Genomic DNA, 142,544 nt, shown 5'->3' on the forward strand with positions numbered 1-142,544 from the left:
GTGTGTCTATGAATAAATAAGTAAAATCTTAAGAAAAAAAAAAGATCTAGTATTGAAACCCATGTAGTGTCACTGGATATCTGTGCCAGCAGAGTATAAGGGTGGGGACCACAGGGTGGAGTGGGATAACTGCTTTGTTAATCAGGCGGAGGTCTTGAACTAACCTCCATTCACCATTAGGCTTGTATATTCCCCAAATGGGAGAGTTACAGGGGTGTTGTAGGGCTTTAAACGTCCCTGTGTCTTTAAGTTATTTATGATGCTTTCTAATCCCTTTTTAGTCCCAGATTTTAGAGGAAATTGCTTTTGGTGGAGAAAGGAGGAAGGATCCTTCAGGCGGATCACAACTGGGGAGGCAGTTTTAGCCTGTCCTGTTTTTCCTCCAGAGGGTTGACCTTCATGTCTGTTAGAGGGAGACATAAAAGTTGTCCTGGGCCCACTAATCCTGTGGTTGTTATTTGAGCTAAGATGTCTCTTCCTAACAAAGGAGTTGGGCTTTCAGGCATGACTAGAAAGGAACGAGTGAACATTATTTCTCCCCAGACACAGCAGAGGGGCTCTGAAAAGTACTTGGTCAGATTTCTCCCGAGACACCCCTTACAGTAACCTTACGACCAGGACCGGAAAGGAGGACAGAATAAGAGGCCCCGTATCCAGAAGGAAATTGATTTTATTTCCCTCTATGTCCAGGATAACCCGAGGCTCCTGTGTCAAGTGACAGGGGCAGAGACATAGAGCCCCCGGGGCCCCATCAATCCTCCTAGATCCCTCGAGAAAGGGACGGGCCTGCAGACTCCGTGAGGGCGGTCAACCTTCCAGTGGTCTCCTTTGCATCTAGGAGAGGGCCGTGGTGGCTTTCCGGGGCATTCCTGTTTGAAGTGCCCAATCTGCCCACATTTATAACAGGCACCAGGAGCTTCTCAGGTAGACTGAAAGTCTTGTCCTTTTAGGGCCGCCACTAGAAAAACAGCTTTCTTTTGATCTTTCCTTTCTTTTTCTCAGGCCTCCTGCTGATCTCTATTGAAAAAGATGGAATTAGCCATCTTCAGGGGGGTGTTTAGGGAGTTGTCCCAACCTATAGCCATCTTTTGTAACTTTCTCTGAATATCAGGAGCTGATTGAGTTATAAACTTATCTTTTAGTATTATTTCCCCTTCTGGAGTATCCGGGGTCAGAGAGGTATGCTGTATAAAGCCTCTCTTAGTCTCTCTAAGAAGGTAGAAGGGGGCTCTAAAGCGTCCCTGAATTACTCTGGCCAGCGTGGAATAGTTTAAAGCCTTTTTCCTAGTTCTCCTCAATCCTTCCAGAATACATGCCTGAAAATGTTTCTGTTTCCAGACTCCCACAGAACTATCATAGTCCCATTGGGGGTTGCCTAGAGGAACCGCCTGTTTACCCGTGGGGAAAGCCTCTTCCCCAATCTGTACTCCTTCCCCAAAGGCCACATATATTCGTCCCCAAAGGTTTCAGCAGCCTGCAAGGCAGCCTGCCTTTCTACAGAGGTCAAAGTCTGGTAAGAATCAACATTACATTTCTCCAATCTAATTCAAACAATTCAAATTTGGGTTATATTTTGCAAGACTTCAATATATTGGTCAGGGTTATCTGTGAACTTGCCCAAGTCATTCTTGATCTGTTTAAAGTCTTGGGGAGAAAATGGCACATGTACCTTACTGGGGCCAAATTCACTAGGCATTTCAGGTATCGGGTATAGCCAGTGCGCCTTTTTCTTACTGGGAGGGTTCTCAGTTTGAGGCAACCCCAGATTAGGCGGGCAGGAGGGTTTAAGGGGCAGGTTTTTCCTGGGAAGGAGCCTCAGGGGGCAGATTATTATGCATTCCCTTCTCCTGATATTTTTCAGAGGCCAGGGGGGAGGTGTTTGCCTTACTAGATTTACATAAGTCTATCTGCTCTCCTAAGGTAAAGAAAGCTTGCACAAAAGGAACTTCCGACCATTTACCCTCCCTTTTACAATATAGATCTAACTGTAAGATAGTATTGTATTCAATACTTCCCTCAGGAGGCCAGGTCTCTCCATCCTCCAGGCGATAACTGAGGCCAAGCCTGGGAACAAAAAAGCTTCATACACTTTCTTTTAAGCCTCAGTGGGTCAAATTTCCCCCAATTCTTCAGAATGCAATCCAGAGGTGTCTCCACCAAGGATGGTTTGTTTCCCATCTCGTGATCTTGGTAGGAGTCTCTTACCGCGTACCTGTTATAGAGAGGTGACTATGAAGGCCTCCCTACAAATCAGCTCTCAACTAAACCAAGGCGTCCCTTGGTTCACCTACCCAAGGTGAAAGAGTAGCCTAACATCTTGGGATGAGGTGGAATCAGGCTGGTGGGAGTAGCCACTCTTACCGATCCTTCACCTAATCTTCCTGGTCTCCTGGGGATCTCCCCGAAAAAGTTTGGCCTAATCATAGAGTTTAGAGAGGTTAATAGGTTTTTTTTAAAAATTTTTTTTAGGTTAATAGTTTAAACTATGATATTCCTTTTAGAAGGTTGAGGAAGCAAGCGAAACACATATAGGGTCTCTCAGTGGGAGGCGTATGCTACTTGTGGATAAGGCTTCCCTGGAGGTGTGACCCCCAGGGCCAGTCTCCATTCTTGTATGTGTCTTGGAGACCCCAAGGCCACCAATGGTAACCGAGGGCAGGCTCAGAGCGCTGGATTGCCAGTGCGCCCTGCAATGAACCTTAGACTAGCCTGGAATCCTACAAATGACTTATTCTTCAGAGCTCTCTTGCATGAGCCCTCATTGTCTAGTCATGTAAATTTGCTTGCATTCTTAGCCCCATGATGAGTCAGGCCAATTATAAGCCAATTCCAAATAAGTTTCCTTACCTCACACTTGGTACTTTTCTGTTCATATACATGAGGTCCCATTTGCAAGCATGACCCCACAATAAGCAAAGTCTCTGAGGCAGGGAAAAGCCAATTAAGAAAGCCAGAAGACTGAAAGCAGAACTAGTTAGGGGTAGGCCAACATGCCCTTCCTTTGGGGAAGGGAGATCGACCAAAACTTTCCCCAGAAGCTTGTCCACTGAGTCTTCAGACCGGCAGTCATGCTACTCACCTTTAACTGGCTGACACGTGTCCGGTTTTGCTGTTTGTTATGAGAAGAGGTTATCCAAGGGAGAGACGTCTCCCAGGAAAGAAAAGGAAAGAGTCTGCATTTACTCACCCTTCCGTGGGACGGATCCCGGGTGTCAGCACCAAAATGAAGCCGGAGAGCTTGTTCTCATCTCACGGCGTCGAAGAATGAACCCCGAGGACCAAGGAGAGAGAGGATAGCAAAGGAAGTTTATTAAGTAAGGATACAGAGAAAGCTCTCAGAAGTGAGAGGGGTCCTGACAAGGTTGCTGCTGAAGGCTTTCTGGCTGGCCTTTTATTGAGAACCTAACCAGGGAGCCCACAGCCATGAGGTCTCTTTGTGCTGTCTGGAGAGAATGACATATGGCTGTTTTGGGGTCTGAGCAGTTTCTGTGGTTGCTTGGTAACCATCAAAGAAGATACTCACTCCTTAACACTTTGGAGTGAGGGGCCAGATTTACATTTTTGTCTCTGTTTCTGCTGCCTTATCTCTGTTTACTTGGGAGAGTAGGAGCCTGCCTCTGGGCCTTTCAGTGTCCTTGGGATTTATGGGAGCCCAGAGATTTATGGGAGCCTGACTCTGGGCCTTTCCCTTATCTTTCCCTGCCTAGCCCCATCTGTCCCTAACTCAACACCACATAGTCTTTCACCCTTTTTGAATTTTGAACCATGTAAAATGTATTACGCTTTTAACAATAATTCACTTTATTTGAGAGAGAGGATGCATGCACGCATGAGGCCAGAGGGGGAGAGGGAGAGGGAGAGAGAAAAATGTCAAGCAGACTTCTCCACTAAGCCTGGAACCCAACAGGAGGCTCCTATCTCATGACCCTGAGATCATGACCTGATCTGAAATCAAGAGTAGGACACTCAACTGACTGAGCTACCCAGACACCGGCAGGTGAAATTAATTTTAATAATATATTCTATCTAATCCAATATATCTAACATATTATCACTTCAACAAATAACAAAAAAATTGTTAATGAGAAGATTTAATTTTTTTTTCAAACTAATGTATTCAAAATCTGGTAGGGGGAGAAGGGACAAATCCTCCTTACAGAAGAATTCCAGTTAATAGATACAGTATTGACAGGATTAGAACAATCCCCCCTAGCACACCACAGTAGTAATTGCTGTAGGCCAAATCCACCTATAAACATTCAAATTAGTGGGTGAAACTTTAAGGTGAAAAAGGACATTTGCAACTACCTCCCCTTCAAATAGGTATCATTTCTGTGGTGGCTTTAACATGTGTCCACACGTTCTCTGATGCCCTCCTCCCCAGGCTGTGAAGCTTGGTTCCCCTCCCCTGGAGTGTGAGTTGGACTTAGCTTCCAACAGATAGAATGTGGAAAGGGGAAAAATAAAGACTTGACAGTGGAGAAATCTGTCAGGTGCCGCCTGAACCAAACAGTCAGATTAGCATCCCCAGTAACAAGTCTTGAGATAGCATGACGCCCTAAAATGATGTGATGAGAAGCGTACTTCATCCTGTGGCATTCTTCTTCCCAACTTCCATAACTGCAGCCTGACCTTGGGAAAGCTAGCTGAAGGACACGCTGCAAAATATCTGACCAGCACTCTTCAAAAGTGCCAAGGTCACAAAAGACAAGGAAAGACCAGGAACTGTCACTGAGTGGAGGACAGTGAGCAGACATGGCTGAAGGGTATTAGAAACCCCCTCTATTATGTTTGCAACTCTTCTACAAATCTCTCATTACTTTTGCGCTCTTTGGTCTGGAGCACAGAAGCGAGATGACAAAGGGGATGTCATCATTTGGAAGGCGTCGCAGTAAGATGCACAAATCATGCTGCCGCTGTGGCTCTCAGGCCTACCACCTTCAGAAGTCTACCTGTGGCTTGGCTACCCTGCCAAGCGGAAGAGAAAGTATAACTGGAGTGCCAAGGCTAAGAGGTGAACCACCACTGAGACTGGTTGAATGAGGCACCTAAAAATTGTCTACCACAGATTCAGGCCTGGATTCTGTGAAGGAACGACAACTCAGCCCAGGAGGGCACCCAGTCCATCTGAAGGATCTCAATGATTAGTCACACAATAAATGTTCTGGTTTAAAATAAAATAAGGGGTGCCTGGGTGGCTCAGAGGTTGAGCGTCTGCCTTTGGCTCAGGTCGTGATTCCAGGGTCCTGGGGCTCCTACAGGGAGCCTGCTTCTGCCTCTGCCTGTGTCTCTGCCTCTCTCTCTGGGTCTCTCATAAATAAATAAATAAATAAAATCTTTTTTTAAAAAAAGATAATAATACAACTGTTTTGGTCAAGATGGAGTAAAAGGAATCAGGTTCCCCCTCCCAACTGAAGAAAAACAAAGGATCAACCAGGAACCTGGTGAGTGAGAGGAGCCCCACAGTGGCCCCAACTGACTTCTCTGGGAGCTTCCAGGCTGTTGTGGAGATTTTAATACTCTCAATAAACGAGGAAACAAGTAGACAGAAAATCAGTTAAGGTATCAGTACGGGGAGGTTCAGCCGACACCATCATCCAACCTAACTGACATGTACAGGGCGCTGCACCCTGCAACAGCAGAATGCACAAGGCCTTGGGCCCAGGTGGCTCCCGGAGACCCGAGGGGCACCTGGAGGCTCTGAACTCACTAGACAGCGAGCCTCGGGCGCCCTCTGGTGTTCCTGCAAGGTGGTGGCAGCTCAGCCGGCTGCCCTCTTCACCTCCGGGGGCCGCTGTTTCCTTTAGCCGGAGATCCCACCTCTCAGAGGTGGGGGGAGGTCGGGGAGAGTGGGAAGGGCTGACGGGCTTGGGGGGCGGGGTGGGGCGAGGTTCCCCCTCGGCTCCACCCCTTCCTTTCCCCGAGCCTGAGCACCCAACCCAGGGGCTGCCCCTCCCTGCTGTGGAGTCGTGTGTACCCTCCCCATCCCTACTGACCCAAGGGGCCAGGTGATTTCTCAAGCCAGCTTCGGAGGGGCCCCTTCGCCTCACTCCCAACTGGGTCAAGGAAGACGAGACCCGAGGCCACTGCCTGGGCTCTCGGAGCGCTGTGCCGGGGCGGGGAGCGGAGATGCCTCCAGGGTGAGACCGAGGAGCAGAGCAATATCGGTAGGGACGGGGAAGGCATCAGTGGGAGGTATGGGGTGAGAGCGCCAGCCCTGGGGAGACGACCAGCAACATTCATGCCCCAACTCTTCGTCCCAAATCTTGTATAGAGAGCAGGCTGTGAGGGGAGCAATCCAGGGTGCAAGTCACTGTGTGAGTCTGGTGATCCCTAACCTCTCTGTGGCCTGTTTTTTTTTTTTTCCGTCTGAAATAGGGCCAACGAGGGCACCTGGGTTGAGCATCTGCCTTTGGCTCAGGGCGTGATCCCAGGTCCGAGGAATTGAGTTGGCATGGGGCTCCCCACAGGGAGCCTGCTTCTCCCTCTGCCTATGTCTCTGTCTCTCTGTGTCTCTCATGAATAATAAATAAAATCTTTTAAAAAAATAACAAAAATAGGGTCAATGAGAATGCCAGTCTCTTGAGACAGTTTGAAGACCTGTGGGCTACACACAGTGTTTGGCATGTAGGAGTGCTCCATAAATGCCAGCTCGTCCTCGTGCCAGAGGAGACATCTGGGGTTCAAATTAGCAGGCCGCACACAAGTTATAATTATGGATGACTCAGACGTGGTCCTGCCCTTGGACCCTGCGGGCCAACAGTGGCAATATAACAGAGTCAGGGCTGCAGCTGAAGGACGAGGTAATGTCCTATCACAGAGGACAAGTGCCAGGACATTCAGAGGGTAACACACACAGTGCTGTCTGTGCCATGCTGTGTACTCAGTACTTTGCATAAACGCACTTTTTGTCCTCATCCCACCATAATGTGGTAATCATTTCTTCAAATCACAATAAAGGAACCTGAGCACAGTGTATAAGCCTCTTGCCCAAGGCTACAGAGGTGACATCTGAGCCCAAATGGTCCAGGTCCAGAGTGCCCCATAACTCTGGCACTGACAGATGCAGCAGAAATGACCAGATTCTGCCAACTGATCAACCTTAGAGGGAATGAGGTCATACTTGTAGCCGCCCACGAGGGTCTACACAGACACAGGCAAGCACCAAAGTATACGGTAGGTACCCAGGCATCATGTTTCCACAGACAAACACACTGGTTTATCCTGCCTATGACAAGTGCTCAGAAAATCCTCTGGAAAACCACTCTGACAATGGTGTATATTGTTGGGAAAATGTAATCAGTGCAAATGAACTCACAGACACACACTTCCATCTATGAATCGGTGAGCCCCTTGAATAAACCTGTTACACGTTTGGTGTGTGAATTATTAGAATGGTATGTGTGTGGGCATGCCGATGCACTCAGTATGTATTTGCACTTACACTGATTGTTTTTTTTTTGCAGTTACATTTATTGAGCATCTACTATGTGTAAGTAAAGCTAAGGCTCAGAGAAGTGAAGTGGCTGGCCCAAGCTCAAACAGCTAGGAAATGGCTGGGATTCAAACCCTGGTCCTGCAATATTGGGCAGTGGTGTCTATCTCCACTACCGGGTATGTTCAAAAGCGAACAGCACCAGAGTTGGATGTTCCCATTGACATTCCATGTAAACTTGGACCATTGTGTCCTGTTACAGGCCACATCCCCGCGTGCTTGTTCACAGGTGTGCTCCCTTGCTCAGAGTGGTGGTGGGGCTGGTGACCCTGGCCCCCCTCCCAGTCTCAGGCTGGGCTGGCATCACCAAGGGCTGTGAGCTTCCTGTCCCAGCCTTGCCAAGCCCTAAAGCACACAACTCAAAGCCAGGCCCTGGGCACCAGGCCATCAGGAGCCTGGTGATGGATTTCATAGGAAATCCTCGTAGGATTTCATAAGCATCTGGCTCCGGACCTGCGGTCAAGGCAGGGAGAGGGAGGGAGGAAAACAGGATGTCCACCGGGTGTATGTGGCTCCGGGTAGGCCCCCTGGCCGGGTTTGGCTGGCGGGGCGGGGCGGGGGGGTGTTGGCTGCCAGGCTGTGGCATCTAATGCACACTCAGCAGGATGCTTGCTGTGTGAGGGATGTGGAGGGTGCACTGGGAGGGGTCAGGGCCACACTGTTGCCAGATCCCAGAGGCCCTGGGGGAGGGAGGAGAGAAACAGGAGGGAGGGGGTAAGTAATAGAACACGGAAAGAGGAAAGGGGTGAATTCATCTTCTCTACAGATCTTGAGTGCCTGTCCTGGGCTGGGCACTGTGGGTGTGCGGTGGGCAGGGGGCACTGAGTCCTGCTGTTGCAGAGCTCAGAGAGCTCAAATGGCACCCATCGGACCGGGGAACTGGGAGGACCCAGCCAGTGGGAGGAGTCATCAATGTGTCCGTAGGGAGAAGAGTATGCAAGAGTGTGCAATAGTGTATGTATACACACACAAGCACCTGTACAGCCTGCTGTCCACGTATGTCCTGTGAGCACAAGCATGGCCTCATTCCTCCCCCTCCTAGGTCTCCCCCTGACCCCATCCAGTCCCTTCCAATCATAGGACAAAAGTTCCCCCTCAGCCCAGACTCTGGAGCTCAGGGGTAAAGGCCTCCCAGCAAATAGACCCCTGGTGTCCCTCACATAGACCTCTCTACCAGGAGCCCTGAGTAGTGAGGCACATGAGCAGCCCCGGGCCACTGCCTGGGTGCCCAGGCATGTGGGATGTGCCCAGGTACGTGTCCTGCGTTGAAGGTATCAGAAGTGCCTCTGGGGAGTCCCACAGAGGTGTGATGTCCTTGGCCACTGAGTCCCCACTGTGGGCATAGGCACTGTGCTCAGTGCTTCAGACAGGGTGAGTGACCTTAGGCATGTCGGCCTGTCAGAGCCCTGGCTTCTAATCTAAAAAATGGAGTAGCGATACTCACTTCCAGTCTTGTTAGAGTAATGCAGTGAGCCATGATCCCAACAGTCTTATTATTTTCCCCAAGTCTTGGTCTTCCCAGTGATCCCATGTCCTCCTTAACAGCAAGCCCTGGGCTTCATATTCCTGTTTCTCTCATGACTCATCATCACATAGGATCAAATAAATACTTGCTGTAAGAATTGTTGAGCAGAGGTGCCTGGGTGGCTCAGTGGTTGAGCATCTGCCTTCTGTTCAAGTCATGATCCCAGGGTCCTGGGATCAAGTCCCACATCGGGCTCCCCACAGAGGGCTTGCTTCTCCCATTGCCTGTGTCTCTGCCTCTCTTTGTGTTTCTCTCATGAATAAATAAAGTCTTAAAAAAAAGAAAAGAACTGTTGAGCAGAGCTGTTCATTCCCTACAGGTAATGACAGCCATTTGTACCTACTTAATAAAAATACCCAGCTGGGCAGCCCTGGGTGGCTCAGCGGCTTAGCGCCGCCTTCAACCCAGGGCCTGAGCCTGGGGACCAGGAATCAAGTCCCATGTCAGGCTCCCTGCGTAGAGCCTGCTTCTCCCTCTGCCTGTGTCTCTGCCTCTCTTTCTCTCTGTGTCTCTCATGAATAAATAAATAAAATCTTAAAAAATAATACTCAGCAATTCTGAGCTTTTATTATATGTGGGGCATTGTGCTGAGCACTTTAGATTCATTCTTTTGACAATTCATTGACTACCCAGAAGGAGCTGGCTCTGTGTTAGACGTAAGAATGTGGCATTGCTGCCCTCTAGGTTCTTTCTAGTGGGTTTGGGAGGGACAGATGATAAATAATTTAATACACAAGTGAGATCATTTCAAACTTTGCAAGTACTGTGAGTAAATTAAGACAGGGCTAGGACCAGGGGCCCAAGGCAGGACGAATTTGGTTTGTACAAGGACTAGAAAAAAAGGAGCACGTTTGGAGCTGACTGAACAAGGTGGGGGTGGAGGAGGCAGGCCAGGCTGGCCTGGGCCAGCTCCTCAATGGTCATTCCAACTTTACAGACAGGGAGCTGCTGCTGGTAGAGGGCAAGCGACTGGCCTGACGTCCCAGTACTGGTTAGAGCCTAAGCAAAGATTCAAACCTAGGTCCAACCTGGCTCTAGATCCAAGCATTTTTTTCCTTCACTGTGAACTGCTGCAGAGACACACATCTGTGCACTACCCAGTAATATACGCTTGTTGGCACACACGTGCACACTACACACACTCTGCACGCTGGCCCACAGTGAGGGGCTGCAGGCTCAACTGTCACTAAGTGTCAGAGGAGCAGAGAGCCTAGGAGCCAAATATTTCTGATATTTTTCCCTGTCTTGTGGAGCCAAGTAGGAGGGCTAGATGTCACCTTTGGCCAGCATTCCAGAAGTTCTGGGCCAAAGGAGGATCAAATGACAGGAAGACAGAGTGAGTGGGAACTTTGGGGAAGGATGCAGACATGGGGGGAGATGATAGAGAAGTGACAGCCCAGCCTATGGGCACTTCTGGGCAGGGAAAGGAGGTGAGAATGGAGGCGAGAATGGAGGCAGCAGAGGGAGTTGAAACGTTCTTGGAAGCATAGTCCCTGCCAGGCCAACACCTGGCTTCCTCTTACCTTTGCTGGGTCACCTCCCCAGATAGGGTGCTCACTGCTCACCGAGGTAGCCTGGGAGGGGCTGACTTTGATAACTTCCTCTTCCCCATCTGCCTTTGTGGCTGTAAAATGTGAAAAGACTCATCTGTTAGAATGAGAAACATACGGAAGCTGCATGAAGGCACTTCAGTTTTTCTGAATCGGATTGGTAGAGATGGAAAACTTTGATAAGGCACTGTTCCGTCGAAGTTGTGGGGTAATAGCAGTCATAGGCTCTGCTAGGAGGAATTGGCACAATCTCAATGGACGGTCCATCCAGAAATTTCCCTTATAAGTGCAGGTGCCCAGGGGCTCCTGAGTGGCTCAGTCGGCTATGCATCTGACTTGATCTCAGCTCAGGTCCTGCTTGATCTCAGGGTTGTGAGTTCAAGTTCCACACTGGGCTCCATGCTGGGCATGGAACCTGCTTAAAAAAAAAAAAAAAGTGCAAATGCCCAAACTTTTGACTTAGCCATTCTATTTCTAGGAAATTAGCTCAGAGTTGCTCTCTACTCCTCCACGTACAAATACTGCAGCATTGTTTGTACTAGTCAGACTGGAAATAACGAAGTGTTCATTGACAAGGGATGATTTCAATACACCAGTACATCCCTACAGTGGAATACTACAAAGCTGTAAAAAATCAGGAAGTTCTTTTTGAAGGGATGTAGAATGATCCCCAAGACAAATCGTTAAGTAGGAAGAAAAAAAGCAATCTGAAGGACTGTGTATATGCTCCCACCTGTGTGTAAAGTGAATGATAGTCATCACTATGTCTTTAAGGAAACGTAAGAAAATTGGTTGCCCCCAGAAAGAGGAACTAGGGGGCTGGAAACAGGAAAGAAAGGGAAACTTCAAGTATTACCCATTGTACCTTTTGAATTTTGAGTCAAAATTTGAATAAATACGAATATTTAAAAATCTATCCTCCTGAAAGTGCCACATTCCTGCACACTCCTTGCCCTCAGCAAACTCCTTGTCTCCTTGGACAAAACATCCTGGAAGAGAAAAAAAAGACAAGAGACCTGAGTGTAAACTCTACTTCCACCACTGACCCACAATGCGACCTTGGGCAAAATGCTTTCCCTCTCCGGTTCGTATTATACAACACCCAAACGATGCCCCCAGCTCTGGCATTCTATGTCCTCCTGGTAGACCAAGCACAATGGCTAGAGCCAGAGGGTGGGCACAATGGCTCCTTGCTTCTTGATTCATCCGATTTACCTAAACTGAGTACCTCCCATGTGCCAGGTTCGTCTCCATTTCTTGCCCTACAAGCCCCCAACCCTGGTGCCTGGCATGGGAGTTAGTACACCACAGGAATTTAGGATGGACTTCTTAGCTTACAAATGAGGAATGGCTATTCAGGCGATGCAAGGTGAATATGGATGGACAGGTAGACAGTAGAAGGCAGCTAAACAGATTCATGGGTGGATGGATCTTTAAGACCATGGACTTTGCTCAATCCTACAGCCCTCCTCATGGCTACCGCCTATTTTTTTGGTTGTTTTTGTACTCCCTTTTTTTTGCAGCAAAGGTCTTTGAAAGAGTGTCTATACTCACTGTCTCTAATTCCTCTTCTCTCTTAAATCTACTCCAATCACACTTCTACCTGCACCCCCCCATCCCACACCCCCTGAAACTGCCGTTGTCAAGGGCATCTTGTCTCAAAATTCAACACTCAATTCTCGGTCTTCATCTATCAACTGATTAGTAGACTTTGCCAAAGTTGGCCCCTCTCTGCTCCTTGTTACACCTTCTCTCTTCATCTGGCATCCGGAACTCCACACTCTGCTGGCTGTCCTTGCTCCTTCCTGCTCAAGTGGCCCAGGACCCAGTCCCCCACATCTCAGCCAGTCTCATGCCCATGGCACCAGATCTACATCTTCGAAGCGGTAGGTGGTGGGGAATGGGTTATAAGTGAACAGTAGATGGATGGATGAGGGATGACTATATTGATGGAGGGATTTAACCCATTCAGCTGCTATTTACCGAGCACTTACCATACACTGGTGAGCCAAACCAGCAAGTGCCTGTCCTAAAGGAGCTTATGGTTTCATGGGAGAGACATATGTAGATATGTAATATATATGCAATTATATAGAATTAATATATTTAATATTAATATATGATTACATATAATTAAATACATACATAATTCCAAATTATAATGTGTGTTATGAAGGGAAAAAAGGATGCTCTGAGAGAATGAAATGGATGAGGGATGGAAAAAGACAATAAATGAGTAGATGGAGGTAGACAAGACTTGGGCTGGGCTGCTTTACTTCAATGGTCCTGGCTGGCCCCATGCACCATCCATTTCCAGACCCAGGATTCTCCCCACACCCCACCTGTAGCTCTAACCTCAGGGAGACTGTCCTCTCTTCCTGTACTGACACTGCACCTGCCCCAGCCCATCCCCAGTGGCCCTGCCTGACTCCATGTCCTGCCCCACCCTGCTGAGTCATAGTCTTGGGCCACTCTGAGGATAGCTCCATGGGGTTTCCAGCTCCATCCAGCCCTTTGGCCATCTGCAACCCGGGACAGGGTAAGATTGCCAGGGGGGAGACCAGCAAGTGCCAAGCAATGATATCTATGCCTCAGGACGACTCTCTCGATCCTTGAGAGACCAGGCCTAGGGCTCCAGTTGGAGTCGCTCTGGGGGCTGGGGTCAGGAATAAAGGATTAGAGCCAAGTCTGTCTGCAGGATTGTAACTTAATCATGAGCTGGAATTGGAATTTAGGTCAAGGGTCAGAATGGGAAAAGGTGGGTGCCTAGTCAGTGACCAAGGCTGGGGTCAGGATTTAGCTCCAGCTATGAGCAGTGGTTATGTTATGTCCAAATTTTCAGCTTAAGAGCCCAAAGTCTGGAATAAGGCTCAGTCTATGACCAGAGTTAAGGATCAGGGCTCAGTCAATGTCCAGGGCACTGGTCTAGTCTTCTTTTTCTCCAGGGATGGACAGGGTGGGTGGGTTGGCTCTGGACCCCTTTTAGCCTAAAGTTCCATCATCCACACAGACAAGTAGCACCTATGCCAAACCCTCTCCTCCTTCCCCTCACCCTCCCTGGGTCAGACCCTGAGGCCCAGGCCTGGCTCAGTGTCCCCTACAAAGCCTAGCAGTCCTTGTTCTGACACCCAGGGGACCAGAGTGGGGGTAGGGGCTCTGGGGCAGGACTCTGTGCCTGACTCAAGAGGGCACCTTGCGTAAGGCTTTCTGATGCAACTAGCTGCTGGCTGAACACCTCAGTACCCCCTCCTACTCTTCACCCCACTCCTCAAGCTTTTCCCAGAAACAGAAGGGCTGGGCAGTGGCCTGAATCAAACACACATAATCCCTCTCCTTCCGGGGCCCTGATGGCTTTGGGAGCAGCAGGAGCCAGGCTGACAGACAGGCAGGCAGAGCAGGGATCCAGTGACTCAGCAACAGCTCCATTATTGGAGCAGGCCGATCTAGGGCTTCCTCCTCCTCCCAGCGGGAAGGCAAGGGAGAGAATCAGAATCCCTGGAAGCTTGCAGAGCCCCACCTTCAACACACACAAACCAGTAATTATGAGGACTGGTGGCTGCCCAAGGTCACCCAGTTGTGAGCCAGCAAAGCAGGTGAGAACTGAAATCAGCTCTCCTCCAGTGGTCCCTGGGTCCTCCCACCACAGGCTGGGGAGAGGACCCTTCATCCTTGAGGAGGGTGTGGGACTTCCAGGAACTTCCAATCCATCTAGTGGAGGATTCTGAAACAGCCAATGACATAGGCTTTGGAAACACACAGACCTGGGTTCAAAGCCCTCTGGCTTGCTGTGTGATTCTGGGCAGGTTACTTCTCCTCTCTGACATCTGGTTTTTTTACTTATTGAGAAAGAGCCTAAATTCACTCTTTAATTCACTGGTCAGGGTTGCAGTTGAAAGCAACTGAAAAGGACACGGCCCAGCCTGCCACATGGGGGATGCCCAGGAAATGTGCCCCTACCTCTCCACCCTCTCAGCAAGCAAGGGTACATGTTGCAGTGGGAATGGGTGGAGCGGTGACACCCTCAGCTTTATGGAAACTGTCAGCCACTTACCATCAAGTGCTTATCCTATGCCAGGAACTCCTCTGAGCACTTTGTATTAACTCAGTTAACCCTCCATTTACTCCAGTAACAGTTCCCAGTAGGGATGTGCCATATTCAATACTCCTATCCTGTCTGGAGGATACTATGTCAATTCCATTTTATACATGAGGGTTCTGGGTCTCAGACTAGCTAAGTGACATACACACACCCCACCCCGGGGTCAGACAACTGGTACAGGCCAAGGAGGTGGCACAGAGCAGTAGATAAAGACCACCTGGACTTTGAGCCAGACTGCCTGGTTCCTAATCTCACTGTTCCCATTTACTCCTTAAGCCAGTGATGCCATTGTCCGAGGCTGTTCCCTCATCTGCCTCCAAGCATGAGAACAGGGACTAGGGGAAGTTTGAGGATGCAGTATGATGAAGTAAAGGAAGCACCCACACAGGGCCATGCTCCATCCATGGGCAAAGAATCACATTCCCACACTCAGAGGACAGAGCTGGGTCACCCAGCAAGGCTGCGACTGCCACTGGGCCACCCCTGGGCTATGTTGTCCCCAGACACTGGCCTTCCTGTCTCTCCTGGGGCCCAGCCTGAGCCAGATTCAGATGATGAAGGATTTCTGCAAAGCTCTTGGAAGGCCCCAGAGAAGAAGGAGGTGCCCAGTTGCCTAATAAGGGCTCCCCAAGAGGAGCCGGAGCCGAGGGCTGTAACTCTTGAATCATCCACTATCATTCCCAGATCCATTGGCCCAAATCTGTTTACCCAATTGTCCTATTAGTTCTGTAGTGTTTTTCTTTCAATCAGCTCATTTTTAAAAAAAAGATTTTATTTATTTATTTATGAGAGACACAGAGAGACAGAGATAGAGAGGCAGAGACATAGGCAGAGGGAGAAGCAGGCTCCATCCAGGGAGCCCGACGTGGGACTCGATCCCTGGTCTCCAGGATCACACCCTGGGCTGAAGGCAGGCGTTAAACCACTGAGCCACCCAGGGATCCCTCAATCATTTCATTTTTTTTAAATTAGGGAAATTTGGGGATCCCTGGGTGGCTCAGCGGTTTGGCGCCTGCCTTTGGCTCAGGGCCTGATCCTGGAGACCCGGGATCGAGTCCCATGTCGGGCTCCCTGCATGGAGCCTGCTTCTCCCTCTGCCTGTGTCTCTGCCTCTCTCTCTGTCTCTCTGTGTTACTCATAAATAAATAAATAAATAAAATCTTTTTTAAAAAAATTAGGGAAATTTGGGGCGCCTAGGTGGCTTAGTGTTTAAGCATCTGCCTTCAGCTCAGGTCATGATTCCCTTGTCTTGGGATCAAGCCCCGCTGTTCAGTGGGGAGTCAAGTCATTGAATACAATGAGAGCAAACAAGATTCTTAGATTCTAGCTAAATCCTATCTCTTGCTGAAGGCACTGGGCTGAGTCTGCTCTCTCCTCTTTATCAAGTGAGGTGTTAAAGACATAGAAGCTAGGGCACTTGAGTGGCACAATCGTTAAGCACCCCTTGGTTTCAGCTCGGGTGGTGATCTCTGGGTTCTGACCTCAGGGTTATGAGGTCTAGTCCGGTGTCAGGCTCTGGGTTCGCTGAAGAGTTTTCTTAGAGCTCTCTCCCTCTCCCTCTGCCTTTCCTCCCTCCTCCTGGCCCACCTCTCTCTCAAATAATAAATAATCTTTTGAAAAAAAGACATAGAAGCTATTAAATGAGATTTTCTTACTAGTAATTGGAGGAATAGGATCTGATTCAATATTATTTAATAATCTTGAGACCTTCAAACCACCTGGCATCCTACCATTGGTGTACATTTTATATTTAGGAAAACACTGACCTAATCCAACTCTCTCTTCCTATTTTACAGGGAAGAACAGTAGGGCTCCCAAAGGGGAGGTGACTTGCCGACCATCTCACAGGACTGATGGCTTTTTTTTTTTTTAAGTTATTTATTTATGACAGTCACACAGAGAGAGAGAGAGAGTGAGGCAGAGACACAGGCAGAGGGAGAAGCAGGCTCCATGCACCGGGAGCCTGACGTGGGACTCAATCCCGGGTCTCCAGGATCGCGCCCTGGGCCAAAGGCAGGCACCAAACCCGCTGCGCCACCCAGGGATACCAGGACTGATGGCCTTAACCAGACCTGGAATCCAACCAGAATTCTTTCCAAGGCATGGTTCGACTTCTGTGGGGGAGTACATAGAAAGATGAAGGACACCAGTAGTGGAAACTCAGGCGTGTGGCAGGACCAGTGAGGCCAGGGAGAAAGGAAGGAGACAAGCAGCTGCTGTCATCGGTCCTCGGACCCTCGTGCCTCTCCTTCCTGGGAGCACAGCCTGAGTTCCTCCCCTAGTGCTGAGGGCCAGCAGAACCACAGCAAATAGAAACATAGCCTGCTTGGCTCAGAAACCAAGTTAGTGGAATGTTCTAAGCCTGGAGAGAAGGAAATTCATGAAAACCAAATTCTCTCTCTAGGAAAAGTGCACATTTTTATGTTTAATTGGAGAGGGGAGTTGGTCATCATTTATTTTTTTACTTTTTAACAAATATTTATATAGCATTTATATTCCAGGTACTTCACAAATATTAAGCCATTGGATCCTCAGGACAAACCAATGAAGTAGGCACTATGATTATTTCCATTGTACAGATGAGGAAACTGAGGCACAGAGAGCTTAAGGGATATTCCTAAAATCTCATCACTTGGAAGCGGTAAGATTTGAACCCAAGAAAAGTGATCTGACTCAAGGATGCCTTTTTTTTTTTTAAGATTTTATTTATTTATTCATAGAGACAGAGAGAGAGGCAGAGACACAGGCAGAGGGAGAAGCAGGCTCCATGCAGGGAGCTCGACATGGGACTCGATCCAGGGTCTCCAGGATCACGCCCTGGGCTGCAGGCGGCGCTAAACCGCTGCGCCACCGGTCCTGACCTCAAGGATGCCTTGATGCATTTAATCCTTAGGACTAAAGTGCAAGGAAGGGTATAATTAATCCCATTTTATGGATTCATAAACCGAGGCTCAAGGCTATTTAGCATCTATGCTGTAAACCCAACAGGCTTTTCACTTCTGTGCTATACATCCTGGATCACATGCCAGGAATTCTTGGTCTAGGGTTGTGCTACTCGATTTAGTAACCATTTAATACATGAAGCTATGGAGCATTTAAAATATGGCTAGTATGACTGGAAACTGAATTTTTTCATGCAATTGAACTTGAATTTTTAAGCAGGTAAAATATTTTATCCATTAAACACAATTTAATTGTTTTGATAGAACAACATTTCACTTTAAGCGTAGACAACTTAGCTCCCATGCTGATTTCTTTACAAACTAAGTATAAAATACCAGAGTTTGAATACATTAGTTTGAAAAAAATTAAATCCTCTCATTAACAATTTTTTGTTATTTGTTGAAGTGATAATATGTTAGATATATTGGATTAGATAGAATATATTATTAAAATTAATTTCACCTGCTGGTGCCTGGTAGCTCAGTCAGTTGAGTGTCCGACTCTTGATTTCGGATCGGGTCATGACCTCAGGGTCATGAGATAGGAGCCCCCTGTTGGGCTCCAGGCTCAGTGGGGAAGTCTGCTTGACATTTTTCTCTCTCCCTCTCCCTCTCCCTTTCCCCCTCCCGCCTCATGCGTGCATGCATTCTCTCTTTCAAATAAAGAAATCTTTTTAAAAATTAATTTTTTTGTTTTTCTTTAATGCATGACTAGAAAATTTGAAGCTACATGTGCAGCTTATATTTTATGTTCTGTTGGTCTAGAGAACTGGAATTTGACATCCTCAGCTGCAACAATGCCCCTCCCAAACCTGGAGGGTCCTGCCCTGGGTGCAGTTCCTTCCAGAAGTCATATCCACTCATCTGGGTGAAGGCTGCTGGGTTGCAAAGGTTGTAAAATGTTCCTGGACAGTGCAGCTGCTGGAGTTAGCTGCCCCAACAAATCTCAGATCTGCTTCATACTACAAGCTGGGTGTTTTGGGGTAAGCCCCTTCCATTCACTCATCTGTAGAATAGAGGTCATAGTGCCTATCTCATTGTTCTTTAAGTGCCTCAGGGCCTTTGCACTTATTTTTTCTCTGTCCCCTCAGATCTTTGCACTTTTCACCCATCTCTTCCTTAAGATTTAAGTTTAAACATCACCTCTCTGATGAACCCTCATGAAAACAGACACTCCTCAGTCATATCTGAGAGAGGGCAAATCTATCCTATTCAAACCTGTCCTATTTCTTTATTCAAGAAACTACATGACATCAATTTTAAGTGATCTGGGTTATTCATTTTGTTTTCTTCATAATGGTCTGTCTTCCCACTGATTTATAAGATCTGTGAGGGCTAAGGGATGCCTGGGTGGTTCAGTGGTTGAGGGTCTGCCTTCAGCTCAGAGCTTGATCCCGGGGTCCCGAATCTGGTCCTGCATCAGACTCCCTGTGAGGAGTCTGCCTCTCCCTCTGCCTATGTCTCTGCCTCTCTCTCTCTGTGTGTGTCTCTCATGAATAAATAAATAAAATCTAAAAAAAAAAAAAATCTGTGAGGGCAGGGATGGGCCAATCTTGTCACTGCATTTAGAGTCCCCAGCATTTAGAACAGGGTCTGACACAGCATGAACAAAGTTATGAATGCATGAGCAAACCCGGTACAGTGCTGGCTTCATAGAGAAGCTCAAAAAATAACCAACTCCACCTTTCTTTGTCCCTTTCTGCTGTGGGATTTTCCACTTAACTCTAGGTGTCCTGGCATAGAAAATGATTTCATTAGTCCCTCCCTGGCAGGGGAGTCTCCAGGGTTAAATGAGATCCCAGAACACCCTGGTGCACCTTGAAGGTCCTTAGACACAGGTGAGCTGATCCCTGGGGTTCTGGAACCTGAGAAACAAAGGTAACTCCACCCACCATTCATCCAGTCTCTGCCTGGAGGAGTATTTTTTTACACTGGTACATTCAGACATCAAGACCTAAAAGGGATTTCCAAGAAAGGTGCTGGACTCTGGGGCTGCACAAGAAAGGTGCTGGATTCTGGCTTGCCAAACAGTAAGTGGCCCCAGCGCCTCCTTGGCTTAGGGTGCAAATCCTGTTATGGGTGCCTTCCCCTCTGAGCCTCATTCTATTCATTGAGCACTTAGGACGTGCCTACCACATAGTTCTAAGCATTTTCTCCCAGTGAAAACCTTATGAAGTGAATACTCCTATAAACCCATTTTACAGAGGAGGAACTTCAGCTCCAACAGGGTTTGAAGTAGCTTTCCTGAGGTTGCACAGTGCATCTGTGGAAAGCTAGGGGTGCACTCTTAGGCAGGCTGGTTCTAGGGCACTGGCTCTTAACCATGAGGCTGCACCGCCTCTCTCCAAAGAACGCTGTGAGGCCTGCCCCAGCTCAGGTCTTCTCCCCAAGGGACCACACTAGTTCTTCTGAGTCCTGAGTCAGCTCCTAAGTCTGCAGTCTTTGCAAAGCTCCAGGGCTGCTTTCCCAGCGCTGGGCCTCACTGTAGGATGGGGGGAGCAGAGCTTCCTGCCTGCCCAGGGTCCTCCTAAAGGTTAATCAAGCAAAGGTTCTTTATAAACAGGAAAGCACCCGGGAACTGTCACAGTTTGCTCTTTTTCTCCTCTGCATCCTGAGATGGAAGGATGTCCTCCCTCATTTCATATACGGGTAAACTGAGGCTCAGATAAGCTCTTTCCAAAGTGATAAGGAGAGGCGGGGGGGTGGCGGGGGGCGGGTGGTCTGCGCGGGGCCGGTGGGGGAGGAGGCGGAGCCCAGGCACCCCTGGAGTCCGGGTGAGGCGAGAGGGGCGGGGCGGGGCGGGGCGCGCGGGGGCGGGGCTCCCGGGGATGGTGCAATCCCCGGCCTGAGCGCATCAGGCGGCGGCCGATTAGCCCAGGTTTGCATCACCCGGGCCGGGGCCGGGGCCGTGGCCGTCGCGGGCGCCGGGAGACACTCGCAGCGGAAGCGCGGGCGGCTCCGCACGTGTCCGGCTGCCGGGGGCCGGGGTCCCGAGCTCAGTCGCGTCGCAGCGGGCCCCCGGCCACGTGGGAGAGCCCGGGCGACCCCGGACCCGCCGCACGCCCGGTAGAGGTACCCAGCGGGGCCCGAGAGGGGCCGGGAGCGGGCGGGCGGGAGGGGCGCACCCGCGAAGGTGGCGGCGGCGGTCTCCCGGGGGCTGAGGGTGGCGGGCGGAGATGTGGGAGTGTCGCCCCGAAAGGTGAGTGTGGGGCGGGGGAAGGCGTGTGTGAGGGGCCCGTGGGCGTCGCTGGGGACTCTGCACGGTCTGTGTCACTGTAGAGTGAGCCTGCGGGGTTGGGGGGATGTGTCTCGGCGGCCGGTGCGGCCGGTGGGGAGGGCTGCGCACCTGGTGGCAGGTGTCCGCTCAGCGGGGGACACGCTGGGGCCGCGCTGGGGTGTCCTGGGGGTGGGTGCAGGGCGAGTGGAGCGAGGACGCCGCGCGCGGGTGCGGGACCCCAGAGCGCACGGAGCGTCGGCCGCAGGTGCGCACCTGGCGCTGCGGCCGCGGGGTGCGGGTTGTACTGCGCGCGTGTGCGGTTCGCCCCTGCGGACCCCGGTGTGAGGGGCTGGGGCCCAGGTCCGCCCCTTCTCGCAGCCCTGGGCCGGCCTCCCTCCGTAGCCTCTCCGCCTCTCGCCGCTCCGTTTCCGCTGAATCCTTGGCCTCAGGACACCCGCTGCCCGCCGCTTCCGCTCCCACGGGAGGAGCCGGGCTGGGGAGGGCGGGGCGAGGGCCCGTGGGGGGATGGGGCACGTGTCAGACCTTGCCTGTGACCTTACTGCTGTCCGCCGTGCGCGGCGAGTGTGTGTGTATGCCTGCACGCTTGTCCACAGAGGACGAGATGCGTGTCACTTAACGATGTCACTTAACTCCCCTCTGCCCTTTTTTTTTTTTTTAATTTTTTTTATTTATTTATGATAGGAACACAGTGAGAGAGAGAGGCAGAGACACAGGCAGAGGGAGAAGCAGGCTCCATGCACCGGGAGCCTGACGTGGGATTCGATCCCGGATCTCCAGGATCGCGCCCTGGGCCAAAGGCAGGTGCCAAACCGCTGCGCCACCCAGGGATCCCCCCCTCTGCCCTTAATGTGGTGTCTCAGCTGGCTGGCTTGGACAACCTGTGCGTTTGAGAGGTGTGTGTACACCTGTCTGCTCTGGGTTCTGTGAGTGTGTGCTTGGTATGACCTGCCCTGGTTCCCCTAGAGGTGTCAGGGAACAGCAAGAGGTAGATATTGGGGGCTGCTCCATCCTACAGTGGAGATTCTAGTCCTGCAGTGTGGTCTGCAAAGTCCCTTGCTCAGTTACAGTAACTCCACCTGCCCCATGGAGCTTATCCCAAGCCCCACCCACCTCTGAGGCATGGATATGGCCAAGCAGCCTGGTGTGCTGATGTGGCCACAGGAGAGCCGCCCCAGCCACAGTCTCAAGGAGAGCACTGAAGGACCTCCGGCTATGAATAGTAGTAGCAATGGGCTGACAGTGGTGATCATTTACTGACACCCACCCTGCAACAGGGTCACTAAATTATTTGTGCTTTTATTTCATCATCGCAAAAAATCATATGGACTTTGCATCCTGCTCCCTCTTTACAGATGAGGGCACTGAGGCTGGGGAAGACTGCAGGACTTGCCCAGAGCTACCCAGCTGGGAAAAGTCTGAGCCAGGATTAGGAATATCTGAAAACAGCCACCTGCTGTTTCATTCTTACCACATTGGGATTATGGCCTTTCACTCAATGTGGAGTGTCCTTCCCAAGGCATCCCATGCTTTTGGGAGTACGTGGCCCTCAGTTTGAGAATGGTCTCTGAGAGATGTTTTCTGCCCCCGACCTTTGGGAAAGTCTTTAACTGGGCTGAAGTCTATATCCTGCTAATGTCTTATACCTGGGCTCCTTGTCCCTCATCTGGATCCTGAATGGGTAGGCAGATGGGTCCTAGAGAGAACTTCTCTGCCCTGACTGCCATTGCAGTCTCCTCCATCCACCGCATACACAGTTATACAGCTGCCCTGCTGATGGCTTCCGCCGTAGTTGAATGAATTGGGGCCTTTGAGAGGCCTCCCCTGCTTGCCTTACTTCTTACCTGATGGTGAAACCTAGCTGTCTATGGACTAACTCTGCACATTGACCTGTGATTCTGATCACTCTTGGGCCATCAGGCAATAGTAAAATTCACATTTGAAAAAAAAATACACTCTTTTTTGAAATACTCAGCAATAAATTAATGCAGAATCTTTATTTTAAACTACTGAAACTGAAAATTCTCTTGCCTCCCTACCAAATCCCTTCCTCTGTTGGAGTCCTCCCAAAAGGCCAGGAGCTACTGTGGCCATTTTAGTCTGGGTCATTCCAGAATTTGTCCTGTACATTTACATATCTACATATATGCAAATATGAAGTTTTTTTTTTAATGCTGGTGGGTTTTTTTTTTTTTTTTACAAGAATAAGATCATCTCCAGGTATATTGTTTAGCAGTTTGCTTTGTTCTTTGGATAATATATTCATTCTAGAGCTTACATTTATATATACATTCAGTACATACGTCATTCATTCATCATCCCTCTCTCCCTCCCAGTCACAGGTCCTAGCTCCTTGCACTGTGTGACACTTTTTTTTTTTTAACAGAAACAGAGAGAGGAAACAGAGAGAGGAAAAGAGAGAGACAGAGAGAGGAAACAGAGAAAGGAAACAGAAGAGGAAGAAACAGAGAGAGGAAAAGAGAGAGACAGAGAGACACAGGCTCCATATAGGGACTTGATCCCGGGCCTCTAGGATCACACCCTGGACTGAAGGTGGCGCCAAACCACTAAGCCGCCAAGCCACCGGGCCTGCCTTTGTGTGACACTTTGCTGGAGTGCAAAGTCCCTCTTCTTCCCTCTCACTACCACTAAGTCCATCTCTCCACTTTGTTTCTTCTTTTTTGTTGTTTTTGTTTTCATTTAACAGTTCACTTAGGACATCTTTCCAGTTAGCACATAAAGAGTTTTTCTTTTTCTCTCTTTTTTTAAGTATACCCAGCATGGGGCTTGAACTCCCAGCCCTGGGATCAAGAATCCTATGCTCAAGCCAGAGAGGTGCTCCCGAAGAGTTGTCTCAATTTTGGAGTGCCTAGCTGGCTCAGTTGGAGGAGCACGTGACTTGATCTTGGGGTCGTGAGTTCGAGCCCCATGTTGAGTATAAAGATTATTAAATAAATAAATAAAAGTTTTCTCAATCTTAAATGGTACAATTGTTTCATATAATGGATGAAACATGTAATTTATTTAACCAGTTCCCTAATGATGGATGTTCAGTTGTTTGTATCACGTGGGTCCGGGGTGACTATGCCTGCATCATTACATGGGTGTGTACAGAGCTTCCTGTCCCCTTCCAGAGCTGTATAGTAGTCTGTCGTGTGGCTATACCATATTTAACCAGCCCCCTACTGCTGGCCACTTGGGGGTGTTTCCCACCTTTTGCTATAAGATATAAGACTCTCCTGAACAGCCTTTTGGGTGTTTAATTTTTTGGTGAGCATTTTAATTGGAGGATAAATTCCCAGACCTGGGAAACTCAGTCAAGGAGTGCATTTGTTGGTTTAATGCACACTGCCTAGTCACCCCCCATGACAGCGAGGGAAGAGTAGGGCCACCAAACGGCTTCCCTTCAGTGCTTTTTCCCCTTTTTTGTAGATGCGAGCCACCCCCCTGGCTGCTGCTGCGGGTGCCCCCTCCAGGAGAAAGCGGTTCAAGTTGGACAATGAGCTAGACACTGAGTGTCCCACCCGGAAACCAGCTGGAAGTGGGCCCCAGTCCAAGCTGCCCCCCTGCCCACCACCCCTGAGCCCTCCACCTGCTCCGGCCCGGGCCCTCCCCGTGACCACTGCCTCCCGACTTGGGCCCTATATCCTCCTGGAACCCGAGGAAGGTGGCCGTGCCTACCGGGCCTTGCACTGCCCCACAGGCACTGAGTACACCTGCAAGGTAAGTCCCCTGCGGTCGCTCTCTCCTAGTATCCCAGCGGCCTGGAATGGGCCGTGGCTCCAGAGGATTGTCAAGGCCGAGGGGTCCGTAAGTTACTTTTTTCCTGTGTTTATTGAGGAAGCAGCCAGTGAGCCCCCAGCTCTCTGCCAGGCCCTGGGCTAGGCTGAGACCAGAGAGGTAAACCCAACATTACCAGCCCTGGAGGAGTTCACAGCTTAGGCCCTAGAGTATGACACGTGCCCCAGGGGTGGTGCTTAGGGGCCAGGGGAGCACAGAACAGGAGCCTCCAATGTATTCAAGGGGGATGTTAGAAAAGGATGAGCAGAAGTTAGCCAGGGAGAAGTAGGGGAATGGAGGTCCGGGCAGGGGAGGCAGCCTGGAGGAGCGAGAGTATGGGGCATCAGAGGATTCAAAGGACTTCACCATGGCCAGAGCAGAGAGGGGCAGGAGATGAGGGCTGGCAGCCACTGGTTGTGAAAGCATGAGAGAGGAGCTCACACTGGGCTGCGGGGAGCCCCTGAAGATATTCACACTAGGTAAGGGTGAGGTGGAGTAGACATCAGAATGCCTGGGACCCTGGAGGTCATTGGGCCTACCCTGTGACCATCTGGCAGATGGAAAGACTGAGGTCAAGAGGGGAGAGCCAAGCACCAAATCACTTAGTATCGGGCTTGGCTTCTAGGGCAAAGTGCAGGGTTCCTGTCAGAAATCAGGAGATGGGCAGGGTCAGGCCCATAGGACGTTGGCAGGTCATAGCCTAAAAAGACAGAGGTAAAGAACTATAATAACAGGTATTTACTAAAAAAACAAAACAAAACAAAAACAAACAAACAAAAAAACAAAAAAAACCCAGGTATTTACTGTGCACCAGGTACTATGTTGATGGTTTAGTGTTCATAATCTCTTCTCATCTTCACACAGGCTCCACGGTAGTTACTATTATTAGGCCCATTTTGTAGATAGAGGACACTGAGGCTCAGAAAACTGTGGTCCTAGAGCTAGGGGGTGTCAGAGGTGAGACAGCTCAGGGCTGTGGCCCCGTGCTAGGGCATGTGTTTCAGACACAAGCAGGACAGCTTGGCTTCTGGTGGGCAGGGCAAGGAAGATACAGAAGACCCAGGTACACTAGGGAAGGGAAGGAGGAGGCCTGGGTCCCCTTGGGAATGGCAGAGAAGGAAGTAGACCTAAGCTTCCACCTAGGGAGCAGTGGCAGCTGGTTCCTGCTGGATGGGGGTTGCAGTGGGCAAGGTGATAGAGGCAGACGTATGGTCCAGCCATCAGCTTTACCTGGGCTCTGGGCTGCCTGATGCAGGTCCCCAGGGCTCTGCCCCAAGTGCTCTAAGGAACCCCTGCAACATTACAGGTTTTCTTCTGTTCCTATTGGGAGAGGCATCTGTGCTGAATGGCGTGACCAAAGCAGGCTCAAACCAGAAGCGCCATGCTTTCTCATAGCCCCAGTTATTCAGAAACATTTAGGGAGATCTGGAATGTGCTTGTCCCCATGGTAGTGTGAGCTGTGGGGCTGACCTGCCATTTCCACATCACCTTTTCTGGTCAGTGTGTAGAAGGATCATTTTCCTGTCTGTAGATTACCACCCATTCATTCATTCAACGAACCTTCATTGAGCACCCTATGTGCCATCCACCATGCCGTGGTTCCAAAATAGAGTTCTGCTCTCATCAAGCTGATGTGCTAGTGGAGGACATGGACAGTAACCACAGGAATAAGTAAAATATTGCACAAAGGAAGGGTGATCCTGTGCCAGGTGGCCATAAGTGCTTTGGAGAGAAAGCTAGGAGCTGGGAGAGAGGGGGACAGGGACCGTGGGAGAGCAGGTGATTTTAGTGCAGGAAGAACTCTCCAAGGAGGTGACATTTGAGCAGTGACTTGTGTGAGCTGGGGGAGCCAGCCCCCTGGGTACCTAGGGAAGAGCACCCAGGAAGCAGGACGGGCAAGGGCAAATATACAGAGCAGGAATGTGCTTGCCTTGACTTAAAAAAGAAAGTAGTCTCTGACCAATAAAAAATAAATTTATTATTTAAAAAAAAAAGGAAAGTCTCTATATTTTGGATTCTTTTTCCCATGCCACCCAACTATTTGGGTTTTTTTAAATTTTTATTTATTATTTATGACAGTCACACAGAGAGAGAGAGAGGCAGAGACACAGGCAGAGGGAGAAGCAGGCTCCATACACTGGGAGCCTGACGTGGGATTCGATCTCAGGTCTCCAGGATCACGCCCTGGGCCAAAGGCAGGCGCCAAACCACTGCACCACCCAGGGATCCCCTATTTGTTTTTTTTAAGACATGCTTACATTTTTTTTCATGTATTAAAGATGTATATGCCTTATTTATTTGTTTTCTGTGTGGCATAGCCAGAATAACATGGGAAGGGTTTAAAAACAGACAAACTGAGTATCCCAGCTCTGCCTCTGATCCCCTGTATGGCTTCCAACAAAGGACCGTCCTCTCAACATCAGTTTCACCACCAGTAAAACAGAACACACCTTTCAGGGGCTGTGATGAGTTTTCTATCTGATGTCCATAAAGGCCCTAGCACATTTTCCAACAACCTCACCCTACTCACCACTGCCCCTCTTCCCACCTTTACCCTACTCTAGCTGAAATGATCTTGGGCTGGTCTTCTAGAACAGCTGAAGCTCTTTTTTGCTTCAGGGTCTTTGCACTGCCCAGGTCTCCCACCTGGAAAGCTTATCCCATGGCATCATTTAGGTCACTTTCCCAGAATCCCTTTTAGACCACACCTTTTCTTTTTTTTTCTTTTCTTTCTTTTCTTTTTTTTTTTTTTAAGATTTAATTTATTTATTATGAGAGATATGGAGAGAGAGAGAGAGAGGCAGAGAAGCAGGCTCCATGCAGGGAGCCTGATGTGGGACTCGATCCCAGGACTTCAGGATTACGCTGTGGGCGGAAGGCAGGTGCTAAACCGCTGAGCCACCCAGGGATCCCCTAGACCACTCCTTTTCAAATATGTGCATGCCCCTTTCAACATATTCTCTGTTCCATCATCCTTCTTGCTTCCTTTGCAATGTTTATCAGAATTTGTGAATATTTAGTCTTTGGCCTGTTTCCTATCTCCTGTATGGGACTCTGGACATCAGGAGGGCAGGGTCCATGGCTGGCAGTCCAGTTGGATCCCTGGCACTGGCCCAGGCCGCCGTGCAGTGCCTGCGTGTACAGTGAATGAGAGGACGGGCAGGCAGTGAATCCCAGAGAATGGGAGCTGTGAGGACCGTGATAAAGTGACTTGTGCGCTCTCTGCTCTCCTGGATTGCCCTGGCCTTGGGGGTTATTTTCGTTTGGGTTGCCTCCTATTTCCCAGTTACCTGAAGTTCAAGGCCATATAAGGTTGCAGGGGAGAGCGCAGACAATGGAGCATGGAGTGGGGTGTCAGCCTGCCACTCCCTGGCTGCCTGGCCTCTCAGCCGGGTTGGGGTGGAGTGGCTGGCTGCTGGAGGGCCCCGCACGCAGTAGGGCCTAAGCCAGGGCCTAAGCCGTTGGCTGCGACTGGTTCCCAGGCCAGCCCGGCCTCCACCTGTCACCTGCCACCTGTCAGCACCTGCGCTCACGCCGTGCCCCGCCCACAGGTGTACCCGGTCGGCGAGGCCCTGGCCGTGCTGGAGCCCTACTCCCGACTGCCCCCGCAAGGACACGTGGCCCGGCCCGCCGACGTCGTGGCGGGTCCCCGCCACCTCTACACCTTTTTCCCGCGGCCCCACGGGGACATGCACAGCCTGGTGCGCCGCCGCCGCCGCCTCCCGGAGCCCGAAGCCGCCGCGCTCTTCCGCCAGATGGCCGCGGCCCTGGCGCACTGCCACCAGCACGGGCTGGTCCTGCGCGATCTCAAGCTGCGGCGCTTTGTCTTCACCGACCACCAGAGGTGAGTGTGGTCCCAGAGACCCTCATCACAGACATCCTGAGGAGATGGGCCATGATGGGGAAACTGAGGCCCACGAAGGCAAAGTGACTTAGATACACACAGAACGGAGAAGCCGGGACTAGCACCTCTGCCTGGTACCCAGGGACAGGTTGGCTCCCGCCTAATGAAAGCCCCTGGGCTGGAGCATGGCCTCTGTGACAGTCATAGTAGCTGACAGTGATGAAGAGCTTGGCTACAGTGTCTGACTCTGCCAGGATCCTTACAAATATAAGGGAGGCACTATTATTGTTCCCATAGGCCAGGTGAGGAAACAGGCCCAGAACATCAAGCAACACCCAAGATTCCACAGCTAAATAAATAGCAGAGCCCAGATGTGACTCCAGAGAGGTCCTGATCCACCCTAAGAAGTGGGAGGCCTGGCAGGACTTACCTGCTGACTCTGGGTGACCTAGGGTCTCTGGACCTGTTTCCCCACTGGTAAGGGCAAGGGCTGCATTGTCAAGATGTTTTCAGGATGTCATGGTCACAGACAACAAGCCACCACAGGCCCTAAGGTTCCTCACCTGGGAACTTTTTCTGTGAAACAGAATCAGTGATTTTTGGAGGGAGAGAGCAGAAGGAGAGCTGGTGTTCTTTCCCCTCCCCCACACCCTGGGGGTGTGCAGGGGGCATCAGGGAGCACAGCTAGCCTATCAGGTCCACATGAATGTCCATCAGGAGCATGGGTTGCATTTCAAGATTTTTTGTGTGAGGGAAGGAGGGCAACCCCATTGCAAATTTTTTTAATGGATTTTTTTTAAGTAATCTCTACCCCCAATATCGGGCTCAAACTTAGGACCTCGGGATCAAGAGTCGCATGCTCTTCCAACTGAGCCAGCCAGGCACCACCCCCCATTGCACATTTTAAACTTTTTGAAATACTTTTAGACTTTCAGAAAAGTTTCAAAAATAGTGCAAAGAGTTTCCATATCTCCTTCACCTGCTTCCCTTAATGTTACCTTCTCACATAGCCACAGAACAACTATCAAAACTAAGAAATTGGGACACCTGGGTAGCTCAGTTGGTTAGGCATCCAACTCTTGGTTTCAGCTCAGGTCATGATCTCAGGGTCATGAGATCGAGTCCTGCATGGAGCCCTATGTGGGGCTCTGTCCTCAGGGCTGAGTCTGCTTGAGATTCTGTCCCTCTCCCTGCCCCCGCTCACACGTGTGCTCTCTCTCTCAAATAAATAAAATCTTAAGAAAAAAAAAAAAAAGAAGAGTACTACAAGAGTGATAGGCCCCTTTCAGCATGTCTTGTCAGGAGACACGTGGTGATACATAGTACTATGATGTTAACCTCAGTCATTTGGTTAAGGTGGTTTCTGCCATGTTTCTCTACTGTAACATTCCTAATTTACCCTTTGTAATTTTTTAAAAAAGATTTTATTTGGGCAGCCTGGGTGGCTCAGCAGTTTAGTGCCTCCTTCAGCCCAGGGCATGATCTTGGAGACCCTGAATCGAGTCATTGATCATTTAATATTTTAATATTAATTAAATTAATTAATTTCAATTAATTTTAATAAATAAAAAATAATTAAATATTTAGTATTTAAAAATTTTAAAGATTTTATTTATTTATTCAATGAGAGACACACACACACAGAGAGAGAGAGAGGCAGAGACACAGGCAGAGGAAGAAGCAGGCTCCACGTAGGAACCTGATGTGGGACTCGATCCCTGATCCCAGGACCATGCCCTGAGCCAAAGGCAGGCACTCAACCGCCTTTGTAATTAAAAGGTATTGGGACATTTGGGTGGCTCAGTGGTTGAGCGTCTGCCCTTGGCTCAGAATGTGATCACCCCATCCTGGGGTCGAGTCCCACATTGGGCTCCCTGCAATGGGGCCTGCTTCTCCCTCTGCCTATGTCTCTGCCTCTCTCTGTGTGTCTTTCGTGAATAAATAAATAAAATCTTTAATAAATAAATAAAAAGTATTTACCTTTTGGGGCACCTGAGTGGCTCAGTCAGTTAAGCATCTGCCTAAGGCTCTGGTCATGATCACAGGGTCCTAGGATTAAGCCCCACATCTGGCTCCCTGTTCAGGGGGGAGACTGCTTCTCCCTCTCCCTCTGCCTGCTACTCCCCCTGCTTGTGGTCTCTCTATCTCTCTAACTAAATAAAATCTTTTTTAAAAATTTTAAAAATACATACATACACACATACATACCTTGGACAGGTACTTCGAGGCCATGAGTATAAATACTGTTTCTCCTCAAACTTACCCACGGATTTCACAGGGCATCCACCTTGCCTGTAGCAGTTACTACTGTAATGCTTACCTAAAGGTGATTTTCTATTTCCTTCTACATTTTATTCATAAGGCACATCCTTTAGTAAGAAGTAGAATGTAAATTTTGTAATGATTTTTAAGCTAATACACAGCTTCAAATAATTTTGAACTTAGGGCAAGTTTCATCACCCACAGGCCTGCCAAGGTGAAAAAGTGCTTCTTTGTCTTTTTAAGGCAATAGTTTGGGAAGCACTGTTTATAGAAGAGGGCTGGTGGAGTCAGACCTGGCTTTGAATCTTGGTTCTACATTTTTATCTGCTCTTTGGTCTTGAACAATGGCTTCACCTGCCTGAGCCTTGATTTTTTTCATCTGTAAAATGGGCCAAGCACCACCCAGAGCTATGATTCACAAGATTGGTCAATGTTTGTGAAATGCCAGCGGACACCCAGGAAATGGTGTCATAGAATAATCTTAATAGCAGTGGTAATTTTTTAAAAAATGACATTGGTAACAATGTTTATTATTAAAGTAACCCAGAGTGCTCTGTGGAAATTGTTTAAAGTGGAAGTTGCAAATGGGTTACACACACTTTTTTTTTGCCTCATTTACATGTTCATTTGTTGTTGGTGGGTTTTTTTAAAGATTTTATTCATTTATTCATGAGAGAGAGCAAGAGAGGCAGAAATACAGGCAGAGGGAGAAGCAGGCTCCATGCAGGGAGCCCGACGCAGGACCCGATCCCAGGTCCCCAGGATCACACCTTGGGCTGTAGGTGACGCTAAACCGCTGAGGCACCTCGGCTGCCCTGTTCATTTGTTTCTGATTGAAATTGGCTGCCAACGTTTGAAAACTGGGATTTTTCATTAAAATCTGATTTCTGGCTTCTCTTGGGGAAAAATGGGAACATGGGGCCACCTTGGGAATGGTGAGAGGTTCACAGCCATGGCACTTAGTAGGTGAGAGCTGGGGCTGTGAGATGGACTGTGAGGACGAAATGAGACACACCAGGTAATGAGTCTGGCTCTGGGTCAGGTACCCAGGGGACACGCCATAATATCCACTGTAATGTTGTGAGCCGTGCCCTTTCAGGCAGGGTTTGTGTTGAGGTGTTTGGCATGGTCTGCACTTCTATTTCTCTCACTTTATTACCTGCTTGGATCCTGTTTGCCTCTGGTTAAGGAGAGGCTTAGTGTTCTTGGCCCCCTCGGCCCCCTCCCCAAGGGACTATTGGAAATGGGCTCCTCTCAGAGTCCTAGTTCAAACTGAATTGCTCTGTGGCCTTGAGAAATGACTTAAAATGGTAAAATGGGTAAAATGTGATTTTTAAAATTTATGATAGTCACACACAGAGAGAGAGAGAGAGGGGCAGAGACACAGGCAGAGGGAGAAGCAGGCTCCATGCACCAGGAGCCTGACGTGGGATTCGATCCCGGGTCTTCAGGATTGTGCCCTGGGCCAAAGGCAGGCACCAAACCGCTGCACCACCCAGGGATCTGGGTAAAATGTGATTAATCAACCATTCAGTTCTGCCAAATGCCAGCCAGAGCTCAGAAACTGGGTGCCATTAAGGGTGATAGTGTGGGGACACCGGGTGTCTCTGGTTGAGCACCTGCCTTCGGCTCAGGCCGTGATCTCAGGGTCCCGGAATGGAGTCCTGCATCGGGTTCCCCGCCGGGAGCCTGCTTCTCCCTCTGCCTGTGTCTCCGCCTCTCTCTGTGTCTCTCATGAATAAATAAATAAAAAATATTTTTTAAAGGGGGTGATAGGGGTGGCGGCATGGGAGTCCCCATGAGAGCTGACCCTTCTGTCTCCACCTGCCACAGGACAAAGCTGGTGCTGGAGAACCTGGAGGACGCCTGTGTGCTGACCGGGCCCGACGACTCCCTGTGGGACAAGCACGCGTGCCCAGCCTACGTGGGGCCCGAGATCCTCAGCTCCAGGGCCTCGTACTCGGGCAAGGCCGCCGATGTCTGGAGCCTGGGCGTGGCGCTCTTCACCATGCTGGCGGGCCACTACCCCTTCCAGGACTCAGAGCCTGCCCTGCTCTTTGGCAAGATCCGCCGCGGTGCCTTTGCCCTGCCTGAGGGCCTCTCGGCTCCCGCGCGCTGCCTGGTCCGCTGCCTCCTCCGACGGGAGCCAGCTGAGCGGCTCACAGCCGCGGGCATCCTGCTGCACCCTTGGCTGCGAGAGGACCCGATCCCCTCAGCTCCACCCCGATCCCACCTGTGGGAGGCTGACCAGGTGGTCCCCGAAGGGCCAGGGTTAGAGGAGGCCGAGGAAGAGGAGGGAGAAGGAGAAGCGGGTCTATATGGCTAGGTAGGCCTAGACTCTCGGCCGCAAACAGTGGATGGAGTTTGGGGTATCTCCAAGCTCTCTCCTGCCTTTTTTTGTTTTTTGCACTGAGCCAAACCTTAGTGCCTTCTAGAAGGAAGAAAGGAAGAAGCATGTGTGGAGTGTGCTGCATGCACACCTGTGTGGTTCCTCACACCTGTATACACAGGCTTCTGCATTTAACAAACCCCTTCTAGGGAGCTCATTGGGTGCCAAACTGTGTTCTAGGTACTGAGAACACAGTGAACGGAAGAGAAAACTGCTCACAGAGTTCACAACACTTTTCCATGCATCCCAGGTCATGACTTCTGACCTGGGACGGTCCCTCTCACAATCCTTGTGCCAAAGGCTCCAGGCCTCCCCCTTGCAACTCAGGTCAGTTCTCCAGAGCCCAGGTCTAGGAATCGTGCTCCCAGCAGCTCTGTCTTCTCTGTTCAGGCCCAAGCCAAGGATTCAGGCTGGCAGCTCACCAGTTCAAACTATGAGGCTGGTCCTCATCTAACTCAAGGAGTGATTTGGAAGGAGGCTCCATGGCTCTCCACCTCTAGCCTGAGCACCAGAGTTGGGGGACAGAGGAGGCAGGGTCTTCTCCCTGACCTCCTGGAAAGTCCCAAGCTCTATTCTGGGTTTTGGATCAACACTATAGGTTTTTTTTTTGCCATAAGAATATATTTTTACCTTGTGCCTAATAAAGGAATTATGAGATATTTTAATGTCTCTTGGACATTTCTTCTAGTCTCTCCTCCCCATCTCTTCTTAGTTTTCCCTGCCCCGTGGTGAGGCCAGAGGCTTATGTCTCCACCTCCGCTGAGTAGTTCGCGAGAACAGATTCCCTGCAGCCCGGGGGGTCTTGCGTGCTCCCTCTGTTCCTTCTGGAGGCAGTAGTGTTTCTGTTAGGGTCCTTTTTGGCTGCAAGTAACCGAAACCCTAATTAGCCATGCCAACCCTCCAGCCGCAGGTGGGTGTGGCCCTCCTGAGGCTCATGCTCCATGTGGAAGGGGCAGTCACCTAAGCAAAGTCAAATTCTGGGAGGAGGCAGTGGTAGAAAGCCCAAGAAGAACTGAAGTGTCCTGATCAATAGCCTGCTGGCTGCAGACACATGAGGGAGACCATGCTAGACCATCCAGCCACCAGTCTGCAAATGCACAGATCAGTCAGGCTGGCCACAACCAGAAGACTTGACACAGGACCATGAGCTAAGTAAAGTGATCTTGTTTTAAGCCAGCGAGTTTTGGGGTGTTTTGTTACACAGCAAAAGCTAACTGATAGACAGGGACAAGACAGCCTTCTCTCTATGCACCCAAGATTGCCGGGGACAGGGCCTCAAGTTTTCTTCTTTTCCCTCTCAGCTTCCAACAGACAGTTGGAACCACACAAATTAACAGGTCCCATTCCTCACAAGCTGAGTGTCCTCCCCAGTACCAGCAGAGTACAGGGAAGGGAGACAAACTCATATAAAATGGGGGTGCCGGGCAGCCCAAGTGGCTCAGCGGTTTAGCACCGCCTTCAGCCCAGGGTGTGATCCTGGAGACCCGGGATCGAGTCCCACGTCGGGCTCTCTGCATGGAGCCTGCTTCTCCCTCTGCCTGTGTCTCTGCCTCTCTCTCTCTCTGTTTCTCTCATGAATAAATAAATAAAATCTTAAAAAATGGGGGTGCCAAGTGGCAGGTACTGTGCCAACCTTTTATCTACATTACACAGAGGAACGCATTTAATTCTGACACTAACCCTATGAATTCGGTTGTCATTTTACAGGTAAGAAAAATGTGGTTTAGAGAGAAGGCTCATCCAAGACCACACAACAGAGAAAAAGACTCACCTGGTTTTGCCTTGAAGTGGGGACTTTTGATAGGGCTGCTCAGAGGCTGCCTCATGAAAACTGGCACATAAGGGGCACCTGGGTGGCTCAGTCTGATAAGTTGCTGCCTTTGGCTCAGGTTATGATCCCAGGGTCCTGGGATGGAGTCCCGAATTGGGTTCCCTGCCCGGCAAGGAATCTGCTTCTCCCTCTCCCTCTGCCACTCACTCTGCTTGCGCTTGGAAATAAATCAATAAATAATAAATAAAATCTTTAAAAAGATGAAAACTGGCACATAAAAATGTAAAATCCACTCTGGACCAAGTAATGCCTGTGGCCACATCCCTGATGCAATTAGTGGGACCTTTCATGTTCTCTTTATATTCATATAATGATCATCATAAAAGTTTTACAATATTAAATGTAAAACATATTACTGCAAGTGAGGGACTATAGGAGATTTAATTGGCGGTTTTCTGTATAACTGGGACCTAAACACAAAAGATAATATTGTGGCCTGCCCAATTATTTACTTATTTTAGCAATTCTACTCCTTTTATGAATGACGGCTGCGGGCTGGGCATCGTGCCAGATGGACACAGACATGATGCCTCTGCTCAAGGTCTCAGTCCAATGCTGAGCACAGACGTTGAACAGGTAACCACACAATTGAAGAAACTAATTACATCTGTGGTAGGTTCTTCAAGGCTAAAGTGGGCGTCATCAAATATTCCAGGTCCTCCCCTACCTGCTCGGCCCTCCTGTACAGTCACAGGAGTAGTTCTGACCAATGGAGTGTGTGCAGGAGTGTCCTCTGCGGGAGATCCCTTCTGGGCTGGGGCCTTGGAGACCTGGGGACCCTCCACCCCTCTCAGCCCTAACACAGCCACCTTGAGGCCCTGGTTCCTTTAGCTAGGAGCCTTAGCTATGAGATAGAGGAGGACCGACAGATTCACACTGTTTTTTTTTTTTTTTTAAGATTTTATTTATTTATTCATGAGAGACACACAGAGAGAGGCAGAGACATAGGCAGAGGGAGAAGCAGGCTTTCTGCGGGGAGCCTGATGCGAGACTCGATCCCAGGACCCCGGGATCACACCCTGAGCCAAAGGGAGATGATCAACTACGGAGCCACCCAGGTGCCCTCCACACTGGATTTTACTGAGCAAGACGTGAAGCTCCCTGGGTGAGGTTTTTGCAATTTGGAGTTTGTCCTGTTGGGCAGGTAGTGTTAATTACCACGACTTAGGAAAATTTGCCCCAAGTGAGAGGAGGAAACTTCTCTCTTCTGGTGACGAGGCTGTAGCAGTCTTTGCTGCATGACAAACACCAAAACTTCATGGTCCCTGATTCTTGGGGTGGGCCAAGTGGGCTGGGTGCCGTGGGCTCACTCCCAGGGTCGCGGGCAGCCGCAGCTAGGTCGGTGCCCAGGCTTGCTGCCGGCTGTGTGTCGTCTGTCTGTCAGGCAGCAGGCTCTAAGGATGGGCTCAGGGCCTCAGCTCTGTTCCAAAAGGTCTCGGCCTCCAAGAGGCTTAACTCCTACCCCTTCACATGGTGGTCTTGGGTGGTCTTGGGTCTTGGTCTTTTTTTTTTCAAAAAGCCACAAGAGAGGACAGATGCCAATGTGCGAGCTGTGCTGGTGTTACACCACCAAATGTCCCATTGGCCAAAGCATGTCACACAGCCAGATTCAGGGGGTGGGAAAACTGATTCTCCCTCTTGATGGAAGGAGCTGAAAATGATTTATGACTTTTTATTTACTTATTTATTTTAATAGACAACACGAGATATACTTGATTAAAGAAGTTGACCACTGTGTACATAAAACTGACCCTGTAGGTTGTGTTCCTGGACAAATTGCTTGGTGTCTCTGGGCCCCAGCCTGTTCCTCTCCTCTCCATGTAACTAAGCCTTGCCTTGCCTTTGAGACTGGACTTGGAGCCTTTGTAAGAGTGGGCCAGCCCTCCCCTGTACCTCTGAAGCCTGCAGAACAGAGTCTCAGATGGGGTTGGCCAGTTTGCAAGGCTTGGGGTGCTTGTTTACAAGGCAGATCTCTAAACTCTCCTGACCTGTGAGTCAGGCCACCTTGGGTTGTGTATTTTAACAAGCTCCCTGGGTGATGCTACTGAGCATCTGATTTGGAGAACTTCTGTATTTGGAGAAATCGTGACTCCTTGGGGACTCAGAGCTCATTTCAGCTTGTTTGACCCCCACCCAGGAATAAAATGGGTCTAAGTTCCACCTGCCTATGATGCCAGGATGGGCTCACAGGTATGAGAGGGCTCTATCAGGGGTCACATCTGAGTCACCAAGGAGTGACATTCTATCTCTGTTGTTTGTGTGAGTTACATAAGGCCAGGGGCTATACTTTGTTCGTAACTGTCTCTCCAGCTCCTAGAACAGTGCTTGGCACACTGAGCTCCTCAATTAAATATCTGTCAAATGATTAAATGAAAGTGGTTGCTATGCAGATCCTACATGGCTAGAACAAAGCAGGACACTTGTTAGGGATGGTTAATGTTTACTGAGGATACATCACATGCCAGGCATGGTTCTGAGTACTTTATATGCCCTATCTCATTTCACATGTGATAGCCAGCCTCTAAGATGACCCCCTCCCCCCCACCTATCCTTGACATGAGGCATTCATGGCCTTGTGTAGTTCCTCTCATCCTGAGCTGGGTTGATGCGTAAGACAAATAGGATATTGTGAAAATGAAAGAATATGACTTTTTTTTTTTTGCAGTCCGTAAGAAGTGTATTATGTCTTTAAGACACAATAATATTGACTCTTGTCCCAGAGAAGGATCTTTCAGACCCAGGGAGCCATTACCCAGATGAGTGGCTCATTTGTTATTTTCATAAGTAGCTGGATTCTTCCTCTTGGATTTCTTGAACCCCTAGGCCCTCCATGTATAGATAAGATAAAACACTGCAATTGTGGCACAATGCCAAAGATGCACACCCCAGTGTGGCACTGTACACTGGGGATGCCCTTGCTGTAGTGTGCAGGAAGGTGCGATGCTCGAAGGACCACAAAGCTGTATGTGGTCCCATGTTGCATCCATGTTAGATTCTGAAGCTCGTGGCCCAGGGTTGTGGTAGTGCCTCCCTCCCATACAGGGGTCACCTTGCCCTCCACAGTCATGGGAACTGCTGCCCATTGGAAGGAGTAAGACTTGGCCATAAAATAGATCATGGCTCCTGCCTTGCTCACCTGGATCATCTGCTCTTGGGAAAGCTAGCTGCCATGTTTCAAGGACACTCAAGTAGACCTATGGACAGATACATGTGACAAGGAACTTAGACATCCTGCAAACCAGCACCAACGATGTGTATGAGCAGCTTTCTTTTTTTTTTTTTTAAAGATTTTATTTATTCATGAGAGACACACACAGAGAGAGAGCGGCAGAGACATAGGCAGAGGGAGAAGCAGGCTCCATGCAGAGAGCCTGATGTGGGACTCGACCCCGGGTCTCCAGGATCACACCCTGGGCTGCAGGCGGCGCTAAACCGCTGCGCCACCGGGGCCGCCCTGAGCAGCTTTCTTGAAAGTGGATCCTCCACCCCAGTCAAGCCTTCAGATGACTGAAGCCTCAGCCAACATCTTCACCACAACCTCTGAGACTTTGAGCCAAAACCACTTCAGAAACTGCTCCCAAATTCCTAACCCCCAGAAACTGTGTGAGATCTACATGTTTATTGTTCTAAGCCGTTAAATTTTAAGGTAACTCAGTAGATATCAATAAGCAATAACTGACACAGATCCTCAAAAGAGCCCCAGGAGGGAGGGACCATCATGATTACCATTGTACAGAAGGGGAAGCTAACGTCCAGAGAAGGGGAATCTTGTCCAGGGCACACAGATAGTGAACAGTGGGACTGAACCTGGGTTTGGATGCCTGAAGAGTCTACCCACTGGGATGAAGGATGTCCGAAGTGAGTGCCAGCTCTGCCCTTGAAGGGCTAAGGACAGAACCAGAACACCTGAAAAAAAAAATCTGCCCTCAATACACATTTGTGCAGGTAACCTCAAGGCTGACGGGACCATGACCATCATAAACTGGCAGGGCCACCAGAGGAAAACAAGGCAACAGAAGAGAAAACCAGCAGAAACACTCAGCGTTCAGATGGCAATATTATCAGACACAGATTATAAAAGAAAAATGTGTACTGCCCTGAAATAAATAACAAGCTTGAAACTGTGGCCAAAGTATAGGAACTTATATCAAGTGACAACAGATTTGAAAACCCAACAGAACTTCTAAAACAAAAAATACAATAACAAAAATTTAAAATTCAAAAGCTAAGGGGTGCCTGGGTGGCTCAGTTGGTTGTCTGCCTTCTGCTTGGGTGGTGGTCTTGGGGTCCTGGGATGGAGCCCTGCATCAGGCTCTCTGCTCATTGGGGAGTCTTCTTCTCCCTTTCCCTCTGTGATCTCTCTTGTTCTCACTCTCTCAAATACATAAATAAAATCTCTTTAAAAATAAACATTAAAACAGATTCAAAAGCTGGCTTAAACTACAGACTAGATGTGACAAAAGACAGAATAGTGAGCTAGAAATCTAACATCAGGGACGCCTGGGTGGCTCAGCGGTGGAGCATCTGCCTTGGGCTCAGGGCGTGATTCCAGGTCCAGGGATCGAGTCCCGCATAGGGCTCCCTGCGAGGAGTCTGCTTCTCCCTCTGCCTGTCTCTTATAAGAGACAGAGAGAGAGAGGCAGAGACACAGGCAGAGGGAGAAGCAGGCTCCACACAGAAGCCCGACATGGGACTCGATCCTGGGACTCCAGGATCATGCTCTGGGCCAAAGGCAGGCACTAAGCCACTGAGCCACCCAGGGATTCCCAAATAAATAAAAATCTTAAAAAAAAAAAAAGAAATTTAACATCAACCACACATCCAACAGACTCTCTAGGGGTGCCTGGCTGGCTCAGTTGATAGAGCATGCAACTCTTGATATCAGAGTCATGAGTTTGAGCCCCACATTGGGCATAGAGATTACTTAGAGAGAGAAAGACTCTATAAATTTTCACACATAAACATATCGTAGTGAAAATGCAAAAAGACAAAAAAAAAATCTTAGAAGTACTCAGAGGAAAAAAAAAAACCAGATTACTTTCTAAAGAATAGTAGTACATGGATGAAGCTCAAAAACATAATGCCACATCAAAGAAGCCAGTTACTAAGGACCACACATTGTAAGATTTAATTAATATAGGAATAGGAAAACCTACAGAGATCAAAAGTAGATTAATGCTGAGGGGTTGGAGGATACCAGGTGGCAGGGTGTCTGCTAATGGGTACAAGGTTTCTCTAGGGGTGATTAAAATGTTCTAAAATTAGATTGTGGCCATGGTTGTATATAGAAGTCTGTAAATGTACTAAAAACCATTAAAGTGAAAAAAAAAAACCATTAAAGTGTACACTTTAAATAGGTGGCTCTTATAGCATATCAAGTGTATGTCAATAAGGCTGTTGAAAGAAAGAACAGCTGTTAGAATGACAGGTGGTGACGTTTCAGTAGCAGCCATGGAAGCCAGAAGACAATGGAGGGCTATTGTCAAGGTGCTGAGATGCCAGCTGGAATTCTCCCAGTGAAAATGTCTATCAATGGGACACCTTTGGCTCAGGGCATGATCCCAGGGTCTTAGGATCGAGTCCCACATCGGGCTTCATGCATGGAGCCTGCTTCTCCCACTGCCTGTGTCTCTGCCTGTGTCTCTGTGTCTCTCATGAATAAATAAATAAAATATTTTTAAAAAAGAAAATATCTATCAAGACTGAGGTCTAATTAAGACTTCAAACAGGGCCTGGGTGGCTCAGTGCTGGAGCATCTGCCTTAGGCTCAGGGTGTGATCTGGGGCTCCTGGGATGGAGTGCCACATCAGGCTCCCCACAGGGAGCCTGCTTCTCCTTCTGCCTGTGTCTCTACCTCTCTCTGTGAGTCTCTCATGAATAAATAAATAAAATCTTTTTTTTTTAAAGACTTCAAACAAAGACTAAGAAAACTCCTATAGGGAATGTTAAAATAGTGGCTCTCAAACTTGACTTCTTAGAAGGGTAGAGAGTGTTGTAAGTTCCTGATGCCTGGGCCTGGCCCAAGATTCTGAATCAGCTGATCTAAGATGTGGCCTGGACAGCACTATTTTTAAAAGCTCTGCAGGCGATTTGAAAGCATAGCCCAGATTGAGAACCTCTGTGTTAAGGGATGCATTTCGGACAAATATAAGTGATCCTAGATGAAGTCAGAAATGCCTTCATCCATTTTAAGATGTAATCCTTGAGCACCTATTATACAGTTAGCAAAATAGACCAGAGTCCTGGCCTCTGGAAAAGGGAAACAGACAAAAAACCCAAAATAAATAATTAAAATATGCCATTAGATAGTAATACATTCTTTAGAAGGAAAAAAAAATGGGATCCCTGGGTGGCTCAGCGGTTTAGTGCCTGCCTTCAACCCAGGGCGTGATCCTGGGATTGAATTCCACATCGGGCTTCTTGCATGGAGCCTGCTTCTCCCTCTGCCTGTATCTCTGCTACTCTCTCTCTCTCTCTCTCTCTCTCTCTGTGTCTCTTATGAATAAATAAAATCTTTTTTTTTTAAAGATTTTATTTATTTATTCATGAGAGAGAGAGAGAGAGAGAGAGAGAGAGAGAGAGGCAGAGACACAGGCAGAGGGAGAAGCAGGCTCCATGCAGGGAGCCGACGTGGGACTCAATCCCGGGTCTCCAGGATCAGGCCCTGGGCTGAAGGCAGCACTAAACCACTGAGCCACCCAGGCTGCCCTGAATAAATAAAAATCTTAAAAAAAAAAAAAAGAAGAAGAAGAAGAAGAAGAAGCCAGGAAGGAGAACATGAAATGTTGGCTGTATGTGGGTGTGTGAAATTTCAGATAGAGTGGACCGGGAAGACTTTTGGGTAAAGACCAAACTAAAGGGAGAGAGCAAGCCATAAAAATATTTGGGTTATGGCAATTGCAAAGACACTGAGGGGGAGTGTGTCCGCCTTGTTCCAAGACCTAGGACGCCAATGGGCTTGAGTGGGGGTGAGCCAAGTAACCAAGGGAGGCCTCACTAAAATTGAATGGGGAGGCCAGGAAGGGGAGCTCCGACAGGTACCACTGGAGCTCTGACAGGTACAGGAAGACTTGTCCATTACACACCCCAACAAAGAGTCCTCAAGGGGAAGGAATCAACTATGGGCCCCAACAGGGAAAGATGTGCATTGCATCTCCTACAAGAAATCCACTACCTCTGTAAATCCACCAATGAGAAACTGTTATCACCCTGAACTCTTGCTTTTCTGCAATGGACTTTTGCTCAAAACACCCCTCCCAATTTCCTCCTTAGTAAAATTTTGTTCCTTTCCTTTGTTTGTTAGTCTTGCCCGTGGTTTTTCAGAGCTCGAATGTCCCAAATTCCAATTCTTGGCTATTTCTGAATGAACCCATTTTGCTGAAAAAATAACTGGCCGTTTTATTTTTTAGTTTTAACAGTAGTCCGAGAAGGAGGGGAGGCAGTTTTCAGGGCGTGGGGAGGACCAAGGCTTTTACTTTGCCGTGAGAGTGTTGGGAAGTCGGGAGTGTTTTAAGGATTGACATGATTTGATTTACATTCTAGGGACCCTCTGGTAGCAGGTGGAAAATGGGACTGTCCGGGCCAAAAGGAGAAGCAAGGAGCCGAGGGAGGACAGAACCTCCGTTAGTCTGCCGCAAACCGAGCCGAGGATGGGGCTGACCCTCAGGCGTGGGAGTGGGTCTGCGGAGGCGGAGCGGGGAAACTGCGCCCCACTCCAATTCCGCCCGGGCCCCGCCCCCTCTCCCGGCCCCGCCCCTCCCCGCGCCCCGCCCCTCCCGCCCGGGCCCCGCCCCCTCTCCCGCGCCCCGCCCCTCCGGGCCCCGCCCCCACCCCTTCCCGCGGCGCTGAGGGCGCGGCTGGGCGGGTGAGTGAGGGTCGGGGAGACCCGGGCCAGCCCCACAGGGGCCACTCCGGCCAAGGTCATTGCGCACCCGGGCCGCCGGGATCCGGAGCGGGGCGGGGACCGCCGGGGACCGCGCAGGCGGTGGGGGGGCGGCGTCCGGATGTCCCGACGCTCTGCTGCCCTACTTCCGGGGCCTCCACTTTCACTTTCCGTTCCGCTGTAGCGGCTCTCCTCCCCACCTCGGTCTGGGGCCGCCCGGGAGGGAGTGTGGCTGCCGTCCCGGACGCCGGGGGGCGCTCCCTGCACCGAGAAGAGGGCCCTCCCCGGGGACCAGCAGCGCCTGGCGGTCGGCGTCACTCTCCTCCCCGCACCAGGCCCGTCTCGCTTCCTCTGTCGCCCATCGAGGGCTTGGCTCGGTGCCGCCTGCCCTTTCACCCCCCGCCCCCCCGCGGGGTCCCAGCTCCTTCCTACAGCCGGTGCCCGGGGCTGGTGATGTTACCCGATTGCCGCTGGGGACACCAAGGCACAAAGAGGGCGCGGGCCGCGCCTGAGGCCGCCTCTGGCCGGGGCTGAGTTGCTGTGGCCGTCCGCCCTCTGCCAGGTGACCCAGGGATAGCGTTTCTCCGGAGCTGCTGCCCCCGCCTGGGGGGATGGGCGCAACCCCGCCGGATGGACGAGAAGACCAAGAAAGGTGGGCACCCCCTGGAGGCGCCGGGAGACTTCCGTTAGGAGGTGGGCCCAGGCAGGACCCGGCCTCCCCTAACCCGAGGTCCTGGACGAGGGAGCTTGACCGGTCCTCCCTCTACCCACCTGCCCAGCAGTTTCCTTCCTTGGGGCCTGGTTGCTTCCAGAGGCTTGTCATTCAACTATGGGATACCTCTGAGGCCACCGCAAGCCAGCTCTGCTGCCAAGGGCGTGGGGAGCTCCCAGGCTGGTGGGGGGACATGGATCTTGACCTGAATACCAGGGGTCCATGCCTCCCCTCTTCCTCTTTCCCCCAGCATTATACAGCATGCCAAGTCCTGTCATCACTCTGCTTAAAGACCCTCCTGTGCTCCTCTGTGTTCTTAAAGGCCAGAGTCCTTACTTAGCCCACAAGGCCCTTCGGGCATCATTGACCTCATAGTCTTACCCCATTCACCCCCTTGTGCATTCCAGTGACACTCCACTGGCTTCTTTCTGTTCTCACCCAACCATTTCTTGCTCAAGGCCAACCCCTTACATTTCTCTCCACCTGGAATACTCTTCCCTAACTGGGTCTGGGCTTATGTAACTTCTTCTGGTCTCAGCTTCAGCACCACCTCCTCCTGGAGGTCTTCCCTGATCTCCTTACCCTGTTTATTTCCTTGCCAGCATGGATCACGATCTCAATTTTTTTTCTATTGTTTGGCTCCTTACTGGGCTGGGAGGTCCATGAGGAGAGGGACAATGTTTATCTTATTCACTGCTGAATCCCAGTTTCTGGAACAGTGTTTGGTGCGCGGTAGGAGCTCAGTATATGCTTGTCAGATAAATGAATGGAAGTAAGGGGGCCTGGGAGTATGAAGGAAAAATAGAACCAAATGAACAGGGAGGGGGAATAGGGAGCATCAGAGACCCTTCAGAGAAAGGGACTTTTAAGCCGAGTACTGAAGGATATGTAGGAGTTCACCAGGAAGACAGAGGAAACAGCATGTACAAGGGATCACCACCTCCCTTACCCCTAGCTCCTGAAAAACAAACAAACAAACAAACAAAACCCTGTGCTAACCTGCTTCCACCTTGCTGGATTTCAGCCGAGGAGATGGCCCTGAAGCTCACCCGAGCAGTGGCAGGCGGGGATGAACAGGTGGCAGTGCAGTGTGCCATCTGGCTGGCAGAGCAACGGGTGCCCCTGAATGTGCAACTAAAGCCTGAGGTCTCCCCAACACAGGACATCAGGTGAGGAGCGCGTGATTGGCTAAAGACTTAGTGTTTCCTGAACCCCAGTGGACCACAATATAATCTTGCCTATAGAACAGTTACGCTTAATGGCAGGTTCTGGTGTCAGGAGACCTAGTTTCGAACCTGAGCTCTGTCACTAATCAACTGTGAGATATATGACAAGTCACTTCACTTCTTAGTTTCAGGTTTTTTTTTTGTTTGTTTTTTTTTAATTTAAAAAATGGGGCAATAATAGTAAGCTATCTCATAGGGTTGTTAGAAGGCATATGAGAAAGTTAGTCCTCACATGACAGGAAAAAAACATAACTGTGGCATAAACAAGTTTGGTGGCCAGTAGTCTACATGTGGAGGCTGTGCTTCCTGCAGTCCTCAGAGACTCCTGCTTCTGTCTTGTTATTCTGCTGTTCATGGACTCCATTCTGAGGTTTGCTTCTTGGTCAAAAGTGGCTGTTCCAGCTCCAGCCATCACATCAGCATTCTTGTCAGCTGGAAGGAGAAAGATGTGTCTCTCCCAATCAAATGGGGGTGAGGGGCAAATGTGGGGACACCCTAGCTGGTGGCCCCAGGTGGTGAAAGAATTCACCCAAAAGTTTATTGAATACATGGCAAGGGAGCAAGACTGTCTGCGGTGAGGTGGGGGACTGTAGTTAAAGGGCACAGTGGAATGGATAGAATTTCCCTTTCTTTGGTAACTGTGCTTGGTGTAAGTAACCCATTGGCCAGCTGGGGCTTTGGGTATTCTGAGGTGGGTCACTTAATGTTTGCATTCAGCTTTGATGGTCACTGTGGGTCCTTTTGCCTTGATCTCAGCTCCTCTGCTCAAGCTTGCTGCCCAGGAGCAGCCTCTACAAAAGGGAAGGGGACACCCCCTCCCACACTTAGGAGCACACAGCCCAGAAATTTGCACACCTCTTCCACGGAATTCCTGTGGACCAGAGCTCAGTTTGAAGGGAGGCTGTGGAATGTGACCAGACATCCAAGTAGAATTCAGGGGCTCTGTTAGCCAGAAAAGCAAGGGAGAATGGATACTGGTTAGTCTTTCCCAAGAGACTTAAACTTGACGTTGTGATGCTTAGCACAGTGCCTCACACATGTTAATCACTCAATAAACGGTGGTGTTGATCTGTTTTTTTTTTTTTTTCCTGCTGCATAGTAAAACTGTACTTTCAGTTTGATTTTTCTTTTCTTTCTTTCTTTCTTTTTTTTTTTTTATAAAGTGTGGGGCCCTTTTTTTAATTTTTATTTATTTATGATAGTCACAGAGAGAGAGAGAGGCAGAGACAAAGGCGGAGGGAGAAGCAGGCTCCATGCACCGGGAGCCTGATATGGGATTCGATCCCGGGTCTCCAGGATCGCGCCCTGGGCCAAAGGCAGGCGCCAAACCGCTGCGCCACCCAGGGATCCCTTTTTTTTTTTTTTTTTAAGATTTTATTTATTAGAGACACAGAGAGAGGCAGACACACAGGCAAAGGGAGAAGCAGGCTCCATGCAGGGAGCCTGACATGGGACTCGATTCCAGGTCTCCAGGATCACGCCCTGGCCTGAAGGCAGTGCTAAACCGCTGAGCCACCAGGGCTGCCCTGATTTTTCAATGATCCTGGTGGATTCCATTTGATTTTTTAAATGGTTTTATTGAGATATAGTTGACATACCATACAACTCAACAATTTAAAGTGTATGGCTCAAGGCTTTTAGTATATTCAGGGCTATGCAACCATCATCACCATCAATTATAGAATGTTTTTATCGCTTTGTACAAAACCCTGGTCTGCGCTTACTAGTAGTCACTACTCATCTCCTTGCCTTTGCTTAACACCAGCCTTGGGCAGCCACTAATCGTTATCTCCAGGGATGTGCCTGGTCTGGACATTCCATTTAAATGGACTCGTACAATATGCGGTTTTTTGTATCTGGCTTCTTTCACCTAGCATCATGTTTTCTCGATTCATCCGTTAAGTAGTGTGTATCAGAACTGTATTCCTTTTATTTTTTATTTATTATTATTATTTTTAAGTAGGCTTCCCTAAGCATGGAGTGCAGTGTGGGGCTTGAACTCATGACCCTGAGATCAAGACCTGAGCTGAGGAGCACCTGGGTGACTCAGTGGTTGAGCATCTGCCTCTGGCTCAGGTTGTAATCTCAAGGTCCTGGGATCGAGTCCCGCAGCAGGCTTCCCGAAGCAGGAAGCCTGCTTCTCCCTCTGCCTATGTCTCTGCCCCTCTCTCTGTTTCTCATGAGTAAATAAATAAAATGTTAAAAAAAAAAAAAAAAGACTTGAGCTGAGATCAAAAGTTGGATGCTTAACGAACTGAGCCACCCAGGCACCCCAGAACTCTATTCTTTTTTGTTGCTGAATAATAATCCATTGTATGAAAATACCATTTTCCCTATCTGTTAATCATTTGATGAACATGGAGTTTTTTCCACTTTTTGGCTAATGTGAATATTGCTGCTATGAACATTTGTGTCCAGCTTTTCTTTTTTTTTTTTTTTTAAGATTTTATTTATTCATGAGAGACACAGAGAGAGAGAGACAGAGACACAGGCAGAGGGAGAAGCAGGCTCCATGCAGGGAGCCTGATGTGGGACTTGATCCCGGGATCTGGGATCATGCCCTGAGCCAAAGGCAGACCCTCAACCGCTGAGCCACCCAGGCGTCCCTATGTGCCCAGCTTTTCATATGGACATATCTTTTCTCCCAGTTTTACTGAGGGATCATTGACATATAACATTGTATTAGTTTGAGTGATATGATAGTGTGATTTATAATAAGGAATATATATTTGGTCTTTGTCCTTCCCTGCCACAGAGCTCCTTGGAACTTCTTAAGTGACGAGAGTGGTAAAGGTGTCTTTTGCTAGGCGAATGAGGTGACTTCTGGAATGTCCCTAGATGACCTAAGTATAGCGGCTGGCCACCACCAGAGGAACCATCCCTGTGATTAGAGGGTTGGAGCTTTCCAGTGCCATCTACTTGACCTCCTGGGAGGGGACAGGGGCTGGAGGTTGAGTGAGTCCCCAGTGTTGGTGGTTTAATCAGCCATGCCTACATCATGAAATCTTCACAACAACTGAAAAGGACAGGGTTCAAGAGAGCTTCTGGGTTGGTGACCACATGGAGATTTGGGGAGAATGGTAGAGTCCAAGAGGGCATGGAAGCTCCTCACCCCTTCCCCATACCTTGCTCTATGCATTGCTTTCATCTGGATTTTCCTGAATTATATCCTTTTATAATAAACCAGTGATCTAGTTAGTAAAATGTTTGTGAACTGCTCTAGCAAATTAATTGAACCCAAGGAATGGGCTCTTGGATTCCCCCAGTTCTTTTTTTTTTTTTTTTTTTTTTAAGATTTTATTCATGAGAGAGAGAGAGAGAGAGAGAGAGAGAGAGGCAGAGTCACAGGCAGAGGGAGAAGCAGGACCCCCACAAAGAGCCTGATATGGGACTCAATCCTGGACCCAAGGATCATGCCCTGAGCCAAAGGCAGACACTCAACCACTGAGCCACCCAGGCGTCCCCGGAACCCCTAGTTCTATAGCCAATGAGTCAGCACAGGTGACAGCCCGGGCTTGTGATGGGCACTGGGGGGGTGGGCAGTCTGGGTCTAAGCCCTCGACCTGCAGACGCTGCTGCTATCTCTGGTTGCAATATAGGATGCCTTGCTGGTGCCCGAGAATTGTTGGGGGTTAGGTGAGGAGCCCCCCTCTTCCTGTCCACAGGTTGAAAATGGAGTCTCAGAATCCTTTTAAATGTACAACATAATGATTTAGTAGATGTGTGTATTGTGCAGCGATGGCCACAATAAGTTAATATCCATTGCCTCATGTATTTACATATTATTATTATTTTTAAGTAATCTCTACACTCAACATGGGACTCAAACTCACCACCCTGAGATCAAGGGTCTCATGCTCTACTGACTTAGCCAGCCAGGCACCCCTATTTTTTCTTGCAATCAGAGCTTTTAAAATTCATTCTCAGCAACATTCAAATATATAACATAGTATCGTTAACTGTAGTCACCATGCTGTACATTACCTCTCCATGGTTTGTTTATGAACCTCAGTACTGTTATCACACCTAATAATTATTAATAATTCCTTAAAATCCTCTAATACTGTTTGTTAAAATTTCCCTTATTATCTAATTAACAGTTTTTATAGTGAGTTTGTTCCTGTCAAAGCCAAAGGCGATCTACACATAGCATTTCTTAATATATATATTTTTTAATCCTTTCTCTTTTTCTGCTATTAATTTAAGGAAACTGGTCTCCGACCTCCAGGATTTTCCCACATTCTGGATTTATTAATTGCTGTCTTGGGATGTCATTTAGGACCTCCAGGTTTTCTTGGTAGTTGAATATGAAGGTTAGATTAGTCAGAAGCATCTTTTTACGTTACCAGGAGCTCATCCTCATTTATTGATTACTGCTTTCCATTCTTGTTATCTACTCGGATTTTTCTGTTTCTGTTGGGATCAGTTCTGTTTTTTGTTTTTGTTTTTTTAATCTTAGCCCTTCCTTTTCATGCTTTTGATCTTCCAGAAATGCTGAAGGGTCCTTGAGGAGGACCCTTTCTCTGATCATTTCTCTGAAATGATACACTGGGTTGAAATCCTGCCTCTCATGGACATTCAGCGCTTGCTGGGTAGAGTCTATTTAGTCTGTGTGACCTGGCTGTGCCTCGTGGTTTCATCTGTATAATAGTGGTGACAACACAATCTGCCTCATGCATTTGTGGAGAGGATTAAATGAACTAAAACATAAGTGCTTTGAAGTGTCTTGGCATATAATAAATAGTAAGTGTTGGTGGCGAGGCTAAGGAGCAAAGGACAGGATGATAGAGGAGGCTGGAGAATGGGCAGGGATTTGATTCTCAGAGCAGTGTGGGGCCACTGCAGGGGCTTAAGCATCAGGTTCTGATCAAGAAGGAAGCATGAGCCTGTGGGAATCCAGGAAAGGCCCCTAACCCAGACTGGGGGGCTGTGGGCATGTGCCCGTGTGTCCGTAGACATGCATGTGCAACCACAGTGTGCAGACCTATATGAGCTGATAGCTGGTGCTGAGGTTGGACCTGTGACCTTCTCCACAGGCTATGGGTAAGCGTGGAGGATGCTCAGATGCACACAGTCACCATCTGGCTCACAGTGCGCCCTGACATGACAGTGGCTTCCCTCAAGGATATGGTGAGTTGGCCGGGGGAAGGGGGTGGTTGCTTCCCATTTTGCTCCTGCCTCTCTTTCCTCTACTGTTCCCTTTGCACTCTGCCTCTCTCTGTGTCAGGTGTTCCTGGACTACGGCTTTCCGCCTGTGCTGCAGCAGTGGGTGATCGGGCAGCGGCTGGCCCGGGACCAGGAGACCCTGCACTCCCACGGGGTGCGGCGGAATGGGGACAGTGCCTACCTCTACTTGCTGTCAGCCTGCAACACCTCGCTCAACCCTCAGGAGCTGCAGCGGGAGAGGCAGTTGCGGATGCTGGAAGGTGAGGCTCTGCCTCTGAGTGACTTGGGACTCACCTGAGGTCACAGGGCAAGAGGGAGCAGAGCCCTTGGGCTTTCCATCAGGAGCTCTCGCCAGGGAGGATGACATTCTTCCTAGTGGGCAAAAGAGGACAGCCCCCCACCCCCTAGGGAGCCATTTCCAAGCCACTGAGAGCAGGTGGTCTGGGGGAGGAGGGGGGGCTGAGTTCAGTCCTGGCTCCAGCATTTATCTGGACCTCATGCAAGTCCCTTCGTCTCTGGTCCTCTGTTTCTAAATCTGTAAATTGGCTGTGATGATAATAATAGTGTCTACATTTTTGGCTTATTATCTGGAAATATTTCAGACTTACAGAAAAGTTGCAAAATCGTACAAAAAATTGTATAACAAATTCCAAGTACCTTTTACATGGATTCCCTAACATTTCATCACAATTGTTTTGCTTTGTCATTCTCTATATAAAATTATTTATTTTTGTCTAAATACTTTTTCCTGAACCGTTGTGAAGGTGCAGACATGACATCCCTTCTCACCTAAATATTTCAGTGTCCATTTTCTTTAAAAAGGTGTCATTTTCTTAACATGTCCACATGCAACTACCAAACTTAGGAAATCAACAATGATTATTTAATCCACAGATTTTACCCAAATTTTACCAGTTGTCACATGCATATCCTTTACAGCAAGAGAGACCTGGCAGTGACATCATGTCTCTCAGGGTCCTTTGGTATTTGGTATCCACAGTCTTCCTTTGACGTTCCTGATATTCGAAGAGTCCAGCCAGTTTTGTTTTTGCTTTTCTGCCCCATGTGCCCTCATGAATGGATGCACATTCAGTATTTGGCACGAGCATCTCAGAAGTGATTGTGCCTCTAGGTGCAGGACTTCGGGAGCATAGGAAGCCGGTTTTTAGGTCGGGAAGCAGGAGCATTCACGGGTGGAGGAGGAACTCTGACCCTGTGGGAGCCGGACACTCGGCCAGGCCTCTGCTCACCTGGGGACCCGAGCCGGAGACTCCCCGAGGGAGGAGGAACCGGTGCGGGGCGCAGGGCGCCTGGCTGGCGCGGCGCGTGCACGAAGTGCGCTGCATGGCTCTGCCACCCCGAAACCCTCCTCCCTAGATCTGGGCTTCAAGGACCTCACGCTGCAGCCCCGGGGCCCCCTGGAGCCAGCTCTCACGAGGCCGGGAGTCCCCCAGGAGCCCGGGCGGGGCCAGCCCGACGCCGCGCCCGAACCCCCGCCGGTAAGCCGCTCCCCCCCTCCGCGTGCCGGGGACCGCAGCCCCGCCCTCGACCCCGCCCCGCGCTCCCGGGCCCCGCCCCCTGACTCCCCGCGCGGGGACCCCCGCCGCCTCGCGCCGTGTTCCAGTCCCCGCCCCCCGACTCTGCCCCCAGGTGGGCTGGCAGTGCCCCGGCTGCACCTTCATTAACAAGCCCACGAGGCCCGGCTGCGAGATGTGTTGCCGGGCGCGGCCGGAGGCCTACCAGGTCCCCGCCTCCTACCAGCCGGACGAGGAGGAGAGAGCGCGCCTGGCGGGCGAGGAGGAGGCGCTGCGCCAGTACCAGCAGGTGGGCACGGAAGTGCCGGGGCAGACACCCTCGGGGCGGGGGGGGGGGGGGCGTAGGACGGAAATGGAGGCGCCTCTGCATTGCCGCTCCTCCCCCGTTGCTGCTTTGCCCGCTCCTGACCCCACTGCTGGTGGTGACCCTGCACTAGACTGTGACTCGCCCTCCCCTGGAGGCCTCAGGTGCTGAGACTCTGCTCCCTGGCTGTGGTCACATGCCCCGCCCCAACTTGGGCTGTGGCTCCCCACTCGGCTTTGACTTACACACCCACTGTTCATACAACCGCCCCAGGCTATGACTCCACTACCCTAGCTCCGACCGTGCTTTTGGCCACCTCCTCATACCTCCTCCTTATCTGCCTATGACTTAGCTCTTGCTCCACTTAGACATCGCCTCATCCTGGGCCCTAAAATTCCTGACCTCCCTCCCCGTTGTGATTCACCCCGGACTTTCTAAGAGGCTGGACCCCGCCCCTCAACCCTCCCTGCGAAATTGACCCCGCCCTCTGTCCTGCCCCTCCCATAGCTCTGCCCCCGATTCTGACACAAGCCCTGATTACACAGATACCAGATCCTGAGTGTTCCCCATTCTGATCGGATGCCCCCCACCCCCCACCTGCATTCCCCTTGGATCCAGTGCTATCCTTGCCCCATCCCAGCCATGACCTCATTCGTGGTCTTACCTCCAGCCTTGGCCCATACCCCGTCCTCTTTCCCGTCCCGCATTGCTCCCTAGCTTTATCACCGTCTCCATACCCCTGACCCACTCTGTGACCTTGACCGGCTCCGACCCCACCCCCTGCCCAACCCCGCCCTGCTTCTTGACAGAGACGTGAGCCCTGTTACCCTAGACTTCACCTCCTTCCTTTCCCTGCCGCCATCACTCCCTCGCGTGGCTTGCCCCCGGTTGCAGCCCCAGCCTGGCCCGCCTCCTGCCCAGGGCTACCCCGCCTCCCCCCCTGGCCCCACTCTGGCCCCCACGCTTCTCGCCATCTCGTCTCCTGCCCACCGCCAGGCCACCCCCACCCCCACCCAGGGATCCTGACTCTCCCCCCCCCTCTGCCCCGCCTCCGGAGTCCGCCCCGGTCCCCTGGTCCTGCCCTCCTCCCGGTCGGCCCCTCCCCTGAGACCCTGACCTGCCCCGCGGCCCCGCCCCGTGTGCCCAGCGGAAGCAGCAGCAGCAGGAGGGGAACTACCTGCAGCACGTCCAGCTGGATCAGAGGAGCCTGGTGCTGAACACCGAGCCCACCGAGTGCCCCGTGTGCTACTTGGTGCTGGCGCCCGGCGATGCCGTGGTGCTGCGTGAGTGTCTGCACACCTTCTGCAGGTGCGGCCCCCACCCCCACCCCCAGCAATGCCCCGATTCTCGCAGCCGCCAATTACCGGAGGGCTGAGAGTGGGTGGGCCCGTGCTCTTACATCTCATTGGATGCCCGCAAAAACCTGCGAGGTAGGCGCTGTCGCCCCGTTTTTGTCCAGGAGTGTGAGGTGCCAGAGGCCAGCGACTCGCTCAGGCGTTCAGGTTGCAGCGCCTGCGCCCCTTGCCGCTACCTGCGCAGGGGCGTCCAAGCCTATGGAGACCCCATCCCTGGCGGACTGAGCCAAGCCTGCTCTAGCTGGCTGGCGGGCCGGCGGCCAGTCCTGGGCTGTGGAGACCGTGTCCTCCTTTCCCACGGCAGACATTGGTTGAGTGGCCCCTGGGTGCCAGGAGGCTGTGCTGGTCTTGGAGATCCAGGAGTGAGCAGAGCAGCTCAGTTCCTGCCTCCCGGACCTTACATTCCAGTGGAGAGGCTGATGTTAATCAAATAATTACTGGCGTCACTGTAAATTGTGTCAAATGCTAAGTTCCAGTGAATTGTGAGGGAAAACAACAAACCAGGAGCCCTGCCTCAGGAGGGGGTGGTCAGGGAAGCCCCTAGGGAGGTAGCACAGGAACAGGGACCAGAAGGTCTGGTGCAGGTGTCAGTGTGGCCAGAGCAGAAGGGTGGACAGAGGTCTTAGCGAGGATGGGCCACCGGGGTTCTCGGGAGCCGTAGTGAGGGCTGCAGGTTTGTTCTGGGTAGGTCCGGAGGGGAGGCTGCTGGGGAGGAGCAGCCACTGTGTTGAGAGTGGACTCTAGGAGCAAAGTGGATGCAGGGACCCCAGTGAAGATGTGTTGTGGTCCTCCAGGGGAGGGGTGACGGGGGCCTGGACCAGAGCAGTGGAGGTGGCAGTGGGGTGGATAGAAGTGGAGGCCTTGGTGATGGGTTTGTGGGAGGGACAGGAGGGAAGAAAGGGGGGTGTTGAAGAAAAGCCTGCCTGGGGTCAGGCCCCACCATGTGAAAGGGGTAGTCTGGGTGGATGGGGTTCAGGTGGCGCTAACCTCCAGCCTCCGTCCCTCTCCCCCTCCAGGGAGTGCCTGCAGGGCACCATCCGCAACAGCCAGGAGGCCGAGGTCTCCTGCCCCTTCATTGACAACACCTACTCATGCTCGGGCAAGCTGCTGGAGAGGGAGATCCGGGCGGTAAGGCCTGGGGGAGGGAGGGGCCACCCTGCACCAGCAGGTGGGCATGGGCTTGGGACTGGGTCTCAGCACACATTTATCTGGAGCCTTCTGCGGGGAATGCTGGGGGCCAAGCAGTGAAGAGGATGGGACTCGGGGGAAGTAGCTGGTATAGAAACCACTGTTGTGAAGGAAAGATAGCAGAGCCCTTAAGAGTGGGGGCAACTCTGAGGCCACTGGCCTCGGTGACCCCAAGTCAGATATTCAACCCGTGCCTTGCTTTTCTCACATCAGTTAGGGTTGAAGTTAGTTTTTTGAAAGGTTGTGAAGAATATCGTAGAGGGCGTGTGTAAAGATTTTAGAGTAGTGGGTGATGCATGGTGGGTAAGCCCTTGTGCCAGTTTGCTTATGCTGCGTAACAAAGTAGTCTGGACACGGTGTCTTCAAACAACCACTGTTTGTTTAGCTCATGAATCTGCAAGTTAGTCATTGGGGTTGAGCTTAGCCAGATGATTCTCGTAGCTCCTGATTCTTCTAGCTCTTGCTGGGTCTGGCTGCTCCCAGGTGGGTTTAGCTGGTGGGTCGGCTGGCCCAGACTATGACACCGGCCTTAGTTGCAGCTGGCAGCTGGGCCTCTTTCCACTTTGCTCGCCAGCCCCGGGGCAGGCTGGCCAGGCCTGCTCACCTGCCGTGGTCCCTAGATTCCAGGAGCAGCCAGCGGGGAGCTGCAGCGCAAGAGAGCTTGCCCAGTCTCTGCTCTTCTGTCACTTGCTGCCCTGCCCGTGTTGCCCAAGCCAAGTCCCTGGGAGAGGGGACCACTCACAGATGGAGGCAGGGAGATGTGAAGAAATCGGGGCCATCGCTCCAGCAGTCCTCCAGGGCTGTATGGGTCTGCATGCGTGTTCGCTGTTACTGTTATTAACATCGTTACCAAGTTCTCCTCTTCCCTGAGTCTCCATTCCCCCACCTGGAAAATTGACCGTTGGGCTTGATTCATGGTTTTTAAACTGCTGGGGAAGGGCCTTCTCACAATTGGGCATCTTGGGATTGCCAGGCCAAAACATGAGGCAGTGTCACAGGTGGCTGAGGTCCAAGTGGGAGGACCCCCACAGGCACACCCCCAAGACCTCTGTTCCCCCTGCCTCTCCCTTAGGATCCTGCTTCTGTGAACCTGCCTGACTGCACCTAGGATTTCCAGAGCCCTGGGGGTCTACTTCAGCTGAGAAGGGGGAGGCAGGAAGGGTAGAGCTTGGCAACTCCCTCCTACACCGGAGGAGCGGCTCTGGGCGGCTGCAGAGGCCTTCTTGCTGTGGCCTGGAAAGTCCCCAGACATAGTCACTCATTCCATATGCCCTGGCTCTCATGGTCATCACCCACAGGTTTTCCCTTGAGGCTCACCCCTGCCAAGGGCACTGATGGGACCAGAGTTCCTGCTAAGGGGCCACAGGGCCCATGCTTCCTCAGAGCCCCCAGGAATTGCCCCAAGACCCTGAGAAAGTCAGGTGTGGCAGAGGGAGAAAGGGGCAGGGATCAGTGGAGTAGTGCCCTGGAGGTTATCTTTACAAAACACACGCCTAAACCACGTAGAACTAGAAGAGAAATCAAAAAGACAAGTCACCCACACAACCCTGCCATCCCAGGGGATCCCTGACTGCATTTTCTCCTGTTCCCTTGGGTCTGCGGGCAGACATGATTTTACTCCTTTTTAAATCAAGTTTACTAAGGCAAACTTGGCACGCGATAGGATGCACCCATTGTAAGCATGCAGTTGGGTGAGTTTTGATAAAACTCATTCTTGTAACCACCACCGTTTAGATTTTAGGATTTTAGCCTTGATTTTAAGAATTATCATAAGTCTCTGTAGATGGCATCTATGCTGCTTATACCTCTTCTCATAATAATTCCAGTTTCTCAGTTTGTAACAAATGCTTCAAGGAACTTTTTGCGTGGTGTCTCTTCTTACATATTATTTGTTTAGGGTAGACTTGTAGAAGTGGAGTGAGTCCCAAAGGGTCAGAGAAGTTTTGTTGAAACAACTGTCACGTTGCCTTCTCAGAGTGTGAAATACCAGTTACTAGTTATTCACCAGTATTGCCAGTTATCACTTTTGTTCATATTTTCTCTTTTTTAAAAAAAATTGTAGACTATACATAACAAAACTTACAATTTTTACCATTTTTCTTTTTTTTGTTTTTTACTATTTTTAAGTATACAGCTCTGTAGCATTAAGTATACTCATGTTGTTTTGAGAGCAGCACCACCACCCATCTCTAGAAGTTTTAATACACTTTTTTTTTTTAAGATTTTATTTATTGGGATCCCTGGGTGGCGCAACGGTTTGGCGCCTGCCTTTGGCCCAGGGCGTGATCCTGGAGACCCGGGATCGAATCCCACGTCAGGCTCCCGGTGCATGGAGCCTGCTTCTTCCTCAGCCTGTGTCTCTGCCTCTCTCTCTCTCTCTCTCTGTGACTATCATAAATAAATTAAAAAAAAAAAAAAAGAATGTTTAAAAAAAAAAAAAAGATTTTATTTATTTATGAGAGACCCAGAGAGAGGCAGAGACACAGGCAGAGGGAGAAGCAGGCTCCCTGTGGGGAACCCAATGCAGGACTCAATTCCAGGATTCCGGGATCACTTCCTGAGCTGAAGGCAGACGCTCAACTGCTGAGCCACCCAGGTGTCCCTTAATCTACTTTCTGAATGGAGTTTTTTTTTTTTTTTTAAGATTTTATTTATTTATTCATGAGAGACAGAGAATGAGAGAGAGAGAGAAGCAGAGACACAGGCAGAGGGAGAAGCAGGCTCCATGCAGGGAGCCCGATGTGGGACTCGATCCTGGGACCCCAGGATCACACCCTGAGCCAATGTCAGGTGCTAAACCGCCTAGCCACCCAGGGATCCCCTTGAATGGAGTTTTTAAACACTGAGGATGATGGTGTGAAGCAAAGAGCCGGGGCTAGGTTGGACTTCATGGGTTGGGGGCTTCCTGGAGGATATTTGGTGGCAAGGAGAGCCCTTGTCAGCTGTTCTGAACCCCAAGAAAACCAGATTGTGAGTTGTGGCCTCTTGGCAGCTGCTGCCTCCCGAGGATTACCAGCGATTTCTGGACCTGGGCGTCTCTATCGCGGAAAACCGCAGTGCCTTCAGCTACCACTGCAAGACCCCAGACTGCAAGGGATGGTGTTTCTTTGAGGATGATGTCAATGAGTTCACCTGCCCGGTGTGCTTCCACGTCAACTGCCTGCTCTGTAAGGTGGGGACAGGGACCCATGCTGCCCAGTTCCCCTAGTCCTGCCAGCAACTCACTGCCATCCGGTGCTTGTTCCCCTGGGATGGGAGCTGTGACACTAGCCTGTCATGCCAGACAGCTGCATGTCAGTGACAGTGTCTGGCCCAGGCCCCAATCTGAGCCTAAGCCTTGGACCAAGCCCTGGCCCTCGATGGAACCTCAACCTAGACTGAGCCTCAGCCCAGTACCGAGCCCTGACCCTGGCCTCTCACAGAACCCCGATCCCAGTCACAAACTGACCCCAACGCTGGCCCCAGACTGAGTCTCAACCCCTGTCCCTGACCCCAAACCTAGACGGAGGCTTGCCGGGCCCTGACCTCAGGCCACTCCCTCCTCTCATCATCTCAGCACTGAAGAGATTGGTCTCGAGGAGACAGGTCTGAGCCTCGTCACAGCCCAAGCAAGCTCAGTCTCTGAGAACCGGGGCTGTGATCAGGGCAGAGCCTAGCCAGGGATGGGGGGGTGGGGATAGCCATGGGGAAGAGGTGGTGTGGGGATTTTTCTGCCCTTAGGACTTAGCATACATGGCTATTATTATCATATGTGACCACCCCGGCCTCAGTGTCCCCTTCCATAAAGTGGGTACTTGGTTTATAAAGCCATGCCCTGCCCATGACATCATCTAGAAGCAGTAAGTGTCCCTCATGCTTCTTAACCCCTTGAGGAACTCACCTTGAGCCCCTCGCCCCTCTGCAGGCCATCCACGAGCAGATGAACTGCAAGGAGTACCAGGATGACCTGGCCCTGAGGGCTCAGAATGATGTGGCCGCCCGACAGACAACCGAGATGCTCAGGGTGAGGCAGGGTGGGGACTGAGGGCCTGGGGATTGGAGATCTGGGAACTGTCCGCGGGTGGGGGCTTCTCGGAAAGGGCTGTGATTCACATAGCCATGAAGGCTCTCACCCCCTTCTGGCATCCTTGCCATCCAGAAACAGCACTTAGGTAGGACAAGTGGTCGGGTGGCGAGCAGCAGGGAGAGTGTCCACAAAGATGAGGCTGGACACAGCCTGGCCTGGGTGGAGCAGCGTAGGGGAGTGACCCCCAGGACTCCCCCATGAACTCCGCGGGGACCAGGGAGAGGTTGCCTGGTGGAGCTGCCCCAGCTTGGCTGAAGGCCGGCTTCTGCTCTGTCCCCAGTCCATGCTGCAGCAGGGTGAGGCCATGCACTGCCCGCAGTGCCGGATCGTGGTGCAGAAGAAGGACGGCTGTGACTGGATCCGCTGCACCGTCTGCCACACCGAGATCTGCTGGGTGACCAAGGGGCCACGCTGGGGACCCGGGGTGAGTCCTCTGGAGAGCAGAGGCCTGCGGGAGCTGGGGGAACTGCCCGGGGGCCTTGCCCGAGAGTGGGGGACAGCCCCTGGGGCGAGGCCAACCACTGCCCGTATTCATCCAGCTTGTAAAAGTAAGAACACTTTTTTACATTTCTTATAAATGGTTGAAAAGTACCAAGAAAAGAATATTTTGTGACCTGTGAAAATTCTATGCAATCCAAGCATCCTGTCCATAAGTAGCGTGTTCTGGGAGCACAACCCCGTACACTCGTCGTGTACCGTCTCTGGCTGCTTTTGCGCCGTGTGGGCAGAGACCAGATGAGCCCAGAACCCTAAAGTGACTGGCCCTTTACAGGAGAAGCTTGCCGACCCCCACCCTAGAGGCAGCCAGGGATTCGCGCTGGGGTCAGAGGCAGAGGGCTCTGGGACTGGCGCCCCCTGGCCGCGTGGTCGGGCTGTTGGGAGCCGCGGAGCCTCCATGTGTAAGGTGGAGATGGTAGCCTGGCCTCTGGCAGCCTTCTCCCCAGAGTCACGTGAAAACGTGACTGCTCAGCAGTGCTCAGTGGGGGCCTTTCAGTGGGCGCTGCACAGAGGTAGCTGTCTTCATTAGGAGCGTGTTCCTGGAGACGGGGGCTCATCGTTCATCCAGGTAGACACCAGGACAGACAGAGGCAGAGGGAGCTGCCCTCTCGGTGCCAGGATGGCACATCCTTTGCCAGCTCTGGGTCTAGCGGGAGCGTAGGCAGACCATGTAGTTGAGGGTGCCGTGGGAGTCCAGAAGGTCTTACTGACTGCCTCCATCAGGTAGCTGAGGCCACGAAGGCCGTTCATAGCAGGAGGAGCTGCCCGAGGCTCGCCCGGAGTGGGGCGTGCAGCCCTTTGAGGGTGTGATGGAGCAGCACGGGGAGGGCACTGTCTTCACTGCCGTGACCTTCTCTTCTCTCCATCCTCTAGGGTCCAGGAGACACCACTGGGGGCTGCCGTTGCCGGGTGAATGGGATTCCTTGTCACCCTAGCTGTCAGAACTGCCACTAGCTGAGGATGGCCCGGTCCCCAGGCTGACTCAGCCCCACATCCCCATGTTGCTGTGGGACAGGGCTGGTGCTTTGGCTTGGATTTCTGGCCTGGGGGGATGCCTTTGCGCTTGGCTGATACAGGCCTTGTAGAGACCAAGGCCCCTGAACTGTGTGGATGGCTTTGTTTGCAAGGGGTGTTGCAGGGGCCTTGCCTAAGCTTGCGGTGGGTGTTGTCCATGGCTCTGTCTGCCCCAGGGCCTTTGCCCCTCCTCTGGGGCTCTCAGCTTTTCTCTGTGGCTCTTTCCTCTGCCTGACCCAGACTTAAACACAGCCCTGCTGGATGGAGCCTCAGAGAGCCCTGTGTGAGTCCACACTCACTCCTTCCACCACCCTCGTCCGCTTAACGTTGAGCACCCATAACCCACGACTTCCCCATCAGCTTTCTGGGGCTGACTGTCCTCTGTCTTTGCTGTCGGAGGCCTGGGGCCTCTTAGAGAGCTGCTGCTAATCCTGTTGGGATCCAGGAGAAGGGAGACCTGGCAGTGTCTGAAGCACAGCCCATCAGGTCAGCTTCCATGTCTCCCTCTTTGCTGCCTGTGTAAGCTAATTAAAATGGCTTTCCAGGAAGGGATGAGTGTGATGTCATGAGAGGGAGTGCAAGCGTCGTGGGCTAGGACCATGCATGCAGGCAGGATAGCAAGCCTCCTCTGGGAACAGTGGAGCAAGGGTGTGCCTGACCCCTGGGATCCTTGGCTGGGCCTAGACACCTCTGTGCCCATCTGAGGGGCAGCAGTCACCTGGACAGGCAGTTCGCAGTATGTCAAGGGTCTAGGAAGCAGGTTCTGCAGATCGGCCTGGGCCACAGGGGGAGGGCGGGGCCAAGGCAGCAGCTACAGACCACTAGGCCAGCCTTGCTGCACACTTGTGGCCCCTCGGTGGCCATCGGGGGTGGAAGGACAGAGATCCTTCAGGAACACATGAAGCTGCTGCAGCTGAATGGCATTGACTGTCCTCGTTTTAACATCTCAGGCAAGATGGCACAGTACTGGTGCGTCAGTATTAGTCATCACTCTGTGCTGGTCAGAGATGAATAAAATGTGGTTCTGGGTGTCCATTCTGGAAGTTTTGCTGCCTTCTCAGACCAGCACCCCCTTGTTGAGATCTGGTATTTGATGGTGAACACATCATCTGAGCTTCGATGTGGATGATCATCCCAATAGGTGGAGGGTATCTCTGTTCTTTAAGGCCTGGCTGGATTCTAGACTCTAGGAGGTGGGGCATGTGGCTTTGGCTGGGGGTGAGGGATGGGGCAGGGCTTGTTCTGGTCCCTGGATAGGCATTGCCATCCTCTCTCTGAATGACAAGACTCAAGAGCTGCCCCCTGGCACTGGGAGCAGAGATGTCTGAGAACATGAGTGCCCTGCCAGCCTCCCTGCCCTGGGAGAATGGGTCAGAACAGCCCCTGCCGGGGAGGAAACGGAACAAGCTAAGGAGAGCGAGGCTGCAGGAGAGTGAGATGGAGCTGGGTGGCTATGCTCACTTGGCCAGTCTAGCCACAAGGACAGGCAGAGAGTTTGAGTGTGTGGCGGCCAGGCAGAGGGTCCAGAGTACAAATGGAGGGGTGCGGGGCAGTCCCACCGTCTGGCCTCCAGCACCATGCTCACATGCCAGCTGGTGAAGGATCCATGATGGGTGGGCCTCAAGTGCTCCCTACTGTGGGTCAAGTGGAGGTGCTTCCGCTTCCCAAGGGGTCAGCCCATTTCCGGGGGCCCAGACCACTGAGACCCCAGTTCCAATTCACCGGGGCAGACTTGAAACCAAACCCCACTGGCTTTGAACTCAAGCCACCTACCTGAGGAAAAAGCGAGATGTCCCCATGTGTGACAGCCTTTTTCTCCTGGGGCAGGGGGTACCAGTGGGAGCCCACTGCTCAGATCAGAGCAGCTGCTGCCAGTGTGGGCAGGAAGCGGAGGATAGGCTGGCTTCCCAGCCCCTGCCGAAGCTGGCCTTCATCCTCTAGTGTCTGGGACTGGCACGAAAGCCGCTCACTTAAAAAGCAGGAAGTTGGAGACAAGCCCGCAGCCTTGCTGGCTCACAAAGGCTCTGGGCAAATTCCAACCATCTGTAAATCTGGGGAAGACGACTAGCAAGTAGAGGGCATTCGCCAGAACAGGAAAAAAGCAGGGACACAGCAGAAGACACAGCAGAAGATAGGAGGGGGTGAGGGGTTGAGGGGATGCAGGGCAGGGGAAGGAAGATAGAGCTGAGTCTTGGGCCCCAACACCTCTTGGTTGCCTTTGGCAAAAAGCCTCTGGCCTGTTCTTCCCTGCAATCCCCACTCAATCCCTGCAGGAGCAGGGGGAGCCTGGCGCAGGACTGGCTAGAGGCACTTACTCATCAATAAACTGTTCACCGAAATGGAAATAAAGCACTTGCACCACCTCACGGTTGTAGGGCACTCCCACAAACATCTCATTAAGCTGCCCACATGGGAGGGGACGAGCCTGATCTCACTGTTCCTCACACCCAGTCTGCAGTCTCAGAGCTGACACCCCGGGAAGTGACACATCCATACTCCCCAAACCGCCTCCAGAGTCCCATCTCCTTTCTCCAGGGCTCCAGGCTGTCCCTGGCCTGAACTTGGGCACCCTTGTGCTGGCATGACCCACTCTATTTTCTACAAAACACATACATTTTATTCAGCTGCTTTCACATGATTTCCCCTCCACCTGGCATATCATGTGGCGTTTCCTGTCCCCACGGCTCCAACTCTACAACGCCAACCTGCCCAATCATTCAGTTCCATTCCAACACTAACTACCTGGAAGTAGCATCAAATCCCACAGGTGAAAGGGCTCAATTCCATGAGACTGCCCCACTTCAGGTGCTAGCTGCAGACGGGGTGCCCATGCTGCCCACATTTCTGCCCGGCCAACTACAAATTTAGGGATTTACACCACATGCCCGTCAGGTTCAATATTTTGCTAGAAGGGCTTGCAGAACTCAAAACACTTAAGGATACAACCCCACAAACAGTAAAATGGAAGAGATGCATAGGACGAGGCATGGGGGAGGGAGGTGCGGTGCCCCCCCAGCCCTCTGTAGGTGCATTGCCCTCCTAGCACCTTGTGGTGTTCACTCAGCTTTCGGAGAAGCTGAATCCTTAGTTTCTGTTGTGTAGGGACGGGCCCTTAGCAGCTCCCCCCTCTCCCCTGGGGGGCCCTAACTGTCACTTCATTAGCATAATCTCACAGGGAATCAAAAGGGAATCCTTGTGAACAACAAAAGACACTCCTATCGGGATCCCTGGGAGGCTCAGCGGTTTAGTGCCTGCTTTTGACCAAAGGCGTGATCCTGGGGTTCCAGGATTGAGAGCCCCACATCGTGGAGCCTGCTTCTCCCTCTGCCTGTGTCTCTGCCTCTCTCTCTCAGTCTGTCTCTCTCATGAATAAATAAATAAAATCTTAAAAAAAAAAAAAAAAAAAAGACACTATCAGGAAATTCCAAAGCTTTTAGAGGAACTGGGGACAAAACCCAAGTATTTATCTTAGCACACATTCACTTCCTTCAACGTTCTAATTACCAAAATTCTACTCTTCATATTCAACCATCTGACAAAGCTCATTCAGTGCAACTCTGGCGTGTGAGCTCCCAGAGTCAGGGGAGTGCCCTGGCCAGCCCTGTAGACTCCAGGAGTGTCAGGCCAAGGGGCAGCAGGGGCAGCTGGCCAAGAGCTGAATGATGCCTGTTTCAGCTTATGTGCCATCACACCTCCCCTCTGGGCCAAGGAAACATTAGTAAACATCCCAGACAACACTGATTCTTGCCTCCAAGATGGCACCATCCTCAAGGTGGAGGCAACTGGGCACTGCTCTAGGCTCCCGCTAACCAACAGCTGGAAGTGTTGAGAGGTATCAGAAGAGCTTGGCAAGAACTGCTCTCGACAGCTCCTCTGTGGATGGAAATTACATGTGGAGATAAAGCTGCATTCACATCAGACTGTGATTAGGTTCCCAAACCAAATGTCCACTTTTAGAGCTGAAGGCATCTAGAAGTATATGGAAAAGAGGCAAGATCACTTGGACGAATGTCCCACATCACCTACACTGTGGCTAGTGCCTCTGGGCAGCACCTGGAGTATGTAGGTCATACCTCTTGCAAGCGAAACAGAAACAGGACTGCAGGTGTTCCCCAAGCTCTTGGGGTAAGTCAAGGCCAGAGGTCCATGGCCAGAGTCCACCCCTCAGAATTGGTGCACAAGGACAGAGTGTCAGGAGTGATTAGTAACCACATAAGGCTATTTATTTTATACAGGGCTCTGTACAAAATATTTACATGTATTCTTTACAGAATAGTAAACCACCGGAAGGTAAAAGGATAATGCTTTCTTCTCACTGGCAGGGAGAATCTTGACATCAGCAAAGCTACAAAACAAGTGAACCCCCTCTTTAGGCCACAACAGACGCATGTGCCACTTGCTTTCTGGGATCCAAAGGCTGTGGCCCCGGGACCCTGATCCCATGCCCCTCCTTCCCTCTTCCCCATCAATTCCTTCAGTATTTATAGACAGGCCCCAGTGCTGTGGCAGGAGGCACCAAAGCTGCTATCTACCTGTAGAGGTGACAAGGGGGCAAACTTGCCAGGGGAGAAGACTGGGACCATCTGTCATATCACCACCTCTGGGTCCTGGAAGAATTTCCTTGGTCTTTACGAATCCACCACTATCCAGATTAATCCATCCACATTACACTTACCCCAAGTGGGACTCCTGCTGTGGAGAATAACCCACCACTCTAACCTTCTGGTTTAAAGTGCTTAGTGTCACGTCAAGTGACTCGGTGAAGCCGCCTCTCTGATCTCACTGCTCAGGGCCTGCGGCTGCCTGGCACACTAAATGCCCTCCACTATGTGGTCTGGGTGTGCTACGGGAGAGGACTTCTGGCATGTTCACTTTAAGAAAACACCTGCCAAGAGAACAGTGCCCAAGAGACCAAGAAAATGAGAGCATGTGGCTGCTTCATACTATACACATCAATTCTTTAAAAGCAGCAAAAGGCACTTTTTTTCAAGCCAGAGTTAATCTCAAACAAACTTGGTTTCGCTTACAGGAAAGCTATCCAGAAGGACTGAACGGGTCGGTCTTGTCCCCTGAGGCCTGGAGAGCCCCCAAGAAGCCCGGGGCAGGAGCTGGCTGTTCTAGGTTTCCACCACACCCTTCAGACTGCAGTGTGTCCCTTCTGGTTGCCAACAAGGTCCAATGATGTTTTCAACCAGGAAGGAGAGACCAGCAGTTGAGATAAACTGGTTCCCAAAAATGAAGCCAAGGTAGTGAGTGGGTACCTACTTGGGAGGAGAAAAGTGGTCAGAAGGAAACAGAAGGGAAGGAGAGTTCTGGAAGTGTGGGGCTGTGAACACACAGCAGCTCTAGCTCAAGTGAGATGTTAAACAGCTAAGAAGAAAGGAGACTTCAGGGTCTCAGAAGCCTATCTTGGTGATGAGGACTATTTTTCCCGTAAAGGAACTATTGTTTTCAAGTGAGGGTACTTTACATGTTGGGTATATGTGATTCTAAAAATAGTAATAAAAGTGTCCTTTAAAAGCAACATAATGTGGCTTATGGAAGAGAATAGGGAGGAAAAAGAAAGAAGACAGGCAAAACCAGTTCACACCTGGGCCCTATAGCCTTCCTGTTTGACTGGAAATGCCCAAGTGATTTCTAGGCTGAAAATAGGTAGGATTTACCCAGTAACCTAGTTCACATCTGTCTGATTTCTGACCAGCTAACAGAGCTGCTCTCGAGAGGGGCCCATCTTGTTCCTGGCTAGCAGCCTGTATCCCTCACCTTTGGCCCGACTTCCTTGGCGGCAGCTCCCTCCTTCTTGGACCAGCGGCAACAGATGGAACAGGAGGAGCCGCCAGGAGGGCACTTGGTGGCCCAGCTGACTTACTACTGGGCAGCCAAGATGGTCCCCAGTAACCAAGCCCAGCAGATACCTGCGGCCACTGACAGGTCAAGAAGCCCATTCTGTCTGCTGAGTGAGGCAGCAGTGGCGTGCGCTGGGAAGCCTGCTGGGACGGAGCCGAGGCTGGGCCTTCAAGCACCAGCGGCAGACTCTGCTCAGCGGCAGGCTCTGCTCAGCGGCCTCTGCTCGCCACTGCCTCTGAAGCAAAGGCAAACCCTGGGCGGGCGGGGCTGGCAGGAATAGAAAACCCTTGACAGAAACCCTTTTAATAAAGGAAATTCCACCCCCTCCCAATCCTTCCATGGAAGGGTGAGACCTCAACGTACTGGAAGAGGAAGCTTCCTCTCTGGCATTTAGGGGAAGAGCTGCAGTTGAAACTTAGGAGCCCACTCCAGGGCACTTTTCACCACAGCCAGGGCAGCCGCTCCAAGTGCCACTGTAAGCCCCATCACCGCCAGTTTCACAAAGCGGTTGGTCCTTGGTTTGGTCAGGACATCTTTCGTTCGCTCCTCAGAGCGCAGGAGCCCCCGAAACCGCTGTCGCAGCACCATGTCAGGCCTCTGCTGGGCTGATGCCAGCTCAAAGTCTTTGAAGGTAGAGGCGGCCGTCCTGCAGCAGGGAAGGAGACAGAAGAAGGAAAAAATATGAAAGAAGAGAAGGAAATTAAAACTGGATTATTACAGAGGCTGAGGGCAGAGCCATCCACTGCTCAGAAGGCTCTTCTTGATCAAAACCCAGGAAAGCTGAAGGAGGGAGTCTGCTGGCCTGAGCTCAGATCTCTGCAAACATCCCCCAGCCCTGTCCCCAGCAGACACAATCTTCCACCATTTCTGCTCACTTACAGACACCCAGTTCAACCAGAGCCTTGGCCTCACTCACTTCTCAGCCTGCTGTTGGGCAGCTGCCTTCCGGGCAAGTTCTGATGGGGGAAACTGAACAAACAGGTCTCCGGCTCTACTGATCAGTGTCTCATAGGGCAGGTCCTGAGGGATCTGGGACAAGAGGTGGTGGACCGAGGCCATGTCACAGTCACAATCCAGGACTTCCTGCTCTCGATACAACACGATCTGTGGAGAGCAAGGCCTTGTATCAGAGACCAGGACACACACGGCCTTCACTGCTTGCATGTCATTCTCCTTAGAGATGAATTTAAATTGGTAGCAGACAGCAAACTCTTGTATCCATCCGGGAAGGGATAATGTACATGAGTGCTTTTCCCAGGGGGCTGGCCCTTCCTGCTACAGGCAAACTTCCACCCCAGGATGTGGAAGGCCAATCAACGAAATGAAGGAGGTTCTTTTAGGAGGAAGAAAAGGAAAGGGATCGAGGACAGACTCTTGGAGCTCCAGTACAGAAGAAATGGTTCAAAGCAGTCGAAGAACAGTCTTGCTCCCCTTTCAAGAGCAGTGAAGGGTGTCCTTGTGCTCCCATCTCCACCCTGACCTCCACAATTCAGGCCCTCCTAAGATATGGAGCCCCACCAAACCCCGTTAGTATTCCCCTGAAATACCACACTTCTTCCCTCTCCAGCCTGGAGATGGCAGTCTGTACTAGTTCCAAAACATGTCAATAGGAACACAGACAATTCATAACACATACGAGCATTTTAAAGGTTCAGAAGACTCATGCAGTAAACAGATCTCTTTATAACCTGGTTTAACCAAGCATTTCCCAAACCTATTTTTTACACGGAACTTTTCTTTCCCTATGACACTCCCATTAACACTACACAGAACGGTGTCCAGGGGCATCAGTTTGGGAAATGCTTTTTCTCATCTTTCCATAATCACCAGGTTTCCCTGGAGGGAAAATGATAACGATGGAGTGGGTGATGGTGAACTTAATTATTGCCTTGAGGCCTATACCTACCACAGCTGCAAAGTAAATGGGCATCAGTGGGTGGCAGGCCAGGAAGAAGTCATATAACCGCACAACGTGCCTGAAGTCAGACAGGACGTGCCCAAACCAGGTGATGAGCCAGCTGAGGGCAAAGATGGTTCCTACCTCAGCGCTAGGAGCAAAGAAATCCACATGTTAGGTTTTTCCCTGATGGGCTGTCCCTTCCTGCTCTCTGGGGCATCCTTGTCCTCAGTGCTTATGAGAAGGAAGAATTTGGGAAATATATTCTCTGGAAAATTCAGCCACCTTGGAATTCAGCATCTTCTCACAGAATACAAAGTCCTTAAAACATACCCACCATCGTGACACTAATACTACGATGGGGTCCTGGTTGCCTTATTTCGCTGGCTGCTTTCCTAATGGTTAACCAGTATCAATTACAGGAGGAAGAGTAGCTCTGTTCACAGAATTATACTATCATTTTCTTTTTTTCTTTTTTTTTTTTAAAGATTATTTATTTATTCATAGAGAGGCAGAGACACAGGCAGAGGGGGAGAAGCAGGCTCCATGTCGGGAGCCTGACGTGGGACTCAATCCAGGGTCTCCAGGATCACGCCCTGGGCTGCAGGCGGCGCTAAACCACTGTGCCACTGGGGCTGCCCTATACTATCATTTTCTTTCTGAGAAAGTCCTATACATTTTTGGTGGACACAGGCACATATTCTTAGGCTTAAACACACAACTGTATTAATTGTTCAGTTAACATAAGATGATCGAAACATCTTAAGACATAGCCATTATTAAAAGAAAAGAAAAAAGACTGAGGCATTGGCCAAGGACACATTTCCAATTACAGGGAAGAGAAAAAAAAAAAATCATGAGATTTGTAAAGCAATGTTTCTTCTCCTTGGAACCTGGTGAATAAAACCCATGGATGGCCGTGTCCTTCTCAACTTGTGACCCTACAGTAGTGTGTATATGTACTTTTCTTGTAGCAATAACCTCAAAGTCCACCTCAGCATACTCACCTTCCCCACCACTCCCCACCAGATGTAACCTCAAGGCATGCACGGTGATACATCTTGTATCCCCACAAGAGCACAGTATCTAAAAAGTGCTCCCAGACTGTACAGAACTAAATTATCCAGATTGCTGACAAACAGAAAGGACAACCTGGAAGAACTCAACGCTAATCAACATATGATGGTGGTGAGATTGAGCTGGACTTGTGAGGAAGAGACGAGGGCCAGGAGAAAGACAAAGGGGGGTGTATTAGCGTGCACATATGTGTACATAAGTGGAGATGCATATATACCTCTGCATGAAGTCATGGAGCTCTGGATTCACCTGGTCAATGATGGGCATCAGATAGTTTAATATATGCTTGGTGTTGTCCATTGTTGGATCCATGAAATCCCTGGATGGAGATAATTCAATGAGCTTGGTCAGACTAAACACTCAGATGAGGGCCGAAGGGGTTTTAACCACTCAAACCACACAAGGGCCAGTGGGGTTCAAACCACTGGAAACACTGACTAGAAAATGGGCCAAGGAGTTATCCCCGGGGGGGCTTGGGGAATGATACCCATCCTCTTATATTCCTCTGCACTGGTACCTGAGGTGGTGGGTAGACAATTTTTCTACCAGGGATGTTGTCAGCCTCTCGCCTACCACCAGCAGAAATGTGACCACAATGTCATGGTACCCCTGGTAGTAGTGCAGCTGAGGGTTGCGCTCCAAGATGAGGAGGATGATGTCGATCAGCTCTTCCTGGAGGCCCTCTCTCTGCTTCTCTGGCATGCCTGGGGAGGGGAAAAGGGGATGCACCAGAATACACTGAGCAGCCTGGTAATGAGGAGAGGAAGACAGCAAAGGACTTGCAAAATGTTTAATAAAAAAATGAATCATGAGCAATTTGGCAACGCATATTAAAATCCACATACCGTCGATACTATTTGGCACATAGGAAAGAGCCACGGAATAGCAACTTTACAGTGGGGGAGACTGCAGATGTCATCTTAACCAGGCCGTCACAGCTGACCCTGCCAGGGCCATGACTACCCAATGGCATGAGCCTCCTGCTGTGGCACCCGGGAAGGAACTCAGGATTGCTTCTCTGGAATGCCTATAGGAGCACATCCACCTTAGTCTAAACACTAGACAACCCAAACTGAGGGAGATTTTATAAAAATAGCTGAGTCATAAAATACAAAGGAACTACTCCAGGGTCAAGGAGGCTAAGGATAGGATGACTGAATGGGAAATGCCTGCACTGTTTGTGTTTCCTTTTCCTTTAAAGGACATGACTGCAGAAAAGGGTTAGACCTGAATAACATCTATACATTAGCAGCAGTATTTTTCAGTGTATTGCTGACTTTAATAAGTGCAGTATGGTTATGCAAGAGCCTTATTTTAGGAACCACACCCTGAAATATTTAGGGGTAAGGGGACACCATGTCTGTAATTGATTCTTAAATAGTTCAGGAAAAAAAAGGGTGTGTTTGTATGTGTAGGAGAGAGACAAAGCAATACTAAAGCAAATACAGTAAAATGTAAGGAAATCTGCAAAAAAGGCATCTGAGGAATTCTTTGTCCCATTTTGCAACTTTTCTATAGCCATGAAATTATATAAAAATAAACAATTTAAGAGTTGCATGTTCTCCTCTAAACCCAACTAAGTATCACAGGAATATATCTTGATCCAAGATGTATCTAGAAACCCCTTCTCAAAAACGCATTCTCTAAAAGACCCAATAAAAAGAAAATGGAGGGGATCCCTGGGTGGCGCAGCGGTTTGGTGCCTGCCTTTGGCCCAGGGCGCGATCCTGGAGATCCGGGATCGAATCCCACATCGGGCTCCCGGTGCATGGAGCCTGCTTCTCCCTCTGCCTGTGTCTCTGCCTCTCTCTCTATCTCTCTGTGACTATCATAAATAAATAAAAATTTGAAAAAAAAAAAAAAAGAAAATGGAGTAACTACTATGGTTAGGGAACGTAATCAAAGTGGTGAGAGAATAAGATTAACTCTGAATTTTCAGAGTAAGACAGGTCAGCTGAGCTCAGAAGGACTTGGAGAAACCACATGGAAAGTGCAGCCCACACAAAGAGCCTCACAGAGCGACATTCCCTAAGTGGAAGAGGCAGAAAGGGTTCAGAGGAGAAGCAGGCTGCCTAGGGAGAAACAAGGGCACCTGCCTGTGTGGTCTCATCCAAACCAGCAGGACAGGGAAGGGGACTGGGCAGACATTTTTGTCAAAAGCAAGGGGGCAGGCTACCGGCTATACCAGAATCATAAGTGTCTCCAGGGAGCAAGGGCATAAGCAAGATTTAAGAGGCAAAAATCCAAGCCGGGGCATGGTTTTGGAAGAGCGAAGCAATGGGTTTAGAAGCAATTCTCCCTTCTTCGTGGATCTAAACAAGGGCAAGGCTGTCAAAGGAAGAGAAATGGATCATTAACACGAGGTTTATTGCCCAGCTTCCTTCGTTGTGAATACAGAGACCATAGTTGGTCCTTCCTCTCCGGTTTTCTGGAATGGGAAACAATTTTTCTAACAGACCATTTAAACATGCAGGGAACGGCTTCCATTCCATTCCAGGGACCAACAGAGGCCTACATAAAATATCTCCATAAATCTAATCAAATGAAAACACGAAAATTCCTGTTAGTGTGCACTTGCAAAGCCATCTGCTTTTTAAAGCCAGGTGATGGCTCTAGCTGTTCCCACAAAATCTCTTCTGTGGCTCTGAAGGTTTTTGGGAAAAGCCTCTTGGTTTTTCATTCACCACCTCTAGGCCAAGAGAAATTACTCTGGGCTCAGGCTTTCCCAGTGGGAGTCTGAACGTGGCCGAGTCGGTAAAAGAACGTCCCAGCAGCCTGAGAGTACAAGGGGTCCCTGAGGGGGGCAGGGTCCTGTGCCAAGTCACAGCAGGTGTTGGGACAGAGGCACTAGCATGGGAAGGCAAGCGCAGCTGGGACAGGAACTCCCAAGGGACAGGGCCAGGGAAGCGTCTCACCAGGTGGGAACCGCCTTAAAGATCGCCTGACATCCAGCAGCACTTGCTGGTAGTCCTTGCTCACCTGCCGCAGGTTCTCCTCTGTGGGACAAAAAGGCACGTGTTATTGCAGGAACACCTGGGAAGCCAGACTGGGGCAAAAACATTCTGGTTTGACACCACAGGCCCAGAGGACCTACTTCAGCTTTTTTCTGAAGAGGACATGACACAAGAAAACCTTTGGAGAGGAGTCCCCATTTAGTTCCAAACATGCTGCTTCATTTGAGTTACAGTGACCATGAGAGGAGGGATACATGCTGTTGAGGCAGAAGCTGTAGCAGAGAAATTGGGAATCCAGGGCCTACTGAAGGCCACTCCTATGTGCCTCTGGGGGCACTGCTCTGAATTTCAAGGTCCACATTGGTAAAACGTGGATGTTTCCTTCCATGTGTACCTGTTGGGTCACCACATGGATCAACTGAGATCATGGAGGTGGAGACTACAGACCACTGGAAAAACCTGAACATCTGTGCAGCCTAGGGAATACTGATGTATAGGGAAAGGAGTATTAGGATAAACTCATACAAAGAGCCTCAGCTCTCTTGACCCTGACATCTTAAAGCTAAGACACTGCAAACAGGAGTTTGCATTCATCTGGTAAGTCCAGCACAGTGTGAAAGTACGGAGGCAGTCTCTAGCTGCTGGATATGAAAAGGCATACATTTCCCTCAACCCACACCGGCTGTAATAGAACGAGTACACACTTCCATCACAACCCAAATCCAAAGCTCCCAGAGGAGCATGTGTAATATTTCACCACACATACACTTCATCTGACAAAGAGCTGGGAAGTTTGGAATCTACAGAACATCATCTCAGGGTTTAGAGTGTGAAAATGGCGATATCTTTTCCTTCCAATCGAAAGTTGACTGCTCTGAGGCAGCCAGTTTCAGAGATAATAACAAGTGGCAACTTAACACCTACTCAGCTGTGCCATGGCACTGTGAGCTTTATAACAGCAGAGGTGGTATGAATGGCCTCCAGCCCCTGGCACACAACAGGAGCACAACTAATACCTACCAAATGAATAAAAGAATCTCTAGCACCTGGACTTTTGCCATATGTAGCAAGAAAGCAACCAATGTTTGTTGAGCAAATGAATGACAAAGTGGATTCATTGTTCCGCAGTACTTTCTTTGTATTTTGTATTACATTCCAAGGAATTCCTTTTGCTGCACGGGCCTTCCAAATTAGTTAAGTAGCAGATTTTCTTTTCTCTTTAAAATTTATTTATTTTAGAGAGAGAGCGAGCATGTGCACGCACAAGTGCATGGGGAAGAGGGGTAGGGGGGAGGAGGGAGGGAGGGAGGGAGGGAGGGAGGGAGAGAGAGAGGGAGAGAGAGAGAGAGAGAGAGAGAGAGAGAGAATCTCGAGCATACTCTCCACTGAGCGTGGGGTCCCATATGGAGCTTGGCTTGATCCCATAACCTCAAGATCAGGACTTGAGCCAAAATCAAGAATCAGATGCCCAAGCCACTCAGGTGCCCCAGTAAGTGCTTTTCATATAGTTATAGAACTTTATTTATTTTTTTAAGATTTTATTTATTTATTCATGAGCCACCCAGGGATCCCCAGTTATAGAACTTTAGAATTCAAAACTATCTTAAACTATCTGAGTATTTTCCAATAAAAAAAAAGTTTTGTTTTGTTTTGCTTAAGGACCAGAGAGGTATTCTCTCCCCATGGCCTAGTGTTTCTCAAAATGTAGTTCATCTGCACCAGAATTAGCTGAGATGATTGTTAAAACACATCTCTAAGTGAATAAAGAAACTGGAATACTAAACTGCCCTACCTAGCCAGTAAAAGCTACCTATTAACCTAATACAGCTCCTTCCAGTTTTTTTTTTCCTTCCAATTTTTGAAGAAAATTCTACTTATCAGTTTCAGAGTGGGTCCAAACATGTCCTAAAATGCTTTAGATTTACTCATCTTCTTCTTCTTTTTTTTTTTTTTTTTAAAGACTTTATTTACTTACTTGAGAGATGGCAAGAGACCATCAGCAGGGGCAGGGGAAGTAGGCTCCCTACTAAGCAGGGAACCTGACATAGGGCTGGATCCCAGGACTCCAGGACTCCAGGATCATGACCCAAGCCGAAGGCAGACACCTAACGGACCGAGCCACCCAAGTGCCCCTAGATTTACTACTGGTTTAAAATAAGTATAAAAATCATAGATCCTGGGATCCCTGGGTGGCGCAGCAGTTTAGCGCCTGCCTTTGGCCCAGGGCGCGATCCTGGAGACCCGGGATTGAATCCCACGTCAGGCTCCCAGTGCATGGAGCCTGCTTCTCCCTCTGCCTATGTCTTTGCCTCTCTCTCTCTCTCTCTCTCTCTGTGTGACTATCATAAAAAAAGAAAAAAAAAATCATAGATCCTGGAGTTCTTCTGTTCTTGTATCCTAGACTAATTTCCCTCTAGAACCACCCCCCAACTGTTACCTGATACAGGAGGTGGGTCATTGGTGTTCACATTGAGGAGCTTAGGCCACACTTCCTGCCTGATCTCATCAGTCAGGAGCCCTCCTTCGCTGATAGCCATGCGTCTAAGGGCTGCCACATCAGTGGGGTCACTGTTCAGAGCCTGGTATATCTCTGCCACTTTCTTTTTCTTTTTGGCGTTAAAGTCTGCAAAACAAAGGGGAAAAGGTATTAGGCACATATTCAGCATGTATGCATTTTCTGTGCAGGGCTCAATCTCCTTATTTGGTTTGAGGTACAGGTAGGCATTTTTTTTTTCCAGGTAGGCATTTTTAAAGCTGACCTACAGATATGTAATTAGTGCATAATGTGCCAAATACTAGGGAGATGTACCATGTAAGCAACAAGCAAGGAATTACGATTATAATACATGCTCAGTGAGTTCAGGCATATCTAACACTTCATGCTTGAGAACAGAATCGAATGCTTGTTCTTTCTTAACACCAAACTTCAAAGAATATACATATGTCTTCATATAATAATTTTTTTCTGTTGTTTATATGCATGTTACCAAAAGTCAGTAAGTCTTAAAACCACATGAGAAAAAATTCTCCAGTTACACGCTAAATACAACTGGTAACATATCAGAATAACAGATATTTTTTTCTTTCTTTCTCTCTTTTTTTAAAGTAGGCTTCATGCCCAACATGGGGCTGGAACTCATGACCCAGAGATCATGAGTTGCGCGCTCTCTCAACTGAGCCAGCCAGGCATCCCTATACAGACATATTTTCAAAAGCAGAATATCAAAGACTATACCTGGGTCTCCAGTGTGGTTGGTGGTAAGAGAGGCATGAGAGTGTACACAAAGCAATTGTTTCATGACAACTACATTAATTACAGGGGATCAGAAGGTAATACTTTAAGCATCTTACATCCTTACATGATAGTTTGTGATTTATAACACTGGCATTTTACTGTGTTTAAATGTTTAAATTCCTTTTTAGGAAATTGGCTGAGAGTCTGTGGTTGATGTGTATTATACTGTAATTTTTCTATGGAAAAAAACAGTAATATGCTTTTACAGTTTAATGTGGAATAGCTAATTTTAGGAATAGCAAACACAAGAAAAGTTAAACAAGACAATACCAAAGAGATGTTATCAAACAGTGTAGTACAAGTGCCCCCAAAAAAGGTCAGGTGAGGCTAACTTGAGAAGGTCTTTCTGAAGAGTGCAATTTCAAAAGGAAGGGGGGATTTCAAGAGATGGGGTGGGGTATAGAGAAGAAAGGCTTGGAGACAAGAAACAAGGCCCTTTCATCTAACAGTACACAGACTCATTTAAGAAATATTTATGTAGTATATACTAGGTGCAAGACACTACAGTTAACATCAGTGGAAGGAAGGTTAAGCTTCAGAAGGGTCACTAAGCAGCTTTCCTCAGTAATATTCTGAGTCTACAAATTGTTTCCATGACAAAGACACACATTATTAACACCATGACAGTTGGGACTAATGGTCCTGGTTACCTACCCATGAGACAACTGTGACATACAAACCATACAAACAAGGGATCACTGGCTTGGAGTCCTGCGCACCTGGAGGTGCAGGTAGGAACAGCACACAGGTGACTCTTCACCCAGGTAAACCTGTTCTCCTGGCTAAACTGTTATTTTCCCTGGTAGCCTAGTAGGATGATCATCTGTTCCAGTTTGTCTGAGAGATTCCTGGTTTATGTCTATAGTCCTGGCATAATTATCCACAGAACCCCCTCCTGCTAACTGCATTCTCAGAAATGTCCAAGTTTGGATACTAAATTAAATGGTAACTCTATCTAGAAATCATGAAAAATCAAGACTCAACTTCCTCTGTTAGCACAGTACCTAAGAAGTCTAACATTTGTTTATAAGGTGCTTCAAGTTGTTTTTTTTTAATACTTTATTTATTCATGAGAGACACAGAGAGAGAGAGAGGCAGGGACACAGGCAGAGGGAGAAGCAGGCTCCGTGCAGGGAGCCCGACGCAGGACTCGATCGGGGTCTCCATGATCAGGCCCCGGACCAAAGGCGGAGCCAAACCACCGAGCTACCCAAGCTACCCAAGCTACCCGGGCTGCCCTGGTGCTTCAACTTCTTATTGATTCAGAGCACGTGCATGAGTGGGGTGGGGGGTGGCTCCCAGAGGGAGAGAATCCCAAGTCAACTCCTCACTGGGCACGGAGCCCAATGTGGGGCTCATTCTCACAACCCTGAGATCACGATCAGCATATCGAGTTGGTTGCTTAACTGACTGAGCCACCCAGGTGCCCCAAGATGCTTCAAGCTCTTGGCTGGAGTGTGTTTGTCCCTCCCTTCCTTCCCTCCCTCCCTTCCTTCTTTCCTCCCTTCCTTCCTCCCTCTTTCCCTCCCACCCACCTGCTCATTAGCCTACCCATTCACTTATCAATCCACCATTTAATGAGTCTCTACTTGTAGTAAGTGCTACACTGGGGACAGAAAGATGAATATGGCATCTCAGCCTTTGAGAGATTCACAGTAGGGAGGGACATAATTATTATATGACAGAATCATAAAGAATTATGAAAATCTAAAGGAAAGAAAGACTACTTCTGGAGCAACTGGGACAGGCTTCAATGAAAATATATTCCGCCACCTTCTTTTTAAATTTTATTTATTAGAGAGAGAAAGGGAAGGAGAGGCAGAGGGAGAAGCAGGCCCCTCCCCCAAGAGGCTCTGTCCCAGGACCCTGGGACCATTACCTGATCTGAAGGCAGACACTTTAGCTCACTGAGCCCCTGGGCGCCCCCACTCTGTCACTTTCTTTTTATTTATTTATTTTTTTAAGATTTTTATTTTTTAAAGATTTATTTATTCATTATAGACACACAGAGAGAGAGAAGCAGAGACACAGGCAGAGGGAGAAGCAGGCTCCATGCACCGGGAGCCTGACGTGGGATTCGATCCCGGGTCTCCAGGATTGCGCCCTAGGCCAAAGGCAGGTGCCAAACCTCTGAGCCACCCAGGGATCCCCTACTCTGCCACTTTCTTAAAGCTAACTTTGCACAAGGAAGATTGTGCTGAAGGAAGAGCATTCCAGGCAGAGGAGAGAGTGTGTGCAAAGCCTTGTCACGTGAAAGAAACATTGCATCCAGAAGCAGAGAGAAATCCTGTGAGGCTGGGAGGGTTATATAAAGAGAGAAAACAGAACCTGGAAGGACTGCAGGAAACATGGGTAATAAGAGTCTAGGTTTTGGGATCCCTGGGTGGCGCAGCGGTTTGGCGCCTGTCTTTGGCCCGGGGCGCGATCCTGGAGACCCGGGATCGAATCCCACTTCGGGCTCCCGGTGCGTGGAGCCTGCTTCTCCCTCTGCCTGTGTCTCTGCCCCGCCCCCCTCCCTGTGTGACTATCATAAATAAATTTAAAAAATAAAAAAAAAATAAGAGTCTAGGTTTTATCCTGCACTCAAAGGGAAGACAAGGAAGGAGGCTGGCTGGCTCAGTCAGCCAGAGTGGAACCCATGATTCTTGATCTCCGGGTTGTGGGTTCAAGCTTCACGATGGGTGCTGAGATGACTTAAAAATAAAATATGAAAAAAAGAAAGGAAGACAAGGAAAGAATTTCAAACTTTGGATCGGGGCTCAGCCAGTTAGTTAAGTATCTGCCTTTGGCTCAGCTGAGATCAACATTGTTGGGCTCCCTGCTCAATGGGGAGTCTGTTTCTCTCTCCCTCTGCCCCTCCCCCATTCGTGTGCACAGGTGCATGTGCTAATAAATAAAATCTTAAAAAAAAAAAACAAAAACTTTGGATCCAAGAGTCATCCTTTAGAGGAGAAGGCTGTATGTGTTCAGAGAGAGACTGTAGACATGTAGAAGAAAATAAGTTGTTGGTTTTTTTTTAAAGATTTTATTTATTCATGAGAGACACAGAGAGAGACAGAGACATAGGCAGAGGGAGAAACAGGTTCCCTGTGGGGAGCCCAATGCGGGACTCGATCCCGGGACCCCCGGGACCACAACCCGAGCCAAGCCACAGGCTCAACCACTGAGCCACCCAGGTGCCCCAAAAACATTTTTTATATAATGACATAGGCTAAGATAATATATGGCAGGAATTGGATTAATTTCCAACAAAGAAAGAAAAAGCAAAAGATTTTATATATTTTTTTATTTTTAAATTCAGAATGTCCTTGCACTTTCTACACATGACAAATTAAGAACACTTAGAATGATAATATTGAATATTGCTTGAGGTAAGCTGACATTTAGAAATATTGTTGGGATGCCTGGGTGGCTCAGCGGTTGAGCACCTGCCTTTGGCCCAGGGCATGATCTTGGAGTCCCGGGATCGAGTCCCACATCGGGCTCCCTGCATGGAGCCTGCTTCTCTCTTTCTGCCTGCGTCTCTGTGTCTTTCATGAATAAATAAATAAAATCTTAAAAAAAAAAAAAAGAAAAAAAAGAAAAAGAAATCTTGTTAACCTAGTTGCTAAGAGTGTGGAAATATTTCCTCAATTTGTTTAGACATATATCCACCCACCCCATATATCCACCCCTTCTTCCCAAGTAAGCTATTCAGCAATCTGGGGGAAAGGAAAGCTATTGCTAGTATCTTGGAGGAAATAACACTATTTGCAATCAGCTGGATTTCCATTATGCTTTGGCAAATAATCTGCCAGAATTTTTAACTAATTCTGAACTCAAACCACAGCTCCCATACTTATTTCTCCTAACACTCTGCTCCTACTGTTTTTAATTCTGCATTTCAAAATTTACTACTATCTTGTTTTTGGTACTCTGTGGGAACTCAACAAATATGTGCAAAATAAAATAAATAATTTAGCTTAGCTATCGTTCCTGGGAAAAAAAAGTGGCCTATAGTAAATGACATTATCTTCCCCCATACCACTGTTAGGGATAGGCTCAGTCACAACTCTAAATATACATGTAGACACTCTGGCCTTTTTCTAAAACTACTGGTATTTCACAAAGTAGGATATGGCTCAAATGTGGACTTTAGCTGCTGTCTGTTTAGGTTCCACTATCAACCCCACAATCGAGTAATTAATTGGTAGTGACACATGAGGAAGGCATGCGTATATGTGCCACTTGCCCCTTCAACAAAAAATTAATTGCCTCTAATATATAGGCTCTCATTGTGACGTTAAAAAGGAGGAGAAAACAGAAAACTCAAAATAAGCTGGAGATGTATAAATTATAGAGTGATAAGGACAACTGCTAGGCTACAGAACAAGGAAGAAAAGCTTAGCAGAGTCTCAGCTAAACAACTAGTTTCATCTCAGAAAGAGAAAAATCATAGACCTATTCATGGGATGCTCAGGAAAACATTAAAATTAATGTCCACTATTTATTTTACTTTAAGATAAATTTTATGGGGGATCCCTGGTGGGCTCAGCGGTTTGGCTCCTGCCTTTGGCCCAGGGTGTGATCCTGTCCCACATCAGGCTTGAGTCCCACATCAGGCTCCCTGCATGGATCCTGCTTCTCCTCCCTCTTCCTATGTCTCTGCCTTTCTATGTGTCTCATGAATAAATAAATAAAATCTTTAAGAAAAAAAAAAGAATGCTATATTTGGGCTTAGGATAAAAGCTCATATTTCTTTTGGTGTAGCATCTATGTAATCCAAATCTCCCTGAATCCTTTCTTCTCCAGTTTCTATTTGCCCCACTTAAAACACAGATATAGGGCAGCCCGTGGCTCAGCAGTTTAGTGCCACCTTCAGCCCAGGGTGTGATCCTGGAGACCTGGGATCAAGTCCCGCGTCAGGTTCCCCGCATGGAGCCTGCTTCTCCCTCTGCCTGTGTCTCTGCCTTTCTCTCTCTCTTCTCTGTGTTTCTCATAAATAAATAAATAAAATCTTAAAAAAAAAACCAACACAGATGTATTATACCCTGCCTGGGTGGCTCAGTCAGTTAAGTGATTGATTCTTGATTTCAGCTCAGGTCAGGTTGTGATCTTGGGGTCATGAAATTGAGTCAGGCTCCATGCTCACTGGGGAGTCTGCTTGACATTCTCTGTCTCCCTCTCCCTCTGCCCCACCCCAATCTCTCTCAAACAAATAAATAAATCTTAAAAAAAAAAAAAAAGATTTCTCTCCGCCCTCTGCCCTTCCCCCCTGCTTGTATGCGTACCCTATCTCTCTAAAAAAAAAAAAAGAAAAGAGATGTATTAAATATTCCAAAGCTGATACTTTCTAAACTCCAGTATAGTAGAGGTGCTGGCTATCATAATCACGACAGAATAAAGTGACTATCCTATAGGTGGCTGCAAAATAGAAGACACTGCTATTAAAAAGGAAAAAAAAAAAAAGCCTGATGGCCTGATGTCTGAAAAGTAATTCTCAACAAAGAAAAAAAATAATATAGGTACTACTTGGCCTGTTCTCCATTAAAACGATCAATTTATTAAAAGAACTGAAGCAGTGGTCCTTAACAGTTCAGATAAGGAAGGCTGAGCCCATTACTGTCTCACACCTCTCCCAACTCTGTCTATAGAACCCAGATAAAGATCTTCCCAGCAAGAGGTTTCTCCAAAAAACATCTGGGTTGGGGAACTTAACATACAGGGAAAGGACAACGAGAAAAGATAAGCACTAGCTATGCTTCCGTTAAAAGTTTTTCAGGGGTGAGAGTTTTTGCCTGGGTGGTGCAGTTAACTGTCCAACCCTTGGTTTTGGTTCAGTCATGATCTCAGGGTTGTGAGATCGAGCCCTGCATCTGGCTCCATGCTTAGTGGAGAGTCTGCTTGAAGAGTCTCTCCCTCTGCTCCCCGCTAAAATAAATAAATAAATAAATAAATAAATAATTAAGAAAGCTTTCCATATCAACAAAATACATATTAGTGACTTAGATATACACATTAATGAAATCTTGTGTGAGAGTACCAGATTCCATACTATTATTTGGTTTAAGCTTGCATATCAAGAAAGCTTTACAGTCTTTTATTATTATCATTGTTATTTTATTTTTAAGTAAATTCTACCCCTTCGAATTTACAACCCTGAAATCAAGAGTTGCATGCTCTACCAACTGAGCCAGCCAGGTGCCCGGAGAAAGCTGTATAGTCTTTCAAAAGAAGTTAAACTCAAACCAAGCAATATTAGCCTAAATCAAAACAACAGAAGACCCAGCCAGAGGGGAGACAGATTCCCCCAAATAAACACTCTCTCCCATCCCTTGAACTCCTAATGTGGACACTGGAGATTAACTTTAAATTTTATGTTTGAACTTCATACCTGTACCAGATAAATACAGTGGGAAAAACCTTACCTTACTTGGAGTAAGGTTCCTATTAAAAACAAAATAAAACAAAGTAACCTCTGTTTCTGGAAGTCCTAATTAGTTTCAACAAACAGTATCCAAATTAGAGATCCATTAACTACCTGAAACATGAAGACAAGCATGTATTAAGAAAAACTGCTTGGGGCTCCTGGGTGGCTCAGTCAGTTAAGCATCCGACTCTTGATTATCAGTTCAGGTCTTGATCTCAGGGTGGTGAGTTCGAGCCCCCAGTTGGGCTCCGGGGAGCCTACTTAAAAAAAAACAAAACAAAACAAAACAAAACAACTGCTTTATCCCAACAATAAAAATACTCTAGAGAGTAAACCGATCTGATCATAAAGTCTACGAAGAAAGGCTTCCAGTATTAGTAACTTTACTAACAAGTCTCCAATATGATTAAAAGCAGAACAAAAACTCTCACCTCTAAATTCTTCCCAGAGAAGCAAAACCGGGGAAACTGGGTTAAATTCTCACAACCTAGGCCAGCCACACTACAACAGGTCACAAAACTCATACTACTCAGGGCACTATTAGGCCATGAGGACAGATGTCATACAAAAACACCAGCAAAGTGTTATAAGGCCAAAGGGCCGACAGAAGTAATATGAGGAGTGAATAGGAGGAAAGGAAGATAACAGAAGATGAGCCCAGAGACACAAGATGTGGACACCAGGTGCTTCACCAAAAATGTGGGTTGAATGTGTGGTTGGTTCTATTATGGGCAGCACTCATCAGAGGATGGAAAACTGGGAAAGCTACCTTCATCTGAGAGGAAAAAAGAGATTATTCTCCGTGGTACAGGGTACACAACAACTTTAAGTGCCGTGTTTTAATCGTATGTAAAACATATTCCAAAACAGTGCACAACGAAACCATGATTTCATAGAAATTACTGCTTAACATGAAACTATAAAAATCTGGGATCTTTTATACAATTAAGTAACGTTAAATTAGGCGGCACAGGATGGAGACAGAAAGTAGATTAGTGGTTGCCGGGAGCTTCGGGGAGTGATGGGGGTTTCTTTTTGGAATTAGAAATATTCTGGAATCAGACAGTGGCTGTGACTGCACACAACACTGTAAATGTGCTAAGAACCGGTGAACCGTACATTTTTAAAAAGGCTGGATTTTTATGGCAATTAAGTCTGTAGTACGCGTACACCGCATAAATCAAGCCGGCGAGAGATGAATGAAGTTTGGGAAACGCGCCTTACAACTAGGGAGGAGGCGCCGGGAGTGTGCGGACGTGGCGGGGCGGCCGCGGGCCGGGGATGGAGGCTCCGTTCTCCCAGGCGAGACGGAGCCGGACCAGATCCCCGGCCCGTCCTTCGCACTGGGGACGCGAGTCGGCCAGCAGGGTTCCTCCGGTCTCCGCAAACGCTGACTCCCCAACTCCAGGGTCGCTTTCCTTTCAGACGTGACCGGGCCCAGCACCCTTCTCCTCTCCCGCCGTCCGGACCCCGACCCGCGGCGCTGCGCGCACCTCGCGCGGCCCCTCGGGCCCCCCCAGCCGCGGCCCCCCCGGACGCCGCCTGCGCTCGGGGCCGCTCCTCCGACAGCTGTCCCCGGTCTACTCCCCGCAGGGCCGCGCCTGCCCCGAGGGCCGTCGCCGAAGGTCGCTCTTCGGCGCCCCCGCCGGCTTCCGTACCTGTCTTCTCCGCGCCACAGTCCCAGCGGCTGGAGGTGGGGCCGTCGCCCTGCGCACTCCGGAGGGCCATGTCCCGGGGGCCCGGGCCCGGGCCCGAGCCCCGGCTGGTGGCAAAGCTAAGAGGAGACGCGGCTATGGCCGCGGGACCCACGGTCGGCTACGCCGGACAGGGTAGAATCGGTCAGCCCGCGGCGCGCAGGCGCGCAGGCGTCCCCGCGCGGGCCCCGCCCCCGCGCCGGCACGTGACCGGCCGCTACGCCGGGCGGACGGCGGTCGCGGGGACAGGCGCGCAGGCGCCCTAAGCGGCGAGAGGGAGCGCTCGGGGAGCGCGCTGGTTGTATTACAGAGCGTGGCACCCTTGAGGAAGTGTGTTCAGGACCAGATTTTGCCGTTCCTTTTGCCCCTCTGTAAAACGATAAAGTACTGAACTCATGGAACTATTGGGAAGGTGCTTAGAAGCATATTGTAACTGCCCCACAATTAGGAGCTTTTATTTTTTTATTTACCAAGGATTTTACCTCCCTCTGCCATCCCCACACGGGCTCCTTTCGTCATACTTGGCGACTGCAGGGTTCAGTAGAACCATCGCATGCAGGTCCGCGGTGGTGCACTGCTCAAGGCCAGAAAGTGCTGTTCATACAGACGGTGATGTGAAACGTACTTCGATTGGTACAAAACTGGCCACATCCAAAATGAGCACCTATCTTATCAGGTCTTTGAGCCTGGAAAAGCCCGGAAACAGATTCATGCTGGAGTGTGGAGCACAGGGACACACAGCTCCATTCTTGCTTGCGGTACCGATGAGACAGTGACCCACTCCCCTCCCCGCCTCGCTCCATCACAACTCTAGGGCTAGAGTGTGGTCCTTGTAAGGGTTGGGCTCTCACCCTCTGTAAAATAAGGGAATGGCTGACTTGCAGGGAAAGGGGAAAGGGAAAAAGTTACTGTCAAATGCTCAGCAACTTGGAACAAGGTGTCCCAGTGGAGATAACCAGTTCTTGTCCTAGGCTGGTACCCATCTCTGAATGGCATATTGTCTAACTACAGTTCATCACCATGAAGCTCTAAGTGACAGCATGCCCAGGAATGCCAGTCATTTTGCCTAACACTCTCTTTTAAAGAAGCACTAGGTGGCAGATGAGAATTTTTAAAAAGCCTCCCCAGGCCAATAGAAATCAGCGTATCATTTTTTGAAAAAGATTTTATTTTTTCATGAGAGAGAGAGAGAGACAGAAACACAGGCAGAGAGAGAAGCAGGCTCCATGCAGGAAGCCCGATGTGGGACTCAATCCCAGGATCCCAGGATCACGCCCTGGGCTGAAGGAAGACGCTCAACCGCTGAGCCACCCAGGCGTCCCCAAATCAGCCTGTCATTTGAACATTGTGATGACCAATACCTGTTGCCCTGTGGCCTTGGGCTTGGGGCCTATAGGTGAGCTAGGGCCTACTAGGCTGGCCTACCATGGGGCCCAGGACACCAGGAAGCATGAATCTCTTGAAAGACCCCCAAATCACAGAACAGAGATTATTGAACCCATTTGTTTGTTCAACAACTATTCAGGGTTCTTACCCAGGGCAGGTCAGTGCTAGAGGACCCAATATAATGAACCCCTCCAGGACAGTTCAGGTTGGTAGGGAAGATGGACTCAATTTACAAGAGGTGACAAGTTCTAGGAGAGGGAGAAGAAGCTTAGAGGATTGGAGAAGTCCAAGAAGGGGCACAGACCACATACAGAAGCAGGGGAGGGTGATGAAGAAAAAATTCCTGGGGTAGTGATTTCTAAGCTTATATAAATGTGTAGCAGCATTAAGTCAGTTGATATAGGAAAAGGCCTTCTAGGCCAAGGAAATGACACTGTTGTGCAACTAAGAAAGCAAACCATAGTCTAGATATGAAGTGTTTCAGTGTTCTTTCTTATAGCACAGTATGAAAGAAAAAGTGGGAGGGGTGCCTGAGTGGCTCAATCTGCCTTTGGCTCAGGTCATGATCTGGGGGTTCTGGGATTGAGTCCCATATCCAGCTCTCCGCAGCAGGGAGTCTGCTTCTCCCTCTCCCCGTGTCTCTGCATCTCTCATGAATAAATAAAATCTTTTTGAAAAAGATTTTATTTATTCATGAGAGACAGAGAGACAGGCAGAGACACAGGCAGAGGGAGAAGCAGGCTCCATGCAGAGAGCCCAATGTGGGACTCGATCCCGGGGCTCCAGGATCACGCCGAGCTGAAGGCAGACACTCAACCCCTGAGCTATCCAGGGGTCCTGAATTAAAAAAAAAAAAAAAATCTTAAAAAAAAAAAAGACGACTTTGTAGTGATGGCAGCAAAGTGTGTGTGGAGGTCAGGTAGGGCCTCTTAAATCATACTCAAGTTTGGACCGGATGCAGTCAGCAAGGTGGAATTAAAGAATGTTCACAATCAATGTCGTCTTTGAAGTCATCTAGATTCCTCATCACCAACTAAGAATCAGCTCCACTTATTCATACAACGAACATTTGTGGAGTGCCAAACCTGTGCCAGGTTGTGAGCTGGGATAGAGATGACAAATATTTATCCAGGTGTCAGCTTCTAAGAGCAACAGCAACCAGGCAATTGTAAAGCCAAGTGACAAGTCAGACCACCTTGAAGTCTAGAACATGGAAAATTCCAGAAACTGATTCATGACTGAGTGTAAGGCAAAGGGCATCAGGTCTCTGTGGTAGGCAGAATTCTAAAAAGGATCCCCAAGATTTCTACTCCCTGGTGTACTTGGCTGTATAATCCCTTTGAGTGCAGGCAGAATTTGTGAAGATAAGATTTCACTCGCATGATTACAATACATGGCAAACGTAAGGGGGTTATGCAGACATGATGAATTTCCCATTATCAGTTGACTTTTGAAGTAGCCAAAAGGGAAATTGGCCTTGGGTGGACTTAATCAGGGAGGTCCTTTAAAGGAAGCGCATTCTCCTGTCTACCTTTAAGAAGTAAAGCTCCAGGGGATCCCTGGGTGGTGCAGCGGTTTGGCGCCTGCCTTTGGCCCAGGGCACGATCCTGGAGACCCGGGATCGAATCCCACGTCAGGCTCCCGGTGCATGGAGCCTGCTTCTCCCTCTGCCTGTGTCTCTGGCTCTGTCTCCCCTTCTATCTCTCAAGAATAAATAAATAAATAAATAAAAATCTTAAAAAAAAAAAAAAAAGAAGTAAAGCTCCACGTTGTGGAGAGGGCTGTAGGGCAGGGAATGTGAAGCAACCTCCAGGTGTGGAGGGCCTCAGTCCCACACAAGGAACTGAATTTGGCCAACAGCTTTATTTTAGACTGGTGAGACTGAGGGCAAAGCTAACTTACACTTGGATGCCTGAGCCAGGGAAAGCTAAATTTGTGGTATTTTGTTACACAGCAAGTGACTGAAAATCACACAAGCCCAAACAAGCTTTATTGGCTCACATAACTGATAAATTCTTGCCCTTCTGCATCCTCTCTCCCATCTCTCGACTGCCCATCTCTTCCTGTTGACTGTGTTCACCTACAGGTCTTGGGTCATAACAGGACTCTGGCTGTGACAGGTCTCAAAGTACTTTTTACATCTGACTCTGAAATACAGCTGAATTGTCTTTGTCCTGGCATTTCCAAGAAGTCTTGACATGTCCCACTGGTTCTGTCACCTGCCTCAGCCTGAACCAGTCATTGTGGCCACTTCCAGCTGATTGGTTTGGCTTGAATCTCATGTCCACCATTTAGCCAGGGGTAGAACCCTGTACAAAACTTGGGCTGAGAGTGGGAAAGAGGTGGAGAGCCTAATTTTAGGGATTCTCTCAGGACTCACAACACACCTCTTTAACCAGTTTGCCTTCAAAGAACATCCTGCTTCATGTACAGTATAAAGACCTTACAATAAAAGATTCCCCATTTCCTCTCTTGTTCTTCATGCTCGTCATATTTTTAAAATTACTTTATTAAGTCCTTTCCTTCTCTTCCCCTTCTCCCACCCTGCACTTGTAGAAAACCACTGAACTACATTCCATCACTGGAGATTAGTTTGCATTTTCTAGAACTTTATATGGATGGACTCAAACAGTATGCAATCTTTCGTCTGGCTTTCACTCAACATATTTATTTTAAAATTAATCCACATTAATGCATATACAAGTGTATTCCTTTTATTGCTCAATATTTCATTGTAGATATACCACCATTCATGTATATATTATTTTTTATTTTTACGTACGCTATAAACACACAATCTAAGGGATGGCTCAAAGGCCAAGAATGGCTTTAAGAGATTTAAATGATGGGGGGAAAGGACCAAAAGAAAAAAAAAATTGTGAAATTCAAGTGTAGAGTCCATAAAGTTTTATTGAAACATAGTCATGCTGATTTTACCTATTGCCGGTGGCTGATTCCGTGCCACAGCAGTGGAGTGCTTACAATAGAGATCATACAACATGCAATCTTAAAATACTTATCTGCTCCCTTTACAGGTTTGCTCTCCTCTGTAGACATAAGGAAATTAAAAAATTTTTAATTTTAATTCCATTTATTCCATTTCCAGCATTCTTAAATTTCATCATAGACCCATGTTTTTGTCTGGCTTCATGTTTCTTCTGCCTGAAGAACTTACTTTAGTATTTCTAGTTGAAACAGGTCTTCTGACAATGTATTCCCTCAGTTTTTCTTTTCCTTACGCTTTATTTCTCCTTCATTTTCAAAGACATTTTCACTGGGTGTGGGATTCTGGGTTGACAAGTTTTCTTCTTTCAGTGCTGGTTACTCCACTGTTTTCTGGCTTGCATCATTTGATAATTTTAAGCTTCCTCTGTATGTCAGATATCATTTTTTTCTCTGGGCCAATTGGTCTTAGCTTTTTTTCATTGTTTTAGCTTTTTTGATATGCCTAACATGTGTATACATTTTTTTGGTGTTTGAGCTTCTTGGATCAGTGGCTTAATGTCTGTCCTTAATTTTAGAAAATTCCCAACCTTTACTTCTCCAAATATTTCTTTGCTTATGTGATTTCATTTGGCTTCTTGTGTTCCAACCCATCATAAGTGTATAACCTGGGGAGCTGCTCCAACTTTAGCATGGTCCCAGAAGGAACCATATGGAACAAACAGGAATCCAAGCAACACAGGACCCCAGCCCAGCCTCAACCTAAAGCAGAGCTGTTTGGCTGAATCCAGGTTAGGCAGCTGAACTAGTTATATTTGACCTAGATCTGTGTGAGGCATAAAGTGTTTTTGGTGAAAGGACCAGAGAGCCAAAGAGAGGAAGAAAACATTTATCTATAATGACTGACTAGAAATCTGGACAGATTCTTGGTAGCACAGTTCTGCAAAGGCAGTCCAGGAAGCAGAACAGAGCCAGGAGACATGGATTCTGATCCCAGGTACAGGGCCTGATGTGCTCAGGCTGGGCCTCTTCCCTAACCAGCTCCAGCAGCCCTTCCCTTGGAAAGGCTTCTTTGACCATTCTCTCCACGCCAAGAGCTCAGGATTCCACTCTGCAGATGGACATTCTGCAAATGTCTTTCTGTGACATTTATCTTAACCTCACCTCCTAGAGGCAACTACAGCTAATAGGTTTTTTTTTTTTTTTTATAAGACTTTATTTGCTCATGAGAGAGAGAGAGAGAGGGAGAGAGAGAGAGAGGGAAAGAGACACAGGCAGAGGGAGAAGTAGGCTCCCTGCAGGGAGCCCAATGCGGGACTCGATCCTAGGTCTCCAGGATCAGGCCCTAGGCTGAAGGCGGCACTAAACCTGAGCCACTCGGGCTGCCCTAATAGTTTTTTTCCACTCTTTTTTTTTTTTCCCTGGAGGTAGCATATTTCAGTTTCTACCCTGAAAGGTCTTAAGGCTGTTTCTTATCTCTCTGGGACATTCAAACCCTAACCCCCAGCCTCTGTAGGCCCATCTATATCCATGCCCGGTGTTTGGGGGAGTCACTGTGACTTTGATAAATCCACTTACCTTCAGAATGAATTCAGTCTTTTGCCACCTGGGAACTTCCATTTCTTTCTTTGAAATTGGCTATTTAAATAACTGTTATTTTAGCCAGCATCCTCATGTTTTAGAGCAGGAGGTAGGTGGCTATCTGAGCTGGCTAAATATACCATGTTGACTGGCAATCCGATTTCTCTTGGAAACTTTTTTTTTTAAAGACAGTTGCCCACATACATAGTTTTGTTTCCCACTTTTCTATTTGACAAGAACAAATTTCCCCTTCAGCTTAGGTCTCCTCTCTTCCAATCTCCATTGTTTAGCATGGGGCCAGGTTCATGAATACCAATTAATGTTTGCTGAAGGGCACCTGATATAAACAAACTCTGGAAAGACTAGTCAATAAGGTGAGTGTGTGAGGAACCCTCAGTTGGAGGGGGATGGAGCTGAGTGGGTGAGTGGGGAATAGAAGAGAAGGTATGCATCAGATTCTGGAAAGCTGTAGGTATGTAAGCTTCTTCATAGGAAATTCACTGTGGAGTTCCCACATAGAAAGAAACTAGGTCCTCCTCCTCCCTTTCTAGGTAAGTCTACAAATGTTTAGAGGCTGAGTCTGACTTATAGGGTGAGACCAGCAAACCACTTACCAGCTGCTGCTGCTGCTGCTTTTCCTTTTTCTCATTAGAGAAGGCAAGAAAACTCTGTCAAAGCAGGTGATGCAAGAATGAAGCTGACTCAGAAATACCCAATCCCCTCAGGAACTTCTCTAAGAAACGGATTGGCCATTTTATAAACTCCCATCTGGAGGCATTACATTGAGACCACTAAGAATCCCTGGTGATTATGGCCACAGGGAGGCAAATCCACAATGTAATTTGCTACAGTGCAAGAATATTTAGGTTTCAGTAGATGAATTAAAAATTCAAAGGAGACAGAGTAATAACAATCTTGGAATGAGTGAGATGGGGTGGGAACAGAAAAGGCAAGGCCAGCCTTCGTGCAAGTTACAAATTTGACTTACATCATTGAAAATTTGTCACATTAAATGCAAGTTTTTTTTTTTTTTTTAAAGACAACACCTTACCACCATCTGTGAAATTGTAGGAATGAAGGCACCAACCTATGGCATCCCTATACATGTGACATCCTCTTTCTGCACATGAATATGCACAACTGTGAAATTCAGAGTGGAAATGAGCATTTAGTCCAACTGTAGTGTTTGCCAGGCACCTTCTAAACACTTATTTTCGAACAGAACCACCACCTAATGAAACATAGGTATTTAGACCCTGATTTTACAGATGAAGAAAATATTAGGACCTCGGGGGCAGGGATAAGACAGAGGATATGATCAGGAAATAAAGGGCAAAGGGCGGGGGGTCATCTAACACAGACTTAACCTGAGCAGTAGGCTCACAGGTGTGTTATAGCTTCTTTAAAAAGGGCATGTCTAAAATGTTTACAATAAATCACCTGTAAAGATTCAGAGAGGTTAAGTAACCCCAAACCACACATCCAGACAGACTCTCTTTAGAACCAGGACATTTGAAGTTCTACTAGGTTACTTCTCTGAAGTGGTTCAATTTAGTGCAGAATGATAGTAAGGTATAAAATCCAAAGTACTAAATACATTAAGATTAACTCCAGAGCCAGACTATCTTGTGACACCCTCTATACATCTCTCTATGCATCTATTTTACTTGGAGAATAGTCTGAATTTCCTATTATTATATACTAGTGGTGGAAAGCAGGGCTGCTAGCATCTTAGTCTACTAAAATTGGTAAGGATCACTGCTTCATCTTCAGCTACTTAGAATTTCACCACAGGTTCATTAAATAAACTTTTTTTTTTAAAAAGATTTTATTTATTCATGAGAGACACAGAGAGAGAAAGAGGCAGAGACACAGGCAGAGGGAGAAGCAGGCTCCATGCAGGGAGCCTGATGTGGGACTGGATCCTTAGTCTCCAGAATCAGGCCCTGGGCTGAAGGCGGCGCTAAACCACTGAGCCACCAGGGCTGCCCAAATAAACGTTTTCTTATGTTAATTCAGCCTGGTCCATGGCTTATAATTACAGTTGCAAACTTAAGGGCAAGTCTTTCTGATCTTGAGATGGTCTTTATGCAGTAATACCTTCCATTACTTACTGTGTGTATGTGTTGGGGTGGGGTGGGGTAGGAAGGTGGAAGTGGGAGCAGAGGATGGAATTCCTATTGACTGAGCATCTGTTATGAGCCTGGTATGGTGCTAAGCATTCTCCTTGTGCTACTCTATCCAATCCTCTACAATCCTGAGGGATATTGGCATACTTTTTTTTTAAAGAAGGTTTTTATGAGAATGCAGATTAGTTAGCAGGGACTTCACATGTAGGTGGGAAGAAACAATAATACAACAAAAGTTCAGGTGTTACAAGACAGAAGGGAAAGGGGGTAGTGAGAGCAGTGGAGAAAGCAGGCCGAGGGGACTTGAGATAGGGTAAACATCTGCTTGCATCAAGGTTTTTAGACTTGTTTTTTCAGGGAACTGGGGACTACTTTAAAGCCTTTTGATGAACTTTTTTCTCAAGCAGGAAAAGGCCCTGGGGAAGACAGCCTCTCTAGCAAGCAAGTCCCATGAGGACAATCAGCCACAGTTCCCAGAGCTGAGGCACAAGGGAGGAGGAGACTGGGGGGTGGGTTGGGGGGTGTGGGGCAAGGGCTGATGGCTGAAGAACTGTTCAACTCAACCCTACTCTTGGGAGAGAATCCGCTGGTTAGAAATCTGTAGGCAATGGTGAAAAACTAGATTTTTCAAGAGATGTTCAAATGGTCAGTTCTAATTATAACCACAGTTGACAACAGGTGAGGCAAGATGAAATTTAAAGATTGAAAGGAAATTAAAATTCCCCAACCAATCTCCAATTTTCTTGACTATTTTAGGACTATGGTAATTAGCCATACCCCCCCACGAAGAGAATTTTACAAAATAGATTCCTCTGTATCTAACAGGCCCACTCTAGCAATTCAGTCTTCCTGTCTAATGTATAAATTGGAAATAAAGTTCACGAAAGGCATTTCAGATACATATTATACAATAGTTCCTCTTAACTTAAACCACCCATCTAAACTTCCAATATTAATAACAAGTGGATGTCATAAAATAGTATGCAGTGAACATTTAAACAAAACTAGAAGTTTGGAATAACAGCATTTCCTGATTTCAATTTTTAAAAATTGTGGTTAAAGAGAAAGATGAAACAGCAACTCAAGTATATAATCTTGCAAAATTTACTCATTTGGCATTGATAAGCAAATAAACCTTTTCACCTCTTTTACCAGCCTTTTGAATTGTTTCTTTTTAAGCTGCCAAATATGTTCCTATAAGCTCTCCAGAACATCTTCATTCCAGGCCCCAAGACACTCCAAGTTGCCTCCGGGCTAAGGTATCTCCAAGGCTGACCTTCCACAGGGCTTACTGCCATTCACTCAACATCAATCTTTTCTGCTGTCTCCATGGACCGTTTTATTTAAGCACCATTCAAACTTCCTAAAATCAGTGCTAGAGCTGAAAAGGAACTCAGAAGACACCTCACCCTAACTGAGCACACAGAGGACAAGGAGGTCCAGAAGATGGATCATATTATGAATTAATTACTTGCAAAGTCAGGACCCAGGACCAATCCTCCATATAAGGGGGGCCAGGGAAGTTAGGTTTATCAAGGGCGCAGCAGGTGCCAGATACTTGACATTTACCCTCATTCAATCACAAGAAAGCAGTGGCCCCATTTTATAGATGATGAAATAGATTCACAAGTAACTTGCCAAGTAGCCAAGTAAGTAGGAGGGCAGGAATGAAACCAATCCTGTTTAGCAACAACACCATGCTCTTTTCACTGAATCTTGAGGTCAAAAAGTTCCAGACTTCAGTGCTCCTCAACCAATCTTAATCCATCCCATTTCACATCTCCATCAACCCAATATTAAATTCAAAGCACATGAGAACTAATCCATCTATCACACACGGTGTCGGTTGGAGAAGCATATTGCTCAGGCTGCAGGGACATTTCATTTGTTTAAATGTTTTTATTTAAAAAAAAAAATTAAAGACCTTCATGGCACAACTTCTTCCCAGCACAGTTATGTTTTAGTTATACCAATTACAATACAATTACATCCAATCAATCAAGGGGGCGAGGGGAAACTTCTGACTTCAAACTTAAAAAGGGGGGAGGGGCCACTTCAAACAAAGTTTAAAAATACTTAAAAAAAAAAAAAAAAACCTTTCAGAGTAATTGCCAACACAACTGTCTTACATTGGCATTCCATTTCCTGCCATCTCATCAATGCAGACACAGGTAGTGCTGAGAAATAAAGTGTCCCAATACAAGGTATACAGATGAGGTAATTTACAACAACACAGAAGTTGTTACTCTGTAAACCCTTGCCCCCCACCCACCCGCCGACTGGGTCTTCTTTTTTTTTTTTTTTTTTTCATGCTTCTGCAGTGACTCCTTAAGTAGCATTTTAAAAACTTCTATTTATTTTAAAAGGCTCTTGGGTGGCATTTCAGAGTCCTCTGCATTCACCTTCCATCTCTTGCAAGGTCTGATGCGTGTTTAGGAGGTCCAGCTGTCTGCAGCTCCCCACATCAGCCTCAGCCACAACTAGATTCTCTGAGCTATAAGGGTGGGATGTGAAGTCTCGATTTACAACCCTCCTCCCCACCTCAAAAGAAAGAGTTCATTAGTCATAAGTGTCCTGTTCAAATCACAATCCAGTGCAAACGTAATCACAAATTGCATCTCTGGCACATCCGGTGCTTTTAGCTTCTGCACAAATTCAACATGGTCACCCCCACAGCATTCTAGGGCATAAAAGGGTCAAGAACAATAAATACCCACTGTAAGTGGCCACAAGAAAGAAAATCACCCTGCCACACAGTCAGAATGTTTTCCCTATGGTTGAGAAGCATTATAAAAGGAGGCTTTAGCTTCCTGTAAAGTTTACCATTATATTCACGAAAGCTACCACCTTGATCAAATTACTAGAGCCAAGATGGGTTATAAAGTTAGATAAGTTCATTAAATTCAACTCGTGAAACAATTATGCTTGTCTATGGCGCCCAGGCGAGAAAGACTTATGATCTATAAAGGTAGGAGAAAGGGGAACTAAGACTTTAGGCCTTCAAATATGTTGGAAGAATTTTTCCTAGTTCCCACAAGCAGCTACTGTAATGAAAGAACAGGAGAAAATACAGAGCTGATGGTTTTGCTATTGTGCTTAAAAAACTAGGCTTCCTCAGTGAAGCACCTGATAAACTTAGGTGGTTGGATTACAGTGGAAAATCCACTTTACACACACACAAACACACAAAAACTGGCAACTTTTCCATCCCCAATCCCTGCACTGCTGAGACACAAAATGAGTTTTATGGCAAAGGATCCTTAATCCCCAGAGACGCTTTGGCTTGTGGTGCTTTTTTAAGGCCTCTCTGCCCTGCCCGGTACCATGGGTTGAATGAGGGGTGTATAAAAATGGGGGCCTTGGGAAGCCTCCACGGTACAGGGCTGCAGGCCCCTCAGATGTGAACGTGAGACACCCACCCAGCGAGACCTTTACACAGGGAACTTAAATCTAACCTTGATAAATAAAACCAAACGTTTATTTACACCAAAGAATTCCAACACTGGATCTTTCACATATGAAGGACAAAGTATTATATATATACACACAGCAAGGGGTGGCAGGGCTGTAACAAGAGTTTATAGTTTTCCCACAATTACAGGTCTACCATTTCAGTTCCACTGGAGATAGTGGCTCTGCTCCTACCTCTCAGATACATTTACAAGACTGAGGGGCAGGTCTTCTCACTGGATGGCATGTGAAGGAAGGGGAAGAAAGGAATAAAAGAAGGTAGAAAGCTTAAGATGAAACTCGGTGTGGCCACATCTTCCATTAGCTCTTAAAGAGTTGCTAGCATGAAACCTATATAGACAATGTTTTTCTTTTGTAAAAAGCAATAAGTTAAGCCCAGTAACTAACTGAATTCAAAATGGCCAAGTCAAAGAAAACGGAAAAAGGTTTTTCCTCCCCCTCCCACCAGCTATAGCGCATGTGGGGAGATGAAAGGGGAGGGGACAGAGATAAGGAGCCTGGGAAGGAAAGTATTAGAATTTTAAACTGAACTGAAACTAAAAGTAGAAGTGAGTTGGATTTAGGGTTAGGTCAGTAAGACATGATTCATACTGAACAGAAGTTTTCAGGAGCTCTCTGCACTTTGGGTAGATTTTCAGCATCTCAATGAAACTAAGACATATTTCCACTAGATTTACCAGGACAACCCCACTGAAGCACTTGAAGTAAAGTGAGAAAAGTGACCAGCAGTACACTGCTCTTATAGGTTGGGTCCTCCCTTCCTCCTTCCTTCCCACTTCCCTTGAAGAAGCTACATTTTTGTAATCTCTGGAGAAGAGCATGAGATATAAACCCCCCAAAGTGTGGGATGGTGGGGGAGCAATGGTGCACATGGGAAGATATCTCCACCCAAATGCAGCAGCCGGGATTGAGGCTGGTTCATCGGTTCATCTTTGTTCTTTAGTGATGAGAAACTGAATTTGAAAGGGGGGGAAAAGTTTTGTCCGTGAAATATTCCACCTGCAGGTAATTTTTCAGGGAATCCCCTGAGTTATGAAAAGTTCGAGTTTAAAAAAAAAAGGAAAAAAAAAAGAAAAAAAAAAAGAAAATCAGCCTATTATAATTTTTTTTTTTATGACTGAACTACTATAAATCCACAAGCAACGGTTCAGACACGGTGCTTCTGAAGTATTTCACCCCTCCCCGCCAGGCGCAAGCTGCATCAAGGAGAGCGTGGACTCCCCCACCTCTGCTTAGGCATCAGGAGACAGAAGGGGCCATTACTGTTGAGCGCCAGCGGCAGCTGGAACGGGCATCCCAAGGGGGTTGGCAGCAGCAATCACTGGTGAGCCTGCCAGAGGTCCAAGGGGTGAAGGGGTTGGCACTGAAGAAATCCCTAAAAGAAAACAGCTAAGAGTGAGCCAGACACCAACCTTGGAAATCTTAGTCACCAGTTTCTCATAGAACCTATTTCAAAAGTGACACAACAGTTCTTTTTTCTTTCTCTTTTTGTAATCTCTACACCAGCATGGGGCTCAAATTTATAATCCCAAGGATTAAGAGCTGCAGGCTCTTCTGATTGAGACAGCCAGGCACCCCAGTAATTCTTTTTCTGAAGGCCTCTATTCAGCCAGAATTTTACAAATTAAATCTAATTTCAAATTAAAATTAAGTTCTAGGGGCACCTGAGTGCCTCAGCTGGTTAAGTATCTGCCTTCAGCTCAGGTCATGATCCCAGGGTCCTGGAATCAAAGCCCTGCATCAGGTTCCCTGCCTCTCCCTCTCCCTCTGCTTCTCTCCCCTCACTCCCAACCCATGTTCACTTGATTTCTCTCTCAAAATAGAGAAATAAAACCTTATATATATATAAAACTAATTTCTAAATAACTTAGGAGACAAGTAAAGAAATCAAAGTCTAGGAAGTTTGTACAAAGCACACAGCTGGTAAGTGGAAACTATGCTTGAATTAAAAATAAGGCCTGTCTAGGGCAGCACTACCCAACCAAACTTTCTGCTCTGTACCCTGTTAATACAGTGGTCACTATCTGCACATGGCTACTGAGAACTTACAATCAGGCTAGTACAATCAAGGAGCTGTATTTTAAAATTTTACTCAATTTTAATTAATTTGTCACACATGACCAGTCACGGCCCTACTGAACAGCACAAGGCCAGAGTCAAAGCTCCTATATCATGCTGCCTAGTTAGCTGGCAGCTTTCAAAATTACCAAGTCATTTTCAGTGAGGAAATGCTAAAACAGTTTTAGAATTTATTTCCATTTGATTTCTTTTATTCATCAGATGACCAGAAATTACCTATTAGATTGCTTTCCTCAGTCATCCAGTTAATTTTCAATTGCTATATATATATATATGTATGTATGTATATGTATGTATGTATATATGTACATATATATATATTTTAAACAGGTAATAGACTCACATGATATAAAATACCAAAGGTTCATAAGAGCATATAGTAAAAAATTTCTCTTGCAAGTCTGCTTGGCCAATTTATGGTACCATTTTGGGGGTATAGCCCTCCAGAAATATTTTATGCATGCATATACATGAATAGAAATGTTTAAGAATGTGCATATAAAAATCATATATATGAATGTTGATTATATATAATTATATATTCTTGTCCACTCCTGGTCTTGGACATGGTTTTGCATCTTGTTCTTTTCATTTCACATTATTATTTTGGAGTTGGAGCTAAAAAAGTACATGAAACACTTACTTATTCTTTTTTCTGGCTATACAGCTTTCTACTGAATGGATATCCCATAATTCATATAACCAGTTCCCCATTAAGAGCTGTTTTCAATGCTTTGCTCTTACAAATAAGGCCATAATTAGCAGCCTTGGATATACATCATTTTGCCCATAGGCAAGATACCTAGAGGATAAGTTCTAGAAGGTAGCTAGTCCTTAAAAAAAAAAAAAAAAAATTGTGACAATTCTCTGAGGGTGTCTAAGTAAATGTCCTTACTACCACAAGTACACCCACATGAATGTTGCCTACATGTACAATTCTTAGGGGAAGAGCATATAGTTTCTTTTACAAAACCATGTACTCTGGGGATGCCTGGGTGGCTCAGAGGTTGAATGTCTGCATCTGCCTTCAGCTCAGGGCGTGATCCCAGGGTCCTAGGATCGAGTCCCACAACAGGCTCTCTGCATGGAGCCTGCTTCTCCCTCTGCCCGTGTCTCTGCCCCCCTCTCTCTCATGAATAAATAAAATCTTAAAAAAAAAAAAAAAACAAACACCATGTACTCTGTACAAAACCTCACTAATTCATGATGACTCAATAATAACAAAGAATAATTTCATACAAGGCTTTACAAGTTACTAGGCACATTATAGATGCTCTGAAGAACCATTCTTATACATGTATATACTTATGTATAAACCCTACCTTTAACCCCACTCCCAATTTCTTAATCTTGTTTATGAGAATCATTTAACTACCGTCACTCTAAACTGTGAGATGAAAATCTTATTTTACTCTTCACGGTTTGTTGGGATATTCAAATCCCTATGAGAAATTTTTGGGACTCTGGCCTAGAAGGAACTGTTGATACAATACTCAGTGTCACTAAAGTATACCAGTTATCAAAAACCATGCTGAAACCTGGTAAGGAGACCACACAGGTCAGTACTGACAAGAAGATAATCATTATAGAAAAGAGAAGGGCCGTAAGAAATCAGGCCACAGAGAGGGGGGAAACTAAGAATAATAACTGACTTCTACTTCTGTCCCCCTAGGAAAGTTAGCAGTGAACTGACCTGACATCATATTGGCGCTGCTGACAGGCGTACTGCCCCCTGGCATGCTAGATGAGCCCATTCGAGCCTGGTCCTTCACAACAGTATCTAGAAAAGACAAAGGGTTAGGTTCTGTTACACTTGAAGGTAACAGTATGGGGCCTTTAAGCAGCCACCCTCATCCTCTGCATTTTACTTAGAGTCTATGTTATTCCCAGAAGAACATAAGGTGCTTAAGAGCCTTCACCATGAATTAGACCAGTAATATAAAATAGGACTATCAGGACACCTGGGTGGCTCAGTGGTTGAGCGCTTGCCTTTGGCTCAGGTTGTGATCCCTGGGTCCTGGGATCAAGCTCCACATCAGGCACCCTGTGGGGAGTTTGCTTCTCCCTATGCCTATGTCTCCACTCTCTCTGTGTGTCTCTCATGAATGAATGAATGAATGAATGAATGAATGAATAAATAAATAAATAAATAAATAATAAATAAAATCTTAAAAAAAAAAATACGACTATCTTTCCTGTCAAACTGTGGTAAAGACTTACTCTTAAACCAAATTGGAGGAAGATATAATCATCTACAGTAGAGCTAATTTTTTTTTAAAGATTTTATTTATTTATTCATGAGAGACACAGAGAGAGAGGCGGAGACACAGGCAGAGGGAGAAGCAGGCTCCATGCAGGGAACCTGATGTGGGACTCAATCCCAGGTCTCCAGGATCATACCCTGGGCTGAAGGCAGCACTAAACCACTGAGCCACGAGGGCTGCCCAGTAGAGGTAATTTAAAACAAAAATAATCTTATTAGGTTTTAATGAGATAATACAATCTAACCTGGCCAAGACAGTAATATATTACCAGAGTGAACTGCTTTTACTGCAGTCCACAGCTCAGCGGGTCAAACATGGAGCCAATGTGGCCAAAGCTACAGGTTTGTGCAGGTTGATGCTATGAGCAGACTTCACTCTCCATTTCAATCAGCCTGTCAGTTTGCTTAAGGTACAGAAGACCTAGCAAGATTATAATCGGTTCACTACAAAACAACCACAGTACTCCCCAAGGAGTGATCTAACACTGAGGCTAACATCACAGTGAGGATGAGGTGGGACTAAGTGGCATTTTCACCCAGGACAGCACAGTGAGCTATGCTCATAAACTTAGGTCAAGGTGTTCATATGATAAGATGTTCAAGCCTCCTTGGCTTTGTCCAATGAATGAGTACCAGACAAAGTCAGTTAAAGAGCTGTTATTCTAATCCAACCACTCCAGGCTTGAGAACCATCACCCACATAGGAAGAAAAGCAGTTTACTCAGGAGTGATCATGTAGTAGATACTCTGTTAGATAACTCGACTCCTCCCAACAATTCTGCAAGACAGCTGCCATCACTATGTCCATGTGAAGAAACCAAGGTTTACTAACTTTCCTGCAAGCTAACTACAGCTGGGATTTCAATTCTGCTGGACCCAGAGCTTTCTTCACAACACATATTCTCCCATGCCTTGTATAGGTGGCTGGGTGGGCCTGCATAGGCTCTGTGGACTGGACAGTTGGACTCACAGAAATAGGGGTGCTCCATGGCCTCTCTTGCCGTAAGCCGTGACTGGTGGTCATATCGCAAAAGCTTGTCTAAGAAATCCAAGGCCTCAGGGCTGACAAGGTGTTGGTTTTCACTGTGGACGAAGCGTTCCCATCGCTTACGGGAGTGTCTGTAGAACCAAAGGGAGAATGAGAAATGGACCAACAGGCATAAAAGCCCAATCAATAACAAAGAAAGATCAAAACTCAAGAGAGTAGATTTTGTACCACTCTGCCACTAGGAAGACAATAAAACTAATTGGAGATTGGAATTAGCAAAGTCGCAGAAAAGAGAAATCTGAGTCCCGAGGATTCTACAAAACATAATTCAGGTTACTTTATAGGATTAAGTGCTCCTGTGTAGCAAAAAGGTCAGGAGGGTTAATCTGACCTCTTTCCCATCCCCACATAAATTCCTGGCATCTCTGCTGCTTGGCCAGCAAAAGCCTTTTCATCAGGCAAGTCCACTTCCTCCAGTTAAGTGGTTTATGAATTCATATTTTGTCTAGTGCCTATTGTCAGAGTCCACCGTCTGCAAATCAGTCTTGAAGCATGCATTTCCTTTTTCTATTATTCTTTTAAAGAAAGAGGGTTTTGTCATTTGGAGAAACAAGCTAAATCAAGAGATTCTGATTTTTGACCAACTATAACCATTCTCCTGGAACCTATAATTCACTTGACAGAATTTGCCAACCATACTCTCCACTTTCAGACTCCTGATAAGTGAATCTGGGAAGTGGACCACTCAGTCCAATACTTTTACTACAGGCCTGCCCATGCAACACCCTGCATCAACCAGATCACTGACACACCTGCAGTGTTGGCAAAGAGAATGTAACCATTTTGAGGATCCAAAGTATCTGTTTACATCCAAGTGCTAAAGCACAGAAGCACAGATTTTGTTTTATGGCTTACCTGCCCAAGATATCATTGAAACGTGGATCTAATTCAATGTTGTATTTGTCAATATAGTCATATAAATCTTCTGTCCCCAGAACCTTGGCTATCCTCACCAACTAGGATTGAAAAGACACAAAAGCCCACACCACAAACATGTTACATAATTAAATCAACCAGCCATAAGTGAATAACAGAAAGGGGTCACTATGGTTAGACGTATGAATGTGAACTCCTCACAACTTATTTAAAATTTCTGTGCACGGCAGGAAAGAATTTCCACACAAAATTCTCTAAATTATTACTCAATATGAAGGTGTCAGGAAAAAAGCAAATAGTCTTGTAACCTGGTTCCTTCCCCCTTAAAAGGTCTCTCTGGTCAAGCATTATTTCCCCCACCTCACAACCCAACTGAAAATGTCATTTCTTTTGGGAAGCTGCTCTTGTACATTCAGACCACTACTATCACTACAACTGACTTTTGTACCTGGTCTACAGCTCTACTCTGACATTTATGACTGTAACTTATTTCCTTATATGTTCTGTTCCCTTACTGAATAGAGTATGAGCTATTTGAGAGAAGGGACTATTCTTTTTTTTTAATTCTGTATTCTTCATTCCTGCATAGTCCTGACTACAGACTTACTGATTTTAACTAAATTCAGGTGGCACTGACTCATAAAAATGGTCATTGTGCTCCACCAAGGCAACAGTACCTTCCACAAGGTCCTAGAATCATTCCAGGTTCTCTTGAATGAAATGGCCCCTTGATCTTCAAGGGGAAGTGGAGCTAGTATAAAAAAACACCAACTATATTTCTACAGACAAACATCAACTTAATCCATAAAAAGAGACAAAATGAATCATAGAAATACCACACACAAACCAGTATGTTGGAGGAAACATTCCCACCATGCTGGGGGAAACAACTCTAAAGAAAGCTCACCACTAGGAGATTCTAAGGTAATGTCCTATTTCTTAAACTATTGTTCCTTTAATTGTATATTGTTTTACAAAGTAATTTACACATGTACCTCACAATAAAGCAAGCACTGCAAACTAAAGACTAGGAGAAATACTCTGATTTCAAAAGGCTGAACTGGTAGATTTCAAAACACCAATAGGAAAATCAGTCAGCTTGGCTGAACAAGGGATAAACTGAAAATTATGCTAGGGCCCTACCCTAAGAGGTTCTGATTCAACAGGTCTCAAGTGGCGGGCTGGTCACCTGTACAATTAGCAAGATCAACAGTAGTTTCTAATGGGTAGCAGACCTGGTCATCACTAAGTTAGACCAATAAGTTCCCTAATGGGAACAATATTTATCACCTGATCATAATTGTCATGTCCATGGAAAAATGGCTCCTTCCGGAAGATCATACTTGCCAGCATACAACCCAAGCTCCACATATCCAAACTATAATCGTACATCTGCATTAAAGTAAAAAAGTCAGTTATCATACATGAAATATGAATATCCTGTCAAAATAAAAAATTGTTCTTTACTATTAAAAAAAATATATATCATTCCATTGACTCAAAATCCAAAAACCATTAACACCTTCATGTATTTTCAGTCTTTTTTTCTATGCTTCCACCCCACTTCTACCCCATTTTTTACTTTCTCCACTTACCTAAGAAGGTCTCAAATTGTTACAGCACATGGAAAACTTTTAATGTGTAGCATTATTTTATTGCATAAATGTTTCAAAATTTAATCTTTAATTCCTCCTATAATAAAACAATGTGTATTGTTTTTCATCATCATTATAAATAATGTGAAAAACATTTTTATGTACAAAATGTTTTTTGAGTTCAGGCTTAAATAGCTTTGGGGTCCCAGAAAAGCAATTTCTAGGACAGAGACCCAATGCTGTAAGGTATCTGGATAATAACACCTGGGAGGACTAGGAATGAAAGGTAATACCAAGGATTTGTTTCTGTAAGGAGAAAGAGGGTTTTTTCCCCCCTTTCTTGGTAAGGAGAAGGTCTTTAGAACACAATTTAAGAAAATCACAAGAGAACATTTTTGAGTTTACATTAATGTTGGTTAAACCTAGCGTAAAATTCTCAAACTAGCTCTGGAATTTCTGATTAGAAAAAGTATCTTTGGTGTACTTTCTCTTCAGTCAGATCAAATGTAGATTTATTCTTATTCTCCCAACATCATGACAATAAAAATAACACAAGTTATGATGAAGTGTTCCATATTTTATACTCCTATGAGAGGGCCAGCCATGTATGTGCATAAATGGCCTACTCAAAAGCACAAACATGACATTTTTCAAGTGTAAAACATAGGACTGAAATTTTATCTGCTCTTCTCTTCTCACCTGATAGTCTACAAGTAGCTCAGGACCTTTGAAGTATCGGGAAGCAACTCTGACATTATATTCTTGGCCAGGATGGTAAAACTCAGCCAAACCCCAGTCTATTAGTCGTAGCTGAAAGAAAAATAGAATCATGAGCAATTTTATCTTTCAAGCTACCCCTCACACTGCCATCAGAATACTCTTAAAAAAAAAAAAAAAGCAGCCATAATGCTCTCTTATGGAAATATTTCCAGTGACTACCTAGTGCATTTAAAATGAAAACCAGACTTCTTAGGGCATCTGGGTGGCTCAGTCAGTTAAACATCTGCCTTTGGCTCAGGTCATAATCCCAGGGTCCTGGGATCCAGCCTCACATCAGGCTACCCGCTGAATGGGGAGAGTTTGCTTCTCCCTCTGCCTCCCCTCGCTTGTGCTCAAGCTTTATCTCTCTCAAATAAATACATAAAATCCTAAAAAAAAAAAAAAAATCAAACTTTTTGGCTTGGCATATAGGGTCTCCATGATTTAGTTCCTGTGCTCTAGTGAGACTTACAGTTACTGAAAAAAACCACCTCAATTTGCGCTTCTGCACAATTTCTTGAACTGCTCCTCTAACTAGAATGTCTTCAATTGTCCAACCTAGACTCCTAAATAAACATATCCCCATCTTTTGAGATATTCAAGTTAGCCCTTCAAGTCTTTTCTAATTATCCAAGTAGAACCAACCCTTGTCTTTAGCCCTGACCCTCAAATATGTTTAACAGAATCACAACTTTTTTTTTTTTTAAGATTTATTCATTCGAGAGAGAGAGAGAGAGAGAGAGAGAGAAAGCAGAGACACAGGCAGAGGGAGAAGCAGGCTCCATGCAGGGAGCCTTCAGGATCAGACCCTGGGCTGAAGGTGGCACTAAACTGCTGAGCCACCCGGGTTGCCCCCAGATTCACAACTCTTTATATTTGTTTTCTTTCTTTCTTTTTTTTTTTTAATTTTTATTTATTTATGATAGGCACACAGTGAGAGAGAGAGAGAGAGAGAGGCAGAGACACAGGCAGAGGGAGAAGCAGGCTCCATGCACCGGGAGCCCGACGTGGGATTCGATCCCGGGTCTCCAGGATCGCGCCCTGGGCCAAAGGCAGGCGCCAAACCGCTGCGCCACCCAGGGATCCCTATATTTGTTTTCTACCTTTCTTTTTAAATTATACACTATAAGTTCCTTGAGGGAAGAATGTATAATTAATTCACTTCTGCAACTTTTACAATTCAGCATGATGCCCAGTACATACAAGGAAAATATTTGTGGGGCACCTGGGTGGCTCAGTTGGCTGGGCATCTGACTCATGATTTTGGCTCGGGTGTTGGTCTCAGGCCCTGCGTCAGGCTCTGTGCTCAGAACAGAGTCTGCATGTCCCTCTCCCTCTGCTCCTCCCCCTAATCTCTCTCTCCCAAAGATAGATAAATAAAAGCTGAAAAAAAAATTTGCTGAGCAAAATGAAGGGAAAAGCCAAACCAAAAGCTCTCATCAAAATGTATCCTCAAAATGGAAAACGAAGTAGACAAGACCAAGAGGCAACCTTATTTGCCCACTGTGCAAAGCATGACCATGATCTGAAGAATGAGCAGTAGGGCTTGAGTAGTGCCTGACCACTCTGACACCATCTCTGTAAGTTCACTGTTAACTAGGTACATGTTTTCCTTGTTTCAGTACAGAAGGGAAATGTAACAAAAGTTACAAAGAAAACATAATCGTTGTATCCTTTTTCTTTTTACCCCTTTAACATTAGTGCTTCAGAGTTCTCTTTGACCTTTTTGTATCAACAGGTACTCCCAGATGACCATTTCTGGTTTGTGGCTTCACAAATAGCATCTCAGCCTTTTTTTTTTTTTTTTTTTTTGGGTAAATATTTTATTTATTTATTAATGAGAGACACACCGGAGAGGTAGAGACACAGGAAGAGGGAGGAGAAGCAGGCTGCACGCAGAGAGTCTGATGCGGGACTCGATCCTACAGCTTTAGGATCCCACCTTGAGGCAAGGACAGAAGCTCAACTGCTGAGCCACTCAGGTGTCCCATCATCTCAGCCTTTTCCACCTATACTCTCTAGCCTGTGCCTCCTGCCAACTGACTCTTGCAATTGTCTAACAGACCAAAACTAAACCTTTTAAAAATTATTTATTTATTTGAGAGAGAAAGAGAAGGAGAAGGAACATGAGCAAGGGAAGGGTGAAGGAGAAGCAGACTCCCCACTAAGCAAGGAAGCCTGACTTGGGGCCCAATGCCAGGACTCCGGGATCATGACCTGGGCTAAAGGCAGATACTCAACCAACTGAGCCACCTGGGTGCCCCAAAACTAAACCTTTGATTATCCCTGCAAACCTACTTTTTACCCAGCCTCTCCCTTCTCAACTAAAGATAATTCTATTCATACTTTCATTCAGGCCAAGAATTTTCACCCTGGATTCTTATTTCTCTTATACTCCACTGCAAATTTGTGAATTTGCCCTACCCTATTCTGACCATAAGCATCACATCCACTGCCATCACCACCTCTTATCTGACTTCCGCAATAGCCTTTTTTCCTAACTGGTCTCTTTGCTTTCACTTCTGCCCTCTACCTGTTCTCTACAAATCAAAAGCTTTTCATTTAAAAATGATTATAAAATCACACTAAGTTGGAGATGTTCTGTGTATCCTTTACCCAATTTCCCCTAATGGTAACATCTTGTATAACTACAGATCTTATTTTCCAGTTTTACGCACATGCATGCATGTAGTTCTTACAACTTTATCAATGCATATATTCCTATAACTCAAGAAGATACAGAACTCTTTCATCACCAGAGATGTCCCTTGTGCTATCCCCTCCCCTCACTTCCTAACCTAACCCCTGGGGCAACCTCTCTGTTTTCAAGCCCCAATTTTGTCATTTTGTTAATTTTTATTTTTTTAAGATTTTATTTATTTACTCATGAGAGACACACACAGAGAGATACAAGTAGAGGCAGAGGGAGAAGCAGGCTCCATGCAGGGAGCCCGACGTGGGACTCGATCCTAGGTCTCCAGGATCACACCCTGGGCTGAAGGCAGTGCTAAACTGCTGAGCCACCAGGGCTGCCCTAATTTTGTCATTTTGAAAATGGACTCATTGGTGGAACTTTTTATCACTGCTTTTTTTCACTCAGCATGAAATCCATCAAGTTGTGCATTATCACTAGCTCTTTCCTTTTTTGTCTCTTTAAAGATTTATGTATTTATTTGAGAGAGAGAGAGAGAGCACACATGCATGCAAGCAGAAGGAGCAGAGGGAAATAATATCCAAGCAGACTGGTGCTGAGTGTGGAGCCTGACACGGGGTTCAATCTCACAACCCTGAGATCAGGACCTGAGCCAAATCAGATGCTTAACTGACTGAGCCACCCAGGGGCCCCAGTTCTTCCTTTTCTTAAAAGATTTTTTTTAAATCTTTAAAAAAATTATGTACTTACTTATTTGGAGGAGAGAGCAAGCAAGAGCACAAGCAGAGGGAGGGGCAGAAGCAGGCTCCTTGTTTTTTTTTTTTAATTTTTTTTTATTAATTTTTATTTATTTATGATAGTCACAGAGGGAGAGAGAGAGAGGTAGACACAGGCAGAGGGGGAAGCAGGCTCCATGCACCGGGAGCCTGATGTGGGACTCGATCCCGGGTCTCCAGGATTGCGCCCTGGGCCAAAGGCAGGCGCCAAACCGCTGCGCCACCCAGGGATCCCGCAGGCTCCTTGTTGAGCTGGAAGCTCTACTCGGGGTTCCAACTCAGGACCCTGGGATCATGACTTGAGCTGAAGGCAGATGCTTAACCAACTGAGCTACCTAGGAGCCCCAAAATATTTTAAGTAATCTCTACATTCAAAACGGGGCTTGAACTTACAACTCCAAGCCCAAGAGTTGCATGCTCTACTGACTGAGCCAGCCAGGCACCCCTAGTTCTTTCCTTTTTAATGCTGAAGAATACTACATAGTAATAAAATGACATGGTATAGCTATACCACAATTCAACCATTTGCTCATTGAAGGACATTTGGGCTTTCCCCAATTTTGACCTATTACAAATAAAGTTGTGTTCATGTATAGATTTTCGTGTGGACCTAAGTTTTAGCTTCTCTGGGATAAATGCCATATTCCTGGGATTGTTTAGTATACATGATAGGGTTTTAAGAAACCTACAAACTAAAAAACAACAGTCTGGCATTTTTTTCTTTAAAAAAGATTTTACTTATTTTTTTGACACAGAAAGAGAGCACACGCAGGTGGAGTGGCGGGCAGAGAAAGGAGGAGAAGCAGGCTCCCCATAGAGTAGGGAGCCCAATGCACGACTCAATCCAGGATCCTGGGATCATGACCTGAGCCAAAGGTAGATGCTTAACTGACTGAGCCACCCAGGTGCCTTTTAAAAAAGAAAAAAAGAAAAAAGAAGAAAAAGATTTGAGGGTAGCCTGGGTGGCTTAGCGCCACCTTCAACCCAGGACCTGATCCTGGAGACCCAGGATTGAGTCCCACGTCAAGCTCCCTGCATAAAGCCTGCTTCTCCCTCTGCCTGTGTCTGTGCCTCTGTCTCTCATGAATAAATAAAATCTTAAAAAGAAATAAATAAAATGAAATGAAAATTAAAAAAAAAAAAAGATCTGAGAAGAGAGAAAGACAGCTTGAGTTCGGGAGGGTCAGAGGGAGAAGATGACTCCCCACTGAGCAGAGAGCCTGATGCAGGGCTTGATTCTAGGACCCTGAGATCATGACTTGAGCTGAAGTCAGACACCCAACTGACTGAGCCACTCAGGCACCCCAATCTGACATTTTTCAAAATGGCTGTGCTGCTTCATGTTCCTGCCGGCAATGCATGAGACTGAGTTTCTCTGCATCCTTGCCAACATGTGGTATTGCCACTATTTTAATTGTTCTAATAAACGTGTAAGGAATTTTTGAAAATAGGAGAATGTCAACCCTCTGTTCAAACCTTGCATAAAAAAGCTCTGCACCTTCGGAAAAAAAGGCCTGGCAATGACCTTTAGGTTTTACATGATCTGGTTCTCTTTACCTTGCAGATCTCATTTCATTCCTCTCCTCCCTGTTGATTTTATTTGTTCCAACATGCCATGCACTTTCTTGCCTTAGGGCCTTTGCACCTGAGATTTCATCTATCTGGGACACATTTGTTTTTGAGATTACATGGCTGGTTCCCTCAAAGTGTCGTTAAAAATGTTACCTTCCCAAAGAAACCTTCCCTTTACAACTTTGCTTAAAACCACAACACCCTCCACCGTTCCCTATTCACGATTTACTTTTCTTCCATATCACTTTTTTTTTTTTAAAGATTTTATTTGACACAGAAAGAGCACAAACTGGGGAGCAGCTGGCAGAGGGAAGAGAAGCAGGCTCCTTGCTCAGTAGGGAGCCCCTTACAGGGCTTGATCCCAGGACCTGAGCTGAAGGCAGATGCTCAACCAACTGAGCCACTCGAACACCCGACTTTTTTTTTTTAATAAGAATCTGAGAGCAAGCACATGTGCGTGCATCAATTGGGGAGAGGCAGAGGGAGAAGAGAAGCAGACTTCCCTCGGAGCAGGGAGCCTGATGTAGAGCTTAATCCCAGGACTCTGAGGTCATGACCTGAGCTGAAGGCAGATGGTTAACAGACTGAGCCATCCAGGAGCCGCTCTTCCACATCACTTAACTTTCTTTTTTTTTTTTTAATTTTTTTTAAATTTATTTATTATAGTCACAGAGAGAGAGAGACAGAGGCAGAGACACAGGCAGAGGGAGAAGCAGGCTCCATGCACCGGGAGCCCGACGCGGGATTCGATCCCGGGTCTCCAGGATCACGCCCCGGGCCAAAGGCAGGCGCCAAACCGCTGCGCCACCCAGGGATCCCTCACTTAACTTTCTATCCCACCAGCCTCCCACAAATACAAGCTTGCTATGGACAAGAATTTTTTTGTCTATTTGTCTCACACATCCATCCCCAGTCTCTTGAACGATACGTATTATATAGTTTGAGTCTAAAAGAATATTAACTGATGAATAAATCAGCTATGTCCCCAAAGTCTATAATGGATAGCCATCACTGCCTATAAAAGGTGGGCTTGGTAACCTTAAAAAATGGACTATAAAGCTATGTGGTCAGTGCAGGTCTATTAAAGCATCTGTAGAGTTTAGGGGCCTCATGACACTTGTTAATAAGCAGCAGCATTTTCTGAGTATCTTATCTACATTACAATTATGTAATAAATTAAATTTTATTTTAATAAAGTATAATTCGGTATACTTAATTCTCACAATAACCTAGTGGTACACAAAGCAATATTATTATACTCATTGTATAAGTAAGAAAAAGGAAGCAAATGAGGAGAAAGCAGTTTCCCCAAGAGACTAGTTATTTAATAAATGAAACCAGAAGCCAGCTTTCCTGCCTGAAGCTAATGTTTTGTCCACTAATTAAGGTTTCCTTCCTTCTTCTTCTTTTTTTTTTTTCTTTAAAGTAATCTCTATGCCCAAGGTGGGGCTTAAAATCACAACCCCGAAATCAAGAATTGCATGGTCTACTGACTGAGCCAGCCAGGTACACCAAATCTGTTTCCTTCTTTATTTTTTTATTTTTTATTTTATTTTTTTTTTTCCTTCTTTATTTTTTTAAAGATTTATTTATTTATTCATGAGAGACAGAGAGGGGGGGGGGGGGCACAGACACAGGCAGAGGGAGAAAGCAGGCTCCATGCAGGGAGCCTGACATGGGACTCGATCCTGGGTCTCCAGGATTACATCCTAGGCCAAAGGCTGCGCTAAACTGCTAAGCCACCCGGGCTGCCCATCTGTTTCCTTCTTGATAGTATTCTTAGCAATAGGAATACTGATTTCAACATTCTGATTTGTTAACGAGTTCATTCACTTAGCAAATATTTATCAAGTGCTTAATAGGTACCAGTGATCATGACAGATGCTAGGAATAAAGTGTTGAAGATGAGGTGATAACTCTATCATACTAATAAAAAACACTTGGCAGTCTATCGCTTTACCTTTCTGTGCTCATGATCAATCATGACATTATGGGGCTTCACATCTCTATGCATAATTCCCATGCTGTGACAATAATCCAGGGCCTGTAGGAGGAACAGGTAAGAAAGAAAGAGTTAGTGTACTGGAGTGATAGTCTTAAAGCTTTCTAACTTTTTCCTCTATAGTTTTCCTAGCCTCACAATACCCATGGGAGTCAGAGTTAGGACAATCACTACCATGTTATTCTTCAGAGACCTGTTCAAGATCCTATAGTCAAGCAAACTCAAGTCTCTGAACTTCACGTTCTGTTCCTACCTGTCGTTTCAACATTGTTTCTGTTAAAAAACACCCAGTGTGCAGCACATCACTGCCAATCTCTCCCACTTACCCAAAGGCTGGATTATTTTCACATAGGACCCTCAGAAGAAAATTGGTCTGTACTACAAACCTTTCATTCAAAGAACAATAATCTTCTACCAGTTAAGAGTCCACAGTAGAGGTTGGCAAACCATAGCCCACTGGCCAACTATGGCCTGCTGCCTATTTTCATGAATACTGTTTTACTGGCGCCCAGCCATACCTATTTGTTTGCATATCGTTTCTGGCTGCTTTTGTGTTACCACAGGAGATATGAGTAGCGTGAGAAAGACCCTATGGCTCACAAAGCCAAAAATTTATCCATGTTACCTAATTTATGACATCAAATCTGATTTGAAAACTATGTCCAATCTCAAACTAAGGTGAACTGAGTAGCATAACCTTTGGGGTTTGCTAATTCCAGCCTTCAAGCCAGCGGATGTCACTAGCCAAGTTTTTTTGTTTGTTTGTTTGTTTGTTTTTACTGGCCAAGTTTTTGTCCTTCCTGAAGGGCAACTTGGGTTCCTATGGTTCCCAGGACTAGACAAGTATATCCCTAACTTTGTGAGGTCCTGCTTGCCACAATATTGCATGAGCCAATGGAAATATCAATTATCTCTTCTAGCATAGTCTCTTTAGGGCACTATTAAGGTTCAAATGCAGGCTTTATAGCCACCCTCATTTGGTAAGAAACTTCAGCCACCTCTTAGCAATTTTCTCATCTATAATGCTGATCTTAATGCTTACCAGGAGCAAGATAGTGATCCCACTTTAGAAGTCAAAGTCCACTCTAAGTAAGCAATCTCTAAGCAGAGATTTACATAATCCTTAGGACAATGACCCTTTGAGGGCTGCATTAGTTTACTGTTTTACTTGTTGAATTTTAAGTAAAATAACATATACCAGAAACTAGCATATCAGAAATTATTTTTGTAAGTTTTGATAATTTAATTGTAACTTTCATAGGAGCACAACAGAAATTACAAATATTTTTTAAAGTATCAGCTCACTTTTAAATGTTTCTAAATCACATTCCTACTAGACTCTATTCCATAAAACCACAAGGGTTCTGATGCTATTAACTTATTAAATCTTATATGGAGAGGCTCCTCCTTTTTTTTTTTTTCCCAAGATTTATTTATTCATGAGAGACACAGAGAGAGACAGAAAGGCGGAGACAACAAGCAGAGGGAAAAGCCAGCCCCATGCAGAAAGACCAATGTGGGACTCGATCCCGGAACTCCAGGATTATGATCACGCCCTGGGCCGAAGGCAGGTGCCACACCACTGAGCCACCCATGGATCCCCCGAGAGGCTCCTTCTTTTAACATACTTTCAAAGGTAATTCACTGGCTTTTCCAGTTAATTGGACTATTTAACAAAAGGAAGATCAAACTAAAGACATTTAGTATTTTCAGGTTCCCTTACCTTCAGAATCTCATACATGTAAAATCGAATATCATAGTCTGTTAACGTCTGGTACAATTGCTGTTAAAGACAAATGCAACATTTGAGCCATGAAATAATGCTAATGGGAAGGCAATTCTCATCTTTGTAGTAATTCAAACTCAGATTTGGCTCATTTGACACTGTTCCAAGGTCTGTCTGTTCACCAGTCTCTGCTTCTCCAACAGAAAATATGCTTTTTAAAAGAGATACTTTGGGTTTTTAATCCTATACGTAAAAGTGAACTTATTTAAACTTGTGTTGCTCAAGCTATAATGCACTGTTGGGAATATACCAATTTATATATGCAACATGCATTAATGTTATACATTTGCAATTTAGTCTGCTTTTCATTTATCTCCAGACCTTTTCATACAAGGCATTTTGGCCTCAGTAAGGTATTAACCCATCTTTGGCTTACATTATAAGCACTGTGGGTCACTAGTGGGTATGCAAGATGGCTTGCTGACAAATCTGTCAATTTAACAGAACTATTCCTGTCCCAATTTGAAAGTTAACTCCAAATGACTATCATGTATCCTTTCCAGGTTCCAAAAAGTTGCAGATCTTTAAATATCTACATATTGTTAAATGTTTAGTGAGAGCCTATGACAGTTTTCCTTGAAGTTATCATTCTGATTCTAAAACAGTTTTTTCCCTTTTTCCTCCTCTCAGCAAGTGATTCACAGGATTCACCCATTTATTGATACATAACGTTCTTAATCCTAGACTGGTACAAAGGCCAAGTCAAATACCTTTACAGCTTGTAAACCAAGAGAGTGCCCACATTCCTCTGCTATACTGGAATTGAGAATGTTTCAAATAAGCAGGCCACTGAATGGGGTGGAAGTCAGAGATCTGTTGTTGTAGAGGTCTGTATTATACCAGAATTTATACTACCCTTTTGCATCTCCCCCCACCCCCTTCTTTTTAAGATCTATAGCCCAGAGTTTCTGAGGAATCCCAAGGAATAAGCAGTCCTTGCTTGTACATACACAATACATTCCTTCTTGAATATAGTTGTTTTAAAGTGAAATGCCTTACAGCCAGAGCCTGACTAAACATGTGTTGTGGCCTTTTATTAAGTTTGACATCTGTATAATCTGTCAAATGAATGGTAAACATGGTGAAAAGTAAATGTATTGGTAATTAAGGAGCCCCAAATGAATGAAAGAGCAAACTACCAAGATGTTAAAAGCAGACACCGCTTGTACAGCAGTTTCTCTACCTGAAAACTTAGCACTGTAAGTATGAAAAGCTCTTTTTAATTAAGTTAGAAGGAAGCTCTTCTAACGGTAACATCACTAAGAGGCTTTCTATGTGGTCTAAAACCCCAACACCTTGAAATGGTTGGTTATATATTATACCTTGAAGTCTGTGTTGTTTACGTGTTCAAAAACCAAGGCAGGGGTTCGTGACTAGGGGAAAGAAAAAGAAAACACACATTAGCAACAGCCCTGGCAGCTTTAGTGGGCGCAATGTTTGCAGATACTACGTGGTGAATTTAGTAGTCCTCGCCTCAGTAGTAGGAAACCCTCTACTGCTACATGCCCTCCCCACTCTGATCACCACCACACTTAGGTCATTTTTGGGATGGATTTCAAACAGAAGACATGGAGCTGAAGTCTCACCAGGCTCTAGGCAGCCCGACAATGCGCCCATCGCCCATCGGCATCGGACCTGAGTTTGCAAAATGGATTAACACATTTCAGTTTCCAGTGCTATCAGTCTCTTAGCCTAGAAGAATAAGAAATAGTCTGTGGGTGGAGGTCTCTTCGAAAGAAAGACCCAAGCTAGTTAAATGGTATAACTGATTAAGCACTTTTAAAGCAGGACTTAACGATAGAGGGGGGAAAATAGAGGCCAGTTGTGCTATGGGTCAAACACCACCTCAGCCCTAGTGGGCCTTGCCAGCGCCTACTATACTCACCACAGGGTCTTTTACAATGTCTGCCAGTGTGATGATATTGGGACCGCCTCGTAAATTCTCCAAAATCTTTATTTCACGCTTGATTTTCTTCTTCTTTACTGGCTAAAAGGGTAAAAGTATTAGTGAAATGATTTCCAAGTATTTCAATATGTAGTATAATTCATAAATGGCTTACTTAGGAGTTCTTTGAAAGAAGGATATGTGTCAGTCTCATCTCTGAACCCCTTCTCCTAGCCCTGTGCCAGGTATTCTGTAGGTACTTAGCAAATGTTGAATTGAAAGAAAAAAAAGACTTTCATCCCAAACACCAGACCTCTGCAGAACCAGCATTTAATTCCAGTTGTTAATCTTAGTATATTAACTTTTTAAAACTATACAAAAACTAGGAATGTGTATGGTAATACTGAGACATATCTTGTAAACATCTCTTTGTCAATTAGGATAAAGCATGAGCTCTTTCCATTCCTTCCTCTAAACACCCTAGGGGAGCCTAGGTGGCTCAATTGGTTAAACGTCCAATACTTGGTTTTGGCTCGGGTCATGATCTTAGTTGGGAGATTGAACCCTGCCTCAGGTTCTGTGTTCACTGCAGTCTGTTAGGATTATCTCCCTCTCCTCTGTGTATACACTCTCTCTCCCCACCTCTAAAAGATAATAATAAAATCTAGAAAAATCAAAAAAAGTCCCCACCCTACAGAGGGGAAAGAAGTCAGGACCAACAGCAGGGATACCCAAACCATCTTTGTGCAGTATAACTTTATGGGTTAAATGTGGCCTTGAAGTCAGACTGCCTAACATGAATTGCACATTTATTACCTGCTGGCTCTGTGCCAATGGGCAAATTAAGTTCTCTAAGGCTTTCATTATGGGTAAAAATAATCAACAAGAATATATATATTCTGAATCGGTTGGGACATAATCCATAATATCTGTCTAGTTTCATCACCAATATTTCTATAAGTGAACCCTATCCTCCATTTAAAAAAGACCACTCTACAGAGTCCCATGAGTAGATCTTCCATGTTCCTTTGTCCACAACCATTATTTCTACATCTCTTCTCATACAGAAATCCTTTTCATTCTTCTGAGGAAGGCTTTGGTCCAACTCTATCTCCTCCACAAAGCCTTCCTTCTAAATAATCTAAAATAGTGTTGGTCCAAAAGAAATGCAATGCAAGCCACGTGTGTATTTTAAATGATCTAGTAACCACATTAAAAAAGTGAAAAGATGGAGATCCCTGGGTGGCTCAGCAGTTTAGCGCCTGCCTTTGGCCCAGGGCATGATCTTGGAGTCCTGGGATCAAGTCCCATATCAGGCTCCCTGCATGGAGCCTGCTTCTCCCTCTGCCTGTGTCTCTGCCTTGCTCGCTCTCTGTGTCTCTCATGAATAAATAAATAAAATCTTTAAAAATAAAAAAGTGAAAAGAAACACACAAAATTAGTATGTTTAACAAAATATATCCCAAACCTTATAGCCACACATGGCCCATGTCTGCTACCCTAGACTATGCAGGTCTTTCCTAGGGTGTCAGTCACCTTAGACTACTGATACACTGCATGTGATTCTTAGAAATTGCTGTAAGTATGTATCATCTCTTCATCTAAAAGATAAGTGGCTACTAAACCTCATGATCAACAGTCACCTTGATTTTTAAACATACAGATTCCCAGGTCCCACCTAGAATTGCTGAATCAGAATCTTGAGAATAGAGCTAGACAGCTATTCTTAGATACTTCCTAGGTTGATAATCCAGGTCAAGGAACTACCAAACCATACCGCAAAATCTTTTAACCTTTCCTTAAGTCCTAAGCACCTGGTACAGAACACAAGCAAGCAGGTCTTGGATACAGACCATCTTCAAAATCTGGCTTTGTAGCTATGCAGTTTTGGGAAAAGCACTTATATGTTTCTGAATTTAAGCTTGCTTTGAAGAACTGTTGTAACATAAATACCCAAGTTAAAATGGAGGCTAGTTGAAAGTGGACAATAAATGGAAACTGGTGCTAATAGAGACTACCACAGTCCACATCTAATTCAATTCACAACTCTTAGCCTTGCTATTAGAACTCAGTACACTTACTGCGAAGCAGGCTGATCAGAAGTTTTCTCTTTTCGCTTCAACTATCAGATCTCTGTGATCTGCTGGAACATCTGGGAGATCTTTCTACCCTCCGGGAACTAACCATCAGTCTATCCCGATTTCTACTAAATCACTATTTCTCAACTGCCGGTTTAAGTAAAAAAAAATTTTTTTTATAGAATCCTTAAAATCTATAAACTTACAAACCGGTTTGTGATAGACTAGGCAAGTGACTTAAATTTAATATGATCAATGCAACTATTCTGTCTTAAATAGGTGGGAGAAATTAAAAAATTTAAAGTTTTTATGAATGGATTTCATCTATACTTATAATCATCTATATAATTACAGTAAAATATACATTACAATTAGGAAAAGACTGAGCTGAAAACAATCTTGTCAGTCCTTAACTCAAAACCATCAATAACTCCCAATAACCTTGAAGAGATATACATTAACTTTTAAGACTGGAAGGAAATGCAGAGATGATCTTTTCCAGGTGACCACCAATTTAATCTCCCTTTCCAAGCTCACCTCCCAAGTATGATCACTCAGTATCTTCCACATGAAACATTTCACTCGTTTCTTCCTATTTCCTTATCTTGTGCATTCTAAATCATACCTCCCCCTTCTCCACTTCCACCTACACCTACTCAAATCCTCCTTCCATTCAGGGCCTGAAAATAGCTCCTGGGAGCTTTTCCTAACTACCACCTTCTTCTGAACTGTGAAACCTTTTTTATGACTCTAGATAACCTATCACTTTAGGAGTGCATGGGTGGCTCAGTTGGTTAAGTGTCTGTCTTTGGCTCAGGTCATGATCTCAGGGTCCTGGGATTAAGCCCTGCATCGGGCTCCCTGCTCAGCGAGAAGATTGCTTCTCCCTCTCCTTCCTACTCATGCTCTCTCTCTCTCTCAAATAAAATCTTTAAAATAAAATAACCTGTTACTTTATCATATCCTTTTCCATATAAATATCCTACAGTTAAACAGAATTTCAGCCTCCAAAGTACATTTCTATATATAATTTATTTGATCCTCACATCAACTCTGAGAAAGTCAGGGAAAGCAGGATTATCTCATTTGTACAGATAAACGAACACCTTAGATTGGTTAAAAGGACTGTTAAGGTTAATTACTTTTAGAGTTTGAATTAGAATCCACATGTTCTGATTTCCAGCCTAATTCTTTTTTCTTTTTAATACTTACTTATTTATTCATGAGAGGCAGAGACCTAGGCAGAGGGGGAAGCAGGCTCCCTCTGGGGAGCCTGATGCGGAACTCGATCCCAGGACCCTGGCATCACTACCCGAGCCAAAGGCAGATGCTCAACCACTAAGCCACCTAGCATCCTCTACATGTGGTAACACAAATATCAATACTTAAACTTTCTGGTTCCCAAAAGGTGTGCCATGGCACCTCAGCAAGTTCATAGACGCTCTATGAAATTTTCAATTTTTGAAGGAAATACCAATCAACACCCGATATCCACCAGAAACAGAGCATACTATTAGCTTGAGGTAGCTCATAGTTTCAACATTAGATTGCACTACATTTTTGTGAAGCTGGGTTTTCAGTCGTTGCTATGATAAAAAGCAAACACTATACAAAAATCAATGTTGAAAAGGAGGGATCCCTGGGTGGCTCAGCAGTTTAAAGCCTGCCTTCGGCCCAGGGAGCCTGCTTCTCCTTCTGCCTGTGTCTCTGCCTCTCTCTCTGTGTGTGTCTCTTGTGAATAAATAAATAAAATCTTAAAAAAAAAAAAAAAAGTTGGGGATCCCTGGGTGGCGCAGCGGTTTAGCGCCTGCCTTTCACCCAGGGTGTGATCCTGGAGACCCCGGGATCGAGTCCCGCGTCGGGCTCCCTGCATGGAGCCTGCTTCTCCCTCTGCCTGTGTCTCTGCCTCTCTCTCTGTGACTATCATGAATAAAAAAAAAAAAAAAAAAGTTGAAAAGGAAATGAAGCTATTGGTGTCCAATTTATGCCAACATTTGAGAAGCTGTGCAGTGATCGACAGGTTACATATCCCAATACTAATCAATTATGGTTATATAAGGATAAAAGTATTACATATTTTTTAAATCTCTAATATATAACATTTTATGTTTGTTTATTTAAGTTTTATTTATTCACAATAAACACACAGACACACAGACTCACAAGAGACACACAAAGAGAGACAGAGACATAGAGGGAGAAGCAGGCTCCTCTCAGGGAGCCCGATGCAGGATTCAATTCCTGGACCAGGATCACACCCTGAGCCAAAGGCAGATGCTCACTGCTGAGCCACCCAGACATCCTTGTATATAACATTTTAAATGGCACCCATGTCAAAACACTTTGTTATCTGGACATAACTACTTAAAAGTTACTGAGACAATATGGGTGGCTATAAATTGAGAAAGCCTGGGAACCTCTGCTTATCAGTGTCAAATATGTATACGTTCCGATGGCAAGGAATTATATGCTAAGTTCCTAACATATGATAGTGCAGAGTACAGTTATAACTAACTTAGAAGTTGCATATTGGTAGCCCATTGGCCAAACCTGGCCTGTAGAGCTTTTAAAGAAACTCTTGAGGGCAGCCCTGGTGACTCAGCGGTTTAGCACTGCCTTCAGCCCAGGGCGTGATCCTGGAGACCCGGGATTGAGTCCCGTGTCAGGCTCCCTGCAAGGAGCCTTCTTCTTCCTCTGCCTGTGTCTCTCTCTGTGTCTCTAATAAATAAATAAAAAATCTTTAAAAAAATAAATAAATAAAAAAACTCTTGAGCTGGGATGCCTCAATGGCTCAGTCGGGATTGAGCTTCACATCAGGCTTCCTGCTCAACAGTCTGCTTCTCCCTCTGCCCCTCCCCTTGCTCGTGCTTGCTCTCATTCTCTGTCAAATAAATACATAATAAATATTACGTATATTTTAAAATAAATAAATTCAACAATCTTGAGCCAACATTCAACTATATATATTTATGTATTATGTGTATATATATATAAATTTCTACTTTCTTTTTTTTTTTAATTTTTATTTATTTATGATAGTCACACAGAGAGAGACAGAGAGAGGCAGAGACACGGGCAGAGGGAGAAGCAGGCTCCATGCACCGGGAGCCCGACGTGGGATTCGATCCCGGGTCTCCAGGATCGCGCCCGGGGACAAAGGCAGGCGCTAAACCGCTGCGCCACCCAGGGATCCCAAATTTCTACTTTCTTTTTGCAAAAGAATATCAAGTAATACTAAAATTGCACTACTGCAAAACAATTATCAGCTAGAGCTAGAGCACAAGCAGAAGTACCCATCACTCACATTCCCGAATCATGAGTACTGACTGCATGGATGGCACCAGCCTGCCACTTAAAGGTCTGCATTTCTGACTCCTCATCCTTACACAGAAGAGGTAACAATTTCTCGAAAACAAAAGGATGGATTATAACTAAAAATCTAGGCAATCAGTATTAGGTAAGACCTAGGAGAGAGAAGATCGAACCTTTACTCCCTTCTTCCTCCACAATCTAGCTATATGGCTTGAATCAAATCACTTCTCTTGCTTCAGTTTCCTATCTGTCAAATAAAGAGAAACTCTTCTATCCACTTCACCAGACAATAAATAAAAGTGTTAAAGCACTCCAAAAACCCTTTCAAATGCTACTTGAAAAAAAAGGTATTAAAAAAAAAAAATTTTAAGTACGATTACTTAAAAAAAAAAATCTAAATTCCAAATACCTCTGAAATGATAATCTTTCTCTTCTTATACTCACCTTGAGAATTTTAACAACAACTTTTTCATTATTTGTGATGTTGATGGCTTCAAATACTTCACTGTATTTACCCCGGCCTAATTTTCGAACCAGCTGGTAGTCATCTTGATTACTGTGAACAAAAAGAGTCAAAGTCACAATGATTTCAAAAGTTCAAAAAGTTCAAACTATAAGGCACTAATTAACTTTAAAAACTCTACTATCAGGAGGAGTAAAAGAAATAAAAGGTATTTCAAATAATACCCAAATTGGTTTCTTTGTATTTTAAAAACTGGGTCATTAATTAAAAATGTATATTCCAAATCCTAGAATTAGAGAAACTTAAGCCTTTTAATTATTCTGTCAAATCCCAAATTATTTTCATTTCTACTGGCATACCACACATAGTTAGCTTATACTAGGGTTTGTTGTGTGTGTTTGTGTCCAAAAACAGATAACTTTCCCCTGGATAATAATTTTTATATATTCCTGTCCTCTTGTGCCTGGCCCAGTGTTGACACCTAGGAGAAGTCAATACGTGTTGTAAGAATATTTCAATTCAGCCACACTTTGGAAGTAGCTGATTTTTAATGGGCCTTTCTGCAGTTAAGTGGCTTTCAAACATATAAGCTTGACCTCACACTTGTCCTCTAAGGCAAGCCCTGAGAATAGTCCATGTAATGGAGTTTACAAATCACATCACATATCATAAACCATAGTTAGGGGTCCCTTCCTTACTTTTGCCCATATTCCTTGACCACTTGCAAGATCAGAGGTAAAAAAAATAGGGGAAATGCCAACATTTTTTCCCTGCCTCTAATTATACCTTACATGACTTTGCTTTAAAGAATGACAAACATGGTCCATTTAATAAAGCCTAAATTCTATCTACTCTTGCTGGAGACAATGAAAATCCAAGTAACAAACTAGCCATCCATTTTCCTCAAGCAGCTAAAAAGAAAGGGAATGAACAGACAAGGCAAAAGGTACTAAGGACAATGGACAATGTATTAAGGCAGATCTAGGGCAAGGAAGCTCTTCGTTTTGGTTCAAGTCTCCTGTGGGATGGGCTCAGAAAACAAATGCAAGCAAGCAAATAATAGCACCATGCCAAAACCTTGAAAGGGTGGTTAATGTTATTTAAGCAGAACTAAGTGTAAAGCACTCAACTTGAAGAGAATGGTTGAAATTTTCTTTTTTTTTTTTTGTTTTTTTTTTGTTTTTTTTTTTTTAATTTTTATTTATTTATGATAGGCACACAGTGAGAGAGAGAGAGAGAGGCAGAGACACAGGCAGAGGGAGAAGCAGGCTCCATGCACCGGGAGCCCGATGTGGGATTCGATCCCGGGTCTCCAGGATCGCGCCCTGGGCCAAAGGCAGGCGCCAAACCGCTGCGCCACCCAGGGATCCCTGGTTGAAATTTTCTTAACAAAACACAGGTATTCCTAGAATCTAAAGCTTGTTATATGGAGGGAATTGTTAGATTATCAATAATGACATTTATTGATACTGCATTGCTGGTTCTTGATGAATCTTTGAAGCACACTGTGCTTCTCTGTGCAGACGTAATGTACTTACTGTTAAACATCATGGCGCCATCAGCATTACACTACACCCTTATGCCAATTTTGAAGACTACCTTTAACCACTTACAAGTTATGTATATCATGTGTGAAGAGATATAAAATGTAACATATGGGAACTGTAGCTTTATGCATTTTCATAATGCTTTCTTTTGCATTTGATGTCAAAATGCTTTTATCACAATAAGTACAACCTGATCAATTAAATATACGCATGCTGGGACAAGAGATGCAAACATCCAAAAGAGAATGCACAGAGAATGAGCAGCAAACACAGCTATTCAGGTAGACTGCAACTGTTCAAAATGAAATTTGGGTGGAATTCCATGCTACACATAGCTAGCCTAATGATCAGGGCAAATGTTGATAAGGGTTTAATTTTGCTTCTATCAGAAAGAGGACATCTTTCTAGAGAGCCGTTTTATCCTTCAGTATCATGGGACAACATTCTCTGACCTCAAAAATACTTTATGTAAGAGTTGGGTGTTTTTCAAGTCTCTCAATTATTAATTCTCACCAAACTGCAAAGCCCTTAGTTGAGATGTTGAGATAAGCTGACAGTAACTCTTTACCAGTCTTTTATCCAGAATATATATAAGTCCAAGGAAAGAATAAGAGATGGAAATAGTTTTTAAATGATAAGCCCATCAGAGCTGTTAATTTGCCAAAGCAATACCTTGCTTCTTCACAGCAGAAGAAAACATAAATCAGGTCTTTTTTTTTTTTTTTAATAAATCAGGTCTTAATCTTGAGGATTATAAATGCACAGCCAGGAAGGATTTATGACACAAATTACTCAACAAATCCACAAGAGTCAGCCCTTTGAGCAAGGACAGTAAAGTAAAAGGAAACAATTACCCCCACTCCACCACGTGTGACTCATAATCCCAGTACTCTCGGGGTCTGTGCGTATTAACATCTGTGTAAACTCTGGCCCTGCTTGGCACGGGTCCCGACATGTCAGACAGGTTGGCGAACGAAGGTGGACTTGATGTTTGGAGATCTGGTGGTCACGGTGTTCAGAAGCAGTTGGGGGTAAGACTTTGTTTCAGACCTGTTTTCTTTAAACTGCAAACACAAAATGCATAAAGGCCATGGAATTATTTTTAAAAACATATGGGAAGAAAAAAATTATAACAACGGCTTCAAATATACCTCTGGCTCTTCTACCTGTTAACCAATAAGTAGATCCCAACTGTGTTAACCACAATGTTTCCTATAACTTGGAAAGAAAATAATAATAAAAAACCCAAGAAACATACTTAAAATTAAACTAGCTCTAATCCTATTCTGCAAAGTAGCTTGTTACCTCCTTATCTAAAGTCTGGATGTTTTTTATAAGATTGCCTGGAAAGGAAAAATGGCATCAAGGATAGACTCAACATTACTACCATTTATACAATCCACAGAAATTACTGGCAAGAAAAGCTTTCTATATAACTCAAGTAGCAAGGTTTAAAGGCTCCAGAATAGTGGCAAAGCCGGGGGTACAAATAATTGAACGGATTCTTACGGTTGATGAAAGCAGGAAGGGAATAAAGACATGTTCTCTCATATATCAAAGTTTAATATTTTTTATACTGATCTAAATCATTTGGAGAACCTTGTACAATAATCAGCAGGTCCTTAATTACCATTTGAAAGACACAATTTCATTATATTTAAAAACAAATAATTTCCTCTTGATTTAATACAGGAGCAAGCTTAATAAAAACTGGTAGAAGACAGTAATACATTTGCCTGAACTAATATGAAATTTGACACAGAAGGGAAAGTGTTGAAATTTTAGAAACATGCTTTCTACCAAATTGGTAAACTAAGTCTATCTAATAGGTAAACTGTGATGTCTTCCCAGACCATTCCAGTCTCTTTATCCCCTTTCAGCGATTCCTACAGCATTTGCTGATTCCCTTTACTCTGCATTTAATTAAAGTTTTACTGAGTCTCAAGGAAGCCTGGGTGGCTCTGTGGTTGAGCATCTGCCTTTGGCTCAGGCATGGTCCTGGAGTCCTGGGACTGAGTCCCACGTTGGGCTCCCCTTGAGGAGCCTGCTTCTCTGCCTATTATGCCTTTCTCTCTCTCTCTCTCTCTCATGAATAAATAAATAAAATCTTAAAAAAAAAAAAAGTATTGAGTCTCCAGATTTCCTAACCTGAAAACAAATCACCTATTCAGTTTTCTGGCCCAGACTGTGTAACCTCAACTTAATTATAAGGAAACATTGGACAAACAGAAAACGAGGATGCTTCAATAAAAAAGGGGGGTATACATTGAACTCAAAAATGTCAATATTATAAAACATAAAAGGAAAGTTAGAAGAGACGGGACTATACATATTGTCCTATACCTAGACTGTATCCCGCACTGGAGTGGGTTAAATGATACAAAAAAATCATACTATCAAAACCTACTACCCCATGGCAGATAGCCTCTTCTCTCCTGCCTGCCATTCCCTTGCAGTGTATCCAATAAATTTTTATCTCTTTAGGGGTGTCTGGGTGGCTCAGTGGGTTAAGAGTCTGCCTTCATTCAGCTCAGGTCATGATCTCAGGGTCCTGAGATTGAGCCCCAGGTTGGGATCCCTGCTCTGCTCCTCCCTCTCCCCCTGCCCCCACCCCCCAATGCATGTGCACACGTTGTGTCTCTGAAATGAAATCTTTAAAAACAAAAACCTATCCCCTTTAAAAAACAAAAAACCCAAAAACCAAAGCAAAAAAACCAAACACACAAAACTATCAGATGAAATGACAAAACATTTAGATGGTAGATTAGATGTACAAAAGTGTACATTCACCTGATAAAACAAATGGGGTAAAAATATAAAACGTCACAATAGGTAGGGGCACTTGGGTGACTTAGCTGGTTAAGTGTCTGCTCAGGTCATAATCTCAGGAGTCCTGGAATCAAGCCCCATATTGGGATCCCTGCTTAGTGGGGAGGGAGTTTGCTTCTCCCTCCCCCAGCTCCTGCTCTCTCAAATTAATGAAATCTTAGGAAAAAAATACAATAGGTGAATCTGAGCAAAGGGGATGCAGAAGTTCTTTGTACCACTCTTATTTTTTCAAAACATGCTATTTATAAAAAGTGTAGTAATACATAAAATTTACCAATTTAACCATATTTTCTTTAAATAAATACAAAATAGGGACACCTGAGCGGCTCAGAGGTTGAGCATCTGCCTTCAGCTCAGAGTGTGATCCCAGGGTCTGGGATCCGGTCCTGCATTGGGCTCCCTGTGAGGAGCCTGCTTCTCCCTCTGCCTATGTCTCTGCCTCTCTCTCTGTCTCTCTCATGAGTAAATAAAATCTTTATAAATAAATACATACATACATACAAAAATAATAGGAACTATAGCTAACTCCCCACCTTGGAGGGCCAAATCATGGGTGGACGTGACATTACAAAACAAGACTTCATTTTTTTAAAAAAGATTTTTATTTATTCATCACACACACAAACACACACACACACACACACACGCACACGCACAGGCAGAGACACAGGCACAGGGAGAAGCAGGCTCCATGCAGGGAGCCCAACGTGGGACTCGATCCCGGGTCTCCAGGATCACACCCTGGGTTGAAGGTGGTGCTAAACTGCTGAGGCACCCGGGCTGCCCAAGACTTCATTTTTTCCTGGAAATCACCTGAGTCACACGGAAAACATTCCCCAACTCCCATTTACTAGTTCATGTACCTATCAGTCGTATCATCCAGTGTTCCTATGCTTTCTTAAGGCCTTGGCATTCTCTGTGAAGAGCAGAGCAAGACTATTCACTAATGAAACTCCTGAGATTTCCAACTATTTGTGACTGACCCTTGCAGTTTTGTGCCTCATCAGCTGGGACCTAATTTATGAACTGGTGGACAATGATTCTCCATTGGGAAGACTACTAGCGGTTTTGCAGCACCCAAAGAGGTGCTTCACTTTACTATCATGCATACCAAATAATGTGTTTATAGGAAGAGTTGTTCATATGAATTTCAAATGGTTGGCCTTCATTAATAACTATACCAGGAGAAGAAATTTGAGAGTTCTTGAACTGTACCTCAGTAGCCTCAGATAAATACAATGGTGCAAAGAAGGATGGGGGAGAGTGATAGGCTGGGGATAAAGGAGGGATGTCAAAGGAGGAAAGGTAAGTCATCAAAGGTAAACATTATTTTATTCAGAAAGAGTATTTCACTTACCACCTCTGTAAATGTGTACAGCCTGACATGAAAGAAAAGGATGGCCTAAATTTCTCAATAATTGGTTGGTTCTTTCATATATTCCTTCCTTTGTCCATCTCTTAAATATATGAACATCTATAAAAATGAACTATGACAGACCTTGGGAATAAAAGTCAGAACAAAGGTGAGACAAACATGCCTTTAAGGTTTTATCTGCAAGACTAAGGATAATGGATACTCACTGAGGAGTTTTAAGCAGAAAAGTGACCCATATGTACATTTTGAAAAGTTCACTTTGGCTGGGTGTGGGACAAGCAGAGGAACAGATTTAGGGAGAAAGAAAGCTGTTAACAGTAGCTTATGCAAGAGCAATGATGAAAGCTTGACCTATGGTGCTAGCAATGGAGAGCAGTGCACAAATCTGAGGAAGAAAATTTATGGTATAAAATCAATAGCTCTGGGTAGACTGGATAATGGGGTTAGAAGTGGGAGGTGACTTTCAGATTTCTGGCTAGAGATGTTTTTAAAAATGTATTTTAGAGAGAGAGAACATGAAAAAGGTGGGGTGGAGGAGTAGAGGGAGGAGAGAAGCAGACTCCCTGCTGAGGGCAGGGCCTGATCCAGGGCTCAATCCCACAACTCTGAGATCATGACTTAGGCCAAAATCAAGAGTCAAAACACTTAAGCCATGGAACCACGCAGGTGCCTCTAGAAAGACTTTTTGATACCATTCATGGAGACAGAAAACATTCTGGAAGAGAGCTCACAGGTCAGGTTTTGGATTTATACTAAAATAGATGAGATATTAAAAAGGATACTGAATAAGCAACCAGATATTGTTAAGTCTGGAGCTAAAAGAGTCTCTCAGCTTTAAATATCTAACCCTCCCAGCAATTCTATGAGGCAGACATTTCTATCCCTTATCTACAAGTAAGAAAACAGCCTAAAGGGCAGCTCCGGTGGCTCAGCAGTTTAGCGCTGCCTTCAGCCCAGGGCATGATCCTGGAGACCTGGGATTGAGTCCCACGTTGGGCTCCCTGCATGGAGCCTGCTTCTCCCTCTGCCTGTGTCTTTGCCTCTCTCTCTCTGTCTCTCATGAGTAAATAAATAAAATCTTAAAAAAAAAAAGAAAACAGCCTAAATAAGTTCAGTAGTTAGGGCAATGAATATCCAGGAGAGATTTGGGATTCAAAGCCAAGGTGGCTGGCCTAAAAATTCAAGTCCTTTCATTCCTATAGAACTTACTACTTTGAATTTCATATAGTATAGTCTTCAAATCTTAATTTCCTTATTAGACACTTAGCTCTCTGAGGTCAAGATTCAGGTCTGATATGCCTTTTGACTTTACAGTTCAAGGCTCTACATCTTATAAAATGTTCACTAAATATTACTTAATGATTAAATCAAGATTGGCTTATTTTCAAAAAATGAAATGAACTTGAAGTCTGCCTCCAAAAGCTAAATTGTGTCCATCTGGTATGCTAGGGGAATGGGAAGACCAACTCAAGGGCTCTGGAGTAGCTGTTCCCTTGGCATACGTGTTCTCTCCTAGAATTATAGCTTCCTCTGTTAAATAACAGGGCCACACTTAATATTTGTCTTTTTCTCCCCACAAGAATTAAAACAGAATACTGGAGAAACTTAATTTTAGCAATTTTTACACACAGCTTGTTTAGAAGCTGGGGCAGGGATGCCTGGGTGGCTCAGCAGTTGAGTGTCGGCCTTCAGCTCAGGGCGTGATCCCCGAGTTCCGGGATCAAGTCCCACATTGGGCTCCCTGCATAGAGCCTGCTTCTCCCTCTGCCTAGGTCTCTGCCTCTCTCTCTGTGTGTCTCTCTCATGAATAAATAAATAAAATCTTTAAAAAATAAAATAGAAGCTGGGGCAAGTGTCTGAGTCCTAAATATCCTGAAGGTCAATTCTCCTATCTAGTGTACACAATACAAGCATATCATGAGAAAATCTGACTTATGGAAAAATATGAACTTTCCCAATAATTTCCATTTTAAATGATCTAACTTCATCCTTACTGTTCTCATGTACTTGCATAAAATGAGGTGTAACTTTATTGGTTAATGATTTCATAGGACTACTTCTACCTAAAAAGCCTTCAGTCTGTCTCTGAAGACATGGCTATATTTTGTTTCTTTAATGCTTAGCCTAACAGAAGCCAATTAATCAACTGAAAAGTTTTCTTGTTAACAAAATTTTCCCAAAAAAACAAAACAAAACAAAATTTTCCCTACTAAAGTCAGACCACACCTACAATCAAAGCCATATGGCTCTGCTCTGTTTGTCCTATTCTTTAATAAAATACAAGGAAATGAAAAATCCATCTAATCATAAGGTTAGGGATGCCTGGGTGGCTCAGTGGTTGAGCCTCTCTCTGCTTTTGGCTCAGAGCATGATCCAGGGGTCACTGAATCAAGTCCCACATCGAGCTCCCAGCAGGGAGCCTGCTTCTGTCTCAGCCTCTCACTCCCTCTGTGTCTCTCATGAATAAATAAATAAAATCTTAAAAAATATATACACAACAATAAGGTTAAAATGTGTATTACCAAAATCATATCTGCTAAAATATGTTTATCTGCCAAAATGTTTATCAATATAAATGGAATACAGAAATAATAAATTGCAATAAAAACTCCTCTTGCCCTCCTCAACGAATCCATCTTTCCCTCTAATCTCTTCTACTCCCTATTTGTTTTTCGACCTGGCAACTGAATAGAAAATTAGAGGTTTAGTAAATGGTCCAATACCAGAAAACTGCATGTCTGATTAATCATTTATGCCAATGTATTTTTTTTTTAATGTTTCAGTAACACTTCATTTACAAAATCAGGTTACATGCTGGATTTGGGCCAGTGAACTATATAGACTGTGCCAAAGTGTGTTTATATAGATGAATTCCCTAGTGGAACTGGAGAAGATTATTCTGGAATTTTAAATTTAAAAAGTTAAGTCTGCTTTTAAATGTTTTTTTTTTTTTTAAATGATAGTCAGAGAGAGAGAGAGAGAGAGAGAGAGAGAGAGGCAGAGAGAGAAGCAGGCTCCATGCACCGGGAGCCCGACGTGGGACCCGGGTCTCCAGGATCGCGCCCTGGGCCAAAGGCAGGCGCTAAACCACTGCGCCACCCAGGGATCCCTGCTTTTAAATGTTAATACAATTTTATTAGTTCTTTTAACTCTAATGTTTATTAGAGTCTCCATCTTAAACACACACACACACTCCTATCCCTAGATCAACCATAGTGAATGAACAAGCTCTCACAATCATCCAGACAGAGGAAAGAAAGATTTCTATGTAAAGAATGAGGAATGTGCTTACTCTGCACTAACCACATGATTTAAGACTGCTTGTTCAGAGGAAAGGCAGTTGTATAAGGAAAATAACACCTTCTCAGCACTGCCGCAGAGAATGAATTCTTCCTAGCAATCAGGCAGCATAAACTGGCAAGAAAAACAGGATTTGTACAATAAACTCAGGGAGAACAGAACTATATACCTGCACCTTATAGAAGCAAAGACAAATTATAGAAATTTGCTCTTTCCCCTTTTTCATTTAAAGATTTTTTTATTTTTAAATAATCTCTATACTCAACATGGGGCTCGACCCCCAAGAGTCACATGCTCCAGAGACTGAGCCAGCCAGGCACCCTACCTTTTCCTCTTTCATAGTGGCATTGCCCAGAAGGCCAAATGAACACAAAAAAGCAGCAGTTAATACTACCTGCATTATTTGTTTCATGTGTTCATAGTTGCCCTTAATTCATCATTCTTCCTTTCAAATCAAGAGCAGAATGTTCACTCAGTAAGCATTTATTAAACAATTACTATGTACCAGGAAATGAGTGCCAATTGCCAGGAAGGGATGCTTTCCTTAGGCCCTGGAGAATAAAGAGAAACCATCTATGCCCTTGACAAAGAAAATAGACCATCACAATATCCAGTGATCAGTGCTTGAAGGAATTAAGTCAGGGTGCTCTGCAGGCACTGAAGGGGATTTAAGTCACCTACCCATTATCATTCATTCAGTAAATATTAATGGAGTACCTGAAACGTTTGGGGAAAGCTGCGGGGGGGGGGGGGGGGGGGGGGGACATTAAGCTTAGTTTTGAAGGATGCATAGGAACTATTCAGATGAAAAACAGTAAAACAAGAAATTGTAAAGCACAAGATTTTAAATAAGAATTGTAAAGACCTGTAACAAACATTATACCCTAAAATAACCAAAGGCTGGCACACCTTTTCATTCCCTGTAAGTACATCAGATCAACAACCCTTTTATAACTGATTTGGAGAATACTAGTACTCTATTCAACAGTTTCCATGTGCCTTAAAAAAAATTAACTCTTAACCATTGCAATTCAGATCTCATCCTCTTCCTTTCTCCACTAATACAATTATGTTCTACCACAGAGGTCACACAGCAAAATGCCTAGAAAGGGCAAAGAGCTAGGGGGTGTAGATCCATGAAATATAACTAGAGAGTCTCAGTTTTCAAAGTAAGAAAAAAAGATTTTTGCAGGTAATTTTCCTGTTTTCAGTAACGGCTGGCTACATTATTTAGGTCAATCTTTCCACTGAGAACAGCTTTAAGAGAATGGACTAACATGCATAACAGTCTCTCTCACACACATACACATTCTCATTTTCTCTCTTAAATAAATAAAACAGATAAACATTTATAGCCTACAGTGAAGAAAAAATGAGAACCCAGAGAAGCAACCAAGTAAGGAAGCCCAAAGGGTCTTTGTTGATCCTTGAAAATTAGCATTTTGTCCTGACAAATCAAAGCACAGGGCTCTCACAATGAGAGGAGTCTAAAAAGGAGACCTTCGTAATAAACTGACTTCAGATGGTTACAACCTTAGATGAAAGTGAATGGGACATGAAAGATCCAGGAAAGAATTATATCCCTATGGAGAGAGTATCATGTATGAAGCTTGTTTTAAGGTGATCCCTGGACCTGCAATGTCCAGATACCTGACATGATTAAGCTCTCTGTGCAAAAAAAAAGTACATTGCTATTATGGGCTTCAAACAATTCCTACAAATAATTTTTCAAATACAATATGCAGCCTGTGATCAAAGATAACGACACTGAAGGAAAAGACTACAAGAGTAAGAACTGGCAGAAAAGTCCTATAGGCCCCTGATCTTATCAAAACACAAACTCAAAACAACCATGCTGAATATGCTTATAGAAATAAGAGATAAGCTTTAGAATATATGCAGGGAACAGGATACTGCAGATTTCAAAAAGTGAAAAGAACTAAAACTCTTTTTTAATTTAAAGATTTTATTTCTTTGGCAAAGAGAGAGAAAGAGCGCACAAGCAGGGGGAGGGGGAAGGGCAGAGGGAGAAGCTCCCACTGAGCAGGGAGCCGGATGTGGGGCTAGATCCCAGGACCTCGGGATCACACTCTGAGCCAAAGTTAAAGGCTCAACCACTGAACCACCCAGGTGTCCCCAAAACAGAACTTTTATTTATTTATTTTTAAATTTTATTTATTTATTCATGAGAGACACAAAGAGAGAGAGGCAGAGACAGGCAGAGGGAGAAGCAGGGAGCCCAATGTGGAACTTCATCCCAGAACCCCGGGGTCACGACCTGAGCCAAAGGCAAATGCTCAAACACTGAGCCACCCAGGCATCCCAAAACAAAACTTTTAAAAAGAAACTGTGAAATGGTTTGATATACTTTTGATCAGGACTACAAGAAAATGAGAAAATGGGACAGAGTAAAGGAAATATTTGAAAGAGGTGTAATAGCTGAAAATTTCCCAGAAGTAATCAGACACAACCACATTCCAGAAGCCAACAAATTCCAAAGATAAAAGAAACCCACAACTAAACATAGAATAATAAACAGCAGGAAACCAAAGCAGAGAATTCAGACTACACTCAAAGAAGCAATATGGGGATCCCTGGGTGGCTCAGCGGTTTGGTGCCTGCCTTTGGCCCAGGATGTGATCCTGGAGTGCCTGGATCGAGGCCCACATCAGGCTCCCTGCATGGAGCCTGCTTCTCCCTCTGCCTGTGTCTCTGCCTCTCTGTCTCTCATGAATAAATAAATAAAATCTTAAAAACGACAACAACAACAACAAAGAAGCAATATGGGAACAGCTGATTTTCCAAAAGCAACAATGAAGCTTGAAAACAGTTTAATACCTGCAGTGTGCTAAGGAAAAAAAATTCTATCAAATTAGAATTCTATATCCAGGAAATACCTCTAAATAAAGAAGATAAAGAACAATAATCTCATTTGGAAGGTTTGTGTTGAAAGAGAAAAGAGAAGGAAAAAAAAGTATGGAAAAGTTCAAGCAAACATTAATTATTAAATTAGATTTTGGGGAATCCCTGGGTGGCTCAACAGTTTAGCTCCCGCCAGGATCAAGTCCTGTGTCAGGCTCCCGGCATGGAGCCTGCTTCTCCTTCCTCCTGTGTCTCTGCCTCTCTCTCTCTCTCTCTCTCTCTCATAAATAAATAAATAAATAAATAAATAAATAAATAAATAAATAAATAAATCTATCTTTAAAAAAAGATAAAAAAATAGATTAGACTTTGGTAAATTATGGCTCCAAGTTATAGTACCTATGATGATATCTCCTTACAGAACAAATATACCATGGATTTCATTTTTTTTAAATATTTTATTTATTTATTCATGAGAGACACAGAGAGAGAGGCAGAGACACAGGGAGAAGCAGGCTCCATGTATGGAGCCCAAGGCGGGACTCGATCCCTGGTCTCCAGGATCACGGCCTGGCCTGAAGGCAGACGCTTAACCACTGTGCCACCCAGGCGTCCCTATGCCATGGATTTCAAAACTAGAAAGGGGGGAAAATGGAATGATAAAAAAGAACCCAAAAAAAGGAGAAAAAGAAAAAACTCCAGAACTGCTAAGGAACAGTGAGAGAAAGGTTTAAGTGAAATATGACTGATTATGTTTAATATAAATGAAATAAATTATCCAGGTAAAGATAAAGACTGTCAGACTAGATTTTTTTAAAAATCCAAAAAATGAATTAGAATAACCAAAACAGTTTTGAAAAAGAAAAATAAAGCTAGCGGAATCACTAATTTTGTTACTTATTACAAAGCTAAAGTTATTAAAGCAGTATGGTATTGGCAAAGGGATAAAACACAGATCAAAAAAACCCCACAGATCAATGGAACAGAACAGGGAATAGACAGAATAAAATGCCTGTACACATCTGGCCTACTGATTTTTGACAATGGTACAAAAGGCAGTTCAATGGAGAAAGGGTAATCTTTTCTGTAAAAAGTTTTGGAACATTTGAACATCCATATGCAAAATCACAGAAGTTCACCCTACACCTCACACACCATAAAAACAATTCATAATGGATGATGGCTCTAAATATAAAATGTAACATTTTTTTTTCCCTAAGATTTTATTTATTTATTCATGAGAGACAGAGAGAGGGGGCAGAGACATAAGCAGGGGGGGGAGAAGCAGACTCCATGCAGAAAGCCCGATGTGGGACTTGATCCCTGGACTCCAGGATCATGCCCTGAGTCAAAGGCAGACGCTCAACCACTGAGCCACCCAGGCATCCCCAAATCTAACATTTTCAAACCTTTAGTAGAAGGAAATCTTGTGATTTGGGACCCTGGAATTAGGATTAGGCAGAGGTTTTAAAACATAATACCAAAAAAATAAAAAAATAAAAAATAAATAAATAAAACATAATGCCAAAAGCACAATCCATAAAAATAAAAATCGATAAACTGGACGTCTTCAACAAGTATTAAAGTAATTCCCTATGAAGAACATTGTTAAGAGAATGAAAAAGTAATCAACAAATAAGGAAAATCACATAATATTTGCAAATCACATAATAAAAAACATACATATATTTAAAGAACTCAACAATAAACTCAACAGGCAAAAGATCTGAACCAATGCTTTGCGAAAGAAGATCTATGGATAAGCCTATGAAAAGATGCACAATATTGCTAGTCAGTAGGGAAAGTCAAATTAAAGTAAAAATGAGGGATGCCTGGGTGGCTCAGTGGTTAAGCGCCTCCCTCTGGCCCAGGGCATGATCCTGGAGTCTCAGGATCGAGTCCCACATCGGGTTCCTGGCATGGAGCCTGCTTCTCCTTCTGCCTGTGCCTCTGCCTCTTTCTGTGTCTCTCATGAATAAATAAATATTTTTAAAAAATAAAATAAAAATGAAATACACTACAGATTCACTAAAATGATTAAAATTAAAAACTAAAAAACTAAGAATACCAAAGCTGGTGAGGATGCAAAGTAATAGAAACTCATTCATTCCTGATTGGAATGCAACAATGGTATATATCTTGGGAAAGTTTGGCTGTTTCTAATAAAGTTAAACATACACTTGCCATACAACCCAGTGTTCCCACTCTTTAGGTATTTATTTAAGTGAACTGAAAACCAATGTTCACACAAAAACCTGTATGTGAATGTTGACAGCAACTTTATTCATAATTGCAAAAAAACTGAACCAACCAAGATGTCCAACAGGTGAATGGATACACAAATGGTAGTACAAGCACATAATGGAAAACAAACTGCTGATTTAAACAAACAACATGGATGAATCTTAATATATTTCTCTAAGTGAAGCAGCCAGATCCAAAAAGCTACATACTGGGGTCCTGGCTGGCTCAGTTGGTATAGCATGCAACTCTTGATCCTGAGGTTTTTTTTTTTTTTTGATCCTGAGGTTTTAAGTTCAAGCTCCTGTTGGATGTAGAGATTACTTAGAAATAAAATCTTTAAAAAATTCAAACAAGCTACATATTGTATATTTCCATTTGTAGAATATTCTAGAAAAGGCAAACCATAGAGACAGAACAGACAGTGATTGCCCCATGGCAATGAAACTGTTCTGTGTAATACTGCAGAGGTGGACTTATTACTCTAAGCATGGTCAAAACCCAAAGAACTGTATATAACAAAGAGTGAATATTACTGAATGCAAATTCCTAGCTCTGTCCACTGAGAGCACCCAGAAACAGTGTCAATGAGTAGCAATGGCAATAACTAGTGCCCAAATCTTGGTTTCTCAATAATTTTCTCCAAAAAAAGGAAGGATAGCTCCTCGGAAAACTGGCTGATTCTAGGAGGCAGAAAAAATACAAGATGGCATGGCAAATCTGGTAGTCAAAGGAACATGGCAACCAATCAGAAAGAACATCAACTGCAAAAGCTGGAACAATTTGAGTAATAACGATGGGATTAGATTGTGACCCTAAAGAGTAAAATAAATATCCATGAATTCACAGTATATAATTAAATTTTGAAAATCTTTCCTACGTTAAGAATTCGAACTCACATATATATGCAGAAAAAACAGAAAATTACCATTAGACTGGAAACAGTAATTGCTGTAGCCAAGATCTACTGACAAATGTCAAACTTGGTGAGTAAAACTTTTAGGAGAAACAGGATTATCCGCATAGCCTTTACAAATCTCCTCCAATCCTCATAAATTACTTGGCTGTTTCTAATAAAGCTTTAACACAGTCCACAAATTATTCGGTATGTCTCCCTTAAGGAGATGGAACTTAACGTTCCTCCCCTTGAAGTTGTGTTGGACTTAGGAAAACCATTCTAATGAGTCAGTATATAAACAGAGAAATAGTAATTCTAGAGTGGAGAAACCTGGCAGACACAACCTAAACATCACTAAAGATGAATTACATTGACATCATATAACCTTGACGCAAGGTGATGAGAAAGACATGCCACTTCTGTGGTATTCTTCTCAAAAATTCATAACCACAATCTAATACTGAGAAAACATCAGTCGAACCTCAGTTGAAGGACATTCTACAATCTCAACAGTCTTCTCCAAAAGTATCTTGAAAATCAAGGAAAGACTGAAAAACTGTCACAGACTGGAGGAGACTAAGGAGTCACGATGATTAAGAGTAATGTGGTATCCTAGATTAGATCTTGGAACAGAAAAGGCAGATAACTGGTAAAATAAAGTCCATTTTAGTGTTTATTTTTTAGTTTTTAAAAAAATTATTTATTGAGAAAAAGTGAGTGAGAGAGAGCACAAGTGGGGAAAGGAACAGAGGGAGAAGGAGAAGCAGACTATCTGCTGAGTAGGGAGCCCAATGTGGGGCTCGATCCCAGGACTCCATGACCATGCCCAGAGCTGAAAGCAGACACTTTACTGACTGAGCGACCCAGGTGCCCTTATTTCTCAGTTTTAATCAAGTGTCATGGTTATGTGAAATTGGTAAAGAGCATTTGAGGACTCTATCTTTACAACTCTTCTGTAAATCTAAAATTATTTCAAAATTAAAAGTAAATACTGATAATACTTGGTGCTAGAAAGGATGTGGAACAACTGAATACCCTCATACATGCTGATGGGAATGCAAAATGGTACAGCTGTTCTGGAAAACAATTTGGCAGTTTCTTATAAAGTTAAAATTACATTTTTCACATGACCCAGCAATCCCACTCAGATATTTACCCTAGATAGCCTATACATATACATTTACAGCAGCTGTATTCATAATCACCAGGGAATGTTAACTAAATGGATAAACTGCATACTCCATCCATACAATGGACTACTATTCAGCAATAAAAAGGAACTAACCACTGATCCAACTTTAGTGAATCTCAAAAGCAATATGCTGTGTAAAAGGCAGTTTCAAAATATTATATAGTTTGATTCCATTTATATAACATTTCTGAAAGATCAAACTATAGTAACAGACCAGAATAGTAGTTACCAGAGAATAGGGGTGGGAGGCTGGATGTGACTATTGAGGGTACCTAAGGGAGGGGTACAATTTCTGTGTCTTGGTTGTTATGGTGATTACCCAAATCTGTGTGTGTTTGTGTGTGTTAAAATCCACTGAACTGTACACACAAAAAGGAACCAACTTTCCTTAATTTTAAAAACAATAAATTTTAAGGGGGAACATATCCTATGCTATCCTAAAGCACAAGAATAAACATAGGGTAACGCAATCAACTTTATGCCAGTAAATTTGACATTCTTAGAGTTGACTTGCCAAAACTAACAAGAAGAAACGAAAACCCTGAGTAGCCCCATAACCAGTTCAATCAGTACTGTAACTGGACATCAGTTTACAATCTCTGTTCTATTAAATGTCTTTCTACTGTACAGCTTAACATTTTTATTATTTTTTAATGGTGTTTCCTTTTTTAATATTTATTTATTTATTTATTATGAGAGAGAGAGAGGGAGAGGGAGAGGTAGAGACACAGGAGGAGGGAGAAGCAGGCTCCATGCTGGGAACCTGACGTGGGACTCGATCCCGGGACTCCAGGATCGCACCCCGGGCCAAAGGCAGGCGCTAAACCACTGAGCCACCCAGGGATCCCCAACTTAACATTTTTAAAGAGTTACAAACTTTTAAAACATTAACCAAATGAGTACTGAACTTGCTTTTTCCTTCTTTTCTGTGATCTTAATTTTATGACCTCCAATAATGCTTGCTAGGGGAAACTCTACTCACCCTTCAAGAATCAGCAACGTTCTACATCCACAATGAAGCCTTTCTATACCTCTCCAAAATGAGCCAGGTGCTAATCTATAGGACCAAAGCACCTCCATATACTCATTATATTACTGTTTTATTTATGCAATTCTCTCTCCTTAATAGATTATAAACTCAAGGACCTAAACCATAGTTTATTTCTCTTGGTATATGGCCCGTATTTATCACAGTGCCTAGCTTGGTGATGTGTTCCATAAATGTTTTACAGACTGAATATTAAGGCAGTAATATATAGTATTTTGGCAAAAATCAACCTTGCTTGCACATGGACATGCTCATGCTCAAAACTAAGAAAAGCAGTTTGGCTGTATGATGGATATTTTTGATCTACAGCTAATTTTAAAGATGCTCTTTGGGGATCCCTGGGTGCTCAGTGGTTTAGCACCTGCCTTTGGCCCAGGGCGTGATCCTGGAGTCCCAGGATCGAGCCCCGTGTTGGGCTCCCAACATGGAGCCTGCTTCTCCCTCTGCCTGTGTCTCTGCCTCTCTCTCTCTCTCTCTCATGAATAAATAAATCTTTTTTAAAAAAAAAGATGCTCTTTGGTCTTCTATGTAAATCATATCTATCACCAACACCAAAAATAGTCATACTATTATTTCCCAATGATATGAAACCAGTCAATATGTGTGAATGATGTTTCTTTGGATCCACAAGATTTTTTTTTTTTTGTAAAATTTTACTTATTTGAGAGCAAGACAGAGAGACAGAGAATGGGGGTGCAGAGAGGCAGAAGCAGACTCCCCATTGAGCAGGGAGCCCAATACAGGGCTCCATCCACGACTGAAGATCATGACCTGAGTTGAAGGCACTTAACCAACTGGGCCACCCAGGTGCTCCTGGAGCCACAAGCTTTCATGGGTCCATGTGACCTACCCATGTGATCAGCACAGTGCCTGACAATCCACAGTAGAGCCATCTCTATAAGGTCACAGAGAGGTGGTGATTTATTATCTAGATTCACAGCCAACTCATTCTGTTCTATAGCAAATAATGTTCCCATTTGGCTTGCACTAATTTTTTTTTCAATTTTAAAAACTGATATAAAATCCACATGACATAAAACTCACCGTTTTAAAGTGCTCAATTCAGTGGTTTTTAGTATATTCACAATGGGCAACCGCCACCACTATCTTATTCCAGAACATTTCTATCACATCAAAAAGAAACCCAGTACTCCATAGCAGTCATTCTTAACACCACCCAACCCAATCTATCTCTATGGATTTGTCTATCCTAGACATTTCATGTAAATGGAATCAAACACACAATGTGACCTTGTCTGGCTTTTCATTTAGTATGTCTTCAAGGTTCAGACATGTTGTAGTTTCTGTCATAGTCGTTCATTCCTTTGTATGTCTAAATCCACTGTTTGCATATACTACATTTTGTTCATTCATCAGTTTATAAGACATTTGGGCTGTTTCCTTTCTTTGGCCACTATGAACAATACTGCTATGAACTTTCATATATAAATTTTTCACACAGTGTTTTTAAAAAGTGTATAGCGGGGATCCCTGGGTGGCTCAGCGGTTTAGCGCCTGCCTTTGGACCAGGGCGCGATCTTGGAGTCCCGGGATCGAATCCCACGTCGGGCTCCCGGCATGAAGCCTGCTTCTCCCTCTGACTGTGTCTCTGTCTCTGACTCTCTCTCTCTCCATGTCTATCATAGATAAATAAATCTTAAAAAAAAAAAAAAGTGAATAGCTATAAGGTGCTGAGTTGCACTGTCAGTTCAGCAGCCAACTCTTGGTTTCAGCTCAGGTTACAATCTCAGGGTTGTGAGATCAAGCCCATGTTGGGCTCCCTGCTCAGCACAGTCTGCTCGTCCCTCTCCCTCTGCCTTTTCCCCAACTCACATGTGCACGTGCACTCTTGCTTTAAAATAAATAAATCTTTAAAAAGAAGTGTAATGCTTCTTAAGCTCTATCAAGCTGAATTACATGTTAAAATTTTTCATTATAAATATTTAAGTTGACTTAGCTGCCAACACTAAAAACAAAAAAAAATTAACTTTCTATTTCTCAAAAGAAGCAAGAAGAAATGGTCAGTAGCTCTGTCAGATACAATAATTCTATATTCCTGCACTGATAAAAATCACTTGGATCAGCTAACCTGTGTTATCCAACAATGGGCTCTAAAACTTATCCAATGGAGATGCCACAGGTAAACTTGGACAACTCTGTATTCTTTTACTTGTCTGACTCCTATAGGTTATTTGGGTTAGCAAAGCCTGCTCTGTACTAGATACATACACAAGACTAGAAAATTAATTCTACATATTTTACAAAGGTAACTGGTGGGAAATATGGGCAAAGAAAATATCCAGCATTATTACATGCAGTGGCAAGCACATTTACGTTCTTAACTTAAAGGCTTAGAATTCTGGTGGCTCAGTTGGTTAAATGTCTGCCTTCGGCTCAGGTCATGATTTCAGTGGTTGAGCATCTGCCTTTGGCTCAGGTTGTGATGCTGGGGTCCAGAGATGGAGTCCCATATCCAGCTCCCTCCAAGGGAGCTTGCTTCTCCCTCTGCCTATGTCTCTGCCTCTGTCTCTCATGAATAAAATCTTAAAAAAAAAAAAAAGTGAATAGCTATAAGGTGCTGAGTTGCACTGTCAGTTCAGCAGCCAACTCTTGGTTTCAGCTCAGGTTACAATCTCAGGGTTGTGAGATCAAGCCCATGTTGGGCTCCACACTCAGTGTGGAGCCTGCTTTACATTCTCCCTCTCTTGCTGCCCCCCCACCGCAGGGCACACTCATGTGCACACTAAAAAGAAAGACAGACAAACAGGTTCAGAGGTTAAATGACCTGCCAAAGATCAAAGAACGACTAAAAGATACAGGCTAGATTTGAATTATAGATTGTTTAGGATTCAAAGCTAAATAGGTTATTTTCAGTAATTCACTATTCCTCTAATTCTATTAACAGTCTACCATAAATATTACAATGAAATGGACTGATTTAAATCTGGAGGCAAGATGGAGGACGGGGAATGTGAGTTTCAACAATCAGGAGTCTTTTTTTTTTTTTTTTGTAAAATTTTACTTATTTGAGAAGCAAGACAGAGAGACAGAGAATGGGGGTGCAGAGAGGCAGAAGCAGACTCCCCATTGAGCAGGGAGCCCAATACAGGGCTCCATCCACGACTGAAGATCATGACCTGAGTTGAAGGCACTTAACCAACTGGCCACCCAGGTGCTCCTGGAGCCACAAGCTTTCATGGGTCATGTGACCTACCCATGTGATCAGCACAGTGCCTCCTCTCTGAGACAACTAGAGTCCTCACATATCGGTCTGGGCCATATCAAAGTAGTGGAGTTTATTTTAAATTGGGGGAAATTACGGTCAAAGTAACAACTGCTCCTTCTTTAACAACCCCACTTCAAATCCAAGATCCAAGTACACATGAATAAGAAAACTACCTATTTTTTTTTTTTTTTTTTTGAATTTTATTCTTCATTCATGACAGACAACAGGAGAGTGAGAGAGGCCCCAGGCATGAGGAGAGAAGCAGGCTCCATGCAGGGAGCCCGAAGTGGGACTCGATCCCGGGTCTCCAGGATCATACCCCGGGCTGAAGGCGGCGCCAAACCGCTAGGCCATCGGGGCTGCTCCGAAAACTACCTATTCAAAGCCAAAAGTGTACGTTTCTTCTAGTCCTGTTAAGGGTCCAAATTTGGAATATAGATATTCACAATAATATGTGATTAACTCACAAAGCTATTGCTTACATAAATCTACAGGATATTTAAGACATTAAAACCCTAACACATTACTGGGCCTCCTGTCTTTACTTCCATTTACAAAATTTACAACATTCTTGTTTTAAAAGGCGATACACTTAAGCTTTTCCATAAAACAAACCAGCCAGTATGAAATAACAAAAAACACTAGCATTTGGGCTCTCTGTGTGAATATCATTTCTCTACCTTTAAGCCAGAAAAGGAATCAAAGTGTCAATGTTACATAAATAACAGCAACACTGGGAGGTCTTCCAATGAAGGAAAGCATTATAAGAAAACCCAAGCAGTATGACTTGAATTAACATAGCTCTACCTCAACCACCTGACAGAATTTGAAGTCCAGTATTGTCTCCAATAATACAGAATATAATAAATCATGGGCAAAGAAGTCTTCACGTATCATTTAGTCACGTAACACAATCAAAATAAATTCACGACCTGAAACTTGTATTTCACTGACCATGACCCTCTAAAATCCAAAGACAGAAAATTTCATTTGAGATCTAAAGTATAATCCAGCATTTATGTATGTAATAACTACTGCTTTCCATTTGAATGCCTCTTATAAACCAGGCATGGAAGAAGATGTAAACTCCCATTTTAGAAATAAATGCAGGGGCACCTGGGTGGCTGAGTCCATTAAGTGTTGGACTCTTGATTTCCACTCAGGTCATGAGATCGAGCCATGCATCCAGCTGCTGGAGATTCTCTTTCCTCCCTCTGCCCAATCACTGCCCCCACACCCACACACTCAAGCGCGCGCTCTCCCTAATAAATAAATCCAAAGGAGGAGGAATAACAAACAGCTCACAGGTGCCTGGGTGACTCAGTTGGGTTAAGCGCCTGAGCCCCATGTTGGGCTCCACACTCAGTGTGGAGCCTGCTTTACATTCTCCCTCTCTTGCTGCCCCCCACCCGCAGGGCACACTCATGTGCACACTAAAAAGAAAGACAGACAAACAGGTTCAGAGGTTAAATGACCTGCCAAAGATCAAAGAACGACTAAAAGATACAGGCTAGATTTGAATTATAGATTGTTTAGGATTCAAAGCCTAAATAGGTTATTTTCAGTAATTCACTATTCCTCTAATTCTATTAACAGTCTACCATAAATATTACAATGAAATGGACTGATTTAAATCTGGAGGCAAGATGGAGGACGGGGAATGTGAGTTTCAACAATCAGGAGTCTTTTTTTTTTTTAAGATTTTATTTTATTTATTCATGAGAGACACACAGAGAGAGAGGCAGACATAGGCAGAGGGAGAAGCAGGCTCCATGAAGGGAGCCTGATGTGGGACTAGATCCCAGGACTCCAGGATCACGACCTGAGCCAAAGCCAGATGCTCAACCACTGAGCCACCCAGGCGTCCCAATCAGGAGTCTTCATTAGTTTTTTTTTTTTCCTTTTTTAAAGATTTTATTTATTTATTCATGAGACACAAAGCAGAGAGGCAGAGACAGAAGCAGGTTCCCCATGGGGAGTCTGACGTGGGACTCAATCCCAGAACCCCAGGATCACAACCTGAGCCGAAGGCGCCCACTCGCTCAACCACTGAGCCATCCAGGCAGGCGTCCTTCTTCATTAGTTTCTTATCTGAATGGGCAGGTCACCAGACCACAATGGTATAAAAATTGGGTTTTAAAAGACGGAATACTGGGGCAACTGGCTGAAGCATCTGCCTTCAGCTCAGGTCATCATCTCAGGGTCCTGGGATTGAGCCCTGTGTTGGGCTCTTTGCTCAGCAGAGTCTGTTTCTCCCTCTGTGCCCCCTCACCCCTACTCATGCTCTCATAAATAAAT

The 142,544-nt window shown here is 45.8% G+C and overlaps 4 protein-coding genes across 8 annotated transcripts in view; 2 read left to right on the forward strand and 2 right to left on the reverse strand.

The window, feature by feature from the left end:
* Nucleotides 1-20,456: 20,456 nt before the first annotated feature.
* On the forward strand, nt 20,457-33,780 carry TRIB3 (tribbles pseudokinase 3). 3 transcript variants are annotated; one of them, XM_041733535.1, is made up of 4 exons: nt 20,457-20,683; nt 24,279-24,569; nt 28,178-28,470; nt 32,566-33,780. In XM_041733535.1, exons 2-4 carry the CDS (start codon nt 24,279-24,281, stop codon nt 33,056-33,058), a joined length of 1,077 nt encoding a protein of 358 aa, XP_041589469.1. In that variant the 5' UTR covers nt 20,457-20,683; the 3' UTR covers nt 33,059-33,780. The 3 variants fall into 3 exon arrangements, with proteins under 3 accessions (XP_041589469.1, XP_041589471.1, XP_041589470.1); XM_041733537.1 differs by lacking the exon at nt 20,457-20,683 and adding an exon at nt 21,592-21,646; XM_041733536.1 differs by lacking the exon at nt 20,457-20,683 and adding an exon at nt 21,604-21,742.
* An 8,993-nt stretch (nt 33,781-42,773) lies between these two features.
* On the forward strand, nt 42,774-60,446 carry RBCK1 (RANBP2-type and C3HC4-type zinc finger containing 1). The gene is made up of 13 exons (XM_041733175.1): nt 42,774-42,816; nt 43,397-43,486; nt 44,571-44,715; nt 49,809-49,902; nt 50,000-50,198; nt 51,316-51,437; nt 51,589-51,762; nt 52,925-53,085; nt 54,149-54,260; nt 57,313-57,492; nt 58,225-58,323; nt 58,667-58,810; nt 59,758-60,446. Exons 2-13 carry the CDS (start codon nt 43,465-43,467, stop codon nt 59,836-59,838), a joined length of 1,533 nt encoding a protein of 510 aa, XP_041589109.1. The 5' UTR covers nt 42,774-42,816; nt 43,397-43,464; the 3' UTR covers nt 59,839-60,446.
* A 3,650-nt stretch (nt 60,447-64,096) lies between these two features.
* Nucleotides 64,097-83,250, reverse strand: TBC1D20 (TBC1 domain family member 20). 3 transcript variants are annotated; one of them, XM_041733251.1, is made up of 9 exons: nt 83,036-83,192; nt 81,489-81,634; nt 74,111-74,296; nt 71,635-71,715; nt 69,237-69,423; nt 68,937-69,038; nt 67,652-67,793; nt 66,662-66,849; nt 64,097-66,391 (listed from the first exon to the last, which is right to left on the reverse strand). In XM_041733251.1, exons 3-9 carry the CDS (start codon nt 74,208-74,210, stop codon nt 66,136-66,138), a joined length of 1,056 nt encoding a protein of 351 aa, XP_041589185.1. In that variant the 5' UTR covers nt 74,211-74,296; nt 81,489-81,634; nt 83,036-83,192; the 3' UTR covers nt 64,097-66,135. The 3 variants fall into 3 exon arrangements, with proteins under 3 accessions (XP_041589185.1, XP_041589186.1, XP_041589184.1); XM_041733252.1 differs by having other exon boundaries at nt 81,489-81,637; XM_041733250.1 differs by lacking the exon at nt 81,489-81,634 and having other exon boundaries at nt 83,036-83,250.
* Nucleotides 83,251-92,994: 9,744 nt separating this feature from the next.
* CSNK2A1 (casein kinase 2 alpha 1) overlaps nt 92,995-142,544 on the reverse strand; it is a 55,856-nt gene continuing 6,306 nt past the window's right edge. Inside the window, exons 2-13 of the mRNA XM_041732666.1 lie at nt 122,130-122,339; nt 119,710-119,821; nt 113,876-113,977; nt 113,313-113,363; nt 111,928-111,987; nt 110,163-110,246; nt 103,142-103,252; nt 102,138-102,239; nt 100,827-100,927; nt 99,894-100,042; nt 98,354-98,440; nt 92,995-95,956 (exon numbers count right to left, since the gene is read on the reverse strand). Of these exons, the coding sequence (XP_041588600.1) occupies nt 95,841-95,956; nt 98,354-98,440; nt 99,894-100,042; nt 100,827-100,927; nt 102,138-102,239; nt 103,142-103,252; nt 110,163-110,246; nt 111,928-111,987; nt 113,313-113,363; nt 113,876-113,977; nt 119,710-119,821; nt 122,130-122,230 (1,176 nt within the window). The 5' untranslated portion in view covers nt 122,231-122,339 and the 3' untranslated portion in view covers nt 92,995-95,840. The remainder of the gene's footprint in view (nt 95,957-98,353; nt 98,441-99,893; nt 100,043-100,826; nt 100,928-102,137; nt 102,240-103,141; nt 103,253-110,162; nt 110,247-111,927; nt 111,988-113,312; nt 113,364-113,875; nt 113,978-119,709; nt 119,822-122,129; nt 122,340-142,544) is intronic.

Source organism: Vulpes lagopus, chromosome 18 (assembly GCF_018345385.1).
Source record: "Vulpes lagopus strain Blue_001 chromosome 18, ASM1834538v1, whole genome shotgun sequence".
Classification (NCBI taxonomy): Eukaryota; Metazoa; Chordata; class Mammalia; order Carnivora; family Canidae; genus Vulpes; species Vulpes lagopus.

What these genes read in the sequence shown, in the direction of transcription:
- RBCK1 (XM_041733175.1), top strand. Translation starts at nt 43,465, where the DNA reads ATGGACGAGAAGACCAAGAAAG. An exon ending in CCGCGCCCGAACCCCCGCCG is followed by an intron (nt 51,438 to 51,588) that starts GTAAGCCGCTCC and finishes CTCTGCCCCCAG; the next exon opens with GTGGGCTGGCAGTGCCCCGG. An exon ending in AGACAACCGAGATGCTCAGG is followed by an intron (nt 58,324 to 58,666) that starts GTGAGGCAGGGT and finishes CTCTGTCCCCAG; the next exon opens with TCCATGCTGCAGCAGGGTGA.
- TRIB3 (XM_041733535.1), top strand. Translation starts at nt 24,279, where the DNA reads ATGCGAGCCACCCCCCTGGCTGCTGCTGCGGGTGCCCCCTCCAGGAGA. An exon ending in GCACTGAGTACACCTGCAAG is followed by an intron (nt 24,570 to 28,177) that starts GTAAGTCCCCTG and finishes CCCCGCCCACAG; the next exon opens with GTGTACCCGGTCGGCGAGGC. An exon ending in GTCTTCACCGACCACCAGAG is followed by an intron (nt 28,471 to 32,565) that starts GTGAGTGTGGTC and finishes CACCTGCCACAG; the next exon opens with GACAAAGCTGGTGCTGGAGA.
- TBC1D20 (XM_041733250.1), bottom strand. Translation starts at nt 83,105, where the DNA reads ATGGCCCTCCGGAGTGCGCAGGGCGACGGCCCCACCTCCAGCCGCTGG. An exon ending in TGACCCACCTCCTGTATCAG is followed by an intron (nt 71,716 to 74,110) that starts GTAACAGTTGGG and finishes TTTGTCCCACAG; the next exon opens with AGGAGAACCTGCGGCAGGTG. An exon ending in TTTAAGGCGGTTCCCACCTG is followed by an intron (nt 69,424 to 71,634) that starts GTGAGACGCTTC and finishes TCCCCTCCCCAG; the next exon opens with GCATGCCAGAGAAGCAGAGA.